This window comes from Mesoplodon mirus, assembly GCF_964341445.2.
Source record: "Mesoplodon mirus genome assembly, chromosome: 7".
Lineage (NCBI taxonomy): Eukaryota > Metazoa > Chordata > Mammalia > Artiodactyla > Ziphiidae > Mesoplodon > Mesoplodon mirus.
Window position 1 is genome coordinate 110,425,621 of NC_138983.1, and position 139,704 is coordinate 110,565,324.

At 38.1% G+C, this 139,704-nt stretch overlaps 1 protein-coding gene across 12 annotated transcripts; it reads left to right on the plus strand.

Moving 5' to 3' along the window:
* The first annotated feature begins 2,644 nt into the window (after nt 1-2,644).
* Nucleotides 2,645-110,873, plus strand: YAP1 (Yes1 associated transcriptional regulator). Of its 12 annotated transcripts, none has more exons than XM_082628950.1 (9): nt 2,649-3,536; nt 6,367-6,617; nt 52,337-52,452; nt 73,340-73,459; nt 88,287-88,480; nt 91,337-91,384; nt 101,606-101,736; nt 105,141-105,253; nt 107,103-110,873. In XM_082628950.1, exons 1-9 carry the CDS (start codon nt 3,213-3,215, stop codon nt 107,339-107,341), a joined length of 1,536 nt encoding a protein of 511 aa, XP_082485076.1. In that variant the 5' UTR covers nt 2,649-3,212; the 3' UTR covers nt 107,342-110,873. The 12 variants fall into 12 exon arrangements, with proteins under 12 accessions (XP_082485087.1, XP_082485076.1, XP_082485077.1 ...); XM_082628955.1 differs by having other exon boundaries at nt 2,651-3,536; nt 88,287-88,468; XM_082628954.1 differs by having other exon boundaries at nt 2,655-3,536; nt 73,340-73,453.
* Nucleotides 110,874-139,704: the final 28,831 nt, after the last annotated feature.

Sequence of the window (139,704 nt, forward strand, 5' to 3'; positions counted from 1 at the left end):
ATGAGAGGCTGAAGCAATGAGTTATGATTTCTAAACTGAATTGGGAAAGAAGTGAAAACAGGAGTGATAGGTTCGTAGAAGAGAGAGAAGTTAATAATAAATGAGGTATGAGTAATTAAGGGAATAGTATAACATAGTTTGATTTCACAACTGGAGTATTTCTGGATGATGGTGGGGTGTGGACAGATAAAGTAGAGAAGAGGGTCCATTGTAGTTGAGAAGGCAAGTCATTGTAAGATTAGTGTTTTCAGATAGTGATCTACATGGACTTGAAAATGATCCAGGATAACCTGGGTCTTTGTATGAAGAAGGCAACTCCTTATCTCAAGGTGCCTTGGATTGATAATTGCTCTAAAAGTGGGGCTGGAGAGGAAGAGAGGGGACGAAGGATTGAATCTATGTTATCTCTATCCCTTACTAACCTGTGACTGAAATTTTTGTAGATCAGGAATATTCAATTACAAAATCTTGGTTGATGCTACAGAGGTGCTTACAGAACATAACATCACTCCAAACAGCCTTTAAATCCACTTATCAAAGTAATTTTGTTCTCAGTTGAATGGCAGGTGAAACAATATTGAACAAAGCAACCTCTGCTGTACCCTAAGCCCTTTAATTATAGTGTTCATGGTAATACTCTAGTGAAGGGACAGCTTCCATTACAATCCCAGGTTTTCAAGCACTTTGGTTCTTAAAAAATTGTTTTTTCAGTTGGAAATTGTAATGCATAGTTTCTGCCCAAAGGCTTTGTTTGTGTGGATTGATTATTAGATGGGACAGGAAGGGACTGCCAACAGGGTCCCTGAGAGGGACTGCTGCAAAGGAGAGGCCATGTCACTACATGTGAAGTAATCTGTGAACACGGCAAAACAACGATAGCTGACGTTTATGCGGATCTCACTACACACCCAAAACTGCGCTAAGTACTTGCTTTATGTCCATTGACTCATTTAATTGTCTCAACATATGAAGTAGGTGTCATTACCTGACCCCAATATTAAAGAAATTAAAGAATAGGAAATAAGTAACATGTCCGATGTCACAGAGCTAGTAAATTGTGGAACTGGGATCTGAACTCAGATCTCTGGAACTCCAGAACCTATAAATCTGTGGTTAAACGCACTTGACATTTGGGGATGGGGGTGGGGATAAATATAAAAAGCAGTCATGGGCATCATGGAGGCAGATCCCTTTCTTCAGATGAAAGTGTAATCCAGAGCAGTTGATTAGAATCTTGCCGTAAAATCTTGAGGCTCTTTCCCTGGCCTGCCCCACCACACCGAGTGATACAGATCCCTCTTCAGATTTATCCAGGGCATGTCCTGGCTGGAGGAAGAGTTTATTTTTTTGCTCAGGGGACCTTTTCTTGTTTAATCCTGTTTACACATCTGTTTCACTAGCGTTGCAGACAAAATCATTAAAACAGGAAGCTAGTTTTCTTTAGAATGAACTAATGGATTTAAAATCAGAGTGATGTTGCATAACCCTTTTAATATACGAAAAATACTGGATTGCTTGAATGGACGCATTGTATGGTATGGAATTATATCTCAGTAAAGCTGCTTTTTAAAAAATCAGAATGTATGAATTAAAAAACAAATTTTGGGGAATTCCCTGGCGTTCCAGTGGTTAGGACTCAGTGCTTCCACTGCAGGGAGCACGGGTTCGCAAGAGGCGCTGTCAAACAAAAAAACAAAACAACAAAAAAAACCCAACAAATTTTCATTGCTTTTGAGTGATTTCAAGTGGACTCCCTGCATATATGACACTGCCACAAAGAGAACCAGGTGCCTGGGGTGAGCTCCGCACCCGTTCATTTCTTATTCGGTCAACTTTCAGAGAATCCACCCTTGTGCCAGGCACAGGGATAACAAAGAGAGGTAGGCTCCAATCCCCTCAAGGATGAAAGACAGGTACACCGAGGAATGCTTGTAACCGAAGTTAAACAATGAGTTTTTCTGTTGAGGTTTTCAAGACTATGTTTCAAGTCTGAGCACTAAAAAAGTTTTCACTTTTAAAAAAGGCAATTTTTGGTTATTTAGTGAATCACACTGAGTCACAGATCTAGTCTTAAAGCTTCAAATCACAGAAATCGTTTATCCCTTTCAAGTGGGTTTTGAATATTGAGTGGAAAAAAATCAAGTTAATGTTAAGAAAAAATGGACCCTTATTAAAATCAATGTCTGTTACGGGTACCATTTTAAATCCAACCTAGTTTGAGGATTTGAGCCCACACTGACACTCCAGTTAGTCAAGTCGGGCTAACGCGGGGAGGGTTTAAGTGGATTTACACGTCCCCTCCCAACTTCTTTCGGCCTTGGCTATTTCGCATCTCGGGGCGAGCTGGAAGCCTTTCAGCCTTTCCCGAGAACTGGCGGGGAAGGGGCCGGGCTGGGAGGGAGGACTTCCTGCGGCCAAGGGCGGCCGCGTTCGCCGCAGAGATCAGAGCTCCGACCCAGACCAGACCCAACGTTGGTCGTCGGGTCGGCCGCCCTCCCGGCGCGGATCGCCAGGCACGCTCCCCGCCGCGGCCGCCCCCAGGCCCTAGCCCCGTGAAGCACTGTGGAGGCCCGGCCCGCTGGCGGGCTGGTCACGTGCGGCCGGGAGGGGCGTTGGAGGCCGGGAGTCTGCAGGAATGTAGTTAACTTGCAGGGGAAAGTTTCCCTCCGCGGACGTCCGCGGATCCTGTGCGGGCGGGCGCGCAGAGGAAGGAAGAGCCGGGAGGAGGCGGAGCCGCGAGCGGCTCGGGCGGGCGGTTCTCTCAACTTTAGTTTTGGCGTCTGAGGCGAGTTTCTGTCTCAGTCGGGCGCAGCCGCCGCCGGGGAAAAGAAAGGGAGGAAGGAAGGAACAAGAAGAGGAAATAAGAGAGAAAGGGGGAGGGGAAAGGCAACTAGCTGTCCGGCATCCGTCAAGGGCGTGAAGGAAAAAAGTTCTCGGGCGCGCAGGTCCGGGGCTCTCGCAGCCCCTCCCGAGGCGCAGCCGCCAGACCAGTGGAGCCGGGGCGCAGGGCGGGGGCGGAGGCGCCGGGGCGGGGGATGCGGGGCCGCGGCGCAGCCCCCCGGCGCTGAGAGCAAGGCGAGCGCCGCTCCCGCCGCCCAGCGCCGCCGGCCCGCCACCCTCGCCGGTTCTCCCATCTCGGCCCGTCGAGCCGGGGCGCCCGGGCGGAGCCCTCGCCCGCCTGGTCGGGGTGCGCGTCGGGGGAGGGAGAAACCATGGATCCCGGGCAGCAGCAGCCGCCGCCTCAGCCAGCCCCCCAGGGCCAAGGGCAGCCGCCCGCGCAGCCCCCCCAGGGGCAGGGCCCGCCGTCCGGGCCCGGGCAGCCGGCACCCCCGGGGTCCCAGGCGGCACCGCAGGCCCCCCCCGCCGGGCACCAGATCGTGCACGTCCGGGGGGACTCGGAGACCGACCTGGAGGCGCTTTTCAACGCCGTCATGAACCCCAAGACGGCCAACGTGCCCCAGACTGTGCCCATGAGGCTCCGGAAGCTGCCTGACTCCTTCTTCAAGCCTCCAGAGCCCAAGTCCCACTCCCGACAGGTAACCTGGCCGCCCCTCTCCCCACTTTCCTGTCGGGCGGGCCCCAGGCCCGGGGGCGCTCGGGAGCGGCGGCCGCGAGCCCTGGCCGCGGAGGGGGGTTCCGGGAGCGCTAGTGAGGTGGGGATGGGGGCTCGCGGAGAGGCGGGGGGACTGGAGGCGCCCCGCCGGCCGCGGCTATGGGCTCCTCACTCCTCCCGGAGTCCGGGGCCGAGATTTGTTTTTCCCCTTGTAGTTTCTCTCTGCGGTTGCAGCCCCGGGGGGGCGTGCTTTTCCCTTCCCTTTCTTTCTTCCTGGGGTTCCCGGGAGGTTGGCGGGAGTGGCAGGGGAGGTGGGGAGGAAGGAAGGGGGTGGGGAGAGTCGGGCCCGGGCCGCGGTGGGCTTGCACAATGCGCGCGCCTCCGCGCTCCGCACCTTCGCTCCCTCCGCCGCCGCCGCCGCGGGGCCGGGGAGGGGGAGGGGGGCCTCTGGCATCTGTGTGTGGGTGAGCTGCCAGCGGCGGCCGAGTTTGTGAAGTTGAGCCCTGGGCCCCCTTTCCTTCGGGGCCTCTCGGTCCACTTCAGTCTCCTGGGGAGTCAAATAATTGTTCTCTTGTTTTCCAGTGTTGATTAGGGGTGGGGGTTGAACCAGTCCATTTAGTTTCTCGCTCTTTCTCCCCCTCCCCCTCCCAAAAGCATTTATTTTCTTCGCGGCCCCGGCGCTTTCTGAATACAGGATCCAGACTTTCCTGGAAGTTGTTTATGGAGTTAGTGCTTTCACCCCTGCCCTTAGCTAGCGCCTTGGAAGTCGGGCAGGCTTACCCTTATCAAACTTAGTTGGTTCACGCGTTGGCTTCCCCGTTGGAGACTATTATTTACAGTTTGCCGAAATGCTTTTATATTAGCCACATCTACACGTTGCGCAGGACCTGAGTTGAGCTTTACCGTGCTTTGGTTTTAACAGAAGCCTTTGATAACGCACTGCAGGTTGACTCATAGGCCGAGTCCTGCCTAGTTCAACTGTGATTAGAAGTTAATGTTTGGGAAGTGATGACTAATTCGAGGCTCGCCATTGCTCTTTAATTCTTATTGAGGATATGAACATGGCTGTTCCACATACACAACGTCCGATTATTTTGTCAACGTGATCCAACATTAAAGTGAAACTATTATGAAAGTGTTAACATTCTGACCGGTCCCAGAAGATTTGTTTAGTGTAGGTTTTTCTTTCTTTCCTTCCTTTTTAAAAAAGAGCTTGCTTCAGGCTAAACTTCAGCATAGGAACTTTGTCCAGAAGTTAATTGGTTTTCCAAATACTGCGATGTAGTTAGTCCACTCGGCTGTAACTTGAGTGGAAAGAACAGTTATCGGCCCACTCCCATCGCCCCTCCTGTTTGCAGCAGGCCTGTGGTGTGTTCTCCTGCCTCAGACCAAGGGGTTTTGGAAATCAGAAAAACTCACTTAACCTGCTGACAAAAACCTGGGTTAAGAAAGAGGAAGGAAAAACAATTTAGCAGCTTACCCCAAATACTTAAATTGATAAGAAGTAGACTTAGGTATGCTTTTTTCTCTTAGCCCTGGAAATGAGTTTCTGGACTCATTATGGGGAAAAATGTGTTGGCATTGCACGCCACAGTCTACACGACTATGCTGCTAGTTAATATGTTTTGAAAGTATAATACCCATAGGAGATTGAATTCCCCATTTTGTGGCATCTATAAACTGTAAAGAATTGCAACTAAAAAGTGTACTTATTTTTCTAGTAAATAATTGCACAGTAATTTATATCAGCAGTTTATGGATTCATACTATTCATAATCTACTGTAGTTTTGTTTGTTTTAATGCCTTTTTTAACCGTGTCGTGCATCTATAAGTTTGACTTTTATTTCTGCTAATGAGTCCTAATTCAAATTTATTCTGATTGGAAACTCAGAATGTACATGATTTAACATCAAGCCATAGATGCGTCTGCTGATTGCTTTTAGTCTTCCTTACTTGCCTATATGAATCTAGGAAATGCAAACTTTTTGATAATCAAACCCTAACTCTTCAGTTAAGGAATTTAAATAACTGTACTAGATTATGAATACTACAAATATGGGTTGTAAATACTATTGTTCACAAATTATTGGATATAAATTCATATACACATTTTTCCATCATGAAAAAAAGCTATTTAACAAATGAGAAAACTTGAGGCTCAGAGATTATGATATTGTTCAGTGTCACACTAGCCAGCTTGGACTAGAACCCAGAACTTTAGGGTCTGAGTTCAGGATTTTTTCTGCTACTACACAGTTGTAAATATGTTTGTAAATTCTTAAGTTATATTGTAATGGAATTGTTGGCATCTTTATCATCTAGGTACAAATATATGGCTGGGTTTTTATTTCATTCATTAGGAGGCTTTTAAGAATATTCGGATGTTTCTGGATCTTTTGTATTCCTTAAAAGTTGTATAAATTTTGATGGTTGCTTTATTGATGACGTTTGTCCATGGTGAGAAAAAAATGACAACTGTTGTGTGTTTAGGGCTTGGCTTGGAAAAAACATTAACTATGTAAAACCTAGTTTAAAAAAAAGAAAGAGAAAGAATCCATAGTTATATTCCTTGGGTTTTGTTTATACCTAGAACATTTTAGAACTTGGAAAAGCACCCACACTGCCTTGGCCTTCACGTAAACATTTAAAAGTATCCATCTGCAAACCTATATTCCTCTGTGTCAAATATTAAATGTTGAAATGTGCCTTTGGATTTAGAATTTCATTGCAACCAAATATCTATCTAAGAAATCTAAAGGTACTCTCTTTGAAAACAAATTTTAAGAAATCTTTGTTTTAATATTCCTAATAGGCCAGTACTGATGCAGGCACTGCAGGGGCCCTGACTCCACAGCATGTTCGAGCTCATTCCTCTCCAGCTTCCCTGCAGCTGGGAGCCGTATCTCCTGGGACACTGACACCCACGGGAGTAGTCTCTGGCCCAGCAGCTACACCCACTGCTCAACACCTTAGACAGTCTTCTTTTGAGATACCTGATGACGTACCTCTGCCAGCGGGCTGGGAGATGGCAAAGACATCTTCTGGTCAGAGATACTTCTTAAAGTAAGTGAAAATAATGGTAGGAGATAATTTTCTGGTACCAAGATATAAAATGTCATTTATTTTTATATTGTACTTAATATTTATGTCAAGCTCAGTTATATCTTCCATAATTTTTTTTTCAGTTCAGTATGAGCTAAATACCTTCTTTAGGTAATGTTTTGAAAGCTTTATGGATTCCTGGTTCATAACCTTTTAATAATCTTTATTTTGTGGCAATTTGGATGTTCTCCTTTTGAGTTTGTGCCAAACCTATTAACTAGCCTAGCTCAAAACTGAAAGGATACCATGAAGAATTTCAAATTGTGGGAGTTTTGGGGCTGGCATAGGTTTATGAAATATGTGCAGTACTACTTACCTTTTTAAATAGACATTTTACTGGTAGAAAAGAACTATAAAAATAAGGAGGAATTCCCTAGGAGTCTAATATTATAGTACTTTAGGTTGTGAGATGACAGACCCTTTAGCTGCAGTTTGATGTGATTTATCAGTTTGTTTTTCCCTCAAAGGGTAAAGAGAAATATGAATTTTCCCGCTTGATATACAAGCGCAGTGGCAAACTTCTTAGAGCTAGCAGGTCTTCAAAACAGAATCTCTCTTCTCTGGGAAAACAAAAACAAAGCCATTGGGTTATTTGTTTTTATTAGCCTTGTTTTTTGTGTGTTTAAAAAAATGGCAAAATTTCATTGAGGCTGAAAAGATCAAAATAGAATTTTGTCCCTTCTTGTTTTGAAATTATAGGTAGGACCTTAATATTTTTATTTGGTGTGTTTGGAATAAGTATATACAAAATGTTTCCTAAAAATAGTTATTATAGACTGAAATTGGTGTTTTCAAGAAGTTGCTTACTTAGTACTGTTTAATCATGTTGAGATAATAAAGTAAAAAACAGTCCAAGTTTTGATTGTGATCCGCCCTGACAGTCTACTCCTAAGGGAAATGTAACATTTATTCATTAGGTCAGATAATACAATAATGATATTGTTTTGTTGTGTGTCTTAGTATTTTATATTGATTGTCTTTTGGGGCAGATTGTTACTTTGCAGTGTAAGATAATAGTTTTGTGACAAGCTTATTTAGAAGAGCAGAGGAAAAAGTTTGATCTTAAAAAGTTTCTGCAGTTTTTTTGCCCCTTTTCCTCCAACTTTCTTCTTATATTTTAAATTCGTTTTCTGGTGTCCTGGTATCCATTTCAAAGGGTCAGGTTTCAACCAGAACAATAAAGGGCCTGAGACTGGAAAGTACACACAAGTCTGGCAGACTCATCTGCATGAGCAAGATTATTTGTTCTCAAGCAGACATCCAGAGTAAATGATTGAAAGAGCTACTAGCTGTGAGGGATGTGTCTTGAAGGGAAAGGAGTGGAAACAAACCAGGTTGTTAGGAAAAGAAAGGCTGTACTTTTTTGAACCTCTCCCTGCTGGGTCACATGCTGACCTGGGGAGATTTTTAAACAGCTTAATAGCTGGCTTGCCCCTCTCTTTTTTGGTTGATGTTATAGCTAAAAGTCTATGATTAAAGAGCAACATTTATGCTCCTCTTTTAGTCTTTTGTATCTTGTAATAATTGCTTCTAGGTGACATGGGCCTACATTTTTTTTATTTTGAATGATCTTTTTGTTTTGACCTGAAATGTTCTATACTTTAGTTTTTAGTTTCCAATAGTTCTTCCTTTGAGAAGTGTTTCTCTCAAAGATGGATTAATGAAGGGTATACACACACACACACCACACCACCCCAAGCACTCCGCTCAAGTGAGCCTGTAGCAAAGGTAAACTAGGACAAAATGATACAAAAATTATCCCATATGGGTAATGGTTACCATGGAGATGAAAAACTGGGAAGAAGAGAGATAAATATGAATATTCTTTAAGATTTTTGAGGGACTCTCATGTGGAAGTAAAATTAGATTTATTATATGAGAAACATGAAGATTTTTGACACCATGGAATAATTTTCGCATATCAAACCTTCAGGAATAGAAATGTTTTCCCTGTTAGATGGATCTTGGTCAGTAAAAGCAGGCAAAATCATGGATTATTTGGTACATGTCAGGAAATGTAGAGAAACAACTAGTTGTTGTCTTGTGACCTTAGATGAATGACTTTGAAGTCAGTTGGCCCATCCTATTGTTTCAAGGCAGCATAATTACTGAAGGATTATAGGTAGGCAACTATTGGGATTTTTAAAGCCCTGCCTAGGTCAGTGAGATTTTCTGAGGAAGACTTGTACCTTAGGTTGGCAAGTGATAAGGAGGAAGTATGGTACTGGCTACATTTATCAATGACACATATTCAAGTTCTAGTATGATTCTGAAGTATTTTTAAAAAGCTTAGTCTGTATATTGGGTATATTTGTTCTACTGAATTTACTGTTTAAAACTAATTTCAACATTGTGTATTGAGCTTTATTTTAAAAGAATTCTTTTATTGCTCTGAGAATTATTGCTTTCTTCATCTGTCTTATAGTTTTCCTACAGGAAATAGTTCTTCAAGTAGTTGGTCAACAACTTCCTATTTCTTTATAGGCTGCTGAATAACTTCCTGAATTAGTATTCTATAATATTTCTTGTTACAAGGAGTGCTCTTACTTCTCAGATTTATTTTATTGACTCTGATGCCTTGCAGCTATTACCACATACAAAGAACTTCTTGTGTAAAATGTACCATATAGGACCTTATAATCTGATTTAAGAAATCTCATCCAGCAATTTTAGAAGTGTGGAGATATGCATTGTTTTAATAATCTTCTAATTTTTAAGAAGTCATTTCTGTTTCATTTCTATTATCTATCATTTTCTGAATAACTGGCCTCAGTGTTTTTAATCCTTGAAGATTCAAGGTTTCTTGTGGCTGGGATTTTATTAAGTTATATTGAGTATCTTGATTCACAGTTTAAAAAGGTACTTTTTTTCAGAGATTTTTTTGCGTTCCACAGCATATAACTTAGCCAGTATTCCAACATTAAATGAACTTACCTTGCAGGTGTTATTAATTGCTACAAATGGTTTAATTCTTTTTCTTTTGACCATGTATCTTGTTTCAGAAATGAATGCTCCACTGCCCTAATTAAAGCTACTTCAGACATGTATCAATTAAAGGAGATGAATTAAACTGTTTCTTGTTATAGTAATTTGGTCTTGCTGCTTCTCCCAAACACTTGCCCAGCAGAAGACTATGAACACATACAGTGTATACATTGTTACTGTAATAAAGATTAGATGTTTTAAAAAGTAACAGTTTCATTGAGAGTAAGGCTGTTCTTTTTTTTTTTTTGGTTTCTTGCTATATCAAGTGTAACCCAAATGATTTCCCTTTAAAAATGAAACGCTTGGGGCTTCCCTGGTGGCGCAGTGGTTGAGAGTCCGCCTGCCGATGCAGGGGACATGGGTTCGTGCCCCGGTCCGGGAAGATCCCACATGCCGCAGAGCGGCTGGGCCCGTGAGCCATGGCCGCTGAGCCTGCGTGTCCGGAGCCTGTGCTCCGCAACGGGAGAGGCCACAGCAGTGAGAGGCCTGCGTACTGCAAAAAAGCTTGGGGCTTCCCTGGTGGTGCAGTGGTTGAGAGTCCGCCTGCAGATGCAGGGGACACGGGTTCGTGCCCCGGTCCAGGAAGATCCCACATGCCACGGAGCGGCTGGGCCCGTGCGCCATGGCCGCTGAGCCTGCGCGTCTGGAGCCTGTGCTCCGCAACGGGAGAGGCCACAACAGTGAGAGGCCTGCGTACCGCTAAAAAAAAAAAAAAAAAAAAAAAAATGAAACGCTTGTAATATTGCCCTTAACTGTTGATTAAGCTGCCAAAAGAAAAAAACAAACCATAAACAGTTGAAATTGCAATCACAAAACATTTCCCTTATATAATAAGTCAGTAATACTTCAGTTTTAAAAATCCGAAAGCAGAGTATTTCCCTATTTGAGGGAAGGACTGTCCCTGCCCATTTATCTTGCTGATTGAGGCTGAGTGGAGAAAGAAGATAAAAGTATGCCCTCAGCTCTCAGAAAAAATGCTTGCTTCTGCTCGGTGGGTGGGCACCCCGGGGAAGAATGGCCCATGGTGCCACAGTGATTTAGGTAGAAAAACGCTGGCGAAACTGTTGGATACGGTGGTAGAGAAAAAAAAACAAAACAGTCGGAAGACAGTGGATGTGACAGTAAATAGAACATAGAGATTAGTTTATTTCCTGGGGGAAATAATGAGTATTTTTAGAGTGAACTAAAAAAGTACTTAACCTTTATCAAACTAGATGTTTAATTTCAGCAAACTCAATTAGCTGCAAGATGGCAGGCAAATTTTCTTTAAAAAGTAACATTGAAAGCATGTTCCTCCCCCAAAGCTTCATGTTGACTATAAAGAAAAAAGCCTAGGTAATATTCAAATAGTTGAAACTTTAAAAAGTTTTTGAAACCCTGAGATCAGTCTTCATTAGTAATGTAGAAAAATATGTTTTACATTATAGTTGGAAAAATAATGTAAATTAGCATCCCCAAATAGTAATGCTAGTATGACTCTGAAATGTATTTTACCTTAAGACTTTTGGGAAGAGGTAAAGTCTAAACCTAACCTTTTAGTTGTCAAAATATGTAGTGAAGTTTAGGCTTAGGGCAAATCAAAGTGAAGTTGTTTTAAAAATCAGTTAAGATATAAGATTATTCAAACTTAATTTGCTACCTTCAGTAATAGCATAATTTAGCCATTAATCATGACTTGAAAGTTTAATAATAGTTGAGTAGCATTGTATAAAGGAAGGTCTTAAAGAGCCATGTGGTTCAATAACTATGGTTACTAAGTGATGCACTTTTTACAAGAAAGGCTTCTGATTCGAGGATTGATCGGAACTTCAAGCCATGAAAGGGACGTTGCTGTTTTTATGAAGAAGAATTGCTTCGTGGTTCTTCTCAAGTACTGTAGCACCACGTTTCCTGGGAACAAGTACTGCTACCGTGGAAGCACTTCTATTTGCGTAGGGCTTCACCTCTTCTAAAAGCAAACAAAAACAGTTTGGTGTAAAGCACAATGGTTTTTTTTTTTTTCCCTTCTCTTTAATATTTTACACAAAAGTGGTCAGTAGTTTAATCCTTATTTGGCTTTGAGCATGAGAAGAATCATAATCTTTAACACATCAAATAATAAGATGTTGTTTCTCTGAATAATGTTGCAAATTAACAAAATAATGCAAATAGGCGTATCTATTTAAAATATTGCTGTTTTCTTCCACCATATATTTTCAATGCTTTATTTGTGGTTAGTGCTGTTACTTACCTATTTTCACTTTAGTGTGCTTCTTTTTCTCCTCACAGGATAGTGTTAGTCAATAGACTTTTCAGATTTTTCAGCTGGGTCTTGCTTTGGGGGTGGTGAGGGTACATTTTGTTAAAAGCTCCTTTCTTCCTCTTGCAATTTCTTACTTAACCCAAGGTGAGGAGATTTTTGTTTATTTTTAAAGTAAGGTCTTTCTTTATCCAGTAAATATACGTTTTAGAGAATGAGCTTTTTGATACATGCATGAAAACTTACTATAGACTAGTTGATCAGGGCTTCAGAGTAAAAATGGCTTTCTTCAGAGTGCTACTTTGTGCTTTCACACAATTGAATGTGGATTTAGGAAGTTCTTTGAAATTTAACTTCTCACATATCCTGAAGTGACTGTAGTATGAAGCAGGGTTTTGGGAAGGAGCTAAACCCTATCTAGGAGGTGGGGGTAAGAGGTGGATTTTTTTTTTCTGTACAAGCATGAATGTGGGGTTCTTTTGTTTTATATTTATAAAAGTTCTTCCTTCCTTCGCTTCTTTCCCCAAGTATCTGATTTTGTGGATTTTTAATAAGGTGTATTTTTTTAATTACAAAAGTAACACATGTTCATTAGAGAGAATTGGAAAATTCAGGAAAGGAGAAAGTTTGGGAGGAAGCACCTAGATTCTTCTGCCAAGGAGAGATGGTTGAACATACTCATTTATATAGTCTTATCTATAAACATATATTTTGAAATTTAATTTTAGGGGAGTAACATATACATAGATTCAGAAAATCCCTTAGTGCTATTAGGGTTACAATGGAAAAAGAGCAGTTTTAACTCACTTTTCTTTATCTATGGCTTGCATTCTCCAGAGGCAAACATTTCCAACTCCTTTGAGATTTCCCCCCTTTTAAAAATTCCATATTTATAGAACATGCTACACTACCATTTAATTTTTTTTTTTTTTTTTTTTTTTTTTGCGGTACGCGGGCCTCTCACTGCTGTGGCCTCTCCCGTTGCGGAACACAGGCTCCGGATGCGCAGGCTCAGCGGCCATGGCTCATGGGCCCAGCCGCTCCGCGGCATGCGGGATCCTCCCGGACCGGGGCACGAACCCATGTCCCCTGCATCGGCAGGCGGACTCTCAACCACTGCGCCACCAGGGAAGCCCTAAAATTCATTGTAAAGATTACATTGTTTGGAAACTCAGTCTTCAGTGTGAGTGGTGCCCTTTAAAGTTTTGCAGTATAGTTGCCCTAACTGTCCTTTGGTCCTAGGAAAGATTTTTTTTATTAGTTCCTGGATAATTTCTTCCAGTCTTTTTAATCTCTTCGCTGTTTCTGTAATTCCTGCTTGTCAGACTAACTCTTGAATTTTCTTATCTTTCCCGCCTTTTGTTATGCTTTCTGGGAGATTCCTTTAACTTTAGCTTTTAATTTTTCAGTTTTTTTTCCCCCCAAAAAAGGTATTTATCATTCTTAATTTCCAGGGAATCTTTTCTGAGTTCATTGTTCCTTTGTTATTTTTAATAACATGCTGTTCCTATTTCATGGATGTAGTAATATAATATCTCTCTAAGGATATTATAGTGGGTATTTCTTTTTAAATTTTTTTTGCTTTCAATGTCTTAAGTAGGCTTCACTGGAGAGTAATATAACAGGAACCAGCCAGGCCCTGAAGTTGTGGGAGGCCCTAAATGTCATTATCTTTGTTAGGTTCTCTTGTAGTGGTCAGTTTTTCCAGATGAAAATCTGTCAGTCCCCTCTCCAGAGAGCATTGCTGGTGGTAGTGGGTGTTAAGATGGAGAGCCAGTGTTTTAGGGTTGAGAGTGTGGGGTTTCATCCTTGCTCTTGGCTGTGCCAGGTATGTGAATACAGATCCTCTTAGTCTACTTCTCTGGAACATAAATTTCCCATTTCCTGCTTAGGTCAGGGAGGGGGTGTGCAATAGGTTTTAAAAAGTTCTATGTAGGCTTGATTTTTGTGAATCCAATTTTGCAATTATTAGGTTGAGTATATAAAGTTGCCAGTTTTCTAAGCCCCAAACAGTAACTACTGACAATTTTATATTATTTGACTTAAATATTACAGGCTCACTTGTTTTTAACTAGTTTTTTTTTTAACATATTTATTGTTTGTTTATTTATTTGGCTGCGCTGGGACTTAGTTGTGGCGTGTGAACTCTTAGTTGCAGCGTGCCAACTCTTAGTAGAGGCATGTGGGATCTAGTTTCCTGACCAGGGATCAAACCCTGGGCCCCCTGCATTGGAAGCACAGAGTCTTAGCCAGTGGATCACTAGGGAAGTCCCTACAGGATCACTTTTAAATCAGTACTTAAATAAATGCTTTTACCAGGCAAATGATTACTTCAGTGACATTGGTCTTCATCATCAGTTTTGCTACTTTAAATCTTCATTTGTTAGATTTTTCTTAAAGCGGGGAACTGTGTACTTTGACACCGGGGTGCTTGGCATCCAGCAGTGTATGAATTTGTTCAGAGGGTTTGGATTCTGAAATAGCGTGAAGGGGCAGAGAGACTGGAGACTTAATTCCTATTTGTACATAGAATAATGGAGCTGATCCTATCTGTTTTTATGTCATTTTCAAGTTTTTTGTCTAGTATACACAACTTTAAAAAGTTGGGCTTTAAAGTAAAGTAGCCTTATGAAATCAGTGCATCTGTTTTCTTTCATTCCTTCCTTTCAGCTGGTTTTCATCAATATAGATGGTAGGATAAAGAAAATATTTATGCATATCTAAGTTAATTAAATAGTTATTGGTATACTTATGTAGATTAACCCCCAGAGGTGTATAACTTGGTTTTATCTTAGTTTAGGTTGTTGCTTTCCCTAGCAAGTGCTCTTTTGATAGCTCAGAAAAGTAGCCTGTGCTCTCTTCAGTAGGCTATTGTAGATGTCATAGAGTAACAGTAATAAAAGTATTTTTTACATATAAACTTACCATGGAGATGTAAGTAGTTAGAATTTTATGAAAACTGGGTTTAGATTAAAATGGATTCACCATAGGTAGTAACAGAGATGTGTTAGGACCCTTTGTTGTTGATCTCAAGTGAAATTTCTTCAGATCCACTTTTCCAGCAATCTCTTCCTTGAGTATTTAAAAAGCAGTTACATATGGAAATTTTTTTATAGAAGAAGAGGAAGCAAACCTTTTAAAATCTGCATAAAATCTTAATTGACCAATGCAAAATCAGACCAGAACACTCTAACATCAGAGAAGAGTGCTAAATGATACTGAAAAGGCGGATACCTGGGGGTTTTAAAAGGTATTAAGTTGAATGGGGTAGAGGAATGGAACAGAATTAACACAACTTAGTTAAACAAGTAAAGAAGTGTGTTAAAATAGCAAAGTACTAATGTTAGAAATGAGCTAAATGAGATTTCTGAGACCTTGCCTGGAACTAATCCTTACCATTGATAGAGTCACAGTTAAAATTTACCAAGCTCTCCTGGCTAATATTTTTTTTTTCTAAGATGGAAAAAAAAAAATCTGGGGAAGAGTGGGCCAAAATACAGATGTTTCTGTTTTTCCTCTACACATGTTCAGACTGATACAGGTTATGTTTCTGAAATTGTGTAGTCTGGATGAGCTCCAGATGATGTAATAGGATCACTGTTAACCCCTCCCCACCGGAGGGTGTGCAGACTTTCCTGTTAAGACTGGTACAAATCTCTTCTTGTGGGTGATACAATAATCACTGTTTCTAGACAGTGATATGTGAAATTAATATTATTGTCCTCAAACACAATATTTTCCTTCAAACACAGAAGACAAAGCATGCCCTTTGTGTACCTGTCTATTCTTCAGTTTTCAGTTAATGCCCATCACACTACAGATAAGAATTTGCCCAGCTCCTTCTACTCCCTCAAACGCAGGGTGATTTTGCTCAAAAAAGACCCACTTGGTTCTGGGTGGTGTGTGTTAGGTCACTTACATTAACGTGGCTGTGGTTTCTTTCACTCTGCTTATTCTTAGTTATCTTCTTTGAATTCAGTATATGTGCTTAGTGGTCTCTTCATTTCATAAACACTTAACCTCTTGGTTTTATGTAGCAGGCATTGTTTAAGGGTTCACTGGGTTCCCCTCTGTAGAGCTGGGACAAAGTTAATAATATATCAGTCTTGATAGACCAGGTGGGTCTCAAGACACCATTCACTGCAAGTCATCTTGTTTACCTTTTCATTGCTAACTATCTCTCAATGGAGAAGCTGTGGAGGCTAACTAACTATAAGCTCAGTAAAGATAGATTTTGCCTTCTCTGTTCAGCCTTGTGTATGTAGCTCTTGATGTATTTATTGGTAGATGATGTCCCTTAGGCTGCTCATTTATTTCAGTTTATTGGTTGATAGTCACCCTGATTAATGCCTATAGTCCCTGCTTAATTATTATTGCTGTGTAACTCCATGCTAAAAAGGTGCTAGAGTGTTTACTTGTGTATTTTTAAAGTTAATTTTGTAAATTTGAGATTACTCTTAAGCGCAAATAACTACAACTATTAAAAAAGATAATTGTGGGACTTCCCTGGTGGCTCAGTGGTTAAGAATCCGCCTGCCAGTGCAGGGGACACGGGTTCGATCCCTGGTCTGAGAAGATCCCACATGCCGCAGAGCGACTAAGCCCGTGTGCCACAACTACTGAGCCTACACTCTGGAGCCGGCGAGCCACAACTACTGAGCCCGCATGCCTCAACTACTGAAGCCCGTGTGCCTAGAGCCCGTGCTCCACAACAAGAGAAGCCACCGCAATGAGAAGCCCTCGCACCGCAACTAAGAGTAGCCCCCACTTGCCACAACTAGAGAAAGCCCGCGCGCAGCAACAAAGACCCAATGCAGCCAAAAATAAATAAATAAATAAATAAATAATTTTAAAAAGAAAGATAATTGCTTATTTTCAGGGTATAAATGAATAATAGTTCTACTTTAGGGTTACAAATTTGTTCCATGGACAGGGAATATTTGACTGCTTTAGAATTAAATGAATAAGAAATAAAATTATGTAGGTGTAAAAATGATACCAGTGAGTAGATTACTATGGGAATTCAGGGGAGAAGTAATGAGGTGGTGGCAGTGGGACCTCGAAGAGACAGTACTCAAGTTATGCTTATAGAATTAGCATTTTCAGCTCAATGAATGTGGGGGCATAGGAGGTGGGGAAACAAAGACAGCTGCAAAAAGATTTTCTGGTAACAGCCAAAGAGTTTGCCCTTCCCGCCTTGAATTATGTTTGCATCTAATATATTATGTAATGTTAATGTATTCTAATATAATATATTATACAATATATAAATTATATTTGCATTTACTTTCATCAAAATGAAGTTATTAATTGTGGTTAAATCTACACTCTGACCTTGGGCATTTAAAAAAAATTCTAATACCAAAACACTTGAAAAACCACTAAATGGCATGGTTTTATTCACTGCTTGGGAAAAAACAAAGTTTTAAAAGTGAAGACCATCTATTACAGACCATCATTACATGAACATTGTCAAATATAGTTGTATGCCGTATGCATTTTTTAAGTTTATTTTCATGTTACAGCCTATTTAAGATTTTTTTTTTTTTTGCTACTTTTTGACAATAGTATTTGTCAGGAAATGCTAGTTAAAAGGGATTGTTTTCATTTTTCTGGTACATTTAAGTTTAGCTTAATGTTTATTTGTTTACCAAGTAAACTTTATTAGAATTCACAAAATGAATATAAACCCTTTTCATTCCTTGATATTATTGCTGGACAAATTGAATTAATAGTAAAATATGCTGTTAAAAGGTACAATTTTTACTTTTTAAAGTTGGTAGGAAAGCTGCTGACTGAAACTTTTCTTTCAGAGATTTAAAGAAGTTTTTAAATTAAGCTTTAGAATTTGTTTTAGACAAGCAGAATCTGATAATTTAGTCCATTGTACATTACCAAAACCAAATAAACATTTGAGTGCATATTAATCAATTTTATTAAAATAAATTGTAAAACAAATCTGATATTCTGCCTATCACTATTATAAGCTAAATTGTGTCTTTTAAAACACTCAGATTTTAAATTTATTAATAAAACTTCTATGGGACACAGAGCAGCCAGAATTCTTTACCTAAAACTCAGTTTAACATGGTTTTGGAAGGATGTTGAGAGTTTCAGGAATGCTCGTAATTAAGAATTGAGTATAGTTGACAGCAGCATATTAGGCCATCAAGATTTCAGCTGTTTTATATCAAGCCACATGGAGGTCACTTGCTCTCACTGGTTGACTTACTAAACTGGGCTGCCATACAAAAAACCATGGACTGAGTTGCTTAAACTACCACCTAGTACTTCTCACAGTTGTGGAGGCCGTGGAGTCTAAGATCAAGGTGGGTTTCATTCTGAGGCTTGTTCTCTTGGCTTGTAGGTGGCTGCCCAGTTGGGCACAGAGGTTTCCTTACGTGTTGGTGGGAGCCTTCTAGGGGGATGAAGGCAGAAGCTGCAAAGCCTTCTGAGGCCATTACATAATGTCACCTCTCCTACATTCTGTTGGTTGAAGCAAGTGACAAGGTCAGTCAGATTCAAGGCCTTGGGAAGTAGACTGCCTCTTGATGGGAGGTACTGCAAAATATGGTGGCCGTGTTTTTCAGCCTACCACACTTGGATTGGAAGTTTTCTAAAAATAATGTTCAAGATCGGTGAGTTATTTGAGGCCTGAAAATCTCAGGGTAAAGCATAATGTCATCGGGAAAACAGTTTATACCGTTAACATGTAAAATCTCATTTTTGGTGAATAATATAAGTTGGTGTTTCCTCTTGAGATGCCATCAAATCAGTCAAGTTATTTATAAACCGTTCAGTAAGTTAGCCAGAATATGGGCTTTTTGATTACAAGTCAGCATTTATATTTAAGACCATGAATTCTAATTGACATCTAATTGTAACTCTCCTCTAAAACTTGACTCTGGTGTTGTATTTTAAAAAACTGCCTTATTTAAATTAACTTAGGCATGAACTCACATGGAAAATTGTAGCAGAAATGGAACCTGGATTTCCTGATACCTACTTGTGTTTGATTTAAACACTACATTGCTGCTTTCTTTCCCTACCTGAATTCAAGTAAGAACAATCTTCATTGTTATTGCAAATAGATTTGAGTTTGTTAATTGACTGATCATTGAATTTTTGTTGATTTACAGACTAGTAAGTTATCTGAATTATCAAGTTACATATATGTGAATATCTATAAACATAAGTAGTGCAGGAGGTATGAGTGCTCACAGTTACCTTAGAAGTTTATATTTATGGGATTGCTGCTTCTCCAAAGTGTTTTCTGTGACCACACCACAAGTGTCTAGGTTTCCAGGTTGCTTATGAATGGACATGTAGGAGCACTGCTCCACTGGGAGTTAATAAAGACATTCTCAAACATTTAATTTCAAACTTAGTATATATCCCTTTTTCTAAAGGCCTATAAAAACAACAGTTCTTTTTCCTTTTCATGAAATTGCATGATTATAAAAACTGACTTAATCCCTTGTAATTTTTGTTACCTAAAAGTTGAATTTAAACAGTGGATCAGATTTCAGCACTGTGATTCATACTCCCAAAATGAGTAACCTGGTTAGCAGGATATTCCTACTTGTTCTCTTGAGGGTTTTTTTTTTTTTTTTAAAGGTCCATGGTTACTCCTCCATTTTTGGTAGTGGAGTTCTATTGGGTCTTTGAAGAGGCTTTACAAGAAAAAAGAGCAGCTATTTTTGGAGCATTTCCTCAGGCCTGCAATTTGAAGCCATTACAGCAAAGTTGCTGAGCAAGTTGGTGATGACATGCCAGCAGTCACTAAGGCCCCCACCCTGCAGCCTGGGCAGAGTAAGAGTTCAGGACTGCTGCTGTGCAGAGTTTGCCCTCTTCAATTATTGTCAATTGCTTACTTTTTAAAGAGCGGGAGGGTTTCAAGCATTCTCAACCTACTTTCTTAACAGATTATTAAGGGACTATAGAACAGAAGCTAGTTTTTAAGTTTTCAGGAAATAGTTCAACATCCAAGAATAGAGTGACTCCTCCATCCCCCCCACTCCCTTTTAGTTAGTTAAAATCAGGTCACTTTATCAAATGCAGAACTTGTCTAGCAGTTTTGCTTAAGCTCACAAAAACAGATAACTATTACAGGAATTCCACGATAATGTATATAGCCTTTAGATCTGGAGTCTATGTTTGAGAGGAGTTTGATTTTCAAAGTTTAGGTAACTTTGTTGCCTACCTAACAACATTTCTCTATAGAGGTTTTTTTTTTTTTTAATAGTGATAGAAAATAAAACAGTGGTCTCATTGCGGTTTTTTGTCATCAAGGGATGAAATTGGATTGTCTAAAATGTGGTTGGAAGTTATGTTTGATTAGTTAACAGCAAATGATTAATTGAAAACCACTAAGCTTCAATCCACTCGGTAAAATTAGTAGCCGTTTTATCTTAAACAGGACACTTCTAATATGTGAATTTTACAAACTTTCCATTCAAACTTTTAAAACTTAGTAGCTTGTCTGTATTATAGTCTGATGTCTTAAAAAATTTAGGCGTTCCACAGTTGTCTTCATCTTTTTAACAAAAAAAAATCTGTATTTTCCACTGTTCTGGATTCAATTTCAGGAAAATTTTAAATGAGAAAAATCATTTTTAGCAACACCTATAATTTTAATTTTAAGAAAGCATCAGTTGATAAAATCAGGAATTATGTTACAAGAATTGAAATCTGCTTTTAATTCAAATTCTTTGAAAGTACTGACATTTGGAACTATGATAATCTAGGACAGTGGACCCCAGCCTTTTTGGCACCAGGGAACAGTTTCATGGAAGACAGTTTTTCCACAGACGAGGTTGGGGGGGATGGTTCAGGCAGTAATGCGAGCAATGGGGAGCAGTGGGGAGCGATGGGGAGCGGCACATGAAGCTTCACTTGCTCACCCGTCACTCACCTCCTGCTGTGCGGCCCGGTTCCTGACAGGCCTCAGACCAGTACCAGTACCTGGAGATTGGGGACCCCTGATCTAGGATATTTGAAATGGTTTTCTAGTTACAGACATTATCTATAAAAGGTGAGTTATTTCCTAACTTACTATGTCTCTACAACTCCCCTCAACGCCCCCCTCCGCAAAACAACCCATGATAGTCAACATAGACTAAAAGGAAAAAGAGAACAGTATCATTATAGGGTGACCTTCAAATTACTAGGCCTTTTAAAAATGGCACCCTAATCGCTGAACAATCCTCTTGAATTTCACAGTTAGATTGAGTGAAATAATGAGTTTCTTAATTGTGGTAGTTAAAATTGAGAGAAATTTCCTAGTTCTGTGACCTAAGTTGAGTTTTAGGACATTTCTATATTTTACTAAATGGTAGCTTTTGGGAAACTGCTTTTTGTATTTCTTTGCCCTCCGACCCCCTAGCCCTTTTCAAGGAACTGTTTATTTATTATTTATTTATTTAAATATTGCCACACATTCCTTTTTATTGATTGATTGATTGGCTGCATCAGGTCTTAGTTGCTGCACGTGGGATCTTTTGTTGCGGTGCGCAGGCTTCTCTAGCTGTGGCATGCAGGCTCAGTAGTTGCTGCATGTGGGCTTAGTTGCCCTGCGGACATGCGGGATCTTAGTTCCCTGACCAGGGATCGAACTGGCATCCCCTGCATTGCAAGATGGATTCTTAACCAATGGACCACCAGGGAAGTCCCCCAGGAACTATTTAAATGAAATACAAATTTCTTCAAGGTTCAGCTCAAGATGTTAATTAATTCCCCTAGAGTGTCTTCCTAGATTTTTCCTAGCCCCAAGTCTGCCTTGGATTCCCCTCTTCTGGCCTCCCGTGAACCTTTCTGCATCAGGAGTATGTTTTCACTTACAACCTGTTGATATTGTATCCCCCTGCACCTAGCATAGTGCCAGCACATACTAACTGCTCACCAGAAAATGTTGAGAATTGCTTTTCAGTGTCGTTCCCAGTCATTTTGGAAGCACTGAGTTATTTTCATCTGTTTTGATGCCTTCAGAAAGCTTCAGCACTGTGCTTGGAGCTACAGAACATACGGATTGAGAACCAAGTGGTCCCTGTCTCATTTAGGAGGCAAGGTGTGTGAAATAAAAATGGTACAAGGAAATGTGTAGTTGACTGCTAAGCAATATGGTAAGCCCTAGGTAGTCTAGATTAGTAACCCAGAAAAAGAAGAGATTGTTGTGCTGAGTTGTTAGAGGTTTGTAGAAGAGTTTGGTCTTTGGTTGTATTTGAAGGAAAGGGATGGATAGGATTAGATAGAAGAGGATTTTATTCTATACTGAATATTGAGTCCTTTTTTGACTTTGCTTTATTTGTAAATGGTTTTGTAACTTGACAACATGTGATTTTAGTAAAATCCTATGTCTGGTAAAAAAAATTTCCCTCTTGAATTTTAGTTAACTTGTTACTTGTCTCCCCCACTGGATATTACAAAGCCCAGTCAGTTCACCATTGTGTCTCAAGCACTTAGCTTAGTGTCTGGCATATAATAAATGTTTAGTAATATGGCTGGACGGCTAATTACCTACTCGGGAGCCTTGGTTTCCTCATCTGTAAAATTACTGGATTGGAATATATGATTTCTAAGAACTTTTCCACTTCTAAGATGCTGTGAAAATCAATGAAAAAATTCACAGAAATTCCCAATCTGTATATAAATGTTAAATTAACTTCCTGATGTGATGTTGTATTTACAGTGCTTTACATTTAGCATAAAGTAGACTAAGTTTAATATATAAATACCACCATTAAGCAAAAACACTTAGTTATGTTGGCAATAGGAGGGGTATATTTAAAGGAGGGATTTTTCTTATTGTGACTTAACTGTAAAGGAAAATGAAAAGTAAAAGAGCTCTAACAGTGACGTTAAGTGATGTAGGTAGAAATTTAAGATGGAATTGGTATTTAGGGCCAAAGGAGCTAGAAAAGAATTAGAAAAGAGAGGGCTGACCTTTCTAGATAAAGAATCAGTGATTAGTTTGGGGGTATGGTTTTGTTAAGAATACAAACTGATTCTAAGAAATATTTTGTATGAGAAAATACTAACATATCACTAATTGTTTATTATCTATTAAACTTAAAATAAATATTAGAAAAAAGATATTCGAGATTTAAATCAGCTCTTTCTCATTTGTAACTACTCTGTAGCACAAAAACTGAGAGGCAGTCACTGTCCCTGAGAGCCAAAAAAAAAAGGCTTTAGCTTCTGAGAGAAGAGCCAATTTATTTGTCAGAGTCACAGCATAGTAGTCCCAGACACTTGCCATATTTTCAGAATCTTTTCTTTATAGTTAGTTTTAACTTTGGACTGTTTTTTTTTTTAATTAATTAATTTATTTTTTTGGCTGTGTTGGGTCTTCGTTTCTGTGCGAGAGCTTTCTCTAGTTGCGGCGAGCAGGAGCCACTCTTCATCGCGGTGCGCGGGCCTCTCACTGTTGTGGCCTCTCTTGTTATGGAGCACAGGTTCCAGATGCGCAGGCTCAGTAGTTGTGGCTCACGGGCCTAGTTGCTCCGCGACATGTGGGACCTTCCCAGACCAGGGCTCGAACCCATGTCCCCTGCCAATGGCAGGCAGACTCTCAACCACTGCGCCACGAGGGAAGCCCTGGACTGTTTTGATTGTCAAATACAGCTTAAATTTTTTTTTTTTTAGCCCATTGTCAGCAGTGTTTTGATTTATTTGTTCCACTGTATGGAAGGATGTTAATATTTTGTGAGTAGGATAGTGATCTATATTTATATTAAATTTCAAAGGAAAACAGTTACAGAAACTTCCTTTTGAACATGCAAAAATTTTTTATATACTACATTTGATATTAGTGCTTTAAAGTTACATGCCTTCAATACTTGCTGTGTGAATACTTAGCAATGAGTACTTACCATACTTTATCTCATTTAGTCCTCTCCATAATCCTGTAGGTGTTTCCTATTTTATAGATTGGGCCTCTGCCTTCAAGAGGTGAAGTAACTTACAGATTCACCTCTCGAGGCCTGTGTCATTCCATCGCGTGAGCTCTTTCTATTAAATCTCTTTACGATCATAAACTTTTTTTGTTTTTGTCCTACAGGTTTTTTTTTTTTTGTAGACTGAGCTAAATCTACACTGTATTTATCACAGAGTTTCATTCAATATTTTATACTCATTTGGTGATCAGTAAACATTTGTTGTATTAAACTAGGATGTTTTAATTTCTTTACCATGTTCCTTAAAAGAAATGACACCAGAATGGAGGAATTATCTACTCTTTCAAAAGCTTCCCGAGTGATTCTGATATATGATTCTACTTATTAAATAGTTGTTGAATTAATTGAAAAGACTTTTCAGATTGAACATATTCTTATACACGTACAGTTGACCCTTCACATCCACAGGTTCCAGCATCCGAGGAATGAAAATTTTCAGAAAAAAATATTCCAGAAAGTTGCAAAAACCAAATCTTGAAGTTGCCATGCATCAGCAACTATTTACCTAGCATTTACATTGTGCTAGGTATTAATAAGCAACCTAGACATGATTTAAAGGATACAGGAGAATGTATGTAGGTTATATGCAAATATGATGCCATTTTAAGTGAGACTTGAGCCTCCTCATATTTTGGTATCTGAGGGGGTTCTGGAACCAGTCTCCTGAGGATACTGAGGGAGACTGTACTCTTTCATATCATTAAATACATACATCAATCTGTGAAATGAGTGGATCCTCATTTTACAGATGTTGAAGTTTAGCCACACTTCCTCCCCACCCCCCAGCTGCTGCTGATTTAAGGTCCCTTTATTAGTTTATGTGTTTGTGATAATGCATGCAAGAGTACTGTATAAACTGTAAAGGACCTTATAAATGTTGTCTTTTATTACCCAGCTTTGTTTATTGCTAAGAGCAGGTCACATGCTATAGATACTAAGGGAGAAGAGGTTACCTAGACACCTTGCTTTATCTGAAAACCAGTGTTTTAGTTGAACAAATTACATGTTAGTACTTACACATTGGATTAGAATTTGATAAGGATTTGAGTTAGGCTCGTGTTCCTCTGCCTTCTTGTAATAACTGAAAAGAGTAGCAAATTCAAATTGACACTCATTTATTATAACTTTCTTAATGGAATTGTCCTAGTTTGAATTTCCCACATCTAGGGATGTTAAGCAATAGGATTCATTTCTTTTATAGTACCTGATAAAGATAAAGTGGCCTTTATTATAAAGACATTTAAAGAATAAGCAAGTGTGTGATAGAGGGCATTCCAGCATTGGCAATCCAGTGTGAGAAGAGGCAGGATGACCTTATGGATGCCTTCTGGTTCCAGACCTGTGATCAAGAGTTCATAACTAAAGCTGTTTGAATGCTGAAAATAATGTTACCAGACAAACCTATTTAAAATGAAAACTGAAAATTCATGGCAATATAAAAGATTATTTACACTCACACACATAGATAATTTTTTCCCAATTATCTACAAAATTAGTTCAAGTTATATAGTTTTATCCTAGGGCTGAATTATTTACCTGGGAGTAAAATATTTGATTACATAATTTTAAGTAGGGGAAAAAATAGTTTTATTTAGGAAATTTACCTTGTGCCATATTAGGACCTCTAATCTTTAAATTAAGACACCTGGTGTATGAATTTTAAGTAAGACTTATTGATTTTACTGGGATGCCTATTTTTAAAGTACAGAATAAGTTTCTGCTCTCAGGAATACAGCCTAGTGTTTCAAATGAGAGCTCATGTATTGCAACATTATTTATCTATTTTTGTAAAGGGCTGTTAATCACTTGGTGCCACCCAGTCTCAGTTGTGTGCTTGTGGATTGTCTACATGAAATCACTTGATATGGCCTCTCATATCTGCAAAAATTTTTCCTATATTTTTAGCCCACAACCCTAGTATAAATCTAAATTATTTAATAGAAATATTTAAAGACCAGAAGCTTACTTTTAATAAAATCTTTATTGCAGATGTTGCCCTACCCTTTTTGGAACAGGGCAGTGTTAAAAGCAAATGTCAGTATAGTTATGAAATATAATTCATTTATCCTACCTTTGGCCAAAACACACATACACACTCCCTCCCTCCCCTCCTCCCTCCCTCTCTTTCTCTCTCTCTCCTCCTTTCCGTTTCTACTATTTCTAAGTTACAATCTTTTGCTTAAAAGAAAGATTAGTGTGTTCATTTTATTTCCATATTATATTTCTAGATTTGAAGTTTTACTAGATACTTGGTTTTTGATGGAACTGTCATTTCATTTAATCCCTCTTGAATTATTCTGCAGTAGTGTTAGCAAGAGTTGTAAACTGGAGTTCTTATTTGAAACGTGAGACTGTGACCTCTTGATCCAGAGGCCAGGAGTGTTGCCAACTGAACCAAACCCTGCTGTTTCCTAAGAATAGAAGTACTCTGCTTAATGATTGGAGTACGACTCAGCGCTTATGGTGTTTTCCTATAATTGGTCAGAATCCCAGATACACATGTTGGTTTTGTATGTCTTTTGAGTGGACAAGCAAGTATTTCTTTGTAGGGAGGAGGAGAGGGAAAATGTGAATAATTTCTTCAGAGAGTTTGGGAAGGAGTTCTAGCATACCAGAAACACCACTGATACCTAAGACGTGTCTCAGCCAGGACCCCATAGAAGTTGTCTTCAAATGTGGAACGAAGTGTCCATTTTTACGTTAAATATAACCAACTTGAAAAGAAACATGTAATAGATGTATAAGTCTTTCACCTTGGAAAGTTAAGCCCTAGAAATCATAAATACTGAACTGAGAAAAAAAATTGAAGGTAAAGAAAGATTATTAGGAAGCATGAAGAAATAGGTTCATCTGTGAGTCATGAAATATTTGTAAACTGTTGACCATATTTATTTGAACTGTTCAAAATCAAAACACAGCAAGCCTTACAGGTCTTCAGTTGGTGGACAAGATTAATAATACTTCATAAATTCAGGATTCTTACTCTCATGTCCAAGCTGCCTTATATGTATTTCTACTTTTCCTTTTCTCCTGCTTACTCCTCTTACTCTTTATGCTTTTCAGAATTTGTGGTGTTTTTGATGCCTGAATATTTGGGAGTCTTTCAGGACAAAAGTGGTTGTGCAAAGCCATGGTCCACCAGAGAGAGAGAGAAGAGGCCCTTTTCCCTGACCCAGGTAGTTAAGATAGGTCACTTAATCAAAAGTCAGTTAGGTTGAGTTAGTTGAGTCAGGTATGTCAAGGAATTAGTTTGGTTAGTTAAATTAGTTAAGTCACATATAAGTAATGCCCTTGTACAAATCAGTGGAACCACCAGCCTAGAGGTTAAGGTTCATAGCCTGGCCCCAGATCTGCTATCTAGCCTCATCTCTATCTACCACCTCTTCTCCTCGCCCTCTCCCCCTACTCATCAAGCACCACCAATCAGTTGCACTGCCGAGACCATGCTTGTTCATGCATTTGTAACTTTGCATGGCATGTTGCCACTATTTGGGCTGCTTACCCTTCTAGTCTCCCCAACTTCTCCTAATTATTGTTTTATCATTTAAGTCTCGGCTCCAGCTCAGATACTGGTGCAAATTTTTTGGTGTAGCTTGCATTGACAATATTTGAACCTTCCCATCTAAACTTTTGTAGCATTAACTTCACTCATTTTTATTCCTGTAGCATTTCTTCAATTCTAGTATGTATATTTTTCACATTTTAACCTCTGAAATTAGGGTACTTCTTACAATTCGGGATCCTAGGTTTGATTAAGTAAGGTAAGGTACTTCTGTTACATATTACAGAGAATTGAGGTTCGGTGGTTGCCTCTGTTCTGAAACTTGTACCCTTTGTTGGGGCTGTATCTTTCATTTCTTTTACAATAAAACACCCAATAGTTTATGTTCAAATATTGTTGAACGAAATTGGCTTTTATCCATTCATTTGGTTTTTAATGTATTTAGGTGAATTTCAAGGCCATGATTTGTTCTAAATTATATCAACAATAGTAACCGTAATGACTAGCATTTATTGAGTGTTTATTATGTGCCAGGCATTGGTTGAAATCCTTTATATGGAGTAATTCAATGAATTCTCACAACAACTCTTATTATCCCCATTTTATTAATGAGGAAACTAAGGCACACTTCAAGCAAGATTATATAGCTAATGGCTGTGTCAGCATTATAGCTCTGTCAGTCTGACACCAAAGGCCATACTCTTAACCATTACCCTATACTGAAATATACTCGAGTATTTAGCCAGGCACTATATGCTATGTGCTTTAGCTGCATTTCTCATATAATCCTCAACACAGACCCGTGAGGATTTATAATGTAATATACTAGAACACTCCGTCTAGTCATCTCTAGATGTAAATTCTAGTCCCTGTTTTGGCACTGCAGAGAGATAAACAAGATAAAGTGATTTCTTACTGTTAAGGAGTGTACATACTAGAGTACTGTTAATAAAATGATCTCTCTAGGTCTCTTCCACCTTTTGAAATTATTAAATTGCTGAAATAAATCCAGACCTGAAAGGAAATGAACTAACATTGAACACCTGCTACACTTAAAGAAGATGGGCATCATTTCTATTTTACAAATGAAGAAAATAAGGTTCAAAGAGATTAAGTAACTTGACCAACTGATTGAATAAGAAATACAGGCAGGGCTTCCCTGGTGGCGCAGTGGTTGAGAGTCCGCCTGCTGATGCAGGGGACACGGGTTCGTGCCCTGGTCCAGGAGGATCCCACATGCCATGGAGCGGCTGGGCCCGTGAGCCATGGCTGCTGAGCCTGCGCGTCCGGAGCCTGTGCTCCGCAACAGGAGAGGCCACAACAGTGAGAGGCCCGCGTACTGCAAAAAAAAAAAAAAAAAAAGAAAGAAAGAAATACAGGCAGAATTCAATTTTAACATTGGATCTCTGCCTCTGAGAATGACTTCTAAACAGGCAGAACATCTGTGGTGGTGTTTTATTTTTATTTTTCAGGTTTTTAGGAAGCTCTTTTTTCTCCACCATGCTTTTATTCCACCAAAGAATTATCCTAAAACTCGCTCAACAGCTATTACCAAAAATTTTATAACCTGTATTTATATTTAATATTAGCCACATAGTATCTCTGCCAGCCATACCATGGACTTTAAAAACTGATTATTTAAAAAAAAAAAAACTTAGAAAGATAGTCATGAAAAGGAGAAGGAAAACATTTACTCTTTATGTTTTAGAAATTACGTGAGAATATTGTGGAATTTCAGCAAAATAAAGCTTTAGAAAAGTCTTATAAAAGCTTTTAAAGCATTCTTGTGAATTTTATAAGTCTGTACTAACTTTGGCTACCCTTGATTATTTAGAATAATTAAAATACCGTTCAGTCTGTATTGGGAAAAAAAGAATTTTGAATGTTTTTAGTGTGTTTTAAACTCTAGCCCATTTCATAACATCTGAAAATAATAGAGCATGCTTAAACTTGGGAAACTTAGTATTTCTTAGTTGATTCCTAAGAGAGTGCAGCTTTGATCTCTAAACTGCAAGTAATGTCTGACTTATCTGTAAATACCTGGTTTCAGGGCTTTCTGGGAGCCTAAGAAGACCATTGGTTTCAAAGCTGACATAAGTGTTCATTTATGACAGCCTGTGTTTCTGCAAAAGGAAAATAGGTTTGGATTTAATTTCTCTCTCTGAAAGATCTTATATAATAGAAAAGAACTGAAAAAACAAGACCTGCAACTAAGACATAGTTTAGCAGTGGTTTATTCAGTTCAGTAAGTCCCATGTGCTCCCTGTGTACCACACACTGGTGATTTTGGGATGGCATTAATGTGCCAGGTTTAAGGATCCCATAAGAGTTTATAGTACCTGCTCATTGTTGGTGTCAATGTTGGGATAGCTGTGCAACACTAGAACCATTTTAGAGTATTTGATAGGCTTTTTAAAATACTATCTTACTAAATGTCTTTATTCATCTTCTGCCAGTTCCTGATCATTGTATAAATCCACTTTTAAAAACAAAAACAAATTACATTTTTTATTGCACAGGTAATGGAGCTGTTTTGGAGTCAAAATTTGAAGGTGCTATAGGATGATAGAAAGAAGAGGCATGGTTTGTACAGAGAGATGGAATAAGATGAGCATGACCTGTGTGTATGCTGGATAAGAAATTGACATTATAGGGGCTTCCCTGGTGGCGCAGTGGTTGAGAGTCCGCCTGCCGATGCAGGGGACACGGGTTCGTGCCCTGGTCCGGGAAGATCCCACATGCCACGGAGCGACTAGGCCCGTGAGCCATGGCCACTGAGCCTGCACATCCGGAGCCTGTGCTCCGCAACGGGAGAGGCCACAACAGTGAGAGGCCCGCGTACCGCAAAAAAAAAAGAGAAAAAAAAAAAAAAGAAAAAAGAAATTGACATTATACCTTCAAGAGGGAAAAGAAGCTGATGAGATATTGCCCGGGTGGGTTGTCAAATTAAGGGTTAAGCCAAGGGATAATGAAAGGGGAAGCCAGGTTTATTGTTGTAAAGGAAGGGGAGAGAACAGATATGAAATTGTTTAAGGGAAGCTGGCCTAGCAACTTGTATGGTAGGTGGCCTGTGAGGCAGGGAGTCAAGTCGTAAGTCTTTTAATTAAGATGGATGTGAAATGATTGCCCAAACTTGTTATTGCTGAGTATAGGAGGTTAAAAAGGGGGGCGGGGGCATGTAAATATTTAACATTGCTTTTGTGATCATGGAAAAGTGGGAAGAATTTGTTCGGGAAAGTTAAAATGATTGCTTTTGTTTGCAGTTATATAAAACATTAAATTTATTTCCTTCCTAGCCCTTATTCTGTTGAGTATTAGGACTCTGGTTGGGGACTGAATCTCCCTTGTTCTGTACCCTATGTCACTCCCACATGACGGCTTTGCCTGTAATTGGTGCTCAGGAACCTTCATTGTCTAATTGCACAAATGAAACAATGTATTTTACTGGGGGATAGTGCAACACCAAGACAATCCTGTGGAGGGACATGAGACTATCACTGCATACAGCTTCTCAAGGCTAAATAAATAGGAAAAGCTGTCAGAAATGATGTAAGAAGATGGCCATGGGGCCAGCTGATCAGTGCCAGGGAGAACTCATGAATCTTGATACAATGAGACTGGAGGAGAACACAAACTAGCTTTCTTTACATTTCAGTTTTTTAACTCCTGCTATTATTTGCTAAGAAAGAGAGTGTGCTCACTTCTTTCCAGAGAAATTAGAAGTGTCATTTTAGTGTCTTTTGTCTGTCATACAAGAAGTCTCAGGATGTTTTGATCTTTGGCCAACTGAAGTATTGCCAACCAGTATTTTGGGAACTTTAAAAATGATGGTTTAGGGCTTCCCTGGTGGCACAGTGGTTGAGAGTCCGCCTGCCAATGCAGGGGACGCGGGTTCGTGCCCCGGCCGGGGAAGAACCCACATGCCGCAGAGCGGCTGGGCCCGTGAGCCATAGCCGCTGAGCCTGCGCGTCCGGAGCCCGTGCTCCGCAACAGGAGAGGCCACAACAGTGAGAGGCCTGCGTACCGCAAAAAAAAAAAAAAAAGATAGCTTAGTGCTCAATTATCTGTGTGGCAAATTGTTGAGATATAAAATTTAATGACAGATAGCTTTAGTTATCAAGTTAAGCCTGAGTTAAACAATGTATTTGGTTATTTAATAGTTTCATCCAACTCTCTTTCTCCCTTTTGATGACATCCTCAAGAGAGCAGAGGTTCTATCTTGCGGTATTTATTTTGTAGTTCCCACAGTGTCTATAGTTGTGCATGGCCTGCAGTAATTGAAAATACCTGTATACTGGTCTGATGTATGCTTTAATCCTTGAAAAATCCTTACACGTGTATTTTTTGTCCACGCTTCTTTATGAAAACATGTCTAAACAATAGTTGTAACCATAGTGTGAAATTTTGTTTTCTTTATTTTGATGAAATTATCATACCATTTTTTCAATCTACATAGAGTATGTTTATCACTTTTAATGGCTTTAGGATTCCATTAAGAGATGCTTATTACTTGATTTTGATGATTGTGTGGGAGTGTCACAGAATTATGTACCCAATCTTTCACCCTACACAGCTTAATATTCTACTTTGTCTTGTGCCCAAATCCACTGTGTTCAGAGTCAATTAAAATTATGCCTCTTGGGGATGAAACGAGCCTGAAACCTTTACCTGAATGGAGTATATCTCATTGTTGATTGTCCACAAGGCTGGTCTTTCTGGTTTTGTGTCTACTTTTCTGGTTTTGTGGCTAGAGCTCATTGTTTATAGCTCTACTTTAGTTCATCAAGAATTTCTGATGCCTTACTTGCTTGTCATACTTGTTGGTAGCTGTCAAAGGCTACTACCAATGTCAGTGGTATCAAGTGGATTTATGAAGTCAATAGAGATTGCATAGAGATCTTGATTTTCATGAATTTTTCCCTGTTTGCAAGTTTACTGAACTTCCTTTGAGGCAGTTCTTGGTAGACAGGATTGGAAATGTGGTTCATTACTACATCTAGAAGAATTTCACCAGGCCTTAGGTTGTGAAGGAAAAAGAAATGGCAAATAGTCTGCATGATTAATTTTTTACCTTTAAAATTTTTTTTATAATTGTGGTATGTAACATACATACCATAAAATCTACCATTTTTAAGTACACAGTTCAGTGGTGTTTAAGTGCATTCATAATGTTATGCAGCCATCATCAATATCCATTTCCAGAATTTGTTCATCATCCCAAATAGAAACTCTGTACCTATTATGTTAAACAGTAGCCCTCCATTCTCTCCATGGTGGGGTGGGAGTGGGGGAACCTTTACTCTTTATTCCGTCTCTATGAATCTGCCTATTCTAGGTCCTTCTTATAAGTAGAATAATACAATATTTGTCCTTTTTTTTTGTATGTTATGGCTGAATAATATTCCACTGTACACGTACATCACATTTTGTTTATCCATTCATGTGTTGATGGACACTTGGGTTGTTTCTACCTTTTGGCTGTTGTGAATAATGCTGCTTATGAACGTTGATATACACATGTCTGCTTGAGTCCCTGCTTTCAGTGCTTTTGGGTGTATATCCAGAAGTGGAACTGCTGGATCATATGGTAATTTTATGTTTAATTATTTTTTGAGGAGCTGCCAAATGTTTTCACAATGGTTGCACCAGTTTTACATTCACATCAGCAATGCACAAGGGTTCCTAAATGTTCCACATCCCTGCCAATACTTGTTTTCTGTTTTCTTGATAATAAGCATAATAATGGGTGTAAGGTAGTATTTCATTGTGGTTTAGGTTTGTATTTTCCTAATGGCTATGATAATGATGATGTTGAACATCTTTTCATGTGCTTATTGACCATTTGTATATTTTCTTTGGAGAAATGTCTATTCATGTCCTTCCTTATCTTTTAAATTAAAGATAGTGTTCATAGTGAAAATTTTTGAACACTTATTTTGTGTGTGTGTCATAGGTGAGTTTAGAGACCATAAAGTTTCTTCAGGAAGTACATACTCTCATGTCTCAAACATCTGAATGGACATGTTGTAGATACTAGCAGCACTTTTTTGTATTTTGTATTGGGACAGGCTAGGTTATGCTGGGTAACAAATGACCCAAAAAATCTCAGTGTCTAAGGGCTTTATTTCTCACTCACAAGATACTTTTTGATTTGGTGCTTTCCAGGGTGCTTCCTTCTTAGTGGTGATTCAGGCATCCCAATATGTATCTCTCTTGTGACTGCCATTATGACACATTGCCTTCATTGTTATCACACAAAGGGCAGAGAAACATGGAAAATTCATACATGTTGCTCTATGCTTTGGCCTGAAACACGGAACTTAGCATAGCCTACTGGCAAGAACAAGTTACTAGATTGCTCCTCATTGTAAGGGGCATAGAAGTGTGGGGGAGCATTGGGGGATTTTTTTTGGTGATCAGTAAATGTTTCTGCCACGTAGAGTTAATAGGGACTTATTAAGATCATTAGTGTTTTCTAATAATCTCTCCTACAGTGGAAATTGAACCATATCTGTTCTTATTAATAATACAGATGTTCTGTATATATTCTAGAGGTATGTAGCCATCCTTATCCTGGTGATTCATGTATTCCTAGATCTATTTTTATTTTTAAAATTCTTCCATGTTTATGTATATATGTGTATATATGTATATATGTATATATATGCATGTATATGTATATATCTATATCCATTAGCCTAGTATTTGTTAAATGATAACATTTTAATATAACAGGTACAAAAAAGCTTAGCTGAATCAACATTATTGAACATATAAGGGACTCTTAGGAACTAGAGGTACTACAAAGTTGAACAGAACATGATCTTTATTCTTAAGTCTAGAGCAGTACTTCTCAATCAGGATAGGTTTTGTCCCCTCTCTCCCAGGGGGCATTTAGTAATGTCTGGAGACATATTTGATTGCTAGAGTCATGTTAAATCTTTTTCAGCCAGAGTAGTTTAACTAAAATCTACTCCATCTCTTTTATTTAAGTGGACAAAAACCACACTTATGTGATTTAGCCTGTGTTTCCCCCCTCTTTGTGGAATGCTTCTCCAGCCTCATCAACAAGCTAATTTTATAGATTTTTCAGCACTCAGGTCAGAGGTTATCTCCTCTGTGTGTCCTCTGTATCCCTAGGTTGGACCAAGAACCTTTGCACAAACACGATGAGCCTCCCTTTCTATCATTTTTTATTAAAATTTTATCTTAGTGGATCTTCCCCACTGAAAGGAAACTTTTCCACGTCAGGGACCATGTCCTCTTCATTTGGTGTCAGCAGTACCTTGACTTAGTAGTGTTCAGTAGGTGTTTCAAATGAACTGTAGTGCAGGCAATATTGTTTGGCTTGGGTTTAGGTTTTGTTTTTTTGTTTGTTTTTGTTTGGGTTTTTTTTGTGGTATGAGAGAGGGTTGGGGTTGTGAAGGGAAAAGTTGCTTGACAGGAGACTTGAATTCTGTTTCTGCCTTTACCACCCACTTAGTGTCATGATCTCAGCCAGGTGGTTGAATGACCATCAAGAGTCTCAATTTTGTCATTTACAAAGTGAGGGAAAATTGGACTTACAAGAAGATCAAGAATAGTGCTCAACCTGTAAGCAGTGTATCACAGCCCACTTACCTGGAGGCCAGACAGCTGTGTGTCCAGGAGTAAACAGAAGAGGCCTTAGTGTAACTTCCAGACATTTTCCCTGTAATTTAAGGTAGGGGATTATAAATAGTAGTTAATAGTAAATTAATACCAAAAACTGAGAGTCCAAATAAAGAGGACCTTGCACCTATCTGTGAAGTAACTTTTAGGGTAAGCTTTCTTCTTTATCACTGACCTGGATAAGTGATGTGTATTATACTCAATCTGGTCACATTCAGTCTTCAGTAAGCACCTGGCTAATGAAGAACTCATAAGATGCTGATGAAATGGCTTTGTCCTGAGTTGTTTTCCATCTTCTGAGTCATAGGCACCGAAGCAGTTGTAGATGCTTCTGCCAGTGACCTTGATGTTAGCAGTTGTTGGACAGGTAAGGCAGTGCCCATGTACCTTTCACTCTGGCCTCTCTAGGCCAAGCTCCTTGATTTAAGAGATCAGTCTGGGTGTCGCCAAAGGAAACTATACTACTCTGTAAGTTAGAAAATCTGTGTAATAGTGCCATTGCACGCATTGAGTTAAATGACTCTCTTATCTGTCCATTTCCTCATCTATAAAATTAAACAAATTGGTCAGATGGTCCTCAAGTTCCCTTTTAGTTCTAACATCGTCCTGTTCTATGTAAGTTTGCCCTTTGATTTCAGCAGTTCTTTTATTTGTATTGACTTAATCACCAATTTAGTGATTCAAAAGATTCTAGTTATGCCTAGAACACAACTGAATGATCTGAATATAAGTCAGGGTTTGCTTCAATTAGTAGAAGCAAGTTGTGCTGTCTTTGGGTAATTAAAAGGAAATTTTAACAGCCAATCTTGGTGTGTGTGTGTATAAAATGAATATTCTGGGTTTCTTTCCTCCCAATCAGTAACTTGAGTTTGTTATCCTCTGCCTTGATGTAGTGTACAAGAAAGGAAAATAAATGTTTTGTTCATGAACAATAAGCAAACAATTGTAAACATTTTAAACATCATCTAGTTGGTGAGTTAAAACATACCAAACAAACATCCTATAGTAGACATAGAATCCCTCAGAACCGTGAAACATTTCTGTTCATCTGTGTTTACCCTGCAGCTACTACCATGCTTAGTGTTAAGAAGTTGAATGTTTAAATGATTGGATGATAAGTAACACGCTATAACTACTGTAACAATTTTGGAAAAGAAGATATCATTAAGGGCTGAAGTAATTAAGAAGGTTTTATGGGACAGAGCAGACCTAAACAGGTTATTGAAAGAACAAAAGATTAGGGATTTTCCTCCCCAGTTTTATTGAGATATAATTGACATGCAGCACTGTGTTAAATTTAAGGTGTCAGCATAATGATTTGACTTGTATATATTGTGAAATAATTACCACAATAGGTTTACTTAATGTCCATCATCTTAAATAGATACAAAAAGAAAAGAAAAAGAAAAACTTTTTTTCCTTATGATGAGAACTCTCAGGATTTACTCTCTTAACATTCATATGTGTCATACAGTAGTGTTAACTGTAGTCACCATGTTGTACATTATGTCCCTAGTACTTATCTTTTTTTAACCATTTTTTTATTGGTTTCTGCTTTATAACAAAATGAATCAGTCATACATATACATCTGTTCCCATATCCCTTCCCTCTTGCGTCTCCCTCCCTCCCACCTAGTACTTATCTTATAACTGCAAGTTTGTACCTTTTGACCAACTTCATCCACCCCCCCACCTCTGATAACCACAAGTCTGATGTAATTTTCTGTGACTTTTTTTTCCCCTTAAGATTCCACATATAAGTGAGATCATAACAATATTTGTTTTTCTCTGTCTGACTTATTTCACTTAGCATTGTGCTCTTAAGGTTCATCTATGTTGTTGCAAATGGCAGGATTTCCTTTTTTTTTTTTTGGCTGAATGATATTCACACACACACACCACATCTTTATTTGTTCACCCATCAGTGGACACTTAGGTTGTTTCCATATTTTGGTTATTATAAATAATGCTGCTATAAATATGGGAGTACATATATCTTTCTGAGTTAGCGTTTTTGCTTTCTTTGGATAAATACCCAGAAGTGGAATTGCCAGATCATATGGTAGTTCTACTTTTAATTTTTTGAGGAACCTCCATACTGTTCTCCATAGTGTCTGTATCAATTTACAATACCACCAACAGTGGACAGGGGTTCCCTTTTCTCCATATCCTCTCCAGCATTCTCTTGTCTTTTTAATGCTTGCCATTCTCACAGGCATGAGGTGATATCCCATCATGGTTTTGATTTGTATTTCCCTAATGTTTAGCGATGCTGAGCATCTTTTCATGTACCTTTGTATATCTTCTTTGGACAAATGTCTACTAAGGTCCTTTGCCCATTTTTATTTAGATTATGTAGGTGTTTTTTGCTATTGAGTTTTATATTTTGGACAGTAACCCCTTATCAGATATATATGGTTTGCAAATATTTTTTCCCATTCCATAGGTGTCTTTTCATTTTGTTGCTAGTGTCTTTTGCTGTGCAGATTTGGGATCTTTTATGCTGCCTAATGTTGATGAAACGTTTTTGCAAGGCTTTTACATGGTTTTGAAGATTGCTTGAGCTAGCAGCATTTTTTCTTTTCCTTTTTCTCTCCTTTTCTCTTCTCTTCTTCCTTTTGTTTGCCATTTTCCTCATATGTAATATGAGTCTGTTGGATTAAGTAATTCTGAGATATTGAGGAACTCTTCTAGACAAGTACTGGGTCTTCTAGCTGATGCCACTTGGTTGATCACATAAAAACTCTTGATACAGGTGTGTTTCCACTTCAATTTATGCATCTGAAATGTTCATATAATAGAATGAGAGTTTGGCCTAATGCTAATAAAACTAAACTCTTAGACCCTTAGATGTTTTCTCTGCCTTAATATAATATTTGTTATGGTGGTTTAGTACTTTTTCCAAAAAAATAATGCCTTACACTTCATAGAGCTTCATAAATCTACAAAATTCCATGTATGTCCTCTTTTGTTCCTTAAAACATTTATGAATGTATATTACAGTGGAGATTGAAGAACATGTACACATAATAAGCCCTCTGATCAGTATAGTAGTAATTCTAAAGAAATTTCCATGAAGGCAGGAGGGGGCAGTTAGACCTGTTAAGGGGTCAAGTGGAGGCTGGGAGAGCCCAGGGAAACCTTCCTAGGAGCTGACATTTGAGCCAGCTTAAAGGCTTTTGACAGGAGAGGAGTGGGGGAGAAAAAGGAATTGAAGGCCAAGGTACTATATGAACAAAGGCATGGAGGCATGAAATAGTGATTGGTGGCTGAAATTTTCCTTTAGGTGTGAAGTGTTTTTCATATTTTGAGAACTTTGGAATTTTCCTTTCCATTTGTGATTTTAATCATATCTCCACTTGGACTTCGTCTTTATAGACTGAAGCATTCCAAATAGGCCTAGTCTGTTCCATCCCTTAAACCATTTTAATAGTTTGTCTTTGTCCAACAGCTCCGTTTTGTCAGTCTTAAGCAATAGTGACAAAAACTTTCCACAATTTCACAGATATAAGTGATTCATAATAGGCAGACATTATAGCCCATTCTACCGCTCAACTGCTGCTCCTTCCCAAAGTTGTAGTGGACAAAATGTTTTAAGAAAACTCTTGTGTAGAGGTGGGGTTTTTTTGTTTTTGTTTTTGTTTTTTAAGATACAAAGAAACCTTTATTTTATACTTCAGGTATTTCAGTCTTACCGTAAAATCCAATAGTATGTTCTGATATTGTGTTAAAGAATCAGTTATTTTCTATATGTCCATTATATGTGAATTAGAAGTTTAACAAAATGAGTTCCACAGATAACCAAATTAAGTTCCTGCTTTGGGGACCCTTTTTCAGTTATTAATCATTTTAGTTATTGAAGGAGAATTTCAGTAAAACTTGCAATCTAGTAAGTAGTCTCTTCATTAACTTTTTAGATTCCTAGACCTTGGATTTTTTCTCAGCAAGCTGGTGGGCATTTCTCATCTTAATCAGAGTAGAGGGAGTACATAGGAACTCTCAAAGAAAAAAACAAAACAAACAAACAAAAAATACCTAAAAACTAGATACCTAAGAAACTACTCTTTGGGCAGTGTCTCATGAAAATGAAGATTCAACCTATGGGCATGGCTCAAAGATTGAGACAGTCCCTAAGTGACCATGTTACTTAGTGTTTACAGTATAACCTTTTTGTTAATTTCCTTTTAATGACCATGACTGTAACATTTTCTACAAATATCCATAAAAATCCGCTTCAAAAAGGTGTTAATATATTTCATAGTATAATTGAATTTCATAGTCATTTAACTTGGAAGGTTCAAAGAAGAAAACTGTATTTTCACTGACAGGATCACATTTCAGTTGTAACTTAGAAAAACCAAATTGAATCCTAGTTTTCAGCCTGAGCAAAAATGTTCTGATTCTGGTGAACTAGGCAATTTATAAAATGGGTTTTTTTTTTTTTCTTCTTTTAATAAGCCCAGAGGAGACAGAAAGGAGACATTTAATCTGTATTTATAAATTTAGTATAGATAGACTACTGAGTATTCTATGTAAGTCAACTCTACCTAATAAGGTAAACCTGGGTTGGATGACTGTCTAGCATTTATTTTCTTTAATTAAAAAAAAAATTAGCAGCATGATCATATAAAGAGAATTTACTGGATGCAAGAAAGGTTGGGTGTGTACTTGGCCGTGAATGAAAGAGTCCTGCTTCCCTTTTGCCACATTTAAAATACACAGGCCTGGCAAACCACCTTATTAGTACCTGCAAAAGTCCTTCATGTAAAACTTATTCATTTATTTATTATTAGTTTTACCAGTAACCTTAATGTAGCTAAGTGGTTACATCACTCCATTCAAGATAATTTTTCCAAGTGTTGCCATCAGATATTTATTTACTTTGAAAATGGTCATATGGATAAAATGCTTGGCTTTTGTACAGTAGGTGTTCAAAAAGTGAAGTATTGGTTCTTATTAAATGGAGGCCTGTCATATATCACAGCTACTGAAGGTGAGGTCCAGAAAAGTTGAATGACTTGACTGAGGTTGGGTACCTTAAGTCTCAAGTTAAATAATAAATGTGGCACTTTTCCACCAGTGTCCTGCTTTCTGCTCTGAGAAACCCCTTGTGAAACCCCTGAAGGCATTACTAAAATTTCAGTTATCCGAGCAACCAGCATGCCCTAAAATGACATCTTGCAATTAAATAACAGGACACGAAATTAAAAGGTTTTATATAACATTTAATGAAATGCTTACTATTTATTTGTATAGAAACCATCTCTCATTGTTCAACGTGCATTATATCTATTCATTCTGAAAATGGGGTGTAGAGTATATAAATTTAACTGTTTTAGATTTTGGGGTCCTTCCCCAAGTTATTTTGCTGATTTCAGTAAGACTCTTTTTAGATGATTGAAGACGTTCTACAGTGTTATCCAACTATTGTTTAAAGCAATTTGTGATTAAAAGAAAATACATATATAAGAATAAAATATATATATAAGATTCTTTCTTTGTATCATTTCCATCAAAATGGTGGTGGTAGGAGGTCCTGGGGTTTATGTTAAAAGTCATGCCATTTGCCTACTTCGCTTAAAAGTGTTTATTGTGGATATTGTTAACTGCTTTCCTGGTGATTTACCACTTGGGAAATGTTTCCTAGGCTGTTAGACTCATCCTGTGTTAATGTTTTGGGTGGCTGAAGCCCTGTTCTGTTGATAACAGTTGAAATCTTGAATGTAGCCATAAATATGCAATGAATATGGTTCCAGCTTTGTAACTTAATGTGATTTCCTCACGGTAGACACATGAGCCAACAGACTGAACAGTTCCTTATTTGGAAGCCAACTGCGTCTGATGAGATGCAGAAGGCTGATTATAGCTTTGTTTGACTGCCTAAACCTGTCTTCCTTGGTGTCCCTGGTTGAGGGCCTCAGGCCTAAGTCATGTCATGGTAGATGAGGTCAGAGTTGGTACTCAACAGATTTGTTTCCTTACCTTCACAGGGTTTTGTTTTGTTTTGTTTTTTTACCCCTAGACTGACAATTATAAAATGAAAGGATGATACTGCCAAGGTCTTTAACATGTATAAGAAAGTTACTTCTTTTTGACATCTGACATATAGTTTCATCTGAAACAGTATTTGCTGAGGAATATCACTTTAAGGATAACAATGGAATGTGAGAAAATTATCAACCATCTTTAGAAGAGATTGTATTCCTCATCTAGCTCTTGTGGTAAATAAATGTCTTATTGTATGTAAGGATCTCAGATTATGAAAGAATATGCAAAGGTGTTAGATAAATTATTCTCCAGTCTTATTGTGCTTAAAAATACTGAGGAGCTAATAAGTCTTCCAGGTAATTGTGAGGCAAGTGGTTTCAGGACTGTATTTTGAATAATGTTTATAGATTTTCTGTGTCTTAATATTTCTTAGAGTTTTGTTTTGTTTTTAATTTTTGGTCATAGTTCTGCCATTCAGCCATTTCTTTTTTCCTTTCTTTTTTTTAAGATGACTCTTAATGAAAGAATCTAGGTAGACCTTATAATTGAGAATCAAGAGACTTGAATTCTGGTCTTTGTTCTATTAACAAAATTATGAGCCTCAATTCATCCTGCAATGACATCTGTCATTTTCTATAACATGAAATAAGGACGAACACTTTTTTTTGAACTTTTGGGGAGAATATTCTCAGTCATTATCGAAAGAATGTTGCTGAACGTAACTACAGATAAAAGCCATGTGGGATCAAAATTGAAAGAACTGTGTGTGTTTTAAGAAGCCTCCACTATAGCTTTGGCATTATTCTCATAGCTGCTCCATCCTACCCCTTCCTTAGGGAATAATCATTTCCAAGGGGAGATGTATATAAGCATGTCACTCTTATATGGCAACATGGTTAAGTTTGTGTTTAAATTGATTTCATACTTGTGAGCAGATACTAATTTTATTCAACCTAAGGCTATAGGGTCAGATTGCAGTGTGGTTATACAATTTGTAGAGTGGAGTATAATCAATTATCACGTTTGCTTTTATGTGTTTCTGCCTACACTTGTTCATAATTTTAACCCATCTTTAAGCCTTTAGTGATAGTCCAGTTATTTAAAGTTCAATATAAGATATTGATTTCCAGTAATTATAAAAACTGTTGTCATAGAAGCAAAGTATGTAAGTTTTCTCATCCTTATCAAGAAATTATACTATGTGCATATCTCTTAACTTTTGAGGGTTCTAAAAATAGTTCATGGTAGACATATACAAATATAAAAAGCATATGGTTGTGGCTTAGGAACTGTAGCTCATAGAAGGATTAGCTTGAATAATGTATCATTGTTCCTAGGGTCAATTAAGCGTGTAGGTTTGGCTAGCTTGGGAACAGCCTCTAGCATGTGACTCTATAAATAACACTTGCACAACAAACATGGGCTTGATAAGTGAGCAATAAATCTGGGCTGACTGCCCATGCTTCTAAATTTTAGAACCAGTCCTGCCATCATAGTATTTAGAGGGTATGACAGCAGTAACAGAAGTTTTTAAATGAAAACATTTTTCATATCTATTTTGTGTTATTCCTGGTTATCCAGTTTTATTCTTATTTTTTGTTGTTCCTAAAAGTCAGCTTTGCTTGATAAAAAGAATTCTTTAGTTTGGTCACTTGGCTTCTCATTAGATACTTAGGTTTTGTGGTCTTACATATACTTCAATACAAATTTTCTCACCTTCTTGAGGAATGGTGGTGATTTGGTTGCCCAGTTTTCTATAAGCATAAAAACAGGGCACACTTCTATCATTTCATCTTTGTTTAGCTTTATTGGGAAGAATTAGGAACTTCTCACAGTTCCCACAATTACAGGCCCAAGCAGCAAAAGATAAGTTCACAAAGATGCATTTTGTCAAAGGATCTATCTTAGCAAGTCACTATTGCCAAAAAAAATTTTTTTTTATTTTGGTGTTCCCCTATTGCAACACAAGGTCTGAAAGGTGTGTTAGGGATTAAACATTTGTCAGATGTAATTTTTTAAAGTTTCTGTTGGTTTAGTTTGTAAATTATGTTGTTAAATTCTTATGACCAATTTGTGCCATCTGATGTCACAGAATCTTGGCAGAGTTGGAAAGAACCAGTTTGTTAGGTAACTGTGAAGTACAAACAATTTAGGACTACACTGTTGGGATTTTGTGAAAAGTAGGTTTTACAGTTTAGAAGAAAAACATTTTCAAAAGTGGATTATGAAAAGGGAATAAACCATACATATTGACTCCATTTAGGATTTAGCTCACAGTATTCCTTGGTGGTTAAAGAATACCCAGTAGAATAAGCTTTCAATTCATCAGACGGGTTATTGAGCATTTATGCAAAGCACTGTGTTCATGTATGAAATGTAGAAAGGGAGGGTGAGATCGTTTACCCTCCAGAAATTCATGATCTGATGGGAAAGACATCTTAGACTTATGATATAAAAATGCTCTCTACTTATATTGATAGTTTATGGTCTCTTAATGTAGTGGCTCTTATCCGTGTCAGTCCCATCAGCCTCTTTTAGTAATACATATTTGGGAAAGTGTTATCCTAAAATGAAATTCATATGTAACAATTTAACCACATACATAATTTTTTAAAGTCAACATTATATCAGAATTATGCAATATGGAGGAGAAATAAAGTAACTTATGATAAAAATAACATGTATATTAATTTATAAATGCTTGGGTATTCTATATTTGAAGCTATAATAAAGTAGTCAAGTGCCTGCATCTGTACCTAAAATTGCCATGAACGTGACAGTTTTGAATAAGGATCAAGTGTGTTGAGTTGGTAACTAAAATACCAAGAGGGCATTGCTGTGATAATGTGGTTATCCAAAAAGGATATACTGTTAACAGATTTCCAAACAAAACTAAGTGTAGTTGATTGCCTTCCAGAAAACTTTGGTATATAACTAAAATTGTGCAAAACATACTTTGTCTATGTATAAAATGGAGTTCTGTTGTCTTTTTAGAATGTGTGGCATGACATTCAGAGTTGTGGAAGACCATCTCCTGCATTGCAGGAAACCTAGCATCCAGTACCCTCTCCCCATTGTATGTTTGTAAGACTGTGATAACGAAAAATGCCCTTCCCCCAATTTCTAAATTGAGAACTGTTGCTCTAAATAAAAATTGAGTACAATACCAAATCACTTTTTGAAAAGCTGCGGTGCTTTTTGTTTTGTTTTAAATTCAGAGTAGGCATGAAAGAGTAGAGAGAACTATCACCAGTGATGTAACACAGTGAGAATGCTGTTTCCTTGTGGTGTAAATGGATACACTTACAGTGGTACAATCAGTGGCTAGTAGATTTCAGTGTACCCTTCTGCAGTAATGATGCAAATTAAACTTTGAATTTTTACCACAGGTTATTGGTTTTGCTTTAACTGTAATATCAACACCATGTAGTTCTTCATATACACAAAATATTTACCCTCCAGGCATTAGTCGTACTTAAAACACAGCATAGGTGATCAAGTAGTGTCTAAGGCAGTGTTTCTCAAACTTTTAATGCGCATACAGATCTCCTATGGATCTTGTTAAGATACAGATTCTTAATCAGTGTGTTGGGTGGATCCTGAGGAGACCCTGACATTTTTAACAGGCTTCCTCACAGGTTTTGCCAGTTCTGCTGGCTCAAGGCCCACACTCTTTAAGGAGCAGGGATGTAAGGGAATTGTTAGTTATCCATTCCTTGAGGTGTGTAAACTTTGTCAGTATCAATGTTAATCACTAAAATTATTTTACTAAAACTACATTACCTTAATTCTCTAATACTTTCACTAATGAGTAGCATAAGGTTATCCTAAATTTTGAGGATAGAGATAAAGTCATCAGTAGTTTTCTATCACTATAAAACTCATTTCCCATTATGTTGCTCTGTATCCCTTAAGTAAGGGTTATGGATTTAGTATTTGATAGATGAAACATACAACAAAGAATTTGAAGAGCACCTTAGCATTTGTTGGGATGTGCTTTGCCTGGTTCATAAGTGTAGCTTTTTCTTTGCCTTGGTTTAGATGGATAGAGTTGACCATTTTATGGCTTAAGTAAAAAAAAAAAAAAATTTGTATGGAGTGATTTTTCACAATGAATATTTTAAGACATTTGGTTATATGAGTGAGATTATTCTTTTACTCCCGAATTATTTTGCTGCTCTTTTCCTAGGAGCCAGTATGGTCATACTTGCATGGTTCCTTCTTATTCTAAGCTGATGGCCTTGTGCAAGTTGAACTAATGGTCCAGAAACATTGTTTCCTACCCTGAAACCTATAGTGTCTACTGCATCTCTTCATCATCTATCCCGGGAAACCAGACTCTTTTTCAGAGCTCTTAAAGCCCCGGATCTGTCATTCTCACTTAACTGAAGTCATCTCATTCTTAAACATTTTCTTGACTTAACCTGTCTACCATGAAGATTTTCCTATTTTAAATACTATTGGACTAGCACAGGAATGAAGTCCGGAGAAATATTTGAGAGCCTTTTGTGTACTGGGAGCCACAGTACTAGTTACTTTTGTGTATGCTATTGAATTTAATTCTCAAAACCCTGGGAAGTAAATAAATCAGTCTTATTTTAACGAAGATGAAACCGTTTGTTTAAACGACCTGCCTGTACAACCCAGTTTATCGCTGGCAAATTTGAGACTGGGATTTGAATCCATGTCTGCTTTCTTACTATTCCACAGACTTCTGAAAGGAGGGATCTGGGTCTTGAAAAGGTTAGTTAGAAATTAGGTGCTTTATGGGCCAGTTGGGGAAAAGATTACCTGAGGAAGAACAGTAGTCTCAAGAAATGTAGCAGATATTTCAAAAGAATCAGATATTCATATTAAGCATATATAGCTGTTGATTATAGTGTTGATAACACTTGATTTGCATAAAGGATTTTTTTTTAAGTAATACATTATCTAAGCCATCTCTCCATGACCCACTTCCAAAGTGGGTTCACTGCTTTCTTAAAACGTTTATGTGCCATTGTGACAATATCTGTTGAAGTAAATAGTAGGGAGACTTAGTAGATACTGAGGAATTACTTTCTTAGGAGATTAGACACTACATTATAATAGGAAGACAATGCCTAGATAGGGAAGCAACTTGCAAATTATCATATCTGTATATTAATTTATACAGGTGCCAAGAATCTTGTTTCTAAAGTAAGAAACGAAGTAGGAAGGAGAAAAACCAGTGTAACTTTAGAGCTGCAGTCCACCAATTTAAGTGAGTAGAAATGGTAGGCATAATACCCCCATAGCCAATTTGTCTCTGTACCAGTGCCATCAGGTAACCGATCATTAACACCTCTAATGATTGTGCATTTTTATAATAAAGACAACTTTCTGTTCTGATGGTAGAGCTCAGTTGCTAGTCTTGGAATAGTCTTAATAGTTGGCAAATTAAACAAGGAAGCATTTAAAAGGATTCTGATTCTCTTTTTGAATTACATTCCCTGAAAAAATTTTATTCTCCTAATGGCAGATTATCAGTTTAGAAAATCTTTTCCTCTTTAGAGACCAATAAGGTAAAGTGAAAAGAACACTGAGCCAGAAGGTAAAAAACATTTATTTTAATCCTGGCTATGTGTGACTGGGTGTTTGGTCTACTGAGTGTTGCAGAGGAGATTTTTGTCTCCTTGTACTTAATTATTGTAGGGATTAGAGGCGGGTAAGTAGTGATGTAGAGGTTAGTCTTAAGAAATCTAAACAACATCCAAAATACTCTCACAGCATAAAAAGGAAGTCTGATATAGTACAAAGAGTGCAGATTTTTGTATCAGTTCTCATTCCTGAGTTTAAATCCCATTTCTGCTGCATACTATTCGGCTGCTCTTGGGCATATCACTTAATCTTAACAAATTGTAGGAAGGGACTTCCCTGGTGGCACAGTGGTTAAGAGTCCTCCTGCCAATGAAGGGGACACAGGTTCGTGCCCTGGTCGGGGAAGATCCCACATGCCACGGAGCAACTAAGCCCGTGCGCCACAACTACTGAGCCTGCTCTCTAGAGCCCGCGAGCCACTACTACTGAGCCCATGTGCCACGACTACTGAAGCCTGCGTGCCTAGAGTCCGTGCTCCGTAACAAGAGAAGCCACCGCAATGAGAAGCCTGCACACTGCAACGAAGAGTAGCCCCTGTTCGCCTCAACTAGAGAAAGCCCACGCGCAGCAATGAAGACCCAGCGTGGCCAAAGACAAATAAATAAATTTAAAAAAAAAAATAAATTGTAGTAAGTGATTATTTTGTTCAACCTCTGTGAGAGACTCATGAAACAATGGCATGGTATCATCTTCCTGTTGAACACTGGTCCTGGAGAGATGAGATCTTTGGGTCTCCCCCTGTAGCTTCTTCAGGTAGCATTTCATAATCTTACGGATTTCCCCATAATTGAAGATGTGACAGTAATATTGTTATTCTTTATAAGATCAGAATTCCTTATATTCCCTGCCCACGTTTGAGTTTCATAAGGTTCACATCTCCCAGGAGGATATAAAGCGCTTCAAATATTTCTATATACTGTAGCCTCAATTAACTTTTGTGGGATTATGCAAAAAGTCAGTTTACTAATGATTCACTTTGGATTTCTGCCCCTTTTTTGGTTCTACACGGATTCTGCTAAGTCATCCAATATGTAAGGCCAGATTCTGCAGTATAAAGTAAAAGACAAAAGCCAACAGGAGAGGTGGCTCTGTATACCCAGGAAAGACTGCTGCTGGACATGGACCTTGGTCAAAGTACAGCTGCTTATGTTTCATCAGTCTAAACTTTGAAAGGTTCATTGTTTCCCAGTCTTAGCTGCTCCAGAGTAAGATTATAGGGTTTATCTTGGTCATAAATCCAATTACCTTTCCTTTTCCAAAGTAGTAGGAAGGAAAATTTATTTATGTATCTTGAAGGGGCTGGAGAATTTCACACTTAACTATTTTCCTGTAGTAAGTTCAGCATCTAGACTATTCTTAGGAACAAGATAAACTAAATTTTAAATTATTTTCTATGTTATATATAACGACTCATATTTTTAACTCTGAAAATACTGTTTTATGAGTTTTGCTTAATTTTATCTCCTTGGTTTATATATTTTGATTCTGTTATTTATAATTTGACCTTTTTTAGAATCTGTAGTTTAAGTGAAAATTCTTTTCAGCCCATTCTCAGATTAGCATTTATGTAAACTCTTAATCACCTACATTCTTAAATAATGCACACTGCTTTAATATTCATTTCATTTACTATTTATTGAGCCCTACTATGTACCAGGCACTCTCCCAGGTACACCTTCTTTAAGAAGCTTATATTCTAGTAGTAGTAGAAACTCTGTTTTGTAATATTTTATAAATTTTGTAAATTCTTTTATTGAATCTTCAATACCATGCCTTTTTATTATATTCCCTCTTTAGTATTTATGCAATGTATTTGTTATTCAATGTAATTACAAAGAACTTACATTTTTTAATATTGTCCTTTTCTTGTGTATGTCTAGTACAGAAATTGTTTTCAGAATTCCTGGGTACCAGATGTAGTCTTGTTGTGTACTGGATATGTGACCTTGTGCAAGTCCTTCAGTTTTTCATAGTGGAGGTACCAATAATGCCAGCCTTCTTAATCCTCTTAATGCTATATCTCTCGATAAGAGAGTAGAAGTCCTCACACCAGAATGCAATCAACTTTGACCAACCAGTGAAATTATTTGCTTCTACCCTATCCTTTCTTCCTCACCTCCTTACAGTGGAAGCAGTGTCTACATTCTGTTCTTTCTCACTCTCTAATGGATGACTATAACTCTTCATTGATCCTTTAGCACATCTTCAGCTACTCTGTTTTCATTCACATTTAAACACTTGAGTTTCTTCCTCCTGAAAAAAACAAAAATTCATATCCATCCATTTGTGGTTTTGTACACAACTAAATTTGTCTGTTTTCTTACCTCCTATGCACTGTACCCCCATCATGCCACTGAAGCTGCTCTTGCCGGTGTCACCAATAATCTCCTTATTACTATTTCTAGTGGGTCTATAATCCTTACCTGCAATTACATTTTTGGAAAAGAAGGTGGGTATTGATAAAGTCAGTAAGGCGACAAGGACTTTGGGAGAAAGTTTGATGTTCTTAGGGCAAAAAGAAAAAAGCTTTCTTTTCATTAATTCATTGACAAATATTTATCAAGCACTTTATTAATCATTGAAGATACAGTAGTTAATAAAATGGATAAAAGTCCCTTTTTCCCTGGAGCTTGTTAGTTTGAGGAAATAGACAAACAAAATAAGTAAATAATGTGTCAGATAATGATAAAGGATTATCAAACAAAAATAAAGCAAAGAAAAGGGAGTAGAAGTTTGAATAGGGTGGGTTTTAGATGACATGGCCACAGAAGGCCTCACTAAGAGTAAGACATTTGAGCAAAGACCAGGAGATGAGGGAAGGTCCTGTGCAAATATTTGGGGGAAGAGTAGGCCTAGCAAACTATTTATTTGGTCTAAGCAAAAATAGTTCTTTGTCCTATGAAATGTTTTTATAAAGATTTTTATTCTTATGATAAAAAGGAAGACTGGATATTTTGGGGTATACTTCTGCAAATTGACTTTTTAGGATAAAACAGTATTCATGATTTAATCTTACAGAATAAGTGAAGACAAAAACTCTAAAGTTAATTTTATTTCACATTCCCTTTAGCATCTAAATGGTTGCATGCTTTTAGTGTTGGGACAATTTAAATAATGGCATATTTATTCCTTAAAAAATGTAGATCTTTTTTGAGTAAGTGGAACATTAGCTGAAGTAACATAGGATAGCTTTATAGGGCTCTAAACTAACTTACTGAGGTTCAACAGAAGCCTTTTCAGGAGGAGAAATTTTAGCATTTGTACACTTAGTAGTATTTCAGCAAAATAATCACTTTTTTGAGAGCAGTAAAACTATACATTCTCTGCATTATATTCAAAACCCTAATTTATTTAAAGGAGAAAGGAGCCTTAAGAACAGACTTACGGATCGGCTCTGCTATTTGGGAAGATTCATGTGCTTGTTATCAGAATATGGTCGTTTAGTCATCAGAATAGGGTCTTCCTAAACCCTCAAGTGGACTGCAATCTAGTTATAAATGGATTAATATGATTTACATAATTGGTTAATTTTCAGAGAAACCTGTTAGATATTTAGAAAACCTTCAACAGTTAGAATCCAGAACTTGCTTCTCTCTTCTCTTTTACCCCTCACAAAGGTAACAGATTTTAAGAAGTACTGGAGACAAGGAGTAGGCAGGTGGCACACAATTTCATTCATATTTTTCCTGGTTTCTTAACATTGTAACAGGCAGTGAGAAACAGAAACATTTCCCTGAATTTTAGTGGTCTTACAGGTTTCAAGTTTCTTTCCTTCAGTATGACTATTAATTATCATGTGTATTGCTTTATATCTGTAAGCATGAGAAACACTGAATATCTAGGAAACATTTTATGGTTTAATTTGTTCAGTGGCCCACATGGAGGATGGAAAAGGAATAAGCTCTTAACTGAGCTTGATAAGGATGTGATCTTTTAGAATGAGGTGTTTACATAAACACTTGAACAAGGTTTTGCCTTGTTCAAAAACTTGAACAAGGTTTGGCCTGTATTGTCTAGACCTGAGCGATGCTAGTGCAACTGCTAAAAAGCATATATGACTGGTAAATAAATGCTGATAAGGTGATATTTGAGAGACTATTACTCTACTAAATAAATATTCTCTCAGCATTTTTAGTTGGTCTGTAATAGCCTTCAATTGTCAGGTACCATTGTCATTCCCAAGTGTACAAATCTTCCACATTTTTTACCCCCCTGTTTTCATCTTCTTTCTGCTTGCTTAGGAAAAAGAATTCTCCCATCTCCAGTAGATAATATTTAAGGTCCATTCTAGCCAGAGTCTAAGATCCTTTTTTACTGTGTTATTGATATGGTAACATTATTGATGAGAGAGCATTCTGGTTCCATTTCAGGAAAATTAACGACAGGATGTCATTTCCTTTACTATTTACATGGGTATTTATCATGGGATGATTCAGGAAGAGAGAAATCAGATTTGAAATTTAAACAGCCATAGAGAAAATGATTTGAGGCTTTTTTTTTAATAACTTATTTCTAATGCCCTCCCTCCCCCATTTCAAAGATAATGAGTTCATGATTGTCTTTCTAGGTCTTCCTATTAAACAGTTCTGTAATTTTGCCATCTAAACACTTAAAACATTTTGATGTCTATCCTTCCCATATGTTTTCAGTACACACACGTTTAAACAATTAGCCTCAATTGTTTTACAATCTACTTTAAAAAGTTGTATTATGAATATTTTGTATGCTATTAAATATTATTCTAAAATATTTTCAATAGCTGCAATATAGTACATTATATGTAACAAGATTTAATTAGTCCCTCTGGTTAGATGTTGTTATCTGCTTTTAGATTTTTGCTTTTATTAAGTATACAGAAGAGAACTTTGCATAAATCTTTGAATACTTCCCTGGCTATTTCTTCAAGATAAATTTTCAGGTGGTTTCATGGGTATAATATTTTTAGTTTTTGTTTCAGCGAAACAATTACTCTTTGCTGGAGGAAGAAAACTATATTTTTGAATGCTCATATGCCAAATACTGTGCAAGATGCCTTGTAGTCTCATATTTCATATAATTTTTAGCTGTTTTCATCCCCAGTTTTATAGATGAAGACATCTGTATGCATATGTGTAAGATATTTTGCAGTACGTTAACAGTATGTAGAAAATGTTTAAATGTTTTGTTTAGCAAATAACAAAGGCCTTCAGCAGTCACAGGAAACAATCAAAACTTAAAGTTTGTAATTCTGTTTTGGCTTTGGAGTATGTACTATAATAAGACTTCATCTTTTCATGTTTTATTTGTTCAGTGTAAAGGGTTTTAGGTCTTAAAATTATATGTTAATTGGCATTTATAGCTCTAGGAGGAAAAAAGTGGGTGATTCCCTTATGAATTTTGGGTTTTGCTCATATGACTACTGTTATAGACGATTAATTTATAAATCACATTTTAGCTTTAAATTAGAAGCAGATAATAACTGTCTGCTAGGTGAAAATGGTTTCCCTTCACTTAAAACTCCAGACATAACTTTTTCAAATTTTGCACTTGCAAGATCTAAGAGGGGAAAGTTCAGTGATATAAGGATGAAAAAAGGTTGCAGAGGAAGGGTGAGAGCAGTGAGGTGACATGACTGTATGCTTTCACAGAGCTAATTTAGAATCCTTTCCCTGCTATTTCATAGAGCTACCCTATTTTGCTAAGTGAGGTGGTTGTTTTTAGGGCCTCGTATTTGTTATCTAATGCAGTGGATGTTTTGTCTCAGTCACATAGATCAAACAACAACATGGCAGGACCCCAGGAAGGCCATGCTCTCCCAGATGAACGTTACATCCCCTGCCAGTCCACCAGTGCAGCAGAACATGATGAATTCGGCCTCAGGTGAGTGAAATACTGTAATTAGAGCACACCAGGTAATGCTCGTGCATTGATAAAACTTTCTGTGGAAAATAGTAGTTATTCTTTTAAGGAAACTGGAGCATGGGTGATGGTTATTTTCTATCCACTTTCCTAAGGGAAACTTATCTTATTTCAAATAACCTGCTGAAAGCCAACAGATTTTAAAGTTTCAGTTCTGAAGTGAATATCTCAAATTCCTAGTTTGGTTAACTTTGACATACTTGTGTTTTATTGTGCCGCTTTCTTGTGTCTCTTAGAGTTGAAGTTTCCCTCTTCCTTTTGTGGTTTGGATGGGAAGCCAAGCTGTGGTGTTCTTAACTCACCTCTTAAAGTGGATGTTTGTTCTACCTTGAGAATAACTGGAAGGTAGCAACTTATAAACCCCAAAGCATCTTTCTTAGGGCTGGTACATGTTATTTAACACATTTCCACCTTTTTCACAGAAGATAAACCTGAGTATAAATTTTTTTTCTGTCTCCTGTTTGGCAGTTTACTTAAATCTGCCATTTTTCTCATCTATGTAATGGGGAGTGGTCATGCCCCTTATTATAGAGAGGAAGATATTAAAGGAAATCATATAATATGTATAAAGCTTTTATATTACAGTTCTAGTACGGAGTAGATACTAAGTAAATGTTACGTTCCTTCTTCCCTATGTCAGTTAGATATTGTCTGACTTCTTCTTTGTTACGTGGGCCCAAGGCCATAGCTACCCATTATGCATCTTTGTGCGTATTAGGAAAAGGTACCCCTTCCTCTGGGAAGATGCAGCCCTATGCCTGGCATCAAGGATTAGAGCATTTGGACTGGATTTCTGACCATTCCCCTACCCCACCCAAACACACACAAACACACTTTATCCCCTTTACTGAGTGTCCTGGGTCAGGACACAGATGGCAACTGTAATTGGCAGCCCTAGTGGCCTTAATGGCTTCCTCCTTCACAGCCCATCCATCTTCCCTACCCAACAAACTGATCAACATGATACTATTGGAAGCTGCACTGTAGATTTTCTTAAACAGCAGCCTTTGGAAAGGGATTGGTAGAGTTGGAGAGCGTGGTACAATTCATTGTCACAAGGATTCCTTGACCAGGAAAGGTCACAAAATTTGAAATGTCCTTCTGCCCCTAAAGATGATGACAATGTGTTAGAATGTTTTTGCTGTTCCATTAACTCTATGTTCTTGCCTTGGGTGGGTTGAACACTTGAAAGGATTCAAGAAAATGAAAGTCAAGGCAAGATTCGTGACTGAGCTTCTCTTGTCATAAAGTTTCTTTATATAAACTCTTGAAGAGTTTATATAATCTTCCATTTTATCTTCCAGTTCAGCTAATTTTAGTATCAGTACATTTACTTATCCTCAGAACCTGTTTTATATGTGACACTTGAGTTAAAATTTTTTCAAAAGCAAAAAATTATGCAAGTATTTATTGACTGATATTTTTACTTGACAACCATTTTTTTAATTATCAAATTTCCAAATAAAAGTTCTGAAAGCTGCTTCGTATTTATAATCCGAAGAAGATGATGCACATTTTTCATTTTGTCATAATCCATCAAAAACTATACCTGGGAAATTAGTAACAAATACCTCATTAATTTAAATTTTATTTTGAAAGATTAGGCATTTTGCATCTAGAAGGTTGATTATGATTCTTTTAGAATATTGGTTTGTTTATGTTTTTCCTATTAAATTTTCTAATAGTAATGGTCTAAGGAAATGGGGAGAATTTGTGTTCAGATTTATGTTTAAACCAAAAGTGTATATCAAATTGGTTTTAATGGATTTTAGAATATTTGTGTATCTTTTATTTCAGCTCTGCGTTTTGTAAAATATGAAATGTGTTTTTATATACTGCATATAAATTAATAGACATGCTTACTGCTGTATATTAATTAAAGAGGTGACTGGCAGGAACAGTTTGAGTAAAGTGGCAAGAAGCACGATTGTAGTGGAGGGGGGGGCATTGTATGAAGAGAGGCTGAGACAGAGAGAGTTGGAGGGAGGACCTGAAATGGGAAAAGCCACCCCCAAAGAGACTTGAGCATGTTTAAATGGTAGTAGAAGGTATTAAATAATAATAGGAGGCCCTTTTTATATGTCAGGCTTTCTGGTGAGGTCATTTTGTACAATCTCATTTAATTCTCATAATGGTCATTTAAGTTAGGTGCTGTTATTAGTCTCACTTCACATCTGAGAAACATTGAGTGACTATTTAAAAACAAATAGAAGACTTCTACGTGGTGTTGAAATGCTTGGGAATGAATGTCATGGGAACTATAATCTTGATAACCTCATGTTCACATAAAGTTATAGCCATAATGTCATTTTAATAAGGGTTCAACCCAGGGTCTTCTCCTTATCCATCTGGAACAAACCCATGGAGTTTGGCGGCTGTGCATTCTCCACTGAGGTTACACAGCATGATTTCTCAAATAGCTTTAAGAGAAAATGATCTTATCTCTCAGTCAAGGATTTCTCCTTGAGAAAAGCAGCAAAATTGATGCTCCTCTGTGCTTGGAAAATAATCTTCTGAGTTTTTAGAGCCTGGAGCCAGTGAGCAAGAATTCTGAGGGTATTTAAATAAATTTCCAGGGTATTTACTGTAACAAAGCAGCAAGCCTGTTTCCAGTTAAGCAGGGTGTCTACAGACAATTTTCACCCGAAAGGGAATGACTTCTGAACCTGGTAATCTGAAGCCTTTAGATAAAAGAGGAAGCTACACAGCTCTTTTGAAGCAATTTACTGGGTTAATAAAGCTAAATGCAGCTTGATTTACTTTTTTATCATTAATTATTTTAACAAGAACTTTCTAGTGTTAGTCTTTTTTAAAAACTCTCCTCATTGAAATATTTGAGTCCAGCTTTGTGTTCTGTTCTAATTATTTCTAATCAGGCCACTTTCCTTTAAAATACTGTATTTTCTCTATACTCTCCAGTTTTCTGCATAATTTTTAATGGAACTGAATAATATGTTAAGATTTCCTCCAGTTCTAAGATTTTATGAAATCCAATTTCTTTCACTCAAATTTGGTTTAGCAAAAATGATTAGTTTACTTTTGCTTTTTATAAGTTCTTTTTCAAAATATGAGGTTGAAATGATGAATTTCATTGCTAGACTGGAGATGTGTGATTTGTAATTGGCCAAATTTCTAAATATATGTAATTGAGAAATCACTTAAAACAAAGCTGCACATGGAAAGGATTCCTTCCTTCATCCTAGGAAGAAATTTATATTCTTTAACTGTCCATTTAATTGGCAAGGCAGTGAACTTTGTGAAAGGAATTTGAAAAGTGAGGAAAAGAAAATTATAAAATAAAAGGAAACTTGAATAATTTAATAAGATAATAGCTCTATTTTACTTTACATTAAAATATATAATAATATATACACATATAAAAGTATACACAAACCCTATTCTGTTAAATTACTTGATGATTGCCCTTTACAAGTTATATTAAAAATGTATTATGCTTATAGCACATTAGTAGCCTTTTGATACATGCTTGGGATCTATATAAAATAGTTCTTCTGCATACTGAGAGTTGGGTAAACAGTAGTGGTTTTTGTTTTAGACATTAGAAGATAAGGACTTGGGGAGAGAAAAGTGGTAATTCTCCTTTAACCAGCTCTATTTATATGAAGATGTTAAGTTTTTTATTAGTAGCTTGTTAACAGTGACCCACAAGATTGCTGAATCTTAAAGCAGCATTAAAGTCAAGAAAATATACTCTGTGATAATCCAGAAATAACTTGGTGCCAAAGGACTGGTGACTGTTTAGGACCATTAAAAATTGTATAAACCTTGATTTAAATTATACAAAATCAATGAACCCAGTTGTCTGCTTTTTAAAAATTTACCATTGATAACAGTCCAAAGTCAGATGTCTTGTTACAGATACATTTTAAAGGATTCATTATTTTCATGTTTTAAGTCTGGCATTTATTTATTTGTTTGTTTGTTTTTTGTTTTTTGTTTTTTTTCCCTGGTACGCAGGCCTCTCACTGTTGGGGCCTCTCCCGTTGCAGAGCACAGGCTCCGGACGGTCAGGCTCAGCGGCCATGGCTCACGGGCCCAGCCGCTCCACTTCATATGGGATCTTCCCGGAGCTGGGCACGAACCCGTGTCCCCTGCATCGTCAGGCGGACTCTCAATCACTGCGCCACCAGGGAAGCCCCTGGCATTTATTTTTGACTAATGCCCAAATCTACCAATGCAGCACTTTCTGGTTTCCCCATTATGAAAACCTGTATGGAATTCCTAGGAAATATGTCAAGATGGGTGGAGAAAATGCCCTCTTGATTATGGAAGGTGATGGGTGTTGGAAGAATTTGCTAAGCACCTCCATTGCAGTGGGGAAAATATTCAGAAGCAAGCGGAGTGGGTAGTACAGAGCTTCCTTGATATTTGCCTGCCGTATTACTTCTGCTTTGTGTAATCTGTGTCAGAGGACCGAAGACCAAATGGGAAAGAGAGATTGTTACCAAGGAAAACATGACATAGGACAGATGTGAAATGTAAAAATAACAGGTAGAAAGTTGATATGAGTTTTTTAACTTTAAAAAGCACAGAAGAGGTAAGGATGTATGGAAGTTGCAAAGCTGACCACCGGTTTTAGGAGTTGATAATTCTTACTTCATGTGTTGTAGTTCACAAACTTCTAAGTTCTACTTTTCACCTTTGGAGTGAACTGAGAAAGAATTTAGAATAGGGGTTAAGATCAAGGGCTCTGGGGTCAGGTGGACATGGGTTTGAATCCCAGCTCTGTCACTCAACTGACTATGAGATCTTGGATAAGTGATATATCTACCTGTGCCTCATTTCTTCACTTGGAAAATGGGGTGACAATAATAATAGTAGCACTGAATTTATAGGGCTATTGTGAATATTAAATGACACAATCTATGTAAAGTGATGGGTACATAGAAATTAGTATTAACAATATACAGTGCTTGGTATAATATATTGAATATATAAAAGTAAGTGTGATCTGATCTGATATTTTACAGTGTAATCAGTTTACATTACCTGGTAATTACTGTTACTTCATTTAAAATAAGTTTTTAAATCTGTTACCACACTATTTTTTAGGGTTATGTTTATCTCTGTAAGCTTTTTATCATCAAATATGCATCATTGGTTCTTACGCAAGTCATGCGTTGTCTTCTGGCTTTTAGATTCACATAGATTCTCCAAGCGTGAGAGTGTTGATAAGAGTGTTAAATATAAATATGGTTTTCTTCTCATGGGTTAAACCTTTTCTGATTCTTAAAGTTTTTTATTATTGTAAGATGGAAATTGTTTGTCAGTCTGAAATCATAATATATGGAACAACACTTAAGTATACCAAACAGGAATAAAACTGTAATAAAGCCCAAAGTCAGAGCAATGAATGAAGTATGAGACGGAGGCAGTGTACTTTATTACTCTCAATCTCTTATCCCAAATAATCTTTTTTAAACCAGAATTACTGCTTGCTTTTTTCTCATCTGCAAATTTTGGTAAATTAAGAAAAGATGGCCACAGGAAAAGGGAAAATAGTAAAAAGCAAAAGCATAATCCAAATGAATATAATCCTTAAGAAACTCTGTTTGTTTTATTTAGTTTGTATCTTGATTTACTTGTTGATTAAGTTCCTGAAAAAATGGTTAGTAATATGGAAACAAGAACCATTTTTCCTGTTTAAAAATATGGACCAGTCCATTTCATTTTAATAAAGGTTATCAGTAAACAATATATAGGTATTATGAAGGTAAAAATATTTATTTGTGAAATAGAAAAAATAATTCAATGAGGATGTCCAATCAAGTTGCAGATGACATAGCTTGCAATTATCATATCTTCAGTATATAGGAGTTCTTCTGAAGTCTTTGTTAAACCCCGTGATGCCCTACACATGGCATTTTTAAATCTTGATGGCTTCATGACTTTGCTGCTTGATAAAACATGCCACTTGTGTCAGAGCAGCTAATGGCCTCTACTTTACTCTGATGGCAAGAGCTTTTCACTCCCTCTATACTGGGGATCAGTCTTTTTTTTTTTTTTTTTTTTTTTTTTGGCTGCATTGGATCTTCGTTGCTGCACACGGGCTTTCTCTAGTTGTGGCGAGCGGGGCCTGTTCTTCAGTTGCGGTGTGTGGGCTTCTCATTGCGGTAGCTTCTCGTTGCGGAGCACAAGCTCTAGGCGCATGGGCTTCAGTAGTTGCAGCACGCAGGCCCAGTAATTGTGGCTCGTGGGCTCTAGAGCGCAGGCTCAGTAGTTGTGGCGCACAGGCTTAGTTGTGACATGGCATGTGGGATCTTCCTGGACCAGGGATCGAACCCATGTTCCCTGCATTGGCAGGTGGACTCTTTACCACTGCTCCACCAGGGACGTTCCCCTGGATCACTCTTGATATTAACTGACTCCAGTCATGATTTTTAACTTAAAAGTATTTTCTAAATAATATTAAAACTCAGAATACCTGAGCAAGGCAGCAACATTTAGCAAATGGAACAATAGATGTTGGCTGATAAATTATCATTCTTTATTCTGATTCTACCCAGCTACACTTCTAAAATGACTCCCAGAGCAAGACACCCCTCACCCCAAATATATCAGCAGAACTTTAAATTCAGTTATTCTGGAATCGAGGCATGTGTTTATATATTACTTAAGGTATTGGCATGTACGATATAGAACTATTTCTAAAGTAGTGCTCACTTCTTCATGCCTTTATTAAAGAAGCCCAAAATAATCATGTTGAAAAGTGGACATATAGTTACTTGGTTTTTCAGTACCTTCAGAACAGTATTTTTTATAGTGTTAACATTTTCCTAAGATTGTGTCCATTTGAGAATTGTGATATCCCCAATAATTATCTAAATCTCAAGTGTGTTAGGCAGTACCGTATTCATACATTTAGTTGTATGCCCTATTATTTCAGACAGGGTAATTCCTTCCTGTCTTTGCTTTACTTTAGGGGTTTTCTTCTAAAGCAAAGGGAGATATATAGAAACTCAAGATTGTTGATGTCCCTTGCCCTGATCTTAGAGCATGAATAACAAATATTTTTTAAAATCTATTAGAAGTCTCTTAAGTAATCATTTGGGAAAGTAAAGTTCATGTGAATTCTGAAAGTTACTGAGATTTTATTGTAAATACTGAACCTAATGAAGAAGAAAAGGATATAAGCTTATTTCTGTTATTTTAACCAACAGACTAACTTAGAAGAGTAGGAGACTATTGTAAAGAGTATAAAGAAAAAAATCTGATACGTATCCTTGCCACCAGCTTTCTTAGTATAATGAGTTATTAGATAGTGGTGTTTAAAAATATAGGTGTCCATGTTCAACTTTTCTCCAGTGATTATTTGTAGTGATTATTAGGAAACTTTGCTCAGCTTTGGAGTAGAAAGGATGAGAAAGAGATTAAATTATTTACATTTAAGAACCAAGTAAATGTCTGTTTTGTTTTTTCTCTTGATAAGTGTTAGAATATTATTTTTGTCTTTCCTACTGATTTCTAAATCCTTCTGGCTACTCTCTTGCTACAATAATTTTATGACTCATAAGAGAAATATTTGTGTGAAAGATTAAGATGCTAATTCTTTAAAAATGATATCCATAGACTGCCATATATAGGCAGCATCAGTGAAATGAAAAAAATCCTGCAACAATAGAGTTTTCCAAAATAATATTTTCTTTTGATGTCAGTAAGGTAAAGAGGTGATAAAACTTGAGGTTAAAATTTTACCAAAAGGTCATTGCTTTATTTGAACATGTCTGAAGTCTAAATGAACTTATAGAAAGCTAATCTTTTATAAATTTGCGTACTAAAACTCTATAAGCTATTAAGTTAAAATCTAAAACACTCAAGTTACGCTGAAGAAAATCTAAAGAGTTGCATATTAGAAAGTTCTCTGAACTTATACTTGGCCTTTTCCTCTAGGAAGTTCATCTAGCTATAACAGACAAAGAGACAGATGATTTTTAACAGTCTTATTATTCACCTTGAGACAATTGAATTGTTCTCTTTCCACATCATTCATTCAAGAAATATCAAATGCTCTACTTTGTACTAGACATTGTAATGGCCACTCAGATTATGGAGTCAAGGTAAAACAAATTTTTTCCCATACAATTATAACAATAAATGTTATGGGAGACATGCACCAAGTGCTGAGAAAGTGGAGGAGGAACAAGTGAATAAGTGGTCAGGAGGGTAGAGCAGACATCTTTAAGGAGCCAGAGGTTCGTTCATTCCCTCAACAAAAATTGAATATTTAATATGTGCGGGACACGATTCTAAATCATGAGAGTGCAGAATAGAAACAAGTACACAATGTGTCAGATAGTTACAAATGGAAAGAGAAAAGAAAAGTAAACCAGTTAAGGGCCAGAGAGTGACTGACTGGGGGGTGGAGGAGGGAAATGATCATTTTAGATAGTTTCTCTAGTGTAGGCCTCTATAATTGATGATTTTTGAGCAAAGATTTGAATGAACTGAAAGCCATGAAGATATCTGGGGGAAAAGGGGAGGAATGAATGTTCCATGCATAACACAACAGCTGATTCAGAGTTGCTGAAGCACATTTGAGGAACAGTAAGAAGGCCATTGCAACTGGAACAGAGTCACTGAAAGGTAGCACGGAAGCCCTCTTATATAGGGACTGGTAGGTTTTAAACAGAGGAGTGATACGATCTGAGTAAGTTTTTTTCAAGTAGGGAGATTAGTTAGGGGGCAATTGCAATAACTCAGGGGAAACAGTGAACCAAGGTGGTGGAAGGGAAGTGGTGAGAAGTGGTTGAATTTAGAACCTGAATTTTAGTAAATGAGTGGGAATTAAGTTTATGGAAGGAAAGGGAAGATAAAGGTAGCATTATGTGAGAGATTACTGAGCCTGACACCCCCAGCACCATGTAAGTAGTGATGGAATGGTGGGGAGATGAGACTAAAGACATCTAAAGAAGACCTTTGTGTGATCAACTAAGAAGTTTGAGCTTTATCCTGAAAAATTTAGGAGCCCATTAAAAATGACTCCTCTCTAGTGTTCTTCCCCTATCTAAGGGAAAACCTTCTATGAGTTCCCTATTTTTGTTATTCAGTCATTTCCTCTTTGAGATCCAGGTTTATTTTCTCATAAACCTATCTCAATATTATACACAAGTTTTCATAAGTTAAATGTATTGTTAGAACAAAATAGCAAAACTTCCAGGAAAGAGTAGGGAACGACTTTTTTTTAATAAGTACCTACTATAAGCCCTTCCTTTTGTCAAGCACTTTCTCGTTTAATCCTTTCAACAATTAATTGAGAAGATCTTTATCTCCATTTTCTAGATAAAGAAAGTGAGCATCAAGCAGATTAGTAACTTGCCCAAGGTTAGAAGGCTAATAATTAAATATTGGATTCAGGATTTGAAACCAGGTCTGCCTGAATCTAAACCTTTCACAGTTTTCTTTAAAGTATGCTGTCTCTAGAGTTTAATTTCATTTATAATGCATCAAAGATGATTGGTTTTTGTTTTTTTAACCAAGTAACACATCAAATGGTACTTTTGCTATACTGGTAAAATTTGGGTTAGTGGTAGGTAGTTCTATAAAAGAGTCTTAAAGTAAGCATTGTTAGTTTTCCGTATTTTGAATCAGTGTTTCTCAATTTGTAATGTGTAAAGGAATCGCCTGGGGATTTTTTTTCAAGCAGATTCTGATTCTATAGGTCAGGGGTGGGACATAAAATTCTGCATTTCTAACAGATTTGCAGGAGGTGCTATAATGCTGGTTCATGGACTACACAGATGGAAGACTCTAGAATGGTGAACTTAAAACCATAGAAGTGTTATTAAAGATCCACTTTGTTATTCCTTCTTTTATTTTATTAATATTTCTATTTTCAGTTGGGAAAAAACCTTTACTAAGTGCCTAATACAAATGGATGACTCCACCATTTCATACGAGAGCTCATTTAATATAAAAATGCTGCAAGGGTTTTCCTGGTGGCACAGTGGTTGAGAGTCCGCCTGCCGATGCAGGGGACATGGGTTCGTGCCCCGGTCTAGGAAGATCCCACATGCCGCGGAGCGGCTAGGCCTGTGAGCCATGGCTGCTGAGCCTGCGTGTCCGGAGCCTGTGCTCCGCAACGGGAGAGGCCACAGCAGAGGCCACAACAGTGAGAGGCCCGTGTAGCAAAAAAAAAAAAAAAAAAGAAAGAAAAATTGCTGCAAAATGTTACCAACTTATAAAAAAAAAGTCTATCATCTATAAAAGCACAAACTAAGGATCGGAGAGACTGACTTGACCAAGATCAATCATTCTTTTCACAGATAAGTTCTTAATCATTTCAGCTCAACAAACTTCGTTTGTATTGGTGGTAGTATTAAGCTCTACGGATATAAAAAGCAAAAAAATCAAGGCGATTCCTTCAAGACTTAGAGCTTGATGGGGAGAAATGTCAGGATGTAGGCAAATGAGTAGAGTTCAGTGAGGCATCTGCTAAAACGGGACATGAGCACAGTGCTTGGGGACACAGTATATGCTAGTGAGTAGAATACAGATAAGTAGCATTGCCAGAATTCCAATCTAAGCCTGCAGATGTATGGGCCAGAGTTTCATCTTACACTGCATTGTGATCTCCCGGGGGTTTGGGCTCATCAGTATGTTCTAGTAGTTGGGCAGAAGAATCTTCTAGCTACTTATGACATAGGAGAACACCTGAACTCGAGGGGGAAAAAAAAGAAATGGCTTGGCTACCACTCTTGCATTTATTTGCCTGAAGCAGATTTTCATCAGTATATTTATAATCTTTTTAGTTTCCAGCCTCTAGGCCAGTACACAAAAATGACAAAACCTGAGCTCGTAACTTAGAGCTGCACACTTTAAGTCAGTTTTCACCCTGAGAATAAAACAGTTACTTTGGAAACCAGAAGAGAAATCATTTTTTTTTTACCAAACCTTGATATCATAAACTGCTTTTTCTTCAACAAATGCATTTATACATGCTTGTCCCGTGTTTTGCTTATTGAAGCCACAAAAAAAGTTAGTGACAGTGATATTACAGTGTTTATTATACATGACAACCTTTTCCATTGAGTCTACCTAAAAATTTTAATAGTGTGGACAGAATTTTGTTAAGGATTGTTTAGGACTTATGAGGTCAAGCATATGAATTTCAGATGTTAATGGTTATGAAAGACTCCCTTGGAAGCAAAACTGCAGAAGAGTCAGGGGTGCATATATTTTAGTTCTCAAATACTTTAAAAACCACACAGTCTTCAAGATCAAAGAATCACAGTCTAACCTGGTGGTAGTTTCTGATGAATGATGCCATCCTTGTACTGAGCAACCTTGCAAAATTGAATATACCCACTCAAAAAAAAAAAAAAGGAAAACTCTTTTTCTGTATTCTAGGACAGAATGATAAATTCTGAATTAAACTCAGTGTAAAAGAACAAATACAAGACAATCTTCAGTGAGCATCCAAGAAATCAAAAACAAGTGCAATTTCAGTTCACAGGTGGGGAGGACTCTTACTAGTGGGATAGGAATTGAGAAAAGCTTTGCAAAGATACAGCATGAAAATAGAGTAGAATTTCAGTGGGTAAAAATAGTGGAGGCTAGGAGGAGACAGGCTGGGGTGTGTGCATTGGGGATATATGTGGAGGTGAAAAGTGCATGACCCTGCTAAGTACTGGAAAGACAGGCCATGCAGCAGGAGGACTAACTTTGAATGGATTACGAAATTACTAATGTGATAGGATCATCTTACCAAAGAGAGAGCACCTGGTGCAATAGTAGAGGAAACTACTGTATATGGGAGCAAAGCCCTCTTGAAGAAGGGGCATTCACATTGGGGAGGGACGAGTAAGGCGTTAGCTAAGCAAGGAGGGCAGGGAGAAAGGTGCCTGCAGGGTGGTCCTGGAGAGAGGAGAGGAAGAAGAGTTTGAAGGACTGAAAGAAGACTGGGTAAGGAGGGGTATGGAGGTAGTGGTGATGCTTTCAGAACCTGTGTAGTGTGCTTTGTAATGCCTGACAACAGAGGACCTTGAATAACCCAATTAAGATTTGAGAATTTTTCCTGTGGGCTTTAGGGACCCCTGAGTCATAGAGCTACTTCCCCAGAGAAGGTGTGAGGCAAGATGCTCTTAAGGTACATATAATGTTTAATGTTGCAGTTGATTAAAACCAATTGGTAGGCTACTGCTAAAGTTTAGTCATGGAAATACGAAAGTCTACAGTAAAGTTTGATTTGAGGAACAGGGGCAATTGTATTTTAAAATAATGTCAACTCAAAATATGAGGACATGTTTTGTGAAGTGTTGGTGTCCAGTTGGTGGAGAAGAAAGACTAGTGTTGACCCTGTGAGAAGCATTAAAGATGTAGAACCATCTATATGAATATGAATGAAGCAATGGGATTTCATGAAAGTTCTAGGAAAAGAAATTTTAAAAAACACTACTTTTCATTAATGTTTGTCGTATTTGCAGTGTAGTACTTAAGAGCATGAGTTCTGGAGAGCTAGAGCTATCTGGGTTTGAATCCAGGCTCTGCCAGTTACTAGTCTGGGCTAAGTGATCTGAGGCAACTTTTCTGTGCTTTAGTTTCCTCATCTGTAAAGTGGGAATAATAATAGGACCTATACCATGGGACTGTTAAATGAGTTAATTTACTTGCAAAAAACTTAGAACAATGCCTTACGTATAATAATACAGTTTGTGATTCATCATAAGTGTAAGAGACCAGAATTTCAAAACAAATTCGTCAAAATTAGATTCCTTTGAAAGATGTATTGCATCTACTTCTCCAGCTACTCCTCTTACATTGTAAGGAAACTACGTCTTGATAGCCCTGTACTTTGAACCATCATAGGGGTGTGTTTAGTAAACTTTCAGTGTCCTGGGTGACTTCTTTATTCCTGAATTGTGGGGCAGGTGAGAGGGAGAGGTTGTTCATCTTGTGGCATAATCAAGACTTTCTGGCTTGATTACACATTGCAAATGGTTAGTCATTACTAATACAAGAAGGTCCTTAGGCAAGAGCAGGAAGTTGATGTTGAGTCACCTTCAGTATTATGACATAGAGTATTTTATTTGTTTTCAAAATATTACAGGAAGTTAGTATTTGTTATAGTAGTTATCATTCAACCAGTAGTAGTAAATCCTACATAAAAATTTATTTCCCCCAAGGGTAAGTAATTCTCATTTATGAATCACTTTAATTATAGCCTACCGCTCTCTCTTGCTTGTCTTAATTCAAATTTCTCACCCTCTTTACATCTTATTAAAATGATGACCTCTTTCTCTTTATTACCTTCTTGATCCAGGGCTTATTTTTTATCTCCTCCTTTTTCCAAAAGACTTTGATGTGGTGGTTAGGCATGATAGCCCAGCCTTGGAAAACTCCCATATCTTTCCCTGTCAAAGGGCCTACCTCTAGTGTATATAAGCATAATCTGGGATGAAAATGTTTATTGCCCACTCTCACATGTTTAGAGGTTGTCCATGAGTTTGGAGAAATTGTTATTATCCTTTAGTATTGGTGGTCCCCTTTAGGTATAACCCATTCAACTATTTACTGGTTAAAATGCTGAGAGGTTTTCTGATCAAGTCTGGATCATAAAAACAAAGTGAATTACCATACCTCATTCCTTGCTTATTCTACCCCCTTCATACTGGCCTCCTCGCTGTTTCCCCTGACTGGAATGCTCATGCCCCACATCACCACACGCTGGCTTGCATTGTGTTCGAGTCTCAGCTTTAAGGTTACTTTCTCAGTTTGGCCCTTCTTAGTCCACATTTTTAAAAGACCATTTCCAGGTTTTTGTTTTTGTTTTTGTTGTTTTCTTTGGTTTTGTTTTGGTTTTGCACTCATGCTGGTTTGGTTTTTGTTGTTTTTTTTGCACTCATTTTGTTTTTTGGTTTTTTTTCACTGCACTTATCGTTAGCCAACATTGTACTATACACATATCTGTCTGTCTTCCTAGCTAGAACATAAATTCCATGAAACAGGAACTGTTTTGCTTATCTCTCTATGTCCGGGGGTCTAGATTAGTGCCTGAATATAGTAGGGGCTCAATAAATACTTAACTGAATAAAAGAATTTGCTATATCCCTGTGCCTTCAATTTAAGTGATACCAAATAATGGAGAAATTGAACTTACGTGGAGAGGATGAAACAGGATATTTTTCTCTTATAAGCATAAATAAAGAACTTTAATTGAATTTTGTTTTGATTACATTAATGTCAGCCAACGTGTAAATTCCTGCCCTTTCTGAGTAGTAGGCATTCTACTCGACAGTAAAATCGAAAAATGCAAAATATACACTCCTGTGTTAGGTATTTCACCGTCTAGCCTGGAAGAAAATGCATATAAACAAATAATACTGTGTGATAAGTTTTATGGCATTAGATAATAAATAAAATATTTTGCCAGCACAGAGAGAGGACTCTTCATTTGAATTGAGAAAGTGAAGAGTTCTCAGCTAAAAATGGTTTAAAGCTAAGTTACGAGTAGTAGTTCCCATGGATCACATCAGTTTACTTGCCTCCAGAGTCCTACTCTTCATTTCCATCTGGTCATTAGAGGACAAACAAGATAATGTATTTTGGTCTACTTCTCCATGATAGTTGCTTGAGCCATTTCAGTTTTTTAAAAAAAGAAGCATCGCCCTTCTTATGACTTTATTTATCCTGATAGATGTTGAGCCATTTGCCTCATCTTATTCTAGCTGATGTGGCTATGTGCCATTCTCAGACATGCAGTGCTTGATAGTTTGGCCTCTGAACTGCCCATGATGCCTAACAGTGAATAATTATAGTTTTATACAAGTTACATAAATTCAAGAAACAGTTCTATACCAGCAAAGAATTCTAAGTAGTTATTTTTAGGTCAGTGTTTGTCAAAAGTATGTTTCTTGGGCCAGCAGCATCAGCATCATCTGGGAATTTTCAGGCCCAACCCCAAACCTACTGAGTCAGAAATTCTAGGGATGGGGTTCAGCTTGTATTTATCTTAAGTAAATAAAATATTGCTACTTCTGTATGCTTCATTTTATATACTCCTTCTTGGAGAAGTTAGAATATTTATGACACTAAAATCAAGATGTAAATTGAACTCAAAGATATTCTACATTTATTTTGATCTGTCCCTGTAGTCTCCTCTTATTATAAATCTAGTTTTGTGAGAAGTCTAGATTTCCCCTTAGACTTACTGACCTTACTCCATCCCAACGCTCGCCCAAACAGATGCTTGCATCAAACTTTCAGTAGCCTGTGCAGCTTGATGATTCAGAAAATACATCACTCTTGCTTTCGCACCTTCTTATGGTTATTTGGCAGTTAGCTTAGTTTAACCATAATAACATAGAAACCTGCATTATCAGGTCACCAAATTTCTTCTAAAGAGAGAGCATTTAACTGAAAATTCTTTTTGTGGATGAATAAAGCCCAGATCGATTGTTGTTTATTTAGTTCACATTTAAGATTGAAGATTTGTTTCTTTTCAGTTTTCCTTTTTCTATTGCTAAGAATTCGATTGTGGTGCAAAGCTGTTTAAAGGTGATCTTTCCTCCTCTACTCCTTGGCCTTTATCAGTCGTAGCTTTCTTTTTTTATAAAGGGGACATCCTATTTTAGACAGTCTCTTTACACACAACATTAAACTTTTATCCAATGTTAAATGAACAGCATAAGTGAATATAAAAGCATTCTTTTGTGTTTAGTATGTATATTTGGTATCAATTTGAGTGCTTATAAAACTAATTATATAGTAATTATTCTATTTCATACGTACATTATTTAATTCTTTAATTAGAAATATGATGAGAAAATAGGCAGAAATCACTACGCTCTTTATTTGTATACCGGGCTTGTCTCTCCTTTATATCCTCATGTCTAAAATTAGTTAGAGCTTTGTTTTTGATTGTTTGCAAATTTAACGTATGGAAACACCTGTATAAGTTTTGGGGAATGTATTTACATCTTTGGGAAGCAGCGTGTTGTATGGTTTAAAAGCAGAAGCTCTGAAGTTGGACTGCCTGGGTTTAAATCTTTACCTTAGGGGGCTTCCCTGGTGGCGCAGTGGTTGAGAGTTCGCCTGCTGATGCAGGGGACACGGGTTCGTGCCCCGGTCCGGGAAGATCCCACATGCCGCGGAGCGGCTGGGCCCGTGAGCCATGGCCGCTGAGGCTGCGCGTCCAGAGCCTGTGCTCCACAATGGGAGAGGCCACAACAGTGAGAGGCCCACGTATAGAAAAATTAAAAAAAAAAAAAAAAAAAAAATCTTTACCTTAGGGAAGTTTACTTTATTGTTTACCTTGGGCAAGTGATCTGTCTGAATGTAACTGTGTTTCATCTGTATGATATGGATAAGAACATGGTGTGTGATGGTACTAATGGAGCTAGTTAGTGGTAGAGGTGCTGCTGCCATTGCTGCCCCCCAGAGGTTGTGCATTGCACTATTATTTATAACAGCAAAAAAAAAATTTTAGAAACAACCCTGATATGTAACACTGGGAAAAGGGGTAAATGAATTCTAATATATCTGTGCAGTAAGATCTGTGAAGCCATTAAAAAGAATGAGAGAGACTTATGTGTTGTGTTAAGAAAAGATGTCTATAATATATATTAAGTGAATATAGCAAGTATGGTTCAGGTAGAGCATGACACCAGTGGTTATGCATGTGTGTTACAAAATGTGCACAAGAAAAAAATCCAGAACGTATCACAAAACTAAAGTTGTTCAGTTTTTCTCCCAGGGAATAAATTACAAGAAACTTTCTCTCTTCCATTATGCATTTCTACAAATCTTAAACATTTTTTTAAAATTTCAAATGAACTGTAAAAGTGAATACACTTAGGAACAAAAGGTTTAAGGTGCAGAAAGCACTGGATTAATAACGTCATTCACATATTCTGTTTATAAGCTTATTAATTGAAAAAAAATTGTTTTGGGTTTTTCCGTAACATCTTGTGCCATATTTAATTCTTTTTTTTCCCTTTTTACTTAATCTAATGTTAGTGAAATTTGTCTTATGTAAAGGATATTTCAGGGAAATATTTTAAGAAATCTATTTAGAGTCTCTTTAACACAGTGTCCCATTGAAATTTTAATTTTTAGAGAAGTTATGAATCACTATATCAAGGATCAGATTGGAATGACAATGAAGCCTTTATTAGGCCACAACATTAAAAGTATATATTGCTTTACTGCCTTCAATACCAGTATTACATAAATGCATGTATCAGAAACTTCACAGAAATTACATGACAACTCTTGTAGCTAAGAGAGTGATTCTGAGGTGTACATTTGTCTTGCCTTTTTAATTTTTTTTTTCTTTTTTTTGGCTGCGTTGTGTCTTTGTTGCTGCGCGTGGGCTTTCTCTAGTTGTGGTGAGCGGGGCTACTCTTTGTTGTGGTGCATGGGCTTCTCATTGCGGTAGCTTCTCTTGTTGCGGAGCACAGGCTCTAGGCACACGGGCTTCAGTAGTTGTGGCACGTGGGCTCAGTAGTTTTGGCTCGCAGGTTCTAGAGCGCAGGCTCAGTAGTAGTGGCCCACGGGCTTAGTTGCTCCACAGCATGTGGGATCTTCCCAGACCAGGGCTCGAACTCTGTCCCTTGCATCGGCAGGCAGATTCTTGACCACTGAGCCACCAGGGAAGCCCACCTTTTTAAATTTATAAACCTGCCCTGAAAGGAGATGCATATCTGGGAAACTGAACTGTCTTTATGCAGTTTAGCCTTCATGTACATAAAATATGCCGTTGATTTTATTGGGGGAGAAATTCCATCCAAAAATGTTGCCTACAGCTATGAGTTAAGAGTGTCTATACAGTGTGTAGCTTTTATTTTTTTTAGTGACAGATAGGGCATGTATATGAATTATAAATATATAAATACGATTTTGTATTAAAAGTTTTGTAGTTTATGACAAAATCTGGTTCTGTGGTAGGCTAATGAGTACAGTCCCTGTGAAGGAATGTTTGTGGCTCATGTCAGTGTGTGAATGCATAGACAATTTGAAGTTTTTGATATATTTGTGATATTTATCTTCCGTATACATCTTATGGGAAAACCCAAACGAACTTTTTGGCCAACGCCGTATATGTACTATATGATTTTAAGCTTGTTTATAGAAAGTTCAAAGTATTAGAAGGCAGGATATTCATTCTTCCATTAAATATCTAGTGAGAAATTACTCAGATACTGGACATGAGTTAAAAGATAAGTGGCCTGGTCATTGTCAGGAAGGCAGACATGTAAGCAAGTAAATACAGCTCTATCTGTTAAAACATTAATACAGAGTAGAAGAGGAAGTTAATGATTTTATGTGGGGTAATCAGGGAAGGCTGAATCAAAGAGGTGACATCTGAGCTTTCTCTTTTAAGGTGAATAAGAGTTTATAAGAGATGGGACAGAAGGCTGTCTGTGATGACACGAATAGTACCTACAAGGAGATGGCATGATTTTGTGAAAACTCGGGGAGTAGAGTGAGGGTTGGGTGTGTGAAGAAGACTTATTAAGAAATGAGTCCAGCTGGCATTTTCCTTTTGATGGTAGAGAGCAAGGGAAACATTTTTAAAGTCAGTGAGTAACATATAAATGTTGAATGGGTAGTATTTTAAGAAGAAAACCCTGGTGGCAGTTTGATAGGAGACACTGGAATGAGGAGAGGAAACAAGAAGTCAGACACCAAGGAACAAAGGTCTGTAGTGGTTAAGAAAAAGAGCTGAAAATTACTGATGGTTGAATTCTTAGAGACGGACTGCAACAGATCAGTCAGAGTATAAGTGGAGTCTACAGCATGGAGTGGGTGGAGCAGAAAGGGAAAGTTGATTTGTATCCAAGATACTGTTCTTGGTTCTAACTCAGACAACAAAGGTAGAGAGTGATATTGTTTAAAAAAAAAAAAAGTAGGGAATCCATTTACTCAGGAGGCAGGTTTGGAGGCTATAATGAGGTCTGTTAGGGCCATTGGGTTGATGCTTCCAAAGGCATCCAGTGACTTCTGTTGACTTGTTCATCATCATGATATCTTAGGAAGTCAGAATTTTAATTACTTGTTTTTCAGAAGCATTTTACAATTGAGCCATCTTCGCAATTAAAGTCAGTAACAAACCCTTAATATTCAGTTCTGGAGGTTCTGTCTTCCTAGTGCGGAAATAGAACCCAAAGTGACACTGAAGGCTGCTGAGAAAAGTGGTTTGTTTGATTTACATGTGTGAAACAAGTCTGCTTCCCATTCACTTTTTAGTAAACACGGGATTTCTGCAGCAAAGTTCAACTCTGGACATGGTTAGCATTGTGTGCAGAGTTCCATATTCAGGACTGGAGAAGGGGCTTCCCCCTGTGGCCTGTCTAGGAGTACAGAACACTCCAGTTCCACATGCCTGCATTCCCTAACAGGATTTTAACCCCATCAAAGTAGATCTTTGATAATACTATAGTAGCAAATTGGTCTGTTCCTAATACAAATGAAACTGTCCTAGAATTAGGGCCTTGGGTACCATGGGCCTGTGTGAGCGGTCTGTTTAACCAAAGTTACTCTTTCAGCATTACTCTTAAGGCTGTGTTGGACTGCCAGTATAGAAAGAAGGAACTTGTTCCATTTTTGCACAGGAAGCATATTTAGTCTCTGATCTTGGATGTGGGAGGTGAATAAAAAGAAGTGTTGTTATGAGAAAAATGGCTCAGGAATTAGGCTGCTAAGTTTATCATCTCTGACACTAGCTTTGTGATGTACCAACTAAACCACTCTGTGCCTCAGTTTCCCCATTAGAATGGAGATAGTACTACTGCTTATGTCCTTGGTCATTGTAAGGATTAAATGAGTTAATGTACCTAATATACTTAGCACAGTGACTGGCACACAGTAACCAGTCAATACGTATTGGTGCACAGATGGAAAATTTTAGGCATTTACTCAGACTCTCCCAGTTTACCTTTGCCTTTCCTGATTCCTGGTGGGAGTGGGAACTGGAAGTGGGCGAGTGGGAGAGACAAGGAGGAAATATGCCTGAATTTAGTGGTTTATACTGGGCCTCTCTTTTCATTGCTATTACCTCTTAAAAGCAACTGTCTAGCCTCCCTACCCTCATAAAGATAGAATAATCTTCTTATACTTTCTATATTCTTTAGCCCTATCTCCCAGGTATTACTTCCTCACTCTGTAGCTTTGAAATTTGTACCTTTTCTCTTTTTCTTCCTGAGAAATTTGCCTTCCAGCAGTTTTGGTGTTTACTCTGCCCCCTTCCCAAGTCTCTGACAAACTTAAACTTCTAGCCACAATCCCCACCTCCTAGCAACTTCCAGGCTGCTTAAGAATAAGCTTTTTTGAACCATGTTTTCTCTATTATAGTTTTCTTGGTGTGAGTCAGTCACATAAATAATGGAAATAAATGGTACTTGGCAGGCTTAGCTAAACTGTGCTTTATATTAAGCAGAATGTTTATGATACTGTAGGTACTCTGAGAACACTTGCATATATTCCTTATTAAAGAAGCTTTTGGGGTCTCTAGGAAGGTACTGTCCCAAAACTGACTGGATTGGGGGATGGTCCCTGAGCTGCAGCACTCCATGTCATATATTAACACTAATAACAGTTATTTGGGTCATGACTTCCAGAGCATTTTCTGAAAATCTGACCTTTTTTACATCTGTGTCTTTGGGGGTGTAGATTTTATTATGGGTAATTTCCTTTTAGTGGAGAAGAATCAAGTATACAGGTTTACCTTTCTTCTCTGAACACATTGTTAATTCTGCATTAATTAGTTGTTTTATGTCAGGATGTGTTTTCTTTTTAAATTAGCACCCCTCCCACTTTTTTTTTTTTTTTTTTTTTTTTTTTAGATGCACCAAGTTAAAAACCAACCGTGATTTTTTTTCTGTATTTATAGGTCCTCTTCCTGATGGATGGGAACAAGCCATGACTCAGGATGGAGAAATATACTATATAAACCATAAGAACAAGACCACCTCTTGGCTAGACCCCAGGCTTGACCCTCGTTTTGGTAAAGGTTCATCTCAAAATCTTTTTAGATATTTTTGATTACTGTTTTTTGGTATGTGAATTTGGGAAGGTACATTTAAATTAAATTGCACTACTTTATAATTTTAAAAAATGACTGCCCATCCAACTTATCCAAGTACTGTTTTTATACCTTTCACTTTAAACTTGAGAAACTCAGGTCTAAATGAGCTTTTTAGCTTAGACTTCTTGGGATGGGGTTGGAGGAATGTTGTGGTGATTTGCTAACAGACTCACTGTTCCTTTCACATTTTTGGGCAACACAGTGATCGTGTTTAAAATGATCTTTCTAGCTACAGAAATAATCAGTCTGTCGCTTCATCTAAAACCTGGAATATCAACTTTTGTCAGTAACGTGGTGTCTGCTTATGCTTAACTTAAGAGAGCAATGAGTACCATCCTGTGCCTGGGTATTATAATGTTTTCTATCCTAAGGGGGGGTGGGTACCCCTGTCACCCTAGAGGTAGACCAATGAAAGCCTTTTTTTCCTCTTTGCTTCTGCCCCCCCCCCCTTTTTAAGTAAAGGGTTTTTTCCTTTGTTTTTCATTTAGGAAACAAACCCCAAAAAAGCCATATTTCCCTCCAAATCAAATGACAAAAATCACCATTTGCACAAAGAAATACTCCCCTCCGAAATGTGCATATTTTGATAATAGTATACAAGCTCTTTAGGGCCTTTTTACACATATTTTTTCACTGTTTTCAGTTTCTTCAGTTGGGTTTCTGAGACATTTTTCCAAAGCCATGGAAAAATGTATTTAAAAAGGAGCAGATCATTGTGGTTTTAAAGCTTTCGTCTTGGACTGGATGCAGCTAAATGAAAACAATGTGCAGATCACTGAGTAGGTCAGACTGAGGGAACTCAGAACCTTTGAAGCTTTACAGGGGTTGACCTAACAACAACTGTGGGGCCGTTATGGGAAAGAGGAATTAACTCTGTGAATGCCATCAAAACACAGTCCTGGGGGAAAAAGAGAAAGAAAAACTCTACCCAGAGCTGGTTGGGTAAAATAACTTCCCCGTCAGGAACGTTCTGAGCAGTTCTCCTATATCTATATGTATACCTTTTTAAAACCCCAACATTTGGGTTTGCCCCAAGCTCACTGATTGGCCAGCTTTATGAACTGATTGAATCCCCTATTCAAGTAAAGTCAAAGGTGGGATCAGGGCAGAGACTGTCATTTTGACAGATATCCGGTTTGGCTTAAATGCTAGCCTTTTGAGTTTCAAGACCTATTTGAGTGTTAAAAAAGTAATGTGGCATGTTAATAATTTGCAACTTCAGATTCTATTTAATGCTTGAATAAGCCCTTGTGGTTGAAACAGGAAACCAAGTAAGGTAGAGAATTTAATAAATGTTGCCATTTGTATGGACTAGAACAATAACAGACATGTTTCCTTAAATCATCTTTAATGAAATGAATTCTGCTTGTCCATGTTTTGGAAACTTAAAAAAATAGTACTGTGGGATTTTTTTCCCGCTACACAAGATTATGAAAAATGATGATTAACCCTTAGCTAACTGTAGAAATCAGCAATTGGAACAAAGCTTTTTTTTTTTTTTTAAGTATTTTCAGTTAATAAAAAGTGAACTAAAACAACTTGGCTGTGAGCTTAAGTAGATTCATTAATTACACACACAGCTTGGTCTTTTGTTTTAAATGGGAGAAAGTACCAAAAAAAAAAAAAATGATAATCTCCCTCGCACCTTCAACACATATGTACACACGGCGTACAGTTAGCTATGCCAAGCAAAGTTTTCATAAAATACTCTTACTGCGTTTAGTTTCCCTTTTTGGGCCCACTGTGTATGTGTATTCCAGACAGGGTTGACAACATGCCAAAGCTTTTTATTTTGTGGCCCGACTTTTAATCTGTTCCAGACCTTTTCAGTCAGAGAGCTCAAGTGTAACTGAAGGGGAGCAGGAAAGGGGAAAAAAAAAGTGTGGGTTTCTCTGATCCAGAGTGACAGCAAATAGAGACAAGCTGTTAGCAGCTGAATTTGAAGGAGTTTTCCTTGAAATCTGAAGTTCTATGGTGGATTGCATTTTATCTGCCAAAAAAATATAGACTATCCCCTTTCTGACCCTTTGAACCATGCAGACACCAACAAATGATAGGTTATTGCTTTCATGGTTGTGAAATTTGTTTTCCTATATTCCCCAAATCTATATGAAAGTATTTACCATTTTTTACCTTAAGTCAAGTTGACCTATGTCTTTTGACATTTTAGAGTAGAAGATACACCTTACATATGATAAGCTTGACTTTATCACTCACCTCCTTCAAACACCAGCCTCTTTTATATTTCTGTTCTTTATCAGTTGCTTTAGAATAATTCACATCCCACATGAAGTTAATAAATTATCCATGTAATATAAATTCAGGAAATTAAGTAATTAGTTATGCATTGTTTCTTTTTTATCTAATTTTTTATTCTTTAACATTTAACAACTATGTATCTTTAAAAAAATTTTATTGAAGTTTTTATTTTACGTTGACTTACAATATTAGTTTCAGGTGGATAGCAGTGATTCAACATTTTTAAAGCTTATACTCCATTTAAAGTTATTATATGATAATGACTATTTCCCTGTGCTGTACAATGTATTCTTGTTGTTTATTTGTTTTATACATAGTAGTTTGTATCTCTTAATCCCATTCCCTTTTCTTGCCCCTCCCTAAAAACTATATATGGTTGACATTTATATTATTTTACAGCATTGATTAGTAATTTGTAACAAATCATGAAGTGACATCCAGTGCCAATAAGAATTAGCTGGTATTTACTGACTTCGAAAAAAGGAGGGCTTTTGTTTGTTTTTAAGGAATCATATTAGGAATGTTTTTACACTGTATTAAAGAAAGTTGATGCTTAAGTATTATGCAGGTCATTAAATTATTTCTTATTAACACTCTTCTTCCTAGAGATTTTATACTTGCGTCTCAGGTTTAAATATTTTCTTGTATGTTGTAAAATTATTTACTGTTTTACATGATATAGCCATTTGAATATTTTCCAGTAAAAGCCCTAATGAAAACATACACAAAAATTATAATTCCTGTTTTTCAGAATGAAAACTCTATTCCAGAATACTAATGGTCAATGAACTGATCTTTTATGTAATGTTGTTGTCCCTGTTTATATAAAAGGACATAATAAGTAGTGTTAGAATCTGTGTTTCTGGAAATAAGTGCTGATGGGACCCCTGGGATTAAAAACACATTTGGTGTAAATAAAATAACTGGAACTAGAGATTTGGATTAAAAGGTGTATCTTTTGAGACTTAAAGGAGGTAATAAACAGCCTAGTTGGCGAATTCAGAATATCCTTTATAATTACTATCAACAATTCTGTGCATAGAAATTCTGTGCATGGAAATGTCACAGCTAATTAAAACCTAGGTGTTGCTTGTGGTCCTTGGTTTCAGAGTTTCCCAAAACTTGCTGTTAAGTCAAAAGCCAAAAGTTGTTCACATCTTTCTTATCAAAGTTAAATATTTTGCATCAATAATTAAAGGTCTGTTAAATATTTTAACTGTTTAGACATTCATTAACCTTTTTTCTTGAAGACTAAATACTTCTGATAGCTGTTATAAGTAATATTTTACTTTTGATGAAAATGTACCTAAATGTACCTAAGTCTGTTCTAGTAGAGGTAGGAAAAAACACTACAGGCTGTAGAAACTAAATCTGTAATTCCATTAATGGAGTCTTGGGTAGCTAGAATACCAACATCAAGCAAGTATCTTTATATCCGTGCATTAAAAACAGTTCTTTGCTTTTTGTTTTGTTTTCCTCACCCTCTTTTAAATCTTGCCTGGTGATCCTAAAATGTCAGTATTTGGTTGTGAATTATATTATTAACTACTTAGGGCAGGGAGGAAAAGATGTCTCAGTGTGTTTTAGGTAAATAGAGCCGTTGCTAACTAAAACTTCTTAAAACAAATAAACCTCATAAAATTTGGCCCTGAAAAGGAATTTGTAATTCTTCTAATCAACATTTCTCAAAGGAGGAGGGAGGGTGTATCCTGGGCACTGAAGAACATTCAACATCCTTGACTGTTACCCACTAAATGCCATAGTGCCACCCAGTCCTTGTGACTCCCCAAGCCACCAACATATATTTTTTTAAAAAATACTGTTAGAGGTAGGGATTTTGCCCCAAATCTGAGTTTCTCTGAGATCTAGGGAAATTGTGACTACCCACGGTTATATAGTTGAGTGACAGAACTAGAATCTGGACTTGATCTTTTGACACCCAGAATTTTAAAGAAATTTAGATTACATGCAGTTAATCTTTTCAAAAGCACACCTAAGTCACCAATACTAACACATGGAAATTTCAGAGGGAGGAAGATGACAATGGTTGAAGCATTTACTTATATACTGTATTGTGACTCATCTTGAGGAAATTACCCAAAGGTAATGAGTTTCCAGTTACAGAAGTGAAGCCATCTAGATGAATTATCATGCCTCACCTCTACCATATCCTTAAGAGATTACCTTCCAACCTCACCTTTGACCTTTCCCTTTCCCTTGACTAGGAACTTACCGTTACAAGGCAGTCCATTCTATTTAAGGAAGGTTCTAATGACCAGAAAATATGTGTCCCTTTATTACTCAGAAATTTACTTCCCTTCAAATTTGTGAATACATTTCTAATCCCAGAGTGTTCTCTTTTAACTGTGGTTTCTCCAGTTTTTTTATGCATTAAGAGTTCTGAGTTTTTTACCGGTTTACTTCCCTTCTCTGGATGCCTCTTTAAATGTGATACTCAATGTAGTTTTTAAATGCACATTATCCAGTGAGAAAAATAGTTATGACATTGCTCTGACCTGACATTTTATATGCCCTCCAAAAATCCATTAGAAGAAGTGAGCTAGCATCCTCTTTTCTACATGTGAATTCAAATGAATTAAATTGTGTTGTAGAAAAATTTACCTACTCAATTGGGAATCAAGAGACCCAAGTTCTTCTGGTATCAACAGTGTAACCAACTCATTCAGAAAGATACCTGACTTCTCTTGACTTAATTGGACTCATATACTAGATGCTTTTAAGAATATTTCCAGTCCTTAATTAATTTAATACAATATGCTAGATTATAAATTCTTCAGTGGCTGCTTTGGATCCTTGCTTAAGGTTACTTCTCAATAGCTTTATGGATTTGAGTGCACTGAGGTTTCAGAGATATTTTTGAACTATTTATTGCACCACTTAAGTTTAGCTTTTGACCCTCTGGTCACAGCTGGGAATTACTTTTGAAGAGGAGACCAGGAAATCTTTCAACCTTTAAAGATAAGCCTTATCACATGGTGGGTATGCCCAGGCAAACAAATCTGATGGGGGATGGGCAGCGCTAGATGGAATAGTTCAGTTTTGTCCACGCTATCAAGCTCTGACACATATAGGAGTTTAAACTGCCTTAAAGATGATGCATTTTTAGGATGCCTTGTTTCTAATATTTAAAGTTACCATGTTAGGAAGCCTGATGTAAGCTGATTTGAAGTATAATTCTAGGCCATGTGCTTAGTGAAGTCCTATTTAAAACATACTGTTGGAGATTGTTACTAACTGTTGCCCTCACTACATTTTTTTTTTTTTACTTTAAAAACAAATGCTAGCCAAAATGAACATTTTAATACGTAAGGCTATAGAATATCAAAATTAGTTCAATATTTGAGGTTTGCAGTTTTAGTTTTTTGGGGGGTTTTTTATGTTACAGTCAGGAGGATGGTGTCAAAATAGTTTATCAATCATGGTAAGCAGTCTCTCCTACTTGCCAAGGGTGAATAGACATATGTTAATGAAGTTAAATTAATATGTAGTTTCTACTTGATGATGGTTCAATGATAAAAATAATTATACAGTGAAGAAATATTTTTCTTTGTTTGCCTAATGAGTTTTTCATATAGAATTTTAAAACTTAAAGTCACTGAATGATAATTTAAATTAATGGTTTATTTGTGTTACTAAAGCCCCTCACATCAAACACAAGAAAACTTAATTCATTTTTAAAAGAAAACTATGTTTCAATTTGTATTTGTATCAACTCTGCATTAATAGCAAGTATCTTATAAAACGTGCTGGAGAAGAGAGCCATTTGGTGATGTCACTTTTTGTGACAACCCAGACTCAGTTATAAGAAACAGAAAAAGAGATTATAGACTTCTTGAGGGAAAAGTCAAATAGATTTCTGCTGAAATAAATTGGAATGATTTAGAAGAGGAGTGGTTCATATTCTTTGCTTTGTTTTATACTCATGTTGTTCTGCTACCCTGGTTGCTGAGGTAGCTTCAGAACTCATTCTGGACTTGCTTCAGCTTAGAGATTCTCCTGTGTATTACTAATAGCATCCTACTAACTAGGGATAGAAACCATTTGAGTATTTATTTACTCATTCAACAGATGAATGCCAGTTATGTACCAGGTACTGTGCTAGCAGGCGGGCAGGGGGTTGTCAGCTACAAAATAAATAATTATTACAAAATGTGTTAAGTACAATGAGGGATCATAAATAAGGTGCTGTGAGGGACATTAAGAGGTAAGAAGAAGCCAGTCAAGCTCTACACTATATAAAAGGACCAGTTTTTGTGCTTATCAGTCAGAACTCGGATTCATCTCTTCTAAATTATAAATTCCCCTAGTGAAAGAGGATTAATAGTAATACATTATATGTAATTAGGAATAAAGTTATTAATGGAACTGTTTACTCATTAACATGAATTCATGATGGCAGGTAGACTTTAAAATGTTATTCCCCTTCTCTTTAGACTAATAGTTTCATTATCTGTACTTTCTCTCCAAACTAGCCTTTAAACTTTATTTCCATAGTAGAGGGAAAAAGCACAGTTATATCCGGGGGACAGAGAGAGCCGAAGGCTAGTTAGACCGCTTTCTCCCTTCTCCTCCTCACCTCATTTAGCAACTCCTGTGTCCTGCCCCAAACTGCTTAATGAGGTGGTGAGGAGAAAATGTTCTGTTGAATGTTTTTTAAACTCCATTCTCAATAGTATTGTTTGAAAAATACCATTATAATAAATTTTCATGCCAGACTTTTGATAGGTGGTTGAAGGATGACAGTGTCGAATTGACCTAAAAAAAGGTGTTATTGGTATTTTTGAACAGTTTAAAGATTAAAATACTTTAATCCAGATTGGGGGACCTGGAGGTTGATGTTTGGTAAGGGGGGGAAGTACAGAGTGTGGGAGGGAGAGATTATTTTACCTATGGTAAGACCTGGGGTAGAGTTTTAGAGGAGGTTAACTGTAACCACATCATACAAAGCAAAACCACAATGAGATGCCACTTTATTCTCAGTAAGATGGCTAAAATGAAAGACAGGCATTAACAAGTGTTGACCAGAATATGGAGCAGTTGGAACCCTCATACATTGCTGATGTGATTGAAAAATGATGCAGCCACTTTAGAAAACAGTTTGGCAGTTCCTCAAAAAGTTAAACATATAGTCACCACATGACCTAGCAATTCCATTCCTAGATATATATTGCCCAAAAAAGGAAACCATATGTCCACACAAAAACCTGCACATTTGAATGTTTGTAGCCACGTGATTCATAATAACCAAAAAGTGAAAATAACACAGATATCCATCAGCTGATTAACAGACTAACAAAATGTAGTATATCTGTACAATGGAATATTATTTGGCAATAAAAAGGAATAAAATGCTGATACATACTGTAACATGGATAAATCTGGAAAACATATTAAGTGAAACAAGCCAGTCACAAAATTGATTCCATATATATGACATGTTCAGAATAGGCAAATCCAAAGAAACAGAAAGTAGATGAATGGTTACCAGGGACTGGGGGAGGGGCAGTAGGACGTGTACTGCTAAAGGATACAGGGGTTTCTTTTGGGGATGATGAAAGTGTTCTGAAATTAGATAGTGGTGATGGTTATACAATTCTATGAATATATGAAAATTACTAAAGGGGTGAAATATCTCAGTATAACTTTTTCTAAAAAGTCATTCCTGGGCATGGTGTTAGCATTTAGGTATAGCTTAATTGAGTGTTGGGAGATGTCTTTTGCATATTGATAATAAAAAGGTATATTCAGTCATGAGATTAGGACCCTGGCCTTTTGCTCCTTTTGTAAGAGACAAATTTTCAGTGTGAATCAAATAGTAAGTAATTTTCACTGAAAAAAAAACATTATTTTATATTTAAATGCATAAATTATTGTGCCAGTTAGTAACAACTTTTTGTAGACAATTCAATCCCCAGGTCATATTGAAAGACATAGCTAGCAGTGGGTGTTTTGTGTTTTGTTTTTACTGTTTTAAGACTGACAGAGTTGGCCTGTTAGTTTGTGTTTTTAGAAAAGCATTCATTTCTTTTAATAAGCCTACAATTTTACAGTCTTAAGTACCCTTGTAGGTATGGGGGAAAACCTAAAATTTGTTTCTAAATGTTATAAACAAACTAGGATAGCCATTCTAACATGTAACCATGTAATATCTGAAACTTGATAAAATATTAGACAAAGTAAAAAGGTGCTTTCTTGTGTTGTGGGAGATTTGATGTGAGTTATTATTTTAAAAGTTCAAAATAATTTTCTCATTTTAAATTTACACTTAATGAGGTTACTAGGATTGAATTTATTCTCTCGAAGTCTACGGTTGATTACCACATCTGTAGTACTTTGTAATATTCCAAGGTTGAAGATACAAACTATGCAAATCTAAAATTTGTCTGAAGTTTGAAAATTCAGATGTTTAGAATAAAATCTGGAAAGAACCCATGGTGATGACCTCCTTTGTTTTTGAGAAGGTCATCTCTTCTTTTTCAGTAATTGCTGAGTGTATGATTTGCTACCATAAAGCTGTCAGGACTGATTGGTTAAGAAAAACTTGAAACAGTTACTATTTCATAGTTTAGGCAGCAAAGGCTGAATTTAAAATATAGCATTTTTTTAAAAAAATTTGTCATATTTTAGGGATTTGTTTTCTCCTTTACCTTTTGGAAATTTTGTTAAAACTGGAAACATTGGGATTTTGGTAGTTGGTCATGGAGGGGAAGAAGGTGGTAATGCAGTTCTTTTCTTTTTTTAGCTGCCCTGCCCCCTTCCCCCAGGAAACAAAGCCTGTTTTGTTTCTTGCCTGCTTGTGAGGTCTCTGCTGCACCCCATGTGGGTGCACTGCTCTGTGCTTTGTTGAAATGCTTGAGATAGTCAGAAGGTAAAGAACAGGATGCTTCTGAAGAGAAGAAATCCCAGCTTCTGTAGATAAACAGGGTTGTTTGAGTTGGTCATTTAAGTGAGCTCTTTATATGGAAACTTGTAGCACTGCTTGTATCCATAGGTAACAGCATTTAGGTAAACACAACCAAAAGTGCTCACCATTATTAGCCAGAGAGACTATTTCTATTGCATATTTTGTGCAAATTTCTGTTTAATTCTGTGGAGTTCTTACTCCATCTTTTGATACCCTATTTTCCCCTTTCTGTGGTTTTTAATAGTCAGATAAGCTTAGATTTGAAAAAGACTTTCCCAACCAATTGAGTGTGCCATCAGCAGTGGTCACTGTCATTAATGATTACTGCTAATGATATCTAATTCTGAGAAACTGGGAAGCAGAGGATATTTACCTGTTTATTTTCATGCAATACTGTTATTGTCCAATTAGTTTTCACAAGGAATAAATATTTACATTAACTTGTTAAATGCTGTATTACTTAATAAAAATCCAGTATGGAAAGCTCAAGAGCTTTTTAAAAAATGTTTCTTAATAGATGAAATATTTAACATTGTATAGCTCTAGAATCTGTTTTGAAATCAATCATATTTTATCGTTTCAACACTTACTAATGGGTTATTTACTAGCAGTTTTTAAAATTTTTTAATTTATTTAACTGCTTGGAATGGAAAACATTTTTCCCCAGTAGTTGTTTGCACTAGGCTTCAGTTTGTGAGATGTTCACCATATGTGATAGATACTCAGATCAGTCCCCCAATTCATATTTAACTCGTATGATTGAACCTGACATAGCACAATGTAAGAAAACATCTCTTTGGGAAAATAAATATGTCGAGTGCCCTATGGGAATGCCAAGAACATGTTCACCAAAAGAGAAGGATCCCTAGGGAGGTTAAGCTAAGGCTCAAACTCCCCCACCTATTTTTTTCTGTTTAGATCTTACAGGAAAGATAAATATGCATATCTTTATGAATCATAGAATACTTAGAAACAGTGAGTGGCATGGTGATGAAGTGGAAGGATGGGGGAGGGAAGGTATGGGAGTTCAAGCCAAGATGATTATCTGCAGGACTGGTAATCTTAAAGCTTAGAAAGAACTATTCGGAAAAGAGAGGAGGCTAACATTTTTGGAGCATCTGTTGTATTCCAGGACTATAATAGATGCTTTCCATATTACTTATAAGCCCCACAGTGATCCAAAAGGGTGATGTTAATGTCCGCAGGTATAGCTGAGGAAACTGAGGATTAGATGAACTACGAACTGGTGTGCCCAACTCTAATCATGGTTTGTTTGACTCTAAAGGCTATATTCTTTGTATCATACTATGAGGCCTGTCAATTGTGCATCTAATAATGTTGGTGACAGGAAAGTATAAGCAATTGTATTAAATGAGGTTATTGATTGGCAAATCTTAGCCATTCAAATTTTTTGGCTTTTTTTCTATCCATTCCCCTGTAAAATACTAACTATAAACCATAATTATTAAGGTTTTAGCCATTTATTCTTTGTAAAGACATTTTATAAATGTGGCTTTTTGTGGGGGTTTTTTGGCCATAAAAGAGATTAATAAGGCTTTGAACAGTATGAAGCAGCGAGTCATGTTTTTTTTGACATCCCTTCTCTGCTATGCCAGACAAAACATTTAAAAGAGATAACCAGAAAGACTTAACTGGGATCATAAATTTTTAAAAAATCTCTGTTGGTCAGAAAACAAAACCACACAAAGCAGTGAGCAAGGGCAGGGCGAGGGACCAGTCAGCCAGTCAGGATATCAGGAACTCAGAGTGTTAAGAACAAAGACAGAGATACATGAAACACTCTCAATGGTGAAAGCCAAGCGTGCAGCCGTCTGCCCATGACCTGGTACAAAAGCAAGGACTGACCACATGTCAAGTCGCAAATTTCAAGAATCAGTATACAGACCAGATTCTTTTAATGACAAAGCAATAAAATTAGATCCCAATAATAAAAAGTTAGCTTCAAAAAAAATATGACTTGCTCTACCAGCTATTAAACATATAGGTTATAATTGAAACTCTGGTACCTAATAGGAAATTAGTTGAATGAAATACTATGCTATTTTTAAAAGAAAATAGGTGGGGGAACCTGTATATACTGCTTTGGAGTAGTCTCAAGGATATGTTATTAGCAAAAAGGCAAAATGAAGTTAAGTACTAAGAGTATGCCACCATATATCTAAGAAGTATGCTACCATATCTGTGTGTTTGCTTTGATTTTTTAAAACGGAATAAACAAACTGCTAGGGGCATTGGGGAGTGGCAAGTAAAGCCCGTGTCTGAAATTCAGAAGCACGTCGCCACAAGTGAGCCTGTATATTGAGTTGGCCGAGTCACACAGAGAAGAATTATTTCAGATGACACTTAACCACAGTGATTTGGCTGGATACACCTAATGAGATATCTTAAGGACCAAACGTTTAATAATCATTTTGTTGATCATAACTTTAATAATCGGTCCTATGTTATTTTGAAATACTTGCATATGTATAGAAGGATAGTACATATTAATGTTATTGGAAGCAAATTTTTCAGCATTAGACAGAAAATAGTTATAAGATCTAAGAATCTAAGCAAAAACCCGAATGATACATATTGTGATTATTTATGGATGAAATGCTGTATTATTTGCTTGAAAATAATTGAGGGAAAAGTCGATGAGAATAGATGTAAAACAAAATTGGTTGTGTATTGATCATTGGGAACCCGGATGATGACTACATGAGGATTCATCATCTATATTATTTTTTCTGCTTCTCTATTTGTTTATGGAAATTATTTTTAAAAATGTAAATGTATGCTTGAGAGCATAAAAGTGTACTCCTAAGTAACTCATGAGTTAAATGGAAATCACAATAGAAATTACAGATATTTGGGGTAGAACAATCATGAATTTTACATACTATTTTAACTGTATGACATGCAGGAAAAACTGTACTTAAAGGTAAATTTATTGACTTAAATGCTCTAAGAAAAGACTTAAGCTAAGTAAGTTCAACTCAAGAAGTTAGAAAAAGAAATACAGAAAAAATTGAGGAGAAGAGTAAGAACAAAAATACCATCACCTTATATAAATATCTCAGTAGGTTGAATTGAACCAAGGCATTCTAGGAGAGAGTTGGTCTGTAATTTTCCTTTCTTCTAATATCCTTGGTTCTATATCAGTGTTATGCTGTCTCATGGAAGAGTTGGTCAGTCTAAGGGGAAATTGGTAGGATTTCTATATTATCATATATTAAATAGTTAAATTTCTGCCTCAGCGAATACTTAACTGACTTAGAAACATTACAGTGTTTTTTTTCAGCACAAGTTTTGTGCAAAGATGCTGGACTAGGCACTGAGAATATATACACAATTAGGATACTCTCCTCACTCCTGTGGCACTCCAGTCTAAGAGAAGATACAAATTTGTAAATAAAAAATTACAATCAGGTGAGAAATGTCAGTAAACAAATGTCCCAGGGCAGTGCCCTGAAGGAAGATGATTCTTAATGCACATGGCAGACTCTGGGGAAGGCTGGGGAGGTTTGGTCAAGTAGCCTCCAAGAAGAGTCGGCATTTACCAAGCAGCCTCTGTGGCTTCGACAGAGGACATGTGAAAAATCACCAGGAGTTTGCCACTTGGCTGGGAGCCAGTATGTCATGAGAGCTGTCAGTGAATGTCATTTCAGATTTTGGTAGCAAGGTTCATGAGAGAACATGATCTGTAATTTTTATTTGTTTTAATGTCCTTGTAAGGTATTAGGGTTATGCTGGTCTCAAAGGTGTTGTGGAGTTTCCTTCTTTGCTGTTCTCTGGAAAAGGTTTTATAAGATTAGTATTATTTCTTCCTCAAGTGTTTGTGAAGTCATTTGGGCCAGAGGTTTTCTTTGGTCAGTATGTATTAAACATTTAGTAGAAACAGTGACCTGAAATTACACCTTAAAATGTTGAATATGTGTCTGAAAAGGTGATACGTTATTCTTATTGCCATTTTCACATAGTAAAACTTCCATCTGTTCACCAAGGTTACCACAATCCACAGTTTGGTCAATGTTGTATCAGTGACAGAAATTCACTAGTGTAGGAATCCAGTCTGTTTCTAATTGTCAAATGGTATATTATATGTTCAACTAAAAAAATAACAATGACTGCCTGAACTGTTGAATGAGACCAATCTATGCCATCCAGATTCTTTTTTAAAAAAATAAATTTATTTATTTGTTTATTTATTTTTGGCTGCATTGGGTCTTCCTTGCTGTGTTCAGGCTTTCTCTAGTTGCAGTGAGCAGGGGCTACTCTTCATTGCAGTGCGCAGGCTTCTCAGTGCGGTGGCTTATCTTGTTGCAGAACACAGGCTCGAGACACGCGAGATTCAGTAGTTGTGGCTCGTGGGCTCTAGAGCACAGGCTCAGTAGTTGTGGCGCACGGGCTTAGTTACTCCACAGCATGTGGGATCTTCCCGGACCAGGGATCAAACCCATGTGCCTGCATTGGCAGGCAGATTCTTTTTTTTTTTTTTTTTAATTAGCTAATTAACTTATTTATTTATTTGTTTGTTTATTTATTTTGGGCTGCGTTGGGTCCTCGTTGCTGCGCTCAGGCTTTCTCTAGTTGCAGCGTGCGGGGGCTACTCTTTGTTGTGGTGCACGGACATCTCCTTGCAGTGGCTTCTCTTGTTGCAGAGCATGGTCTCTAGGCACGTGGCTTCAGCAGTTGTGGCTCACGGGCTCCGTAGTTGTGGCTCGTGGGCTCTAGAGCGCAGGCTCAGTAGTTGTGGCACATGGGCTTAGTTGCTCTGCAGCATGTGGGATCTTCCCGGACCAGGGCTCGAACCTGTTTTCCCTGCATTGGCAGGTGGATTCTTAACCACTGCGCCACCAGGGAAGTCCCGCGGGTGGATTCTTAACCACTGCACCATCAGGGAAGTCCCATCCAGATTCTTGTAGGCTTAATTTATTATGAGCATGCATCAGATCATTTAATCTACTTGATTTATTAGAGTTATATTTAAAGATTAATAATCCTGATGAGCTTTACTGCTTAGAATGCTTTGTCTCAGTTCCTTTGAGAGATTTGTTTTTAATTAAATATATATTATATTTTATAAGCAATATATTCACATTATTCAAACTTGAAAAGTTATAAAAAATGCCTCTCTTGAACTCAGTCCTTTAGTCATCCAGTTCCCCAGGTCCAGAACCAACAGATGTTAATTGCTTCTTGGCTGTCCTTCAATTCAGATTCTCTAGATATGCATGTAATATATATTCCACCTGCCCCCCTTTTTTTTAATACTATCTATTCTGTACTATGCTTTTAACTTAGTATGTCGTAGACTGTTCCATGTCACTGCCTATGAGAGTTACTTGTTTCTTTTCTTTTATGGCTGCCTTGCATCCTAGGATAATGACAAAGATGACTACAATAATAATAAATTAATGTAACCATTGTACTATTGGTGGATTTTTAGGTTATTTCTAGTCTTACTACAGAAAAGGCTATGTTGAATATCCCCAGTTGCCGTTGAATAACTAAAATCCTTTTTCTTTGCTAGTTTTTTAGGATAGATCTTCTGTTTCATTTCAGCCATGAACCAGAGAATCAGTCAGAGTGCTCCAGTGAAACAGCCACCACCCCTGGCCCCCCAGAGCCCTCAGGGAGGAGTCATGGGTGGTGGCAATTCCAACCAGCAGCAACAGATGCGGCTGCAGCAGTTGCAGATGGAGAAAGAGAGACTGCGACTGAAGCAGCAAGAACTGCTTCGGCAGGTGAGGCCACAGGTTAGAGACCAGCCTTCCACTCTTGGGGTTTTGTTTTCCTACATAAAGTTGGGTGTGTTTCATCTTGGCATTTATTAGTTACAGAGGAATGTTGTTTCTCTGAAACTAGAGTGACATAGAAACATTCTGTCCAGCTCTCATCTTAGTTTCTAGTTTCTTAACTGGCCTTTGATCACATAGGCTATGACTTGTAAACCTGTATCACAAAGAGAAGTTTTGGTCATATTCACTTCAGTCAAGCAAAAATCGAAGGAAGCAAGGGTGCTTTTCCTCAAATATACAGGCATACCTCGGAGATATTGCCGGTCAGTTCCAGACCACCACAGTAAAGCAAGTATTACAATAAAGTGAATCACATGAATTTTTTGGTTTCCCGTTGCATATGAAAGTTAACATTTACACCGTACTGTAGTCTATTAAGTGTGCAATAGCATTATGTCTTAAAATAAACAATGTAAATTGTTTATTGTAAAATTTAATATAAATTTAATATAAAATTAAATACCTTAATTTAAAAATACTTGATTGTTTAAAAATATTAACCATCATGTGAGCCTTCAGTGAGTCATCTTTTTGCAATAGTAACATCAAAGATCACTGATCACAGATCACCATAACAAATATAATAACAATGAAAAAGACTGAAATATTGTGAGAATTACCAAAATGTGACACCGAGGCATGAAGTGAGCAAATGTTGTTGGAAAAATGGCTCTGATAGACTTGCTAGACGCAGGGTTGCCACAAACCTTCAGTATGTTTAAAAACAAAAATTGCAGTGTCTGCAAAGTGCAATAAGATGAGATATGTCTGTACATGGAATTGCAGACTACTATATATCTGAGGATTTCACTAAGGGGGAAACTCTGGGACATCACTTGGGGAGAAACATCTTTTACTTTAAATGAATTATTTGTCTAGGGGAATACACAGCATGATATTTCTCAAATGATAAATGTTTCAGTATTGCTGAATCTAAGATGTTTTATTTAAAACAATACAGGCTATCCCAAGTTTAAAAGATTCCATAGTGCTTTAAAATTATCTACTTATGGATATTTTTTCGTGTTGGGATAGGTAGTTTCTAACCTTAGAGAGCTGGAAAGCTTTACGACCATTTTTATCAGTTTTCTTTCAGAAATACTGTTGGTCTTTATGTGCCATAAGAATATATAATCCCTCACCTCAAAATGAATTTTTACTTTATCTTATTTCAGAGTGATAAAATCTAAGTTCAGATTTTGGGAGTGTGATCTTCTCAAAGCAGTATATTTTAAAATTTTTATGTAAATATTTTGGATAATAAACATGATGTGATTTTGAAAGTGTACAAAATGTAAACGTACAGTGAAAATGAAATCTCCTTTTCCATTTCTCTAGTTCTCTTTTCTGGTTGTAAGTAGCTATCAGTTTCTTGTATTTTTTTTCCCCCAGAGACATTCTCTCTGCGAACGTGAAATCTACATATCTGTAATATTTTCCTCACCTAAATCATAGCATACTAAGTATAGGCATTAAAAATATCATTATACTCTACATTTTTGTAGCCAGGATGTAGACATTTAAACAAGGTACTTTTTTTTCATGAGTGTTATATTTTAATAGTGTCACGTGTTAATGGAAATACATGAACTTGATACAGTCATTGAACTCAGGTTTGGGATTTGAAGAACTGGTACCTAAGAATTAAACTAAGCCATGGAATCCCAGACAGGCACACCTTTAAACTGTTTGTGCTATCAATAACCTGCCAGTGTAATTCTAGTGTGGTTGGCACCAAAGTGAGTAAGAAAGATGATGCCAGCATATGATGTCAAGAAGTGGTCTTGAAAGAAATATTCCCTCATCCTCCTTTAAGAAGGTAGAGAAAGGAAGCACATTAACAAGATTACTGTATCTCTGATGGACTTTTTAACATATTACTATAAAGGAAAGATATTTTTCATTTAAATGAAACTTTATCATCGGAACAAGGTAGCACCATCAAAATTATAGTTATATAGCTCTTAGAAGAAATAAAGCAATTTAAGGGTATGTTTTACGCAACCTGTTTTCGTTTTGTTGTTACTGAGTACTAGATGGCGTATGCAAATATAATTTCACATATGAATTAAAGACTACCAAAACCAAGAAACCTTATTAATAAGAAAGGTTAAAGTCTGGGAATGGGCCATCCATCATTTTGTTGTTGCCGTAGATCATCTCTCCCCCACCCCCTTCCCGCCCAATGGGCAAAATGCTGCTACTTATAAAATTCTTCATTCTAAAGAATTTTTCTAAATCTTATTCTCACTCTTACTCTGGGTGATGGGTCCTAGACAGAATAGTTTCCTTTCAAGGTAACTTCTTTATTTCTTCTTTACTACCTACTGTGTTGTCTTTTCTTTTGTTGAAGTGACAGACCTGCTCTATTCTTATACTAATGGTGTGTTTTTTAAGATTTTTTGGTTTTGTTTTTTAGCAATCCGTATAAATTCAGTATATCTTAAGCCTTTTGGCTTCCTGTGAACTTCTTCCATTGATAGTTTCTCTTATCGCTGAAGCATCAAATTATATTTTTCCTGCTTCATCTAATATTCAGAAGTAAAGAACCTACCTGACCAATATCCAGTTTTATTTGAACCCTGACACCTAAAGTCTTACTGTCCTATCCTCAATTCTGTTTAACACTTCTGAGGTTTCCGTTTGTTATGTGGCGACTCCATTGGCTCCTGTCTTCCTCAGTCTGCTGCTTCTTGGGCTAGCTTGGGAATTCTGTGCTATGGTGATATGTCTGGATACAATTTGTAAGTCAGCCTACACAGCCAAACCATGTGGCTTAAAGTAATTTTTATCCATCTTATTTTTCACTCTTAGGCAATGCGGAATATCAATCCCAGCACAGCAAATTCTCCAAAATGTCAGGTAGGCTCTTATCTGATGTTTTAGCATTGAAAACAGATATTAAATTAGGAAAGAGAAAAACTTGTGCTCCAGGGGCCTGTCCTCACTGAAGATTAGCACAGAGTAACTTTGAGGCATCTTTCTACAATGATACTTAAGTTAACATTGCTGTTCCCAGAAAGTTTACACTATCTGCTCCCTCCCCACTCCTCCCAGAGTAGTATTCAAAACTCCTTCGAGGTCTTTTTTTTTCCCCACATTTGATATGTAGTATATACACCCTGTCAGCCTTGCAGTGTGCCTGATTTTTTATTTGTATAGCCTAAAATACTACTTACAATGATTTATAGAGATTAATAATTTGAACAGTAACAAAAGTAGTACAGGTTATTTACTTATTTACTTTAGGAAATCTTATTAAGAATTATAATCATACTACTAGGAAAGGAAAAGATTCTTTTAGTGAACACTCCAAAGAAAGAATATTAAAATTATCAGAAGAGGGGCTTCCCTGGTGGCGCATTGGTTGAGAAGCCCGCCTGCCGATGCAGGGGACACGGGTTCGTGCCCCGGTCCAGGAAGATTCCACATGCCGCGGAGCGGCTGGGCCCGTGAGCCATGGCCGCTGAGCCTGCGCGTCCGGAGCCTGTGCTCCGCAACAGGAGAGGCCACAGCAGTGAGAGGCCCGCGTACCCCAAAAAAAAAAAAAAAAATTATCAGTAGAGAAAAGGATCTGCCTGAGTACTGTTTTGGGTTTCTTTGTTGGCTTTTATCAGCATTCCTCCCTGGTGAACCCAAAGGAACACTGGTTGTGAAGGTACCTTATTTAGATGGAAAGATTGTGGCCATTTTTTTCCTTCTATAACATAGGCACTTATCTGACTCAGGGAAAGAATCTCATTCTTGGAACCAAAGAGATTCTCTTTGTTCAGGGTTCACAGATTTGAAGGAATTAGGAGCTGGGGGATTATTGCACTTCTCTCAGATTGCCAGAAGCTACCATGAAGCACCTCATATTCTGTGGAGCTCTTCTGCACTAGGCTAACAAGTGCATTGTGTTAGACTGAGCTGTGGAAGTGGGAATTGGCAGAGCTCCACTCATTTTAGATACTGTTAACTGGTCCATTGGAGCACCAGATAGAATCTTCATAGAGACCAGTTTACTTTGTGAGAGGAAAAACTCTATTCATTGTCTATCTCATAAATGCCTCCTTTAATCAAGAAATCCAGGGAATAACTAATGAACGTCATCTTTGCTAAAGCAGAGCAGACATTCTTACAATGAGGACCACTAATACCACATTTGACTGGGAAGAGCACTGTAGCATTGGATCTTTATATAAAGTGAAGACATTTTTCCTTGCTTTTTCTCTGAAGTGTTTCTTTTATTTGTAATAAATGAAGTAGAAACATAGGAGCAAAAATTAATTCAAATGAGATTTGGGATCAAGCAAAAAGTTCTCCATGTTAAAGTGTTTTGAAATTGTTTCCTTTTTATTTTTTCCTACTAAGATCTTAAACTTTAAATCTGATAAGTAAATTAAATACCTTCAGGTCTTTATTTCTTACATCAGTATAAGTGTAAACAGTTGCTCATTAAAATTATCAGGAGTTTTTAGATACTTCTTTTAGTAGTAAAGCTTTAGAAAAGTTAAAGTTTGTAAATTGAATTTCTATTAAATTTGTATGGTATTAAAATTACAGAGTTGATTCCTTAGATTTGTCTAAGCCAGAGCAGGAAACCTGAAAGAGATAGGTTTTATAAAAGGTTTTTTTTAATTTAACTTTTCATATGTGGATAATAAAATACTGCCTTGTTATATAAGATTCAGTTGTCAATGTATTTACCTGGCACAATTGTGAAAATGTATGAAATTCCAGTATAGGGCTAAATTTGGAGTTCCTCAAATACCCAGAATCTGGTTGTATTTGTATCAAGCAAGTATCTGTGTTTTTCTCATCCTACATATTTTCTAGATTATCTTAAGGTAGATGCCAGGAAAGATTCCACAAAGAAGGGTCATATCTTAAGTGAAGATGCCTTTAAATAAGGTTACCAGGATAATCAAGAAAGCCAGAAAGAGCTTTCCAGTCTCAAAAAAACAGACTGTAAAAAGGAATAATGAAGAAAAAAGGATGGATCCATTCAATACTTGAGCGCAAGGCACTCCTGTTCAGTGCTGTGGGGGGTTTGGGTTCTGTTTGTTGTTGGTTTTTACTTTTCTAATAGAAATCAGTGCAGATGAGTTAACAAGCAACATGAAATCAGTGGCATTGTTTTGTAATTATATACCGCATTTGCTGTGGGAAGGTGCCAGACTTCAGAATGTTCACAAATTACTTGTTTCAAAAGCTATCCTTAAGTACTTCTGCATAGGATTAACAAAACCTGTCTGTATTGTAGGATTTTCTGGTCTTATAAACTACTGTCAGTATGGGTGAGGTTAATACAAAATTCTGAAAAATTGAGACAACTTTAAAGGGGTTAGTATATTTTCTTAGTTAAAAATGGAAATTATTGCCTTAATTTGTTAGGGTTTGCTGGCAGAATTTTGGAAAAACTTGTCCTCATAGAGCTTTAAATTTTTTAATTTTATTTTGATTATTCACTATTTTTGTTTCTAAAGCAATTTCTGGTCTCAGAAAAAGAAAACTTTTTTAAAGTATAAACATCGTCTTTGCTCCATGAGATTGAACATGTATGGAATGCTCAATTTTCTCTGTATAACTCTTTCTAATACATCAGTTTCTCCTCTGTGACTGGAGGGAGACCTTTGAGAGAGTGGGTTAGGAATGCATTACAGCTTCTGTTTCAAAGTCTTTTGAAACTAACACTTTGAGGAAAGATAGTTCCCCCTGAGTGTGAATGTTTTTACCTTCTCTTATGCTTAAGAATGTGGTTCTTAGTACCTGCGGTTCCCTAATACCTGTGAGATCAAGCCTAAACTCTGCAACCTAGCTCATTTATGGTCTGTGGTCAGTAGCCTTCTTTCTCTCTCTCAATTCTGGTTAAGCCAATTACCTTCCTTCAGCCAAGTGCACTCCTCTGTCTTGTTGCCATGATTCCACTCATGAACTTTCCCCATAAGGAGTACCTGACTTTTCCCCTTCCCTTTTACTGATTAAGATTCTCCATTTCCTTCATAAGGCCTAGGTCAAAACTCATCCCCAAGTGCCCTCATCAGAATGCTTGAAACGACCCAGAAAATAGAAACAAGACTGCTGAATTTAGACAGCTTATCTCTGAGCAAATAATTGCTTTACTCTTCATAGAAATTATAGCTATAAATTTTTTGCAACTAATGAATATTGTGTAGTTGCCATTCCTTATGGATAGTAATAAATACACACCAGGGTCAGTTACTGGGTTAATGATGGATAAAACCCACAGTATTAAAGTTGAGGATATTGTACTACACTGTTAGCCCAAAATGGTGAAGAGATTCAGATGTCCATAGTTTTAGTCAAATAGAGCAAAATAGTATAGGACCCCTGTTCAGAGCCATGTGAAAATAATCACCACAGTTTTTTTTTTTTTTTTTTCTGAATTTAATAATAGCAAAGTTTTGGCTTTTTTTTCCCTCCAAACTCTCTTTTATGTTAGCAGATACTAGAAAAGCTATTTCAGAATCCAATTAATACCTTTTCCAAGTTTATCTCTCTTCTTTTTGAAGTCCTAATATTGAATAAATCATAGATTCAAATGATTCTGTGAATCATTCTATGAATTTGAATCATAGATACACATCTTTTTAGTCAAAAAGGTTGTTCTGAAGTTGAAGATACTTTGGTAAATGGCACAAATATTAAAAAGACAAAAAACATTCTAAACATTGGCTAAATGTTTTAATAACTTCCAACATAATTAAATATTCTGTGACTGTTTAAAGCTGTGTTGGAAAATGGGGTATGGCAAGACCTATCTTGAACAGTTGGAAGAAATGGCTTTTTGTTTGTTTGTTTTTAAAATTGTTGACATAAATTGCTATTACTAAGACAAACTGTTTAAAAGATGTGTATTTTCAGAGTTATTCTTCATTTCTAAATTTAGATTTCTAGTTCACTAAACTACCTTAAATAAATTGATTAGGTTGGAGAGGGGGGACCTTCATTTGTGTGCCATATATTATCCAGAAATGAAACACTCTTACATAGTATTTGCTGAAGATAAAATTGCTTTAAGAAAGTAAAGTTGACATTAACTTTATAGAATTTTCTATAAATGGAATCATAACTTTTTCACCTTAGCATGATTTTTTTGAGATTCATGCATGTTGTACTTATAGTTCATTCCTTTTTATTGCTAAGTAGTATTCCATTGTAGGGATATACTACAATTGTTTATTTGTTCACCTACTGATAGATATTTGACTTGTTTCTAAATTTTGACTTGTGTAGACATATGCTTCCATGTCTCTTGGATACTCTAAAGAATTTAATAACCTAGAGATGTTCTAAATGTTTCCAGACTACTGACTTCTTCTACTGCCTTTCTCCTTACTTTTCTAAATGATGTGAACCAAAGCATCAGTTTTATATGGAGCCAAAATACTTTACTACCAGATATATATTATCTTAAAGTATCTTTTTTACCCTATGAGAAATGATACTCCTATTTAAATGAGAGAAGGGAAATACGAAAAGGACCAATGGCTCATGGCTGGATCCTGAGTCCATAAAAGTCCACTATATAAACCAGGCAAATCATGTTTTCCTTTATAAACCATCCTGGAAAGTTCCCTCCAGACCAAGCTGGGAACATCAGTTTTACTTATAGTTGCAGATAGCTCTGACTCCACATGCGTCCCAGATTAGCTAAGATTTACAAGCTCAATGGGAAAAGCCACCACATTTTTGTATTATTACAGAAGAAAATGAGCTAAAAATATTTGCTTCCTTTAGAAAAAGTCAAATACTCTAAAAGAACTGTTTGACCTTTGAAATACAGAAGCATGATAAATTTTGGCTGAATTTCCTATAACTTGCTTACTTCTCCATTTTTGAAAGTCTGTCAAACTGTTTATTCTGACTACCTTTGGGAAAAATAGAAGCTTAACGAACTTGTATTTTTAGCTCAGTATTCTAATATTAGACATTTGTTCAGGATAAAAAACTCCTTAGAGATAGACATAACTTTCAACATGAAGTGTTTCAACTGAAATCAGTTTTTGTAGACAATCCAATTATGTCCCAAGGCTGATTTTTAAAACAGCTATGCCAGATTTACTCAATTACAAAATGATGTTCATATTCATCCAAAATGTGTTTTAACAAAATTACTTTATTGCAATAGAATGGGTTTATTCTACATAGGTACATGTAGATATATACAGGAATTTTTTTTTTTTTTTTGCGGTACACGGGCCTCTCACTGTTGTGGCCTCTCCCGTTGTGGAGCACAGGCTCCGGACGCGCAGGCTCAGCGGCCATGACTCACGGGCCCAGCCGCTCCGCGGCATGTGGGATCTTCCCGGACCGGATCACGAACCCGTGTCCCCTGCATCGGCAGGCGGACTCTCACCCACTGCGCCACCAGGGAAGCCCAGGAATTATTTTTAAATGCATATAATGGAGAAAGTTTATATGAAATATTTTTGATTAAAAAATTCAGATTATTTAACTTCATTTCATACTTACCCATATTAATTATTTTTCTCTAAAGTCACTGGCAAAAAGTCTGTACAACTCTGAAACAAATTTTTAATATTTTACTTCTAAAATTATTAATTGTATGCAGTGTGTTCACTTTCACATTTACAATCCTTGGCTAAGGATACAAGGAATTACAAAGCTTACTCACAATGAAACCCATGATTTAACTGTTCCTCACTGGCAGCAGGACAGCTTAGGGAGGAGCTCTTTCAGTTAGTTCTGACTCCACATTCACTGTCCTTCAAAGTCTGACTAGGTAAAGCATGGAGTAGGATACTTCTGCAGATTTCCACATCTCTATATGGGGGTGTGTGTGCATGCATGTGTGTGTGTTTATGTGGAAGTGGATGTTACTGTTTTTATATTCAGTTGAACTCTGAACTTATTGATGTTATGTTAAGGGGAAGGGGAAGTTGGCCTGTTTTCCTACATAAATACATATGGTTTTCCCCCCCAGTTTTTGACAATTTCCTTAAAATATCAACAAAAATGTTTCATCTTCCTTATTGAACCCAGTGAAATAAATTATGTTCACAGATGAAAATATTAACAAAAGAATTAGTTGGGATTGACATATATACACTGATGTGTATGAAATGGATGACTAATAAGAAAAGAAAGGAAGGAAGGAAAGAAAAGAAAGAGACGGGAGGGAGGAAGGAAGGTAGGAAGGAAGGGAGAGAGGGAGGGAGGAAGAAGAAGAAAGAAAGAAAGAAAAAGGAAGGAAATTATACCTCAATAACACTTCAAAAATTACTTCTAATCAACCCTGGTTGGTTGGCTTTGGGGTTTTGTTTGTTTGTTTTTCCTGTAAGTAGAAGTTTCAAACCTGAGCTGAATATCCATACCTGGTATACGGGTTCTATAATCTATGTATATGTTATTTATATCATTGGCCTTATCACATTACATTTGTTTTCATGCCGTGTTCTTCACTGTTTGGTTGGTAATACTAACACCGTCCTACCACCACCACCAGTAAATAAAGTGGCATTTTTTTCCCCTTGTTCCTTTCAAGTTCAGTTTACATGAATCCCTAGGTTAGTTACTCTTAGTCCTGGCTCAAATATAGATTTGATGAGAATTATTTCCATAGCCTTTCGGGGGTTGGATATTTTCTTAGGCAACTTGTAAAGATTGGCCTTCTTATTCACATCTCTAAGTTACCTTTCATTGTAAATGTGGATAGTTGATTCTTTAGTGTCTGCTGACAGAAATTCAGTTGTTAAAGGCAGCAAAAAGTAAAAATCTGATAGCTTCAAGCAAGCAATGTGGCAGAATTCAAAGTAGCGAGAACATGGAGATTTTGCACATAACAATTAGCTTTAACTTCATAAAACCTTGAAAAAGTGGAAACCATCAAAAGGGGTAAAATAAAAGTTGTAAAAACAATATGAAAATTATAGCCAATTTATTAAGTTATTTCAGTAATGATGTATTTGCTTTGTGCTGCAAGGTTCAAAACTAGGTACACAGAAACATGAGCATGCCTTCCCTAGGCATCAGCCTCATCCAGAGCCTATAATTTTATTCACTTTAAAATTTATTGCTTTTGGGGCTTCTTTGGTGGCACAGTGGATAGGACTCTGTGCTCCCAATTCAGGGGGCCTGAGTTCAATCCCTGGTCAGGGAACTAGATCCCACACGTATACCTCAACTAAGACCCAGCGCAACCAACCAACCAAATAAATAAATAAATAAATAAATATTTTAAAGTAAAATAAAATGTATTGCTTTTAACATCCTTATACTTTAATAGCAACATAAATTCTTCAAAGTATTTAGAAGCTCTTGTTTTATGCTCCAAAATAGTCATTCATTTATTCATTTTGTGTCCTTAAGGGACAGAGAAGAAATAATTACAATATCATGTGATAAGTGCTAAGATCATGTTACATACATATGCTCAGGGTGTGAAAGACATATTATCTATCTGTCTAATCTAATCTAATCCGAAGATGGAAATGGGATCATTCTGGAGAATTACCTAGAGAAGGTAACTGTGTCTTAAATAATAAGAAAGAAAAGTGTTCTAGTCAAGAGTATATGGAAAGACATGGTACCTAGAGAAAACGTTTCATATTAAAGACCTGCAGGGAGTGCACTTTGTTTTAAAGTCACTTCTCACTTTGTAAGGTGAAAATGGGGGTGAGGGGCACATCAAAGATAGAAGATAGAGAAAACAAGTAAAATGGATCCCCAGAAGCTGCTAGGAGTGTGGGTTGGCCTAGAACAGGAGACAGCAGGAGGGAATCCATTTCTGAGACTGGAAGAAAAGTTATAAAGGTGATGAATGAAGATGGCTTTGGGGGAGCAGGAATAGGTGACAGGAGGATCCAGAAAACCACAGATTGTTCCTGATGACCTCAGTGTTCTTATTTAAATGCGAGAGAGCTTGAAAAAGGAAAAGCACTTAAGTGAACAGGGTCTTGAGAGAGTGTGCCAGATTTGGAGTAGTAATCATGAGAATGTGAGAAAAAAGTAACCAAGGACCCAAGAAAAACCAAAAAACAATGAGTGGTACTAAGGAGGGCCCAGCCAAGGCCAAAGACTATTAATTTATAACAGTCTGGATAGTTGTATGATTTTTCTCTAGCATTTCTTAGCAGTCTCAGTACAGAAATGAAGCAAGCACATTTTTATTATTGATTCATGGTTGGAATTTGCTATGTTGAAATAAAATTATGTGTGTATCAGGAATCTGAAAGGTAATCATGTGTATTTAAAATGATCAGCCCTGCATTTAAACTTGTAGGGAAGGAGAGCCAATAGATTGGAATAGTAGGAGGCAGAAGAAACTGGATGGAAAGAAAAAATACGGTTCCAGAAAGCGGGATGAGTACATGTAAGATTTCTGGGGAAGAAGTTTCTAAACCAGTTCAGGGTGTGACCGAGGAAGTTAATGACTGAAATACAATGGTAAAGTGGTCAATATCATTGCAATTTAGAGAGCCAGGAATTTCAGCGTTAGATTACTATATAGATTTTGTGCATGGATGTTGACAGTTCCCAGGTGATAGATGCAGTTGCAATGAAGTGAAACAATGATCATTGTCTCAAACATGAGTAAAGATTGTAGAGGTAGGTTTGGTTTTGAATAGCAAGGTCTTGGCTGTACAAGTGGGTGATAGAGGTAGGTAGGGATGAAGACCACTGGAACCCAGAAATTCAAGGAACTCATGTTGAGTGAATCATCTACGTGATGTATAAGTAATAAGATATAGTGGCATGTCTTAAAATAATATAATATTGAAATAGTAATGAACATAAATGGTATTTTAATACATTTGCAACAACTAGAGCATGATATGAAAATGTTTTCTATTGATGAAAAGCTGAAAAGTCAAAGGTATAGTAAATACTACTGTTTGTTGCCTATATTTATAATTGAAGAAAATGCTAGATTTTAGTTATAGGTTAATGAAAATAAAGATGTAATTTTTTTTCTCCATCCAAGTTCACATACCCTCTGCATTCTGTCATGATCCTCCAGTTAAGAAACCCATTTAAGGATGGGGTATCTAGAAGGCAGAAACCTGTGTAAAAAGAAGTGGTTGTTGCATAGTCTAGAAGTGGTGGTGCAGAGTTCAGAGAATATCTCCACTGCGTCTGGACCCAGTGGTGACTGGGAGTGAGGGTGCTGGAGATGGTGTGTGCCTCAGCGAGCAGGCTTGGCTCAGGAAGGCTGCAGGGGGTGAGGTAGTATCCTTTGTGATAAAAAGCCATAGTTCAGGTCAAACCAGAAATGTCGAGGGAGAGAAAGCTGATGCTCTAGCAGAGTTGATGTTTATGAGAGCTTGAGAGGCACAGTGGAAATCCTCAGGGCAGGGAACAGCGAACAGATGAAAAGGTGAGGAAAAGAACTGGGTGGTAATGAAGGTGTAAGAGTTGGCCAGAGTGAGGTGAACTAGCCTTGAAGCCCCAGGCAAATATAAAGCTGAGGCCTGGAATATTTGGAAGCACGTTGAGGCAGGCCTTCTGAAATGATCAGGGTAGTAATGGCCCATAGCTTTTGCTCAGTTTCCAGGTAGAATCTTGCTGAGAAATTGTTGGATGCCCCAGAAGATAGTTCAAGATTGAAGAACCTGAAGTCAGAATAAGTTACTTGATACCAAAGTGTAAAACAATGCAGGAGGGCAGTGAGGAGTGTTGGTGTCTTGGTAAATCACCAAATTTTGTTCTTTTGACTTTATTTTTATTACTAGTGCCAAACATATAAAACCATATGAGGGTTGGTGAGTAAAAATAAAACTTTAAGACGAATTCTCTTTTTAAAGATCAGACTTGCCATCCTACCCCAAAGGAGGGATTTAGGAGTGTCTACCAGAAAAGGAAAATACCAAAAGGAAGCTAAGTAGTTAAATATATATGTTTTGGGGTTAATAAGACTAATTAAACTTTCAGTTTATATAATTTAATGTTTAATCACTTGAAATGGATAGAAGAACCTGGTCCTTCTGATTGGGAAACTCATTAACTTTTAGATGTTAATACTTCAGCTTTATATGTACAAGTTTATTACTTTAAACCTAACGCTAAATTTGTTAATCAGTAGATTGATTCTGTTTATTTGTGTTGATTTTTTTCTAGGAATTAGCTCTCCGTAGCCAGTTACCAACACTGGAGCAGGATGGTGGGACTCAAAATCCAGTATCTTCTCCTGGGATGTCTCAGGAATTGAGAACAATGACGACCAATAGCTCAGATCCCTTTCTTAACAGGTTGGTAAGAGGTGCTACTGGCCAACATCTGAAAAAGATCATAGTTTTAAGGTGATTCTCCTTATACTTGTAATAAGCTGTTTGAACATCTTTGTGGGCCAAAAACCATAGCTGTAAATGAATCTCTCCATAAATGGCTAGGACAATAAAACTTGAGGATTAAAAGCTGGCTCATGTGAGAGGAAAAGAGCTGTTCAGACTTGTAGAGGGGATACTTATTCACAGTCACGTGTTTGCTTGTGCTTATACTGTTGAAAAACAGTTACTTGCAGAATCATGAAGGAACATGTGAATGCCTTCTATAAAAGCAAATGAACTGCATCTTAAACCTACTTAGGGCTGCATTGTAAGGATCATTAGAAGGAATTTTCCACGTAAGTGTTCAACCTGAGAGGTTTCACTGCAGGAGCACTGTAAGGCCTCATGTTCTTAAGGGCTATAGGTCAAGGAGATAAAAAGTAAGGTTGTGCTTCTTTCAAATAATGTATTAATATTAAAGAATATTGAAAATAACATAGTATAAGGATGATTTTTAGTGAGTTACCACAAATCTTGGGTTCCAGGCATATTGCAAAGATGTTATTTTATGTAGGGAGGGCTGTGTTGAAAACTGCAAGCTGAGACAGAACATATTCTTTGCCTCGAAGGCCGTTTAAAATTAAGATTTGACTACAGTTCTTTCTTCTAGATTGTCAAATATTTATGGAGTTCCAGCTTTTAAAATAAGGAACAAATGCTTTCTGGTCTTTGCTTTTGTTTTTTTTAACCAATTTTGAACAGTGTACTTTTTAAAACATTTAAAGGTATTTTTGTTTAAGAAGGCTATAATGCTACCCTTTCAATTCTCACCAATTGAATTGAAAACATCCTGATCCTAAGAAAAACAAAACACCTTGTCATACCAAAATATTTAGTACAATAGAATTTTCTACCATTTGCTCTGTCTTAAGGTTAGTGCTGGTGCCCTAATTGGTAAGTTTGGTTTCAGAGGCCATCTGAAATGTATTTAAGTTTGTATTTACTCTTCTGACATATGCAGTTTAAAGTTCTGCCAAAAATTGAGTGTATTTATATAAGACTGTAGTTCTAAGCTTAAACTGAGGTTAATTAGGAAAGTTCATAGCCACAGAACTTTCTTTTCCACAAAGGAAATTTCAGATCAATATAATTCCAGTACCCACCTTATTGAAGGCCTGTATTGATCCAGGGATAAAATTAGACCATTTGGGAAAAAATGGATAAACTGCATATCCTCCTGATAGTCATTTGTGCAGAATGTTTCTTAAAACTTTTGATGAGAGCTGAGCTACAGTTTAAGATTCTGTTTTCTGGTAAAGATCACAGAGTGGAACTTTACCCAGTGTTGTTAGTCTCAGGGCAAAATCCCATGTCTACTCTCTGTAGTACCCCCAATTTCTAAAACACACATCTGACTATAACATTTTTCTTTTCAGAAACTCTTGATGGTTTCCCCACTGCCCATTATTCGATTTATACATATTCCTTAAGCTCTAAACACTTGTTCCCCTAACTTGCCATGGAGTTGACTCTTAGTAGTGGTGGAACATCCCCTCATCTCCCTTTTACTCTGAGGTCTTTCAAGGCCAGCTCCCATGTTCCCTTCCATGAAACCTTTCCCCTGTACTTTTCAAGCTTACTCCTCTTTGTTCTGAAAGCACTTTGCTCATGGAGCCCTTCTATATGATTCATTAATGTATTTGTTCACCTCCTTCCCTGAAGTTGTGAGCCTCTCAGAAAGCATCAGTTGTAGATTTTTGTTGTCGTTAATCTCTGTATCCTCAGACTAGTCTAATCCCTATCATGTAGTAGCAGATGCTCAGTGCATGTTTATTGAAGGGAGGTGGGGGGCTGCAGGGAGCAGTTCCTAACCAGGGAAATGGCCTTGTGAACTCGGTCCTCAGGAGTGCCCATGTGCTTCCCCTGGGGCTTGGAAAGAACTCTGAACAACTGTGTACATTCAGCTATTCTGTAACAGAGTCTTGAGTGTCTTGATACGTGCTCCGTTCTTAGCAGTGGGAATACAGTGATGACTAGGACCAGGCCCTTGTCCCAGATCAAGACAGGCAAGATAAAAACAAACCACATCCTGAGACCGTCTCCAAAGTAGCTGCATTGTATACAAATGGTCTCAGAGGCAAATTTGTGTTTTCTTGGATCTGTGTGAGGCTTTTGAATCTTGCCAAAATCTGACAGAAGCATTAAACTAGTGGTTGCAATATACAGAGTGAAGGGGAGGGAGAACAAGGCAAGTGCATTGAGTAATTTAGGAAAGAAGTTTAGGGGGCTGAGCTTTCGACCTTGAGCAACTGTTAAAGCTTGTTTTTAAAGCTTAGTTATTTTTTGTTTAACTTTTGTGTAAGCTAAACAGCTGTTTAAGTGTCCAAGCTGCGGGGGAAGTTAGAGTTTGCACTGTAGTCAGAGACCATTAAGAACAATTGCCTTTATTTCACACTTTGCCATAAGATTTTCTAGAATTAGCAGAACCCCCAATTTTACAGGCGGTGCCACCTGGTGTCTGCGTACTACTAGGTTAGGAGAGTGTCGTATTTATGAAAGTAATAGTCTAAGGATATTTACCATACTTGTATATAAATCTGTGATACTTTTCATTTAGCCTAAAGTAAAAATCTGTCTTGGCTCATATTTTTCTGTTTTTCTCAAGGTATGTGCCTTGTAGTTTTTTTGTTTTTGTTTTTAATCTTCCCTTCTACTGGGACTCTCAGGACTCCTATCTCCTGCTAAGGTGTTTGTTTGCAGCTCCCCGCCTTTCCCAAACAGAAACAAGGAGATCAAGCGAGGGAGTTCAGTTCTTATCGGCAGTGACTCATCTGTTTTGGCCCAGTCCAAAAAGAAATTCTGGTTCTTTATTTTGGTTTGATTTTTCTAGCTTAAACTCTCTGCATGAGAGCTAGGAATTTAGCATGAATCTAGTGCAGACCTGTCTCACCACCCACCTGGAGGTTGTGTTTTGACCTATGCCTGTGACCACCACCACTTGGGGAATTGAGACCTTGAAACAAATGAGCCATGTGGAGACCCTAGATTCAAATGATACTAGAGAATATTTACACAGAATTTTCTGTCACCTAGGAAAACTGGAAATATCTTCTTTTCTCTTATTGCCACCAAGCCCAGAACCTTAGGAGAAATTTTGGCCCCCTAAAGTTGCCAGTTTCAATTAGGATTAACTTGTCTGTTTCACCTCATAGCAAAAGAGCTTGGTATGGGCCCTGAAGGAGGGTGCTTGTTTCAGATGCTGCAGGGCAAGAATTTTCACTAATCCTCTTTGAGAATCATGTTGGTACTCAGCAGGTGTTTATATTTTTACCTTGAAATCATTTCTTAAATTTTTTGTGTTGGTCTTTAACTCTCATTCTTTGTAGTGGCACCTATCACTCTCGAGATGAGAGCACAGACAGCGGACTAAGCATGAGCAGCTACAGTGTCCCTCGGACCCCAGACGACTTCTTGAACAGTGTTGATGAAATGGATACAGGTTGGTATTCTTTATTTCTCTAGCTTTCAGTGAGAAATAGTCATTGTATTACCAGGTGTAATTAAACTATTGTGAGCAAAGATTATTCAGAAGAAAACCAATTAAGATCCTGTAAACTTCAATTCAAATTGAGTTTGCTTTGTGGGGTTTTTTTGTTTGTTTTTTTGGCATCTTGTAATTTAAGTCTTTTCCCAGTTTTTAAATGTCATGAATATCTCAGCTCTATTTGACATGACTTATTTTATATTTTAGCATTTAAAACAGTTAATTGACAAAGCACTTGAGGACCCTATTAGAAGTCTCTGTTATATGGATTTGTATTCTTTTTTCTTTTTTTAAAAAATAAATTTATTTATTTTTCTTTTTGGCTGCGTTGGATCTTTGTTGCTGCGCGTGGGCTTTCTCTAGTTGCAGTGAGCGGGGGCTACTCTTCGTTGCAGTGCACAGGCTTCTCATTGTGGTGGCTTCTCTTGTTGCGGAACATGGGCTTCAGTAGTTGTGGCTTGCAGGCTCTAGAGCACAGGCTCAGTAGTTGTGGTGCATGGGCTTACGTGCTCCGCGGCATGTGGGATCTTCCCGAGCCAGGGCTCGAACCCGTGTCCCCTGCATTGTCAGGCGGATTCTTAACCACTGCGCCACCAGGGAAGCCCCTGGATTTGTGTTCTTAATTTTGGAGAAGATCTCTATATGTGATTCATATGGCTCTATATGTGATTCACTGTCTGCTTCCCTCTTCTTTGTGAGGGTCTTTGGTCCAACTTAGGTGGTATGGGGCTCAGGAAGCCAGGTAGGAAAGGCTAGGTGGTGGGCTTACCTACTTTATTGTTAGAATAGTTGCGGGGATCTTGCAGGAGCTAAGAAATACCTGCCTCACAGGGGTAATTATAGAACCCTTTTTCCTGTGGCTTACCCGGTGACCCTGGACTTGGCAGCTATCAGAGGGCATGAATTGGTGGGGAAATGAAGCAGTTCTCCAGCTAGCTAGTTCTTTAGCTGGCAGCTTCTAAAAGTGTTTGGCAAGTCTTCTGTACCTGTGTTCATCCAGCTCATGGCTTTGATGCTTCTGGGAATCCACAGTGTCCTCTCTTCATCTGAATCTTAAATCATCCATAGGAGTCTCTTCAAACCCATCTCATTCATAACACCTTTCCTGACTCCTCTGTCCCCCCATTTCTCTCTTCTCTCTAAACCTTTTTAACACTTAATGGTTTATATTAGTTTTTCTGAAAGCATGTTCCATTGAAGTGTTAAGGAATGTTAACATTGTCATGGGCAAAAAGGTTTCTTGGCAAGGTAAGTTTGGGAAACCTAGAAGCAAAGCTAGGAAGACTTATCTATCCAAGGACTTTTTGGGAGGCTTGTTTTTACTGTTGTGAATATGAATCTCCCAAGGGTGGAATAGAGTTTTGTGCAGTTCTTTTATTCTGTTCCCCGGTGTGTACTTCAGAGAAAGACAGGTCTGTACCATTCATTTTTATATTTTATCTTATTATGGTGGTGCATACCTGGAAGAGAGTCAAGTAGTGATGCTGTTGTGTCATACTTTTTCTTTCTCTCTTGCTGTATATAATTTTTCAAGGAATTTTTTTTCAGGACCCCCTTCACTGCTCAGCACATAGTAGTAAGCAATCAAGCTTGTTTAATATCTGAACAATTTTGAAGCAAAAGGAAACTTGCGTTGTTACTTTGCTATCTGTGGGTTGTTTGACCTTAAGTAAACTGTGGGCCAGTGGAGGAGGTTGGTCAGGAATGCGTTTCTTTCCCTGTGCATTTATGTATACTCACATGATACGGCTCTGACGTTAGCTTTTCAAAAAGGACCTATTCTTTTTCTCCCTGTTCCATCTAGGTGACACTATCAACCAAAGCACCCTACCCTCACAGCAGAACCGTTTCCCAGACTATCTTGAAGCCATTCCTGGGACAAATGTGGACCTTGGAACACTGGAAGGAGATGGAATGAACATAGAAGGAGAGGAGTTGATGCCAAGTCTACAAGAAGCTTTGAGTTCTGACATCCTTAATGACATGGAGTCTGTTTTGGCCGCCACCAAGCTAGATAAAGAAAGCTTTCTTACATGGTTATAGAGCCCTCAGGTAGACTGAATTCTAAATCTGTGAAGGATCTAAGGAGATATACCTGAAATTTCCAAATAAGCCGGTTGTGATCTTCTGGCTAATACAGAAAAAGATGAACAAACGTCCAGCAAGATTCTTTCATCCACTATTTTGCTCTTCCTTGTCCATTGCTGCTGTTAATATATTGCTGACCTCTTCCATGTTTGGCTCTAAAGAATCAAAAAAAAACTTTTTTTGTTTCTTTTGCTATTATAACTACTGTTTGTTTTGGGGGCTGGGGGAAGTGAGCCTGTTTGGATGATGGATGCCATTCCTTTTGCCCAGTTAGACGTTCACCAATCATTTTAACTAAATACTCAGACTTGGAAGTCAAATGCTTCACGTCACAGCATTTAGTTTGTTCAAGCAATTGTTTCTTCAGCTGCCTTTGGCCAGTGGAAAAACATGACTTACTGGTCTGACAAGCCAAAAATGTTGTATCTGATGTTAAGTACTTATGCTGATTTGAAGAGATAGCTGAAACCAAGGCTGAAGACTGTTTTACTTTCAGTGGGTTTTTTTTTCCTCCTAGTGCTATCATTAGTCACATAGTGACCTTGATTTTATTTTAGGAGCTTATAAGGCTTGAGATAATTTCCATAGAAATATATTAATTATTGCCACATACTCTAGTATAGGTTTTGGTGGGTTTTATTGTGGTTTGTTGTTGTCGTTGTTGGTTTCTTTTTTGTTTGTTTTTTGTCTTGGTTGGGGTTTTTATTGTTTGGGGGGTTTCTTTGTTTTTTTCTTTTTCTTTATTTTTTGTGTTTTTTTGTTGTTGTTGTTGTTGTTTCTCAGAACTTAGGCAAATTACCATTATAGTGAATCTGTTTATACTTGTAGCTTGGGACAGTTATTGTAGTTCCTTTGGTAAATCTACATGTCCTGGTTTTTTTTTACCATCTTATTTAAATCTTGGTAATCTGCTCTCTCTATATACCCACACACACACTTATAATGTTTATGATAGTGTGATAGCAGAATGTATCCTTTTTTTTTAAGTTTTCCCTACTTTCCAATTTATTTTAAAATGGTAGCTTTGAATGTATGCATTTAGAATACATGACTAGTAGTTTATATTTCACAGGTAGTTTAAATCTGGTTGGGGCTGCAAATGTTGGTGGTAGTTTAGTGTTCTAGAAAGGGCTGTTATTATGGGTAGTGCCTAGAGGAGTCCTGTATGCCCTCTGGGCACACAGTGGATATTATCTGATGAATTTGAAAGAAGCAAACAAGAAATGGCTTTATTATCCCCTGGTTAGTCCCTCGGACTAATTTTAAGTCTTGATGGGAAATCACTGAGTTAGGTTCATAGTGTACATGACAGAAGTAAGCTTTATATAGTGGTTTACCTTCCTTTAGCTTTGAAAGTTTACCTTTGCCTTAGTTTTGGAAGTAAATTCTAGTACTTTAGTTCTCTTTTGTAGTGAACACATTAAGGACTACACTGAAATATTACCTACAAAATCGTTCTTCTAAGACTTGCTTCTGCTTCTGTATGCTGAGAATTGACCCTGGATAGTATATAGAATACTGTAAGGTCATAAGTTAGCTGGTAAAGTGATCAGATTAATGTATATTGGTAGTTGAATTTAGCAAAGAAATAGAGATAATCATGATTATACTTTTATTTACTGGAAGAGATATAACTAGAGTATGTGTCTACAGGAGTAATAATGTTTTCCAAAGAGTATTTTTAAAGGAACAAAATGAGCATGAATCAAACCTTCAGTATAAGCTATGAAGTAATACTTGGTTGTGAATTATAGTGGTATCAGCTAGCACCTCTATGATTAAGGGTCTTTCAGTGTTTCTAGAGTAAGCCCTTATTTTCAAGGGTTTATAAGACATAAAATCTCTTTTCCTGGCTAAAACTGCTATGAAAAGCCTCAGCTTAGGAAGACAAGTGGTTTTTTTTTCTTTCTGATGACAGAATCTAAGCATTTTGACCCTTCAATTTAGAGGAGTGCAAAAGTTGGAAGTAAGAAGTTTTATATTAAGTAATTTCGGTGCTCAAAATGCAATCACTGTGTTGTATATAATGATTCATAGGTCGATCATTCGTAATAATTGACTCTAAGGCTATTATTAAGAAAACAGAAGAAAGATTAAATCTTGAATTAAGTCTGGGGGGAAATGGCCACTGTGCAGATGTATTAATTTTTTTAGAGGAATAATGAAATTCTGCCTAGAATGCATAATTGAGTTTATGGATGAATGATACAGCATGTTGGCTTTTTAATGTGCAGAAGATCAAAGCTACTTGGAAGGAGTGCCTACAATTTGCCATTAAGCCACAAATTAAGATCGCATTTTATATATCAGCAGAGTAGCTTTAGATTAGGGGAGAGGGTGGGAAGGTGGGAGGGGAGTTGTGAAGACTTAGTGGGACCTTGATAGAGAACTTTATAAGCTTCTTTTTCTTCAATAAAGACTTGTCTTACATCTTGCTGTCATTAAAGTCAGTTGTTCCTAAAATTTTAATCACTCAAGTACACCCACAAAACAAAAATATGGAGTTCTTCATTTCCTCTCACCTTTAATTTACCCAGTTATACCTCAGTGTTGAAGCAGCACCGTGGTACCTAACAGACATGGTGCTTTGATCTTATTGTACCCTCTGTACTCACCTGAAGGAGACCTAAGCCTTTCTCTTTCTGAGTTTGAATCACAGCCTTGATGTGCTCTTCCTTGTTTTATGTCCTTATTCCTAATGTAACGTGTTTAACTGCTTCTTGGTTGTATTGGGTGGCATTGGGATAAGATTTTAACTGGGTATTCTTGAATTGCTTTTACAATAAACCAATTTTATAATCTTTAAATTTATCAGCTTTTTACAGTCGTGTTCTTTTTAGTTAGTGCTTCTTAGATCTACTTATGGTTGATGGAGCACATTGATTTGGAGTTTCAGATTTTCCAGAGCACTATTTGTTATAATTACTATTTTCTAAATATAGTGCCTTTTTTAAAAAAAGGAAAAAAAGAATATAAGGAAGTGACTTTTATACAAACGATGTTGCTGTTTTAAGTATTCATACTAAATAGATGCAATCTATATGGAACCTTGGCAGAAACACTGAAAAACTATTTAATTGTGTAATTCATACCAATCAGTGTTGAAATTCAAACAGTGCAAAAGTGGGAGGCAATATCAAATGATGTACAATTTCAGAGCTTCTGCACATCTGAGAAGGAATGCTCAGATCAATTTTATCTTCCATAAGCACGGTTTTAAAAGAGTTGTGGGTGTGCCTATCTTAACAATTGTTTTCTGTATCTTGAAAAAGTATTCTCCACATTTTAAATGTTTTATATTAGAGAATTCTTTAATGCACACTTGTCAAATATATATATATAGTACCAATGTTACCTTTTTATTTTTTGTTTTAGATGTTAAGAGCATGCTCATATGTTAGGTACTTACATAAATTGTTACATTATTTTTTCTTATGTAATACCTTTTTGTTTATATGGTTCAAATATATTCTTTCTTTAAACTGTTCTTTGTTGTTTTTAACGATTAATATATTTAAAACTTTTTTGGCTTCTTAATGGTCTTCCAATAGAACAAGTACTAGTAATAAAAGGTGATTACAGTGGTATCTGGTAGACAGATTAAACTTAAGGTTGGTTTGGCATTTGGAACTTTTGTAGTATGGATATAATTCTTTGAACTTTATGTTCTGTACTCTCCCTGTAGACCATCCTCATCAATAATAGTGTGTGTGTAAGCTGAATTGTATCAGCGTCATTCTTAAATGATTTTACTTCATGTAACAGCACAGAAGAAACTGCGGTTTCTTTCAAAATAGCCTTTGGTTTTATTTCTCCAAAATATTCTCTTAATGATCTCCAAAATATAATACTTATATTAGTGAAAATTATTAGTTATTATTTTATAAATAAAAACACACAAATTTAAATGGTAGGTCCTAAACTTTGAATAAGAGGTAGATTTGATTGTCTTTGAAAATGGTTTACTTCTGTGTTTGTGTATATAATATCTTCAATTATTAACACATCATTTTTGGTGAGGCAAATCTGAAAACAGTGTTTTATTATGTATAATTTCTTTATGATAGTAGAACACTAATTTTGTGGAGCTTGAAATTTATCGTTCCCCTTGTGCAAAATGTAGTGGCTATAGATTTTAGCTGAAAAACCATATCTTGTATCTATAGACATTGCACCTCTTACTAGGGAGTTGCTCTAAGAGGTGGTGTGCTTTATGTTGGATGACTTGAAGTCATTCTGGAGCCTCTGAACCAGAATTGTACAACCTTTTAGGTAACTGATTTAGTCAGTCTGAGTCAGTAAAATACTCAGGAGAAATAGCCTCTAGAGAGAACAAGGACTGGTAATAAAAGGAAACATTGGTGATAACTGCAGGGGGTGGTCAGCAGACCAATGAGTTACATTTAATCTCCCTTGATTTCCATCTTGTCAGCTGAGGTTGTAAAAGAAGAGCAGCCCCAAGGACCCCCATCACATTTTCTTACCTCCTGTAATGGCAACTAGACCATCCCTGGTCCTGGCAACTGTCAGTTATATTGAAAATCTGGCTTTATTTGGTATTTATGGGTAAATTCACATACTGCTTTCCCCTGGGCTTCAGGGTTGCATGTGCACTGCTGCTTCTGGAATCAACCATATCTTTGGCAGGGTGTCTCCGTGTTGTCCCTATCCTGCTTTAAACTGTTGGCATTTAACTGCTTTATTTAAGTAATCCTGAAAAACTTGATAAACAATCTTCTTCAATTAAAAATTTACTGAATTAGATATCAGATGAGAATTCTGTGACATTTAGTACTACAGGTTTTCCAAATCAAACATGGCATATTTTTTTCCAATATTTGGATACAAAAAGCTATGATATAAGTAAAATTAATATTTTTCTAACCATAAACATAGCCTTAAACTGGCAAACTTAATACTACCACAAATGCAAACAGTTGCAGAATCAAGACACTAGCAAAACAAGATATTGAAAAGATACTCTGAATTTTTTAATCTGTCATATTTTAACCAAAAACAAAACTCCTGAACTAGGTGACTTGACATCTAAGCTGTGAGGACCCTGTTAGAAGTTCAAAACAAAATGAAACAAAACTGGATCTGTGTGTGTGCTATTTGGAGATAATCTGAGCAAAGAGTCTAATTCTGTAAAATTCCTAAACAGCTAACCTGGCACTTGGATTTTTTTTTTTTAAGTGAAACTATTAAATACTAGAGTTACTGTAACTTTGTGAAGTTGATACTGGTTTATATGCAAAGTAAATGAATGGACAGTGCTTAATTCTTACTAAAGGAAACCTCTCTAAGAAACAACAAAAGAAAAAAATAGCAAATCAGGAAGATGTCCTGTTACTTAACGTGACTTTTAAGGCTGTTAAATTATTTCTTAGGGTTAGGACACAACTTTACCCATATTTCCTTATGTCTCAAGTATATTTTATGTTGAGACTATAGTTCCTATGACCTTCACAGAGTCCCTATAAGTAGCCTATGAGCTAAACATCACCTTTTTTTTTTTTTTTTTTTTTTCCTCTCGGTATGCGGGCCTCTCACTGTTGTGGCCTCTCCCGTTGCGGAGCACAGGCTCCGGTTGCGCAGGATCGGCAGCCATGGCTCATGGGCCCAGCCGCTCCGCGGCATGTGGGATCTTCCCGGACCGGGGCATGAACCTGCGTCCCCTGCATCGGCAGGCGGACTCTCAACCACTGCGCCACCAGGGAAGTCCCTGAACATCACCTTCTGAGTATAATTTTCATCGTAGGATATTATTAGAAATCACACCTCAGTTCCATTTAAGGATGTTTTTATTAGTTACAAATCAAGTTCTTGTGTATAGTGGATTTACACAGGATTAAAATGATGCTCTATGTAGCCAGTTAGAAGAGAAATTCATTTTCTCAAAGCTGTGGATTAAGTGGCAGAATCTGAGGAAAAAGCACTGCTGCATTCCAGTAGTACCTCTATGAGCTACCAAAGCCAACGTAGTGATAAATGGACTAGGAAACTGGGCTGAAGATCATTTCTCCTTAAGTGAGCTTTGTAGCAACTTGTATTTAAGCACCACTTTCTACCAATTAAGAGGTAAGCATATCTATAGGCAGGGTTCAACAGAGGCATCTCATTGGCTCAGTGATGAAGATCTGAATGATGATCAGAATATCACAGCTGCAGGCTTCCCTGGTGGCGCAGTGGTTGAGAGTCCGCCTGCCGATGCAGGGGACACGGGTTCGTGCCCTGGTCCGGGAAGATCCCACATGCCGCGGAGCGGCTGGGCCCATGAGCCATGGCCGCTGAGCCTGCACGTCCAGAGCCGTGCTCCGCAACGGAAGAGGCCACAGCAGTGAGAAGCCCACATACCGCAAAAAAAAAAAAAAAAAAAAAAGAATATCACAGCTGTATGAGATTCTAATCACTGGGGTGACCATGAATCAGGACCTTAGATTTTATGAAAGATACAAAGAATCATATTCATGAACTGCCAGCCCACTGAGTAGCTTGAAGTCACACCGTGCAAAGCTACATGTGCAGTATCTTCTGAAGGAGGCCACCTGCTGAAGTGTTTTCTCTGGACAGCAACAAGTCTCTTGAGCCCTATAATATAACCTCAACAAGACTGGCCAGAGTAGAATATGGACTTGAGATTTAGTTGTCTTTTACAATCTAAACCTTTCACGGCATGAGCCCACGTACTGTCCAATTGAAAAACAGCTGATACCTCATGGGACATGTGTATGTTAAACAGCTCCGAACTCCCCTTTGAGGGCACATCTTTGATCTGGAATGGAGTGGAAAGCCCTGGCTACATCTGGAATGTTGTTTAGGAAATTTAACATTGATTTGAACTAAAAATTAGCTATTGACCGAATCCCGATCAGTCTTCCAAAATCATCAGAGTTCTCAAGGCCTGAACATTTCCAACAGTTTCATCGTTGTACCGTGCTAAATATGGCAAATTTCAAAAGCAGGTTCTTCCCCATGAAGCTGACATCCCACTGCCATCACTTACTGTGGGGCTTGAAGACTCTGAAACTTTTGCTATCAAGGGTAAAGTGAAAATACTATAATTTACACAGCCTCTGACACTGGTTATACGGACCAAAACAAAATGTTATAGGGATAACTGGTAAACTATTGACATTCTTTAAAAGCAATAATGTTTTTCAACATGAATACGATCTTTCTCATCATCTTGTTTAGAGACTTATGTTGTTATTGGATAATTCAGAATGGTCCTTCAAACTTAAGTCAGTCTACCTGCATAGGTACATGAACCTCTCTGCCTGCTCTCGTTAGTATACACAGCAAGTAACCTACCCCTTCCCATTTTTATGTAAGTATGCTGTTTGTTTTCAACAATAATGAAGAATATTCTATAATAATTATCAAAACACTTGTACATGTTACCTTATTTGATCACGCCAAGTCCTATAGGATATGTTATAGGTATTATTACTGCTATTCCTAACTAAGTGCCTCAAACCTAGGTCCAAATCCCACACTATGTGAAGTGACTGGTAGAAGTTGAGGGCATAGCCCATAACTGCGAAACTTGTGTGTGCAGGCTAACCATACTCACGGGGCCTCTTCCCTATCCCTTGCCCCACTGCAGACGGGACTGTGCCTTCCACACAGAGGTAATCCTAGAAAGACTGCCACAACAATGACAATGCTCTAATAAGTTATTAAGTCTTCTGTCCATTTTTAAGAATCATGTATACGTAGATTCAGCAAACACACTACCAGGTGATATTCTAGTCTTGAGCAATAAATGGTAGGGTAACTTCCTCAAGTTGCTCACAAAATAGAAGAGATAAGACTTCTAAGTGCTGAAGAGTAGTTCACAAATGTACCATGAGAGTATTGTCTAGGGAAAGATTACTTCCTCCTGGGACTACGCTCTTATGGTAGTCACAAATCCCTGCCGTCATGGAGTTTACCACACTCCATGGCCAGGACCAGATGATAATAGTATGTATTGAGTGCTCACTGTAGGCCAAGCACTTTCTGTGTATTAACTCATTTAATCCTGGCAACAACCCAGTGAGGTAGGTCCTATCCTAGTTCTGCAGATAAGAAAACTGGCATAGAGTTCCCACACCTTTGAGTAGTGGATTTGGGCAGTCTGGCTCCAAAACCTGACCTCTTACCACCATGTGCTGTGTATGGCTTGAGTTCCTGGGTGAAAATTTTTAATATTCAATGAACAATGGAGGCCTTTGAAGGTCTTATGGTACCATCAAAAATTATTTAAAGTACAGGCTATCCAATCATAATTTAAGGACATTATGATTGAACTTACCCAAAGGGTAACAAAATGGGCTGAACACAAGAGAGAAAAAAATATAGATACCTGCATATACAGTCCCAGAGGTTAACGGTGAACTCAGGGTACCTTTGATCCACTCCCATAACACTATGGGTCAGTTTTTTTCTACATGGCAAATGGAAGACAGGAGGGGAAGTCATTTCAAAGGCAACTGAATTAGTTTCTCCCATGGTATAATCAGACTTTGCTCAGACAGTGAAGTACTGTAGATGGTAATAATTCTATTTATCATACAGAGATAGAAATTAGGAAATCTGGTGTCTGAGCAGATTCCTAACTTGTGAAACTTACCTCAAGCAAAGAAAAACTATGGAAAAATCTAACCTCATGAGTCCACCAAGAGTAGCTACTCATAGGCTAAAAGGCCATGACCCCATTGTGGCGGCGGGGAGGGGTGTGGGTCTTTGAACAGAAATGGACCAACTAAAAGGCCTGGAGAAAACTGAAGTCACAGACTTACTGTCAACAAGAGGCAGTAGTACTTCCATATGTGCTAAAGCAAAAATCCAGTCGAAACTCTTCGGCACTGCCCATGAGTTGAGATGTGATGTCGGCACTTCAGTGACAGCACAAGCATCTCAGCAGGTGTGCAGCAATCACAAGCCAGTATGAGCAGAGATGACACTTGAAAAGTATCTTAAAGTACTACCTCAGCTTAACCTCACTTCTGTGTGGCTCCCTGAAGACCAGTGGCAACAGACCAGTGCAGCTGTACCACCAGAGAACAGGTGATAGGTGGTTCCAGAAGCTCTCAAAGGTGGCTGCCTATAAGAGGAGTCACAACAAGACCTCGGTGGCTCGGTGTTGATGAGTTCCTAGTACCCTTCACAGTTCACTCCTCCAGAGAGGGATAAGTCCTGAAGGAATTGTCTCCGGCCTTTCCCTCAAGAGAAGACTGAATCGTGTCCGGGAAAAAGATAAATGAATTTGTAGAGTAAAACAAATGCCAGAGAGTAAGTCACCCACATAGGAGAAACTATTCCGTCAATGTACAGAGAGAGCACCTGCTAGGTGGAAGGTATTCTGTTGGGTGTGGAGTCAGAGTGATGAACAGGGTGACATCCCTGCGCTCATGGAGCTGACCATCTCAAGGGAGAGGCCGACCTGAATTTCACAGTTATCTAACTATGATTGTGATCGTTGTTAACCCATAAAGATTTTGGGAGCCATGAGAGATGTGTTGGCTAAATGGAGATAAAAAATGGAGGTTGCTGCTCTGTTAATCCTGTTTTGTCATGAAGAACAGCTGATTTAGGTGATGAATTTAATGGGCAACTCTAGAGTGTGTTTGATCTCATTAAACTCTAACATGACACCCAGGAAACTCCACAAATAAGCTCAATCCACAACCCCTTTAAAATCAAGAGCAAAACCGAAAGAAACCCAAACTAACATACAATAGTTCCAAATGCACAACATGGATCTAAAAGATTTGTCACTTCACAGTTTTTAAGCTCAGGTCAAATCCCGTTAGAACATATCTGTACATAGTTAAAATAAAAATCCCTGGTCCTACCCAAAGACTCTCATTTAAAATTTTAAGTACAACAAGAGAATGTTGGCAATTCTGTTATTTCATCCTAACAGGAATTGACCTCATTTCTCCAATTGGCTTTGTGTATTTTAAAATTGACCAGAATGCCATGTGTGTTTGATTAGCACTTCACACCTTATTTACAGTGTATGGCGTTTGCGGGGTGGGAGGGCTGCTGTTGGCATCCATCCAGCTGTTCCTGATGAGGCCGCCAGGCTGAGAAACCTCCCTTGATCGGGACAAGTAGGGCAAAGGCCAAGCTGACTGAGTAAAACATCAGATGGTCCTGTTTTTTCCTTTTTCTTTTTTAAAGAAATGCCCTAAAGCCTGAGCTGGACTCCTAGAGCTCTCTTTATTCCCCAGAACCAGCATCTAAGAAAGAAGAGACTTGTTTATGGTACTGCCCTTTCCCCTTGGCCACAGCAGAGTGTTTTTGTTTTGGGCTAAAGGTGTAAATGGCAACTGGTTTCCAAGACTATTCAACTCACATGGCTGCTGAACTATTCAGGACTGATACTAACAACTTCCCTTGCACCACCCCAGGCGTGGGGAGGCCTCATGGGGCATTGGTGGGGAGAGAGCCTTGCCAGGCAAGGGGGCAGGGTAGCCGGGATTGAGGTCAGCACAGTCATGACTGGGGAGCATGATCCATCAGACTCACAGAGGCAGACAAGATGGTGTAAGACAGGGTTCATCCAGGTTTCAAAATCAGAGAACGGAGGAACTCGGGAGAGAAAGAACGAGGCCCAGAAGTTCGGAGAAACTTGCTCAAAGCCATACAGCTAATAAGTGGCAGAGCCAGGAACAGAACCTTAGACTTTTGACTCCCAATGAATTTATCCTGTTAACTACATTGGTAAAAATCACATAGAGTCAAAATTACACTCAAAAACTCCTTAAATTGCCCATATATAGGACAACAAGATGCTCATTTGGGAAGCAGGCACTTAGGGCTACGACAGAGGGAAGGAAAAGCCGACCCAGATCACCAGTTGCGTGATTACTCTGGCACCTATGTTTATAGACTGGAAGGGTCCATGGAATCACCCAGGCTTCTAAAACATTATTTTTTTCGTGCTCTCTTTTCTTTGTCTTCAGAATATATAGTTCGTGTGAGTTCAGTGGGTGGTAAGGTGCCCACTATGCATCAGGAGCCCTACTGGCCAGTGGGGAGTTACTGCTACAGCTACTGCCAGTGTTACTGCTGATGATAATAATAATAGTAACCAAGCTATTAAGAGCTTGAGTATATGCCAGCACTATTCTAAGAGATTTATTAACTCCTCTAATACCGTTGATGAATAAGCAAGTGCCCGCTTTCAAAGAACTCATTGTTCAGGGAAGTGGTTGAATATTAGAATCCCTTGGGGAGCTTTGAGAACACCATAACGTGTGGGTTCTACCTCCAGAGATTGTGCTTTAATCGGATAGGGGGATAGCCTGAGCACCAGGATTTTTTGAAGCTCTCCATAAAATTCTAATGTGCAGCCACAGTTGAGAACCACTGAGCCAAGGTAAAGCACACAGATGTGTAAACCTGCAGTGACGGGTGAGTGTGCCACAGTCTGGGTCATCCCTGTGTGCTAAGAGAGCCCATAGGTGGGACACCTGACCCAGATACCGAGAGTCAGGAAGAGATTCCCAGAGGAAGTGAAATGTGAGAGAGCATCACTCCAGGCCTATCTCACCAAGGTGTGTCCAAGGGGAGTCTGTTCCCATCATGCTGCTTTGACTCACAGCTACCCAGTTGGCCCTGTCCCAGATGGAACCTTTTAGTTTTAAAGAGCCTGAGCCAGTTAAGGTCAAACCAGCACTTGTGAGGGTAAGAGGTCCCCCCACAAAGCCAGGTACTGGCTTTCACACCCGACAGGAGGTGCCTATTTTCTGCCTGGGTTTGCAGTTCAGCAGCAGAGCCTCTGTGCCCAGGAGGGACTGAACAGGACTGGGCATCAGAGAGAAGGGGGCTGGCTTGTTTGAGGAACTTCCCTTCTTGGCGTAACCCGAGTTGGGGTCTTGACCACAGAACTCCTGATTAATATTACAGCTGCACTATAAATGAGATGGATTTTATGTGCTAATTTAGGGACTGAGAACCATTCATAACATTGCTTTTGATGGGTAAACATTCTAGTTCCAAACAATCAACGGGCAAAGAATTCTTAGAATATGTTCCAGCTACGGAAATTGAGTCTGTATGGTATACATTACATTCTGAGATAGTAATCAGAACTGATAAAGTGGGTATACGATGTAAAATATTGTATTTTATTTTATTTTTTGGTCCCACCGTGAGGCTTGCGGGATCTTCATTCCCCGACCAGGGTTTGAACCCAGGCCCTCAGTGGTGAAAGCACGGAGTTCTAACCACTGGACCGCCAGGGAATTCCCAAAATATTGTATTTTAAAATCCACATTTGGCCTAACTACATCAACGTGCCATACACCAAATTGTTTGACACGTAGAACAAAACGGGAGGCTGGTTAAAAATTTACTTGAAAACATTTTGCAAACTGACTAAGACTTTAAAATTTTCAGACTTTCTTTCTGTTGATACATTTTGAATATTTTGAAAGCAAATTATACACAATTGACAATGGATGAAATGAAACCTCCTGGCCTTACTGTAAGTGACCTTCAGTCCTGGAGGTGAGAGACATGGGACGTGCAGATCTTCTCCGAGGCAGTGGTGCGTGTGAGCAGGCCCTTCATCTGCATCACCGCAGGGAACTCAGTAGCCCAGGGGCCCAGGGAACAAAGATGAGTGATGGGAGATCCGATTTGAAGTTGTCTAACAAGATTACCAGTAGTTTCTGCTTCTAGCACCTTATCCTAAGAAAAGAATTGAAGATGTGTGTAAAGATTTAGCAAAACAAGAGCAAAAACTCTGGGAATAAGTTAGTTTTACAAAATGGGAGATTTGTAATTACAAATTTGTAATTTGTGATTACAAAATTAATTATGTAATATCCATAATATAAAATACTATGCAACCATCAGGAATGATGTTAAAGAAGCATATTGATTGACATGAAAAGATGTTTATAATATTGAATACTCTTTGACGAAAAGACAGGTTACAAAGTTATATTCCTAGGACCAACCTCATGACTAACACAAAGCAGCATTGAGTAGCGAAACAATAATATTAAACATTTATCTCCATTTTTGTTTAAAAAAATAGCTAAATACATCTTTAAACGAGAATTATAGACATTAAAGTGTTTACAGAGATTATCTCTGAGTGGTAGGATTATATGTGTTTTTTTTCCTTTTTATTTATCTCTATTTGCTCATTTTTCTACAATGAGTGTGTATTACTTTTGTTAAGTTAAAAAGTGAAAAAGCTTCAGACTTGTGACTTATAAATACGTCTGTCTTTGAGTAGATGATATTCCTTCAGGGGACTTATATTTCTGAAAACCTTGTAAAGTGATGCATCTCCAATCTGAAACTTTGCTCATTACTTGCTTTAAACAAGTACAGTTATTACACGTGATTTATATCTCATAAAGCCATTTTTAAAATGTTACCTCTAGATTTTTTAGGGTACGAATTCTGTATGATACTGTAATGGTGCATACATGACACTGCACTTGTCAAAACCCATATAACTTTACAACACAAAGAGTTATCCTTAAAGTATACAAATATTTAGAAGATCGTTTAGGAGGTAAGGGATCCCAGGATGGAATACAGAAAGTGACAAAGAATCTAAAAGTGTTACAAGTCTATGAAACAACCTCACTGGAAGGAATGGGGAAAAGTTGCTGACCTATGTAACCTTGGAAATGAAGGGAGTCTGTAAGACTAAAGGAAAAAGGAACTGCACACAAACCTTGTAGTCTGATTGATAAAGTTGTTTCCCACAGTGTTATGTGTTAACAATTCTGATACCACCATGAATGTCTGCTGAAACTAAATAATTAACTAAATTGATGAGGGACTGTGAGAGCCAGGTTCTCACTCTTAGAGCAGGGGTTACAGAGAAGCAGGGAGAGGAGGCTAAAGTGATCCACGTGGTAATGGGTTAGAATTGGAGACACTGGTATGAGCTCATGTTTAGTTTAATTTAGACACAAGTGATTATGTATTAAAATATTTATAGATATGTGTATATACATGGCTTAGTATACACACATGTATTTCCTTGCTCTGTCAGCTGAGAGGGGCTTTAAGCCCTCTTAAGCAACAGCAACAAATATTCTTAATCCCCCTCACCTTTCTTACACAAATAGTAACATATTATACACACTGTTCTGTACCTTGCTTTTTCACTTAATATATCCTACATATCTTCTGTATCAGTATATAAAACTCACAATCTTTTTCACAGCTGCACAGAATTGGGTTGTGTGGATATAACATAACAGCTTCCTATTAGTAACATGTATTACTTCCAATCTTTTGCCATTTCAAATAATGCTGCAATAAATCCCCTGATACATGCATCATTTTGTACATACACAAGTATATGTATAGGCTAGAGTCCTAGAAGTGAGAATGCTGAATTAAAGGGAAGTGTACAAGCATTTATAATTTGATGAATGAATACAAACAAATTTTAGAGCTTAGAGGTTGTTCCATTTTCATACTCCCCCCAGTAAATTATGAGTGCCAGTTCTACCTTACCAACAGAGTGCGATGTCCTGCTTTATTCAACCGGTAAGCAATGATACCTCTGCATGTTTAATTTTCATGTCACTTATTATAAGTCAAACTGAGCATCTTTCATAAATTTAAGGCTCATTTGTATTTCTTTTAATCTTCCATTCAGGTCATTTTCCCATTTTATTCTTGAGTTGCTGGATTTTTTTCTCATGAATACGAAACAGTTCTTTATGGGAAATTCGTTCTCGGTCTGTGATACGAGATGTAGAAACGCTTCCCAGTTTGTCCCTAGTCTTTTGACTTTGCTTAAGATATTATGTTGATATGTGAATTTTTTTTTATAGTCCTATTTAACAATCATTTTAATCTTTACTTAGGAGAAAATATCTCAACTGCTCCAGGCCTCTGGACCCTTAGAAACATCACATGATGTCAGGCCCCTGTGTTTTTGTAGGATTTATCTACCTTTCTGGGATGCAAGTGTCTTGCTAACGCATCTAGATCATCAGCCATTTCCTGCTCACCAGGTCCAATCACTTGTGAATCTAAGAGTGATTCAAGACAGGCCTCAGTTAACCAAACCTGGGGATTTGGGTGTTTTGTTTTGTTTGTTATTGTTATACAGATCATGTAGGACCTGCATGGGCTGCCCTATAATTTGGCCATGGGGAACTCGAACCATCAGCTTCTGCCAGACCTGTAGGTCAGACTATTCTGAACATGATTCTGACCCTTGCTGCCTATTTTTGTCATGATACTTGCTTTGCATCCATCCATTAGTGGCCTCTACTGAGCCTCTGCCATACGCCATGTGTCATATTTTTTCTCCCCATAGAAATCAGGGTGCTCATTTCAATTGGGTTATTTCCTGACAGCCACTATAGCAGTATTCAAAGATGCTGGTGCTCTCCTTTCCAGTACTTCTTAAGGTCTTGGTGGTTTCCCATAGCTGTTGGTGAACAGTGTCTTCCAGCCCTTCGAAGGACATAGCTAGGAGATGAGCGAGCAGCTCACCATTAAAAATTTACCCCAACATTCCTATCTCCTTAAGTCTTTGAATTATTTCCTTCACATCACACTAAGGAATTTCCAGCTTCTCAGCTTCAATTGGCACGGGTAAGCCAGGGCAGTCCACAAAAGCGGGTCCATGTTTGCACATCGGCGAGAATGACGACTCAGACGTGGCTAAGACTTCCCTCACTCAGTTTCAGAATTGCTGCAAAATATACACAAATGATTAAGGATACATGTTGGTGTGAGCCGTCAGATACCTAAGGATCCCCACTGTTAATCACAGAGGTGTATCCTAAGTTTGATGGTCTCAACAGCTCTCACAGAATAATGAATTAATCAGGTCAATAGAGTTTAGAAACACAGCTGGCTATCATCTTTCATATCAATTTAGGCTGAAAGAAGTAAAGCCCATGCCATGATTCAGGTGTCCACTTATTTCCGTGAAAGGAATTTCTTAGTCAACTGCAGATACAATAACCTGGTTCCTGCTGCTTTTATGGCTTTCTGCATCATCAGGCCAACTTGAAGATTTGTTGCAGGAGGTCTGGGCAATAGTTTGCCTCAGTTAGCTTCAGTGGGCTAGCTTTTAATATAAAAAAGGAGCATACAATTAAATTGCCCCTAGCCCAGTAATTTCAGAATCTCTGGTAATTTCACCCACACTGATAATTTCAGTCTAATCTAAAATTTTACTATTTCCTATTTGACCCAGCACCATCAGAATACCACTTAGGTATTCCATCTTTTTTTTTTTTCTTCTAATATAAATTAGCAAAACAAGCTCCCCTCAGTTTGACTTTTTAAACTGGCCACTCAGGGCATGCTGGGCTCTGATTCTAGTTATGTTTTGGCAAACAATGGAGGGCAGAGGGCAAGTCAAGAACTGACTTACTTACTCTTGCAAGCCGGCTAAGTTGTTGTAGGGTCTTCAAGTAAGTAAGATAGATTCGTAAGAAGGGAAGCAGGGCAACTTTCTTTACCAAGGGAGGCTCAGAATATGCTGCAGATTCCATACCCAATCTATTTCAATTTGGGGGCAACATTCTTTTCCAGACAGAGTTTTAACTTTCCCTTTTTAGAAGTGGGGAATCTGTGAATTCAACTAATATAGTTTGGCAATCAATAAGATCCAACTTTTAGTTTGGTTTCATCTACCTTAGCCCAGTGGCTGCAAAAGACAAGTGTTTTTAAGTACCATCACAGAAAGCTTTTTGTTTTCAGCTGATCCTTGGCCAACAATTTAGGACTCTGAGCTGGACATTCTCTTTCTTTAAGCTGTCCAGCAGTAACTACCCACTCTTATAGTTCTTCAATTCCTTGTGGCTTTCATACTGTTCTGTGTCAGTTGCCACTTGTTTCTGCAAAGTCTTGTCTTTAATGAGCAGTTCAGATGATCTTCTGGTTAACAGTTTTGCCACTGTGTGGCATGGGCTCCCAGAGTTCCGTCCTTTAATACTAGATGGATTTTTATTGCTGTCACCACAGAGAGTCCAAATGATGAATCCCAGGTTCTGATTGCTTCCTGAGAGGCTTTTGCCTGCAACTGCTCCTGTCATTGGTTTCTATACGAATCAAGGTTCTTTTTATAAGCAACAGAAGCAAACTCAAACTATTTTAAGCAGAAAACAGATTTATTTTTTTAAAAATGCATGGAGTTGATCATAGACTCTGCAGAAGCCAGAGGATCAGATTTAGAGGTTGCAGATGAGCTGGGAACCATGCCCAAACTCATGCTATGGAGGGAGTCTGCTGGGTACACACACTGCCACTTGTACCACTAACGTCAAGTCTTGGACAAGGACAAAAAATGTCTGTGTTTGCTGCCTCTGGGAAGTGGTTGCAGGAACCACCACTGTGGCCACCTGTGTCAGAACAGAGGCAGTATGGTCTCTACTTTTCTGTATCACTAGTTTCCAACTCAAAGTCCTGGAGAGGGGCATCTAATGGGGAGGACGTTGAGTACATGCCTCCACTCTACACGGAAGACTGGTAGCCTGGAAAAGCAAATATCCAGCATTTCAGCTTCTGTACTGGAGCTGGGGGTTTGCACATATAGGAAGCGGTGCTCGGATGCTGGGAAGCCAAAAGGAATGACAAATGACCAGTTAGGCTTATAAGATCAATTGACCTTTACAAGAAGAAGAGATTTCTCTTTCAAACTCCTCAACAGTAAAAAGGGCATTCAAGGTCTCCATTTTATTTACTGGCCTAGAGTGTATTTTTGCTCATCTTTCCTTATTTGCACTGAGTAGGACAGGAGGAAGAGGACTCTTTTAAATCAAATGACTATATTTTGTTTGGTCTCTGTACTTTATTGATATACTGAACGTAGGCCATTTTCAAGTATTAGATTTTATACAGATTAATTCCAATTTTTTAAATTTCCTCTATGTTAAAATGCTAGAAAAATAGCAGAGTCATGAAATAAAATAATAGAAACACACTCTTTAAAGAAAGTTTTATTTTTGCTATTTGCTGGTACAATATCCTAAGCCTTCCTGCGTTTGCTTTGCTTTGTTTCAGTTTAAGTAGAACTGTTGATGGTCCAGTCTTTACGCAGGAAATTGGATTTAGTGAGTGGCAGTCACAGCCACACAGCGAGTCCTTAAGTGGCAGTCCATTTCCAACACTAAGCCTCTAGACATCACACTAATCCCAGCAATATGAGAGAGAAAGCCAGATCAAAGCCCATTTGGAGAAAGAAAGAAAATAATCCCAAACTGCTCCTTTGATGTCACATTAGGCCATTAATACACATCACATCTGTTTAATTTAAAACTTCTGCCTAGTGCTGGTACGACTTAATTGCCCACCTCTTGAGACCCAGCATTAGGTTACTGTGTATTTGGATGGGAAACATGATTTGTGCCATAGTCAATGATGAGGTTTAGAGTCAAGTCCATAGTCATGCATTCTCTATACTCTCCACTGACCTGACTGCATGTCCCTCATAATGTCTTCAGAGGATGAGGGGACCATAAATCTGTCCAAAGATGGGTCTCTCCACCCTGTGCTGCTCTCTTCCTGGACACTGCCTTTTGATTCCCTAGAGTATAATGAGTGTCTCTTCTCTCTCTCAGTGGCTGGTCATTTCCTTCCTGCCCTTACTCTGTCTCATGTTGGGGAGAGTAGGGTCGGTTGTTAGGTTTTTAACGGTATCTTTAAAATATATCCATCCTTCAGACTCTGATCTCTATTCATATTCCAAGTACTTTTACAGCATGGTCCTTTTTTTTTTTTTTTTGATTATAGAAAGTTTCTCTTACAGATTTTATCAGGCTTTGTGCAAAAACTGGAGGAGTTGAAATAATTGGAAAAAATTAAAGAAAATACAGGGCTTAAAAATTATATGAAATGGCATCATGAACTATGTTTACCTCTAGCCATCTTGGGAAATGCAGAAATGGCATATCAGATTTAGCAGAAACCAGCTCATGCTTTCACCTCTTGTCTCTATAGACTAGCAGGAGAAGCAGCTAGACATTCATAAAAAGAAGCTGGAAGGAGAAACCAAAGGTGCCATAGAGGGAGTAGAGTTATGCGAACTGTTCTGAGTCAGGGGTAAGGATGCTGAATATGAGAAGCTGGTGTGGATGTGTGGGAATTGGCGCTCTTGCGAAAGGGACGTCCGATGTGAGATAACCAGCATGGTCTAAAACTGTGAGCCTTATGCACAATACTTAGGTGTTTATAGACAACTGGAAAAAAAAAAAAAAGAAGGAAAGAAAACAAAAGAGAGTTCATAACAATTTGGCACTCTTCTCTCAGTCCTCAAAGGTAGTATAAGCTTTAGATGAGCTCCTTTTGTTGTTAGCATACATAGGAGACGGAAAAAGAGAGAAAGATACTGACCAAAACATAGGCCAATGTCAAGGCTAGCTAGCTTTTCTCGAGGTCATTTAGTGAGCTCCGACTGAGATCAACCTATTAAGTTAGAGCATCTTAAACTTCTCCCAAACAATCTCAAGGAAAAGGAAAGTGAACACGTATCTTTGGCAATTGGAGAGATGATGCCAGCACTGCAAGCAAAATTTTCTTTAAGATGCCCTGTTTTATCCTAAAAATTTGTATAGGGCTTCCCCGGTGGCGCAGTGGTTGAGAGTCTGCCTGCCGATTCAGGGGACACGGGTTCGTGCCCCGGTCCGGGAAGATCCCACATGCCGCGGAGCGGCTGGGCCCATGAGCCATGGCCGCTGAGCCTGCGCGTCCGGAGCCTGTGCTCCGCAACGGGAGAGGCCACAACAGTGACAGGCCCGCGTACCGCAAAAAAAAAAAAAAAAAAAAAAATTTGTATAAATGTTGCATTCTATTCATACTGTGGTCTTTTTATATAAAATATTTTAAGTTAAAGACCATTTAGCAAAACCAATCCTTCCAGAAATTGTGTTCCATTAGTCTATGATTTTGCAAAGTCCATAGCCCACTGCCAAGGCAATCTCTGAGACGGCCACACTATCCATTTGAGAAGCAGATGAAGAACAATTAGTTCAATTCCAAATGTTGTATCTGAAAATACTGTGACTTTCAGTTAAGTGTATTCGACCATTCAGCCAAATATTTTAATAACCTGTAGAAACCCAGGGAATATAATTTTAAACTTTGGCCTGCTTTGCTCTTGGTTGAGCAAACCGAGCTTTGCATGACTCCTTTCCGCCAGGAGATGCTTAGTTCTATCAGAGGCATTGCTCACTCTCAAAATTTGATCCAAATCTGGAGTTAGTGTTAAATGACACCATGTGTTTCCTCTGGTTAAATAAGGTCAATAAATCATGTTCCTTTTGTTTCAGAAAACTGAGATATTCAGTCTTCTCATGCTGAAAGAATACTAATTGTGAATTTAAGAAATTTGGAGGGGGAGTGGCAACTCTTAACACTGTGTTGACTGTGCCCACTCATCTTGCCTTCAGAATTCTGGGGTATTTGAGGTGTTCTGGGGTATTTGAGAAGCAAATCTACTTTTCTTATGGCCTAAAATATGTCCAAAAATGTTTCAGAAGTGACAGCATTGTTAAACAGGCATGCAACCTCCCAAGAAAAGGCAATATTATTTGAATATTTAAGTGAAAATTTTTAAATCATCTATAACTGAATGAATGTCAGAGATGAGGTTAAACATGAATTCCTTCCTTTGAAAAATGAAAACTCATACTTAGACCTCTATGGTCATCAAAACTCCACCGTCCAATATTAATATCTCTGTAGTACCCAATACTGATTCTGCATGGAAATATGTGGAGGAGGGGGCTGCTAAAGATGAAAATCTCTTAATTGAATATAAATAATTTAATGGTTCCAGAATTCCCAGAGTAATTTATATCTACATAAGTGTGGGTTAAAGGTGGGGAGGAAAGAATGGTAGATGTAAAATGCAGTAATTTGCAGGTTTTTTGGCTCAAAATCTAGCCTGAGTGACTTCAGTGTATAAAAGATCAAATTAGGGGGCTTCCCTAGTGGCGCAGTGGTTGAGAGTCCGCCTGCCGACGCAGTGGACACGGGTTAGTGCCCCGGTCCGGGAGGGTCCCATATGCCGCGGAGCGGCTGGGCCCGTGAGTCATGGCCTCTGAGCCTACGCGTCCGGAGCCTGTGCTCCGCAACGGGAGAGGCCACAACAGCGAGAGGCCCGCGTACCGCAAAAAAAAAAATAAAAGAGATCAAATTAAGAAAGTGTTGTCCTCTTGTTTCCAATGCCTCATCCTTTATCTGGATTCATCTTCCGGTCTGACCTGTTCTCCACAGTCCTCCTTAGGCCAAGGAGATAATCCACGTGATTGGGAAGCTTTCCTTCCTGACTACTAAAGGAACTTATTCATTCCACAACCAGGCTTCTAAGTGCCAGGGACTGTGCCGACACAGGAACGGTAGAACGTCTCTGGCCTAAGGTTTCCTAGCCTAGTGAGGGAGACAGATCAATAAATAGGTAAATTTAAAATGTGAGTTCTCTGCCTGAGGTAGAAATGTACAAGGCGCTCTGGGGACACAGGGGGGCACCAGACCTAATAGTAGGTGCCCAAGAAGGCAAATGCAGAGTAGATACAGAACCAAGGCCTCAGGTTCCAAAATGCACGGCGAATGTCCTGGTGAGACATTGATTTGGGATCAGAAGGGACAGTGTGTGTGGCTTTGGCTATTGCCCCACTATGGGCTTGCTCCACGCAGGGTGGGCTCTGTGTCGTCCGGACAAGGTCACTTTCAATTGATGGGAAAAGTTTCAACTGATGGGCAGAGAGGGATAGAGCGTGGAGAGCAGCTTCCAGTTCAGGGAGAGGAAAACATTCTCCAAGGAAGCACCAGATTCCTGAAACGTGTCCAGCCCTTGTGGAAAAGATACAGTTTGGGCTGCGATTCAAGCAGACTTCTGAGGAGCTTCAAACGCTCGGACTTGGCAGTTCAACTCAAACAGCTCTCGCAAGCTCTTCCTATTCAACTGCCGCTTCTAAGGCAAAGTCATTGTTTACAGCCTGGCGGAGCTGGAATATTGTCGAAAAACCAAACTTGTCGTGACAGTTGGGGTTTATAACCACCCTCGGACTTAAGCTAGAGGCGAATCGGAGGAGCTTCCAGCATGGGGGCCTGACGGCTTTCTGCGGGCCCCACGTGTCTCCCCCTGGGTGAGGCTGAGGGGAACCAGGGTCTCAGATTTGCGAGCGACTCCTTTTCGGTGAACACCATTCTCACCTGCCACGTTCCTAAGGGCACCTGGAACTGCATTGCCGCCGTCTTCCACCGCATTTCCGCAGACCCCAGCCCTGCAGGTCTTGCACACCCCGCAGCTCCTTCCACCGCCAGGCACAGGGTGGGCGGGGCATCCGGGCGGGGGCGGGACCCTAGGCAGCGGTGGGCGGGCCCGCGCACTAATACCTGCTTGCACCTGGGGCGGAGTCTGGGCTCAATCTCGCGGGCCTGGGCGGTGCCACCAGCGCCGCAGGCAGTCGACTAGGCGACTGCGCCATTCCGCTTGGGAAGCGAGTGTCGTAGCGCCAGACAACGAACTCTGTGCTCCTACCGGACGGATACCTCGCTCAAGTGACAAGTCTCGAGACAAATTTCCTCATCCACAAAATGGGGTTAGTGATCCTTACATTTTAGAGCTGTTTGAGGTTTAAAAGAAAGATGTGTCTAAATTACTTACGTGCTTAGCACTGGTAGGTACTCTTCAGAGTTAGTTTCTTGCCACATTCAGTAGTTCCCGAGGGGCTGTTAGTTTTCAGGCACTGGAGATGTAATGTAAAATAACCCTCAAGGAACGTGTTGGTCCGTGGAGAAGACAGACAAGTGAATGGGTAGTGGGGAGTGCAGTAATGGCAGGATTGCTGGGAGCTCCGGGAGCACCTGGGAGAGACCCCTAAGCAAGTTTCAAGGTGTCAGGGGAGCCGTCCGATAGGGGAAAAAATATCAGAAGGCGCTGGCCGGGCAGAAAGGGCTGAGGAGGGAGAAGAGGCTGCAGTTAGAGAGATCAGAGGTGGGATGAAAGCAAGGACAGAGGGAAGCCGACTGGAAAGGTGAAATTGCAGGGCCGGACCATGGAAGAACTCCCAAATTATAAAACTTTAGTGACTGTAGATTTTTATCTTCAAGCAAAGGGCAACCATTGAAGGACTTGGATTTTAGAAAAATTCCTCTGAGTAGAGATCACATAGATGCAAGGTACACCTTTACTTCCAAGTTCCTCACACCATTAGCAATATCATTTGAGGGTCAAATGAAGAATTCTTCTGGAGTCTAAAAAAAACTGTTTGGAATTTTTCAGGTCAGGTAATCCTGAGTTCTCAGAAACAGCTAGAAGGATTTGTTCTTCCTCTACAAGTGGGATAGAGTTGGGTTTTAATATCCCCTCTACTAATCAGGCTTGGTTCCAAGGCAAATTTTATTGCTCCGTTGGAAAAAAAAAATTAAACTTTTGTATGTTCATTACTCAACTCCCTCTTGGTAAACTTGCTTTCTCCCTCACCTCCTGGGGCCTGGATGCTGGGATCAAGAAGCTACGAGGCAGAGAAAAGTGTTATCAGGCTTGCATAAGACCAACCCCTCCCTAAAGATGTTCTGGAGACCAAGCCAAATAAGGTGGAGCTGGGCAGGGTGGAGGCTTCAGGCTCAGGCTTGCAGGCTGGCTTGGGGGATTAGAAGCCCTGAACAATTTAGAGGGGTTATTCCGCTCCCTTTGTTTCCTGTTAGGTGATATGTGAGTTGGTTATGTTTTTATTTCCGTGATTTGCCCCTGAACATTGCTTTTGAAACGGCAGTTTGCAGGATTAGCTAATAACCATGCTGCTGTCCTTGTTTAAACCCACTGAACAGTGATTTAATGTCAGATTGCTCTGTGCAAGCTTCAGGTGCTCTCCGCCTAGCCCTAGCCTTGCACGGGGAGGGTCACTGAGTGGGTCTGGGGAGGAGTTATTTGGCTTCTCCTGAGAGATCCTCCAAGTGGGGGAGTTGTGAGAGAGTGAGTCTTGTCAACATCAACTCTTTTTTTTTTTTTTTTTCCCAGTTGATTATATGGGACACAATGCAGATCTGGAATTTAGCTTTGAGCTGCTCCTAATTTGTTCTGCGATCTGGCATTAATTCTTCCATTCTCTGAGGCTTAGTTATGAGAGTTTGACTAAGTGATGGAAGTTTCCTCTGGCCCTAGGAGGGTCTGGGTCTTCAGAGTAGTCAGTGTCAAATCCCCGCGTTTAAAGGCATAGCATGAAATTATAATCTAATGAACTCTTCTCAAACACTCCTCTGGGTCTACATCTTTGTGTGTCAACCAGTCTTTGCCACTGCAAATTGATTTCTAAGTGAAACCGCAAATCTTGCCAAATATACAGGATTACATAAAGTTGATGAAAGTGATGTTGGAGATGGCAAAGCCTTTTGACCAACAAACTTTAGCCAGGTCAGAGTACCTAAAAACTGAAGGAAAAAATCAACAAGGTAAGTGCTTCAAAAGAGAATTCATTAGCCAAAGATTTTTTTTTTTTTTTTTTTTTTGCGGTACGCTGGCCTCTCACTGCCGCGGCCTCTCCCGCCGCGGAGCACAGGCTCCGGACGCGCAGACTCAGCGGCCACGGCTCACGGGCCCAGCCGCTCCGCGGCATGTGGGATCTTCCCGGACCGGGGCACGAACCCCTGTGCCCTGCATCGGCAGGCGGACTCTCAACCATTTCGCCACCAGGGAAGCCCTAGCCAAAGACTTAATAGAGCTCTTTGGGGAAAATTGGTGACGCCCATTCACATTCTTATAAAAATGATCATTCTGTAAAAGTCAAACATGATTATGAAGGATATCAGAAAGTGATGCCAATAAAGTAGTAAATTCTTGATTTTTGGAATTATATACTAAGATAAAATGTATTTACTTTTATAATTTCATTATGTTTTTCAAAATAAAATGCAATCAAACTTTTTTTTCTATGACATGAGTCCATTTTATTTATTTTTTTAACAATCTTTTTTTTTCTTTTTTTAAACTTATTTATTTTTGGCTGTGTTGGGTCTTCGTTTCTGTGCGAGGGCTTTCTCTAGTTGCGGCAAGTGGGGGCCACTCTTCATCGCGGTGTGCGGGCCTCTCACTATCGCGATCTCTCTTGCTGCGGAGCACAGGCTCCAGACGCGCAGGCTCAGTAGTTGTGGCTCACGGACCTAGTTGCTCCGCGGCATGTGGGATCTTCCCAGACCAGGTCTCGAACCCGTGTCCCCTGCATTGGCAGGCAGATTCTCAACCACTGCGCCACCAGGGAAGGCCACATGAGTCCATTTTAGATGGCTGTTTTTGGATGCCAATATCTCCCGTATTTATTAATTTTCCACTTCGTTTCCAAAAGGATTTGAGATGTCTTGCGTTCTGTGTTGAACATCAGTATATTCTAAATTCTTTGCCACCAAAGGGATCCATTTCCTAATGCCTCTCTTATGGTCTTCATTTTTTAAATATATTTTGCCTACTAATTGGCACTTTTAAAGTAGTGGTTTTTCCTATGTTAAATGAAATTTCGTATACTTGCTTCTGATTAGCACCTCAGATAGTGGCTATAATCATAGCTAAAAGTCAAAGTGTGCCTCTGGCCCCCAGTCATACTCAGTGTTGGACACCATGGGCTTAAGGAAGGAGGGCTTCCAGGGCTTGGTCAAGACATAGGATCCAAGCCATGGAGAAGGGGGAGGGTAAGACAAGAAACTCAGATGATAATATGGTCACTCAGCTGTGACTGGCCTATCGAGTAATAGGTCTGAGTAAGTCTTTCCAAGTCTGGGGCGTAGAAGAGAGTGAGTGGAGCACATTCTTAATTTATGCCCAGCCTGCATCAGTACTGGTTTGGGAACCAGTTCAGGTCTGAGTGCCAGTGAGGTGAATAGAGAGCATGAGTAGATGGGGAATTTAAGATGAGGACTAAATGACAAATGTTTATGTTTTGTCTTCCATAGCATACTCAGGGGAAGCTCAATTTATTCCAGGCAGATTTTTCTTTCATCTTTCTTTTCTGTCTAGATCTGCTTTCTCCTGTCCTATATCAGTGACTTGGGGAGGTATCCTGCGTGGTAGTGATGAAACCAGCTTTGTTAGTACAGTTAGCGGAGGTGTAAAGTCCTTTCCAACCCTGCTGTTCTGTGTTTAAGTGCCACAGGTAAGGAGAAAATCATGAGTATAGCTTTAAAATGCCTAACAATAATTATAAATAGTAATATGGACACAAGACCACTTAGGGAATAGAAAAAAGAAAAAATATCACCTAATAACTTCACATCCTTAAACCACAATCAATATTATCATTCTGGTGTGTTATTTTTTTTGGTATGGTTTTTGCTTTATTATGTATTTTTGTATCATTTTCTCACTTACTCATATCAAAAATATGTTTGCATGTTGTGATTTGGTCTTGATAACCATCCGTTTCAGAGGGCACACACAGTCTAGTGACTGAATGAAGCATAGTTTTCTTACTTTATTATCGGACATTCATGTGGCTTTAAACGTTTTGTTTTTGTCTTTTTAAGATATTGTTTTTATGAACTTTTAGAGCAGTTTGAAAAAAAGATAAATAGTGGAACATGTGGCTGCTCTACCTGTGGAAATTCAGATAGGCACTGACCTTGGAACAACATCTGCTGCAGTGGCCAGCCTCCTAGATGGCCCCCAACAATTCTCACCTCCAGTATTCATGCCCTATGTAGTTCCTTCCCACACTGACCTATGTAACCAACAGGATATAGCAGGAATGGTGGTGTGTGTCTTCCAAAGCCAGGTGTTAAAAGATATTGTGGCTTTTGCTTTGCTGCTTCTTGGATCACTCAATTTGGGGAGACCCAGCTGCCATGCTGTGAGGACACACAGGAAGCTTTTTGAAGAGCTCTACATGGCAAGGGACTGAGGCCACCTGCGAGCAATCAGCACCAACCTGGTGGCATGTGAGGGAGGCACCTAAGCAGCCAGTCCTCAGCCCCATCAAGCCAAAGATGACTGTAGCCCCTGATACCATCTTGACTGCAACTTCATGAGAGACCCTGAGGCAGGGGTCACCCAGCCAAGCCACTCTCAGATTCCTGATCCATAGAAACTGTATGAGATAACAAATATTTATTATTGTGGGTGACATTTTTGGGGTAATTTGTTAACAAAAATAATATATCTGCTTTAGAGATAGAGTTTTGGGAGTCATTCAGCAGCAATCTAAAGAGGAAACCTAACCATGTCTGTTAACTTTATCTCCTAAGTCTCTACACAACATCCTTTCTTTTCCACTGCCAGAATCAAGACACTTCATCATCCCTTGTCTGGATTGTTCCACCTGTCTCACCACCTTTACTTGTCATGAATCACTAGATCTATGTCTGATCACATTATATCCTGGCTCAAAGTACTTCAGTGGGTCCCTATTCCGACAGAGACTAAAACCTAGGTGCTTACAAGCTCTCAGCTGATAACCTTTCTTCCTATTTCACTGAACAAATTGAAGCGATCAGAAGAGAATTTTCATTCTCCCATTGCAACTACACACATGCCTGAGTTTGTGTCCATATGCTCTACCTGTCCCTGCATTTTTATGTGGGAACTACCCTCACCCCAGTCTAAGGCCAGTATTTCCACTTATACACTAGATCCCATCCTCTCAACCACTCAAGGGCATTGCTCTATCAATCTTCCCCTTTCTCTTCTACATCATCAACTTCCCCCTCTTTACTGGACCATTCTCATCATAAACATATTATTTCTGGCACTATAAAAAACTGTTGAATCACTTCTCCCCTGGTTACAGACCCATTTCTCTTTAAAGAAAAACTAAAGAGTTGTCTGTTTCCATTGTCACTAAATCTGCTCTTTCCATTCTTTCTTGAGTCCATTCCAATCATGCTTTTGACCTCAAAACTGCTTTAGTGAAGGTTACCAATGACCTCTGCAGTGCTAACTCTAGAGGACCGTTCCCAGCCCTCATCTTCACTGATTCAGAAGCATAGTTTGACACAATTAATCAGACTCAACTCCTTGAAGGATTTTCTCTACTTGTTTCCAGACATTGCAAGGTTTCTGATTTTCCTCCTACCTCACTGGCTTCTCTTTCTCAATTTCCTTGTTTTTATCCCAAAGAAGACTGAGGGTCTGATGTACGCTCAATATTTTGTTGATAACATTCAGTCTCATGGCTTAAAAACCCAGCTGTCAGGATATACTTACATCTGCTAACTTCCTATCCCCAGCCCAGAACTCCCTCTGAACTACAGACTTGTACATCTAGCTGCTTTCCCAAATCCCATCCTCTCTCCTTTATATCTTAGTAAATGACAATGCCATTCTTCCAGATACTCAATCCAAAAACCTTGGAGTCAGGTTCTTTCTTTCACACCAAGCCTTCACAGTCTCCAAGTCTTTGCTCAAATGTCTCTTCTTTGAGTTCTTTCCAGACTACCATATTTTAAATTGCAACCTCCTTCCTTGATTATTCTCCATAGCACTCATCACAATCTGACATGGGGTGTTCACTAATCTGTGCCATTTTCCTAGGAATGAGATACTGTTTTTGACTTAGAAGCTTGGCTGGGAGTGAAGGGAGGGCAGTTTTAGGGGCTTCTACTAGGCTTTCCCCACTAAGATAGTTCTTATCTCCCAGGACGAGGACCCAATATGGGTTTTTGCCAAGTGTGTCTATTCCAGTGATACATTTGGGGACTAGGGAAATGGACATGGGGGTGGGTCTGCAGAGCCAGTAGACCCACTGTGAGTTGAACTTACTTCTTACTTCATCCCCATATGCCTCCCTCTGCAAGGGGGTCCATTCTATTGCTTCAGGTCTCTGAGTATCAGTTTCAAATCAGACCCAATGTCCAATGGTTCTTGAAATATCTGGTTATTCCCTTTCCCTGGTGCACAGCTACTGGTTTCTTGGGCTAGGGGAATCTCTTCATGTTCCATGGTATTTCAGGACCCTTCCTCCTGTGGATCTGCCCTCTTTTTTTTTAGGTTCTAATTTGGAAAACTGGTTCAGGTTCAGAAACTTGGCAAAGAATTGTGACTTTTTATTGAGCTAACTATCTTCAGCCTCCTGTTTATCCACCTTCCTTTTCTTTTTTTCTTTTTAAATAGCTTTATTGAGATATAATCCACATAACATACAATTTACCTGTTTAAAATGTACAACTCAGTGGTTTTTAGTGTATTCACAAATATGTGCAACCATCTCTGCAATTTTAGAGCATTTCCCTCATCTCAAAAAGAAATGCTGTGCCCTTTAGGGACCACCACCTTATCTCCACCCCCAACCCCCTGGTCCTGAGCAATCACTAATCTACTTTCTATATCTATATATTTGCCTATTCTGGACATTTTATGTTTAGTTTATGATGTAAACTAAATCATATAATATGTGGCCTTTTGTGACCAGCTTCTCTCACTGAACCACACGTTTTCAAGGTTCATTCATCTGTGTTGTAGCATGTATCAATGCCTCATTCTTTTTTATGGCCAAATAATATTCCATTGTATGGATATACCACAATTTGTTTATCCATTCACCAGTTGATGAACATTTGAATAGTACTGCTATAGACATTTGTGTGCAAGTTTTTAAGTGGACATATATTTACATTTCCATCCTTGATTTCTTTTGATTATACAGACTGAATAGTACCCATGTTGGCCACCCATCTATTTTTCCACTAGGGAGGCTGCGTTCTATTAACTATCTCCATAATTCTTTGTGGATCAGGCTTCCCTGGCTGCCCCTTCAATCTTACCACTCATGACAATAATTGCATCCACCTGCCTTTTAATAGCTAAGCACTTCCACCTGGCCTCTGTTGTTTTTCAGGGTCCTAACATTCCCATGGCTGTTAGTGATCCCTATTATTCAATGACATCTCCCACCATCAGCCCTGGCCTAGAGAGAAGAGCCACAATTGACCTTTTTAGTGATGCTAGAGCCCCTCTCTCCAGTGCATCCCTCAGTGCTTCGGTAAATGATGTATCCTTTGGCTTTTCTATGGAATGTAGTGCTCCAATGGGTTTTCCAGCCTTACATGGTATATCCTCACATCATACCCACTTCTCCAAGCCTTTTAATCTCTTTTTCTACTTTTTAGCATGTTAATCTCACTCAGTGTGGGCTACTCTTTTTCCATGCATCTAGAAGCCATCCTAGTAGCATATCTGCAACAACTCCTGGGGTCTTTTCCAGGGTGTTAAACCTTATATTTTGATTCAAGCTGATAAACTCTAAACTCTTTTTTTTAAATCCATGTTTATGTTTCAGTCTCCTTAATTCATTCTCAAACCTAGCCTCCTGGCTCCTACAAGTACATGCTGGCCAAGACCTGCAGCTTCTTTGTAATAGTTCCTTTTATTCCTCATCAGCATGGCCCCATCTTAACCTGTGACTTAACCTAGTTATTATCCTTGAAGTCAGAGGTTAGGTGAGAACAGATCTTGGGGAGGGGGTAAGGGAGAAAGGGAAGAGCACAAGTTATCTTCAGTGGGGAGACCTCTGCATTATCCTCAAGGAAGTAGGGAGTGTAGCTCCTAATTGGATAGGTGGGTATTTTCTGCAGGCTCAGATTTGAGGAATCTGGGGATTTTGGAGCCATCAACTCCAATGAATCCTATCCCATATGAGAGTTCTATCCTTTCCCAACCAGAGCCCTGATCTCAGCATAGCAGACCTGCCTCTTTTGGAGCTCAGTTCTTTTCATGATTAAATCCTGGGTCTGGTCTTGGCTTTCTCTGCATTCCTACTGCAGACCATGAGAGCCTCTTTATGTACTACCAAGGAGGCCATATGGCTTTCACAGTAAGCTTTCAGCCACTCTTGGTCTCTTGTTTTCTGTTTTCCAAAACATCACTCCAGCCTAACAAGAGCTGCCCATAAGTTACTATTTCACTCCATATTTCTCAAACACCTGATACATTACACTTAGTACTAGTGCATATCCATCTACAAAATACCATTCCACTTTATTGTTGGTGCCAGTTTTAATAATAGCACTGTGATCTATTCTGGGGCTACCTGTGCTCCATCGCCACCAGTGATGGGGTCCTCATTTCCAAGTGGGTGGTGGGTGATCCAGCTCCGAAATCCCATCCCAGGTTTGTGGGTACTTCTGGTATCAACTGTTTTGAGTTGGGTTCCCCAGCATGCAAACTCTGAGATGGAGATTGGCATACAGTAAGTTCACTGGTAAACTGGGCATCAATTCCTATAGAAGACAAGAGAAGGACAGGACAGCAAGAAGGTTTGGGCAGAGGGAGAGATTGAAGAGCAATGCAGTTTCAATGGTGTCCTCAGTCAAACCTGTGGGCAGCCCTGAAGTTGGAATGACTCTTCTGAATTGTTCTGAGTTGGGGTGAGGGTGCTGGGCCCCACTTTGATCAGCCATGCAGTGTGGGCTCCTCTGGGAATGAGGTGTGGCTTTTTTTGTTCAGGCAGTCCCTTTACAGGTCTGAAAGCTGAGGGCTTTCTACTAAGTGCACTTCCAGAGCTGGGGAATAAGTCCTTCATTTATGAATAGAGAACAAGGTGGCACACTTGTGCCACTATGGATTCCTATTTGCATTTCCAAGGTTTTCTCCAGTGACTAGAGCACAATAAATGCTCAAAAAATAGTTTCTAAATTAATAAATGTTGCCATTTGAGCTGAGCTCTGCTATGCTTTGTGTTTGGCTCTCTTTAAATATGGTTTCTCTAACTTAATGCCCAGAGACTGCCAACTCTGTGCCTTCAGGGTGATCAAGCCTCACTCACTCCAGCAGTCAGTTACTATCTACAAACCCCTTTCCCCACCCAGTTCCCATCATAAGGCAACTTCTCTCTCCTGGACTTTCTTCAGTTGCTGCCTCCTCCAAGGCCCTGGTCTACCATGGAGCCATTATGGCATCTATCTGAACTTGCCCAGCACCCTGACTGAAAGCCCAGAATGAGCCTGACTTGACTTCCAGTGTTCTGGGATCTGCTTCTGCCACTTGTGCTTGGCTTTCTCTCCAAGTCTCGATTTTAGCCTTTTGGTTAAAACTTCATTTGGACTGCTTAGTTCTAAACCTCAGTTTCTGGATGTTGCCTTTCTGGTATTTCCTGGCTCTAAGCTCTGTAGCTGATGAGCAGAACCAACCAGCCCCATACTCAGTCTAGCTCCTGCTTGCCTTAAAAGATAAGCTTTGACAATAAAGGGCTGAAAGAGTCAGGAGAAGCTCTGGATTCTGGCAATCATCTTGTGGAACCCAGTCGTCATTATTTCCATCCAGAGCACGTGCCCATTTCCAGCATTCCCAGAGGGTAGATAAATGTAGAGGAACCTGTTCCTTTTGCAGTAAAGCCCCCTAAGTATAAGTTACCATACAATTAAGCCAAGATCTATTTTCCAGAGAACACTGA

Bases quoted from the DNA above. Each gene is read 5' to 3' on its own strand.
- YAP1 (XM_082628950.1), top strand. From the start codon at position 3,213: ATGGATCCCGGGCAGCAGCAGCCGCCGCCTCAGCCAGCCCCCCAGGGC. The intron at 6,618-52,336 runs GTAAGTGAAAAT...GTTTTGTCTCAG, and splicing joins GGTCAGAGATACTTCTTAAA to TCACATAGATCAAACAACAA. The intron at 91,385-101,605 runs GTAGGCTCTTAT...ATTTTTTTCTAG, and splicing joins CAAATTCTCCAAAATGTCAG to GAATTAGCTCTCCGTAGCCA.